The 144,179-nt window shown below is 41.7% G+C and overlaps 1 protein-coding gene and 1 long non-coding RNA gene across 6 annotated transcripts; one reads left to right on the top strand and one right to left on the bottom strand.

The window, feature by feature from the left end:
• The first annotated feature begins 16,826 nt into the window (after positions 1-16,826).
• PDGFRA (platelet derived growth factor receptor alpha) lies at positions 16,827-83,598 on the top strand. 5 transcript variants are annotated; one of them, XM_073001253.2, is made up of 23 exons: positions 16,827-17,178; positions 31,349-31,412; positions 32,305-32,619; positions 41,078-41,344; positions 41,906-42,036; positions 42,965-43,136; positions 43,232-43,421; positions 44,517-44,632; positions 49,337-49,460; positions 49,923-50,116; positions 52,082-52,176; positions 52,272-52,404; positions 57,090-57,194; positions 62,010-62,120; positions 62,828-62,981; positions 63,880-64,046; positions 67,141-67,250; positions 69,331-69,453; positions 70,713-70,824; positions 74,180-74,279; positions 74,924-75,029; positions 76,835-77,070; positions 79,150-83,598. In XM_073001253.2, the coding sequence occupies exons 2-23, from the start codon at positions 31,364-31,366 to the stop codon at positions 79,295-79,297; spliced, it is 3,258 nt and encodes a 1,085-aa protein (XP_072857354.2). In that variant the 5' UTR covers positions 16,827-17,178; positions 31,349-31,363; the 3' UTR covers positions 79,298-83,598. The 5 variants fall into 5 exon arrangements, with proteins under 5 accessions (XP_072857354.2, XP_078250802.1, XP_072857352.2 ...); XM_078394676.1 differs by lacking the exon at positions 16,827-17,178 and adding an exon at positions 17,417-17,486; XM_073001251.2 differs by lacking the exon at positions 16,827-17,178 and adding an exon at positions 17,781-17,991.
• A 49,369-nt stretch (positions 83,599-132,967) lies between these two features.
• LOC140707763 (uncharacterized) lies at positions 132,968-139,140 on the bottom strand. The gene is made up of 3 exons (XR_012087937.2): positions 137,048-139,140; positions 136,858-136,918; positions 132,968-136,268 (listed from the first exon to the last, which is right to left on the bottom strand). It is a non-coding gene; the product is annotated as an uncharacterized LOC140707763 (long non-coding RNA).
• Positions 139,141-144,179: the final 5,039 nt, after the last annotated feature.

Below are 144,179 nucleotides of genomic sequence, written 5' to 3' on the forward strand. Positions count from 1 at the left end.
ATTTACCCTGAGCCAGGCGCCCCGTTTTGCACAGAGGTGAAATTTGAATACCTTGTCCACAATTCATCTGATTTTGTCTGGATTGTTGCCAAGCTGACTTGAACCAATTTTGTAGTGCTGGCTTGGACTAGAGCGCCCCCTTGTGGCACAACTAGAGGCCACTGTGATTTCTAAAAGCAAAACAAAACCCAAACTGCCGTTGTTTCAACTTCTTCACCTTTTAATTGTTATTAACTCTTGCACGCTATGCATGCACAAGGGTGTTGCTGTATTTTGCTGTGCGTGCATGTGTGTGTTTTTAATGAAACTGCAGACAGGCCTCTTCTAATTGCTTTCAAACAGCGCCACAGCAAAACCAAACTATTTCAACAACAACTAAACCCAGCCCACATTGTGCAATATTATATAGCCGGCAGCACAGTCTGCAGAGGAAGTCTCTCCTCCCTCCCTCTGCCCTTCATTATCTAACAGATGTTTGTGCTGTGACATTTGGAAATCCTCGCAGCACAAAGGATATTAATAATCCTTTAGTTGACAAACAATCCATCCCAGATCATTAGGATTTAATGCCCCGTACTCAAAACCACCTGGAGGGCTTTGGCATCCAATGTGTCTCTATTTACCTTAGGGATGTTATCTGGCTGACATTTGTTCATGTGTGCAGTATGCTGGCCTGCCTCTTTCTCTACCAGGTATTTACAAAACATTCTGCTGTTAAACAGACTTTCCACCTTTGCCACAGACTCCTATCAGACCTCTGGCAAACATGTTAAGAGTAGTTTACAAATCTACAGGAAGAGCTGTGTAGGCATTAGATAAGGACATTAAAAGTGATCACAGAAACATGATATGGAATTAGTATGTTAGAGTATCACGTGCTCAGCTCCACAAAGTGTTGCCAAAAACTTGTGTGTAAATGAGCATAATGGATTACAGTTATACTTGACATGAAAGAGAAAGAAGGTAGCAGGTTTAGGAGAGAAGGAAACAAGGTAACAAACATATGCTGTTAGCCGCCTAGAGTGGTCTTAACCGACCAGATAGGCGGGATATAAATAAAATACATAATAATAATAATATGTTTTTGGATTTGCTTATTAATGCAACAATTAACAGTGTTTTATACTGCAGTGACTGGGTAGAATTCATCCCGATATTGTCTCCTCCACAAGCTACTCAATAAGGATACATCAACTCACAGTGACATAGACATTGCTCATGCCCGCACATATCAGTGACAGGATGAGCCCTGTTTGTCAAGACAGATTCTGTCCCCCTTTTTATAAACCCCTTCCTACCAACAACATGGGGGAATTGGGAGGACTGGTGTTTGTTTGTTTTTTGTTTTGCTCTTCATGTATCTGGTGAGATTTGAGAAATATCTATTACAATTAAAGCCTCTTCCATACAGCACTACTTGCTTTGCTTAGCTAATCAGGGCTGTGTGAAATAATACTTATTTTTTCTGTGCAAGCAAGCAAGCAAGCAAGCAAGCAAGCAAGCAAGCAAGCAAGCAAGCAAGCAAGCAAGCAAATAAATAAATAAATAAATAAATAAATAAATAAATAAATAAATAAATAAATATCAGAGAAAAATCAGCTCTTTATGTTGCTGGAAGAAAAGTAGTTTTGAGGTTCCTGCTTAGCAACCATCAACTAGGCTGTATGATACAGATCAGTTGCACTTTTTATTTTTGTCAGACTGGATTAAATGAGCTAGTGGTAAAAGAATAATAGGAGCAATCCTGTAATGGTTTCACATGTATGTCAGAAACAAGTGAAAACTATATAACCATGACTTGGAAAAATGGGATCTTGGTTTACTTTGGTTATTCAAGCCATATATGGCAACTCAGCTGAGGAGAGAGAAACATCCTGCTTTTGCTATCTGTCAAAAGGTTGCAGTTCAAGACTGTAAAAGGTTGTTAAGTTCCTGATAAGCCACAAGCTACAGCTTTTTTCTTTTATACAAAGGAAACATTATTGGGAGCCTTGCTCCACACATTAGTTTGGCACAAATCATCACCGGTGCATCTCTCTCTTTCTAATTAAATGGCTAAATAAATTTCTTTCAGTATCTTTAAGAGAAGAAGACAATTTGAAACAGCAAGGGCTCTCACTAGTATGTGATAGAATACAGATTCTATCAGGGCCAGACCTGTCATCAGGCAGAGTGGATGTAGAGTACAAGACATAGAGAGAGTGGGAACAGGGAGCAGACAGAGTTGTGTGTGCAGCCTCCTCTGCCCTGCATCCCCAAAGTTCTTTTACTATGTTCTGATGCAATTTAGCACACTACCCTGTCAAAAATAAATAAATAAAATTAAGATTCAACAGCTAGTCTGTTCAGTTTTTGAACTGGGGTGTGTGTGCGTGCCATCTTTTCCTTCACCTCAGGCAGCAAATTGTCTTGTTCTGACCCTTCGTGCAGAGAGAAACTATTTCTGATCCTGTTTTTACTTTAAAAGTACCCAATCATTACCTAGTTGGCCTACACACACACACACACACACACACACACACACACACATTCTTCTTGCAAGAAACCAGTTCTTCAAAGTCCCTGGGAACTTTATAGTGCCCAGAGAATATAGACATGGACACTGAAAAGCAATGTCACATAATTGCAACTTTGCATATATTTTTAAAATTACATCTTTAACTAACTCAGACTCAGTCAATTACAACCGGTGAAAATTCTTGAAGTATATAAGGGCCACCCATTTTAAATAGGTTTTCACAAGTTTTCAGAAGACTGAGGTCCATAAATGATCACATCCACCAATACATGCATGTACGCTCACATATGTGTACACACAGAGCCACACCTTTTGGCTCTATGGCTACATTACAAAGTAGAATTGTTAGGTCTGCTTAAGGGCTAGAAGCAGCTAGCTGCAGGAAGAGTAAAGCCACAGGGTTACAGAAGAAAACTAATCTTGTTTCCAGGAAAACAAAAGACCAGTCAGAGCTTTTAGAGAAAGAAGGAAGAAAGGAAGATACCAGCCTTTAACTTTAAAAGCCAAAGAAAGCAATAGCGACAATTAACAACAACACATGAGAAAGAAAGCATCTTGAGGTTGCAACAGTGACCACAGGACAACTAGCAAAGAACATAATCAATTACTTTTAGTTAAATAGCTATTTATGAGTTAAACAAAAGGAGGGGGAGGGAAGGGGTGGAAAGAACTAGCCTTTAACTTCTTTTGTCTCTAACTCAGTTCTTTCTCCCTTCTCTCCCCACACTGGAGCCTTGCTATTCAGAGCCAAATTATGTTGAGCAAACAGAATGAGGAGGCTGGCCCTGTCGAAGAAAAACAAGAAGCCAAAGAAACCATCCATGTGAGCACGTCAGCAAAAGAACTGCCTAACCTTGTCAGACTTAGTGGAGATGACAGTGGAGATTTGGTGTTGTTCTCTCTTCTCTATTCTTTTGTCTCTACAATAGAGGGAGTTTTTAGTGTCTCTGGGAAGAGCAGGATTTGGAGCTTCACTTACAAGCTCTTCTTATTGTTTATCCTGTCAGAACAAACATCCCTGTATCTGCCCTGCCAAAATATCATGTCAAAAGCAAATGAGGAGATTAAGGACTCACTCTTGCCTGGAACTGCTAGGTACTTTTTGTCGTGGAAACTCTGCAAATTAAAATAAATGTGATGTCAATTGCATCATATAAAGCTGGACTAATTTTGTTCCTCTCTAGAGTAATTATATCTAATATTGCTGCTTTGGTAACTTCTGTAGTAGCTGCTATGAATCCATAGTCAAACAAATGCTGGGATTATTCTTGGAGAGACTTCCACATTTGCACTGGGTTCTTTTCTGCAGTTTCTGCTTCCCTGTAGGCTACAGATAAATGCTGCAACTGATACTGCTTGTCCCAGCATCTTCTGGACAGAATGACAAAAGTAGTTACACAAAATCTAAATAGTGTTCACTGCTTCTCATTTCAATGGGAGGCTTGGCCCAATTAAAGAAATCAAATGACATACTCTCCTCCTGTGCCAGATCTTTAGGTTAAAAAACAAATCAAGCAGAGATCCTTCATCAAAATTTAGTAAGACCCCTGCTCCATGGATGCACTTGACCTTGGAGCTGCTACTAGTCTCTATAGTCAAGATTGCCATCTGTTTCTGTGGCAGAGCTCATACAGTACAATTTCAGGACTTTTTGCTACCAGAAACAGAGGCCATGTACAAATGCACACATGGACCAATAAAATTAAAAATAGAACAATAAAAAAGTTGTGTCGCAGCCGCCTAGAGTGGTCGCAAGACCAGATGGACGGGGTATAAATAAATAAATAAATAAATAAATAAATAAATAAATAAATAAATAAATAAATAAATAAATAAATAAATAAATAAATAACACTATTCAGACATAAAAACATATATTTCCTGTCACCAAGTGGCATTGTCTGAAGTATATTCCTTTATCCTGCTTAATGAAAAGGCAGGGTCTGGGTTTCTATGCTTTAAGGGCTATATAAAATTCAGAAATACATTAATTGAAGTTCCTCCTATCAGTACATGCATACAGAAGGGGCACAAGAACCTTGTAAAACAGAGAGAAAAGGGGAAAGCATACCTTTATCATTGTTGTAGTCACATGTTTTAACTTCCATTTCCACTCTGATATAACAAACCTTGCTTTTTACATACTATTAATGCCTGAACTCAACCATAAATCTAGAAATATAGATCATTGTTCTGCAATTGCCTAGTAAGCGAAAGGTATTAATCTTCCCCTTACACATATTATTGCTGGCACAGTCAGTCCATGAGAGTGAGTAGAGGGAACAAAGAGACAGCATGTGTAGGATAGAAATGGTAGCTATGCTAGAGGTAATTAAGAGAAAGGACAGTTGCAGGGGTGTTACAAAAGGAGAAGGATGGATAAAGTGGATTGAGATATAGAATCATAGAATGGTGACGTTGGAAAGAGCCTATGAGGTCATCAAGTCCAACCCCGTGCTTGATACACGAATGCAAGTAAAATGATATTTGCCAGGTGGTTGTCTAAGTTTTTCTTGAATGCCTCCAGTGTTGGAGCACTCACCACCTCTCGAGGTAATTGGTTCCACTGTCTTACTGCTCTAACAGTTAGGAAGTTTTTCCTGATATTGAACTGAAATCTGGCTTCCTGTAACTTGAGCCCTTTGTTGCATGTCCTGTACTCTGGGGTGACTGAGAACAGATCCTGCCCCTCCTCTGTATGACAGCCTTTCAAGTATTTGAAAAGTCATGTCACCCTTCTGTTGTAATTTCTCAAGGCTAAAGATGTCCAGTTATTCCAATCTTTCCTCATAGGGCTTGGTTTCCACCCCCTTGATCATCCTTGTTGCCCTCCTTTGAACCTGTTCCAATTTGTCAGCATCCTTCTTGAAGTGCGATGTCCAGAACTGGACACAATACTCAAAGTGAGGCCTGACAACTGCTGAATAGAGGGGAACTAGCACCCTGCGGGATTTGGAAACTGTACTTTGCACTTATATCTGTTGAATTTCATTCTGTTGTTTTCAGCCAAGTGCTCCAGCCTAACCAGTTCATTTTAAATTTTGTTTCTGTCTTCTGGTTTATTAGCTGTTCCACCCAATTTTGTGTCATTCACAAATGTGACAAGTATTCCCTGCATTCCCTCATCCAAGTCATTAATAAAAATATTGAAGAGCAACAATCCCAGCACTGAGCCTTGGGGTACCCCACTTGTTACCTCCTTCTAGTTAGAGAAGGAGCCACTAATTATCACTCTCTGAGTACAATTCTGTAGCCAATTGTGTATCACCTGACACTTGATCTATCTACTCCACACCGAGTTAGCTTGCTAGTCAGGATATCATGGAGCACTTTGTCAAAAGCTTTGCTTAAGTCAAGATATACTATGGCTACAGCATTCTCTCTATCAGGGAAATTACCAGATCAAAAAATGAGATCAGATTAGTGTGGCAGGATTTGTTCTTGACAAATCTATGTTGGCTTCTAGTTATTACTGCATTGTTTTCTAGGTGCTTGCACAGTGGCCATTTTATAATTTGTTCCAGAATTTTCCCTGGGATTGACATCAGGCTGACATTCCCAGGTTCCTCTTTTATGCTGTTTTTGGAGACCGGGACAAAATTCCCTCCTCCAATCATCTGGCACCTCACTCGTTTCCCATGATTTTTTTTTAAAAAAATAATGGACAGCATTTCTGAGAGTTCTTTGACCAATTCCTTCTGTAATACTTAAATGTTCCAATGTCAAAAAAGGAGTTTAGAGTCTCACTAATACATGCATTTCTATGATCAGGACAATAAGTACTTAAAAATGTTTTTTCCTATTACACAAATGTTTGTGCAAAGTACATTAATGTGTGATGAAAATTAGGAATTAAAGCTACAAACCCCAAATGGTACACCTGCACCTCAGTATAGTGTCCTCAGTACAGTACAATCATATTTATGCCTGGCACACTCCTTTAGTTGGGTGCACAGCACTGTTGGCTACCAGCCCAATAAAAGCTATAATGTATAGAAAAACAACAAGGAAGAATGTTTGTACACCCCATAATGAACGTTGTTAAATTCCAAATCATAAACTCAGGTGTTAAGGAGAGCCTCCCCTATGATACAGAACCAAGTTGCATCCACTTCAAATTTATATTTACACACAGGACAATATCTAGGACAATGCCCCATGACAATAGTAGCTAAACAGTAGCCAAAATATGTAAACAGGAACAAGGAATAGGAGTTGTGCATATCAAGGTAAACTCTAAATCACTCAAAATATATACTTACATGTATATACAGTATATAATCATAGGAGACTATCTACTACTAGTTACTATTGAATATTGTGTTACCCAGTGGAGTCCTTTTGAGAGTGTATCTCCATTATTAACCTGCCTGATCTCTGAAGTAACTGAAAGAGCCACCAGAACCTGGTGATTCTGCATGGATGCGCAATTTGTTTGAAAATAGCTCATATTTTAATTTTCAGATCACTTTCATTCTAGCATCTGCTGAAGCCATTTTTATTCAGAAAAGCCTTTATTAACTAAAACACCAGCTGCCTTTTACTTTTTGAATAATTGGCATGGGTTAATTGATTTGACAACATCTGCATGCAGCTAAAACATGTTCTTTTACAATGATAAATCATATGTCTATGACATCGTATTCAAACTAGATAACATGAAGACTTTAATGAAAGACTCCTGAGACGTTATGTCTGACTTGGCCAAACACAATTCAGTTCTGTCTGTGCTATAGAGCAGGAGTCCCCAATCCCCAGTCCACAACCAGGTGCTGGTCCATGGGCTTCCTGGAACTGGGCCAAGGACACGGATCTCCACCCACCCACACGGTGGGCGTGTTGTGCTCAGGGCGCGACGAGTCGTGCCTGCAGGTGGGTGTGTTGCGCTTGCCCGCATTTGGAGGGGCATGTCGTGCTTGCACACATGCGTGCAAGTGCAACACGCCCAGCCGCAAGCATGACACGCCCACCCGTGACCATGACATACCCACCCCCCACACGTGGAGCCCGCACCCCCCAACCGGTCCATGGTCCCAAAAAGGTTGGGGACTGCTGCTATAGTGAACACTGCCCTACATCAATGGCTATATATCTGGAGTGGCTCAAATCTCATTGTAGGATACACACAGTCCATTTGTATGTCTTCCTTATCCATTTGTATGTCTTTTTGCTATAATTGTCATTGACACACTTTCTTGACTGTACCTAAACCCAAAGCAAGGATTGAACCAGACATTACACTTGTCGTTTGGGATGGGGTTTTATTGACAGTTCTTAAGTCATTACATATTTGCAATTGTCACTTGATGTCATCAGACACTAATATGCAGAGCAGAAAAATGATTTTCTTTGTTTGGAGAGAATTATTGTAAACCTTGAAGGGATAATCTTATTCTTTAATTAAGACTATCTGGAGTAGTCTTTTTTTTTCAGGGTACAGGTACATATAAACTTTGGGTCCTTATTCATATTACCACTTGATCTCTGTTTAAAATGTTCTTGAAAAGAAGAAATTAAGTACTTGTTATCAACTTCAGCATAGTGTCTAACTACGCAAAACTGAGCTGAGCACACAGACTTACTGTATTACATTTACTGCCATGTCTATGTACTTGGGTACCCACCAAGTAGGATAGAGTGATGGTCTAGGACTTGGGGGGGGTTGGTTCAAAGCTGTGCTTGGCCATGGAAACTCACTGGGAGGGTGGGACAGGTAATGCCTTAAATGGCTCACCTTAAAAACCCTATTAGGTTTGCTATAAGTGGGATGAGACACTATCTGCTTCCTCTCCCTCTGTGAACTTCCCACTAACAAATTTTAGATCATAAGCTTTTTAAAGCAGGGTTTATTGCTGTAAATTGTTGTATGCACAACAATGACATAGTAAGAAAGACAAGAAATACAGCAACAAGGAACACTGACTGGGATCAATGCCAAATTACTATGGCATCAACAGAATTAGAAAGCTGTAGTCATGTCTGTGATTTCAGCAGCAAACTAATGGTTATCATGGCAGTGAATGCATCATAAAGAGCTCTCCTCCAATTATATAGGTAGCTTTTATCCTGTTAATCAAGAAGAGCATGACCACATTTCTCACTATTAGCACTATTATGTGTTACATGCAAGCATTTGTATGTGTGTGAACATAGCAAGTCTTATTCCTGCTCTTGAGTAGTTATATTTATGCACAAATAGACACACAACCTGTCTTGTGGCACTTTAAAGACTAACATGTTTCATTTATCATTCTCCCTCTCCCCCCATGGACTGCATTCCACTTCCTTACGTAGGGTACAGTCTATGAAATACTGTATTATGTTGCTCTTTAAAGTACAAGAAACAACTGGATGTTGTTTTGCTTTTGCTGCAACAGATAGCAAATTAAGAACAGCTACCTTCTGATATTCCAGAGATATAATCACGAAAGTACAAAGCACAAGTTTGTGTGTTCTGTGGAAGTGAACAGTAATCACAGCTTTCTACAACTACTGATGCCAATTTCTCAACGCACACATAAATGACTGCTGAGAAAAAGGCTCCCAAAAATCCAGTGGTCTGTTTCTGAATGTATGTACAGTATCTATTGTATGGGTAATGTAATAAATAATATTACTAACTGCATGCCATTAAGTGGATTCCAGCTTGTGGTGACCCTTTCTAGGATTTCCTAGGTATGGAATAGTCAGAAATGGTCTCCTGTTCCCTCCTTCTGGAGCTGCTCTGGGATCCTGCAGCTTGCCCAAGGCCACATAGGCCGGCTCATCTTCTACAAGACACAGTGGGATATCCAACTCCCAACCCTGATGAGCTACCCCTGATGACTCACTGAGCTATCCAGCCAGGTCTAATATCCAAATGGCTGAAACCTCCAGTGCTACTTGGGAAAACCTACAAAATGAGATTATTGGTGTGTCTCTTCTCACCCATTCCCCTTTCTTTGGAGAAGAAAGAAGACATCTCCCAGCCATTTCCTGTTCTTTGGATAGAATCAATGTGCTGCTAAGATTACCAAGATTACTTCACTAAGATTATAAGAAATCTGTCTATAATGCTATCACTCTCTTCAGATGTCAGTGATGTTGGCAGAGTGCTGAGACGACTCTCCCATCTTTCTGAAAGACTTTTTGGCTTCAGGGAATCAAAGGTGCCTTTTGAAAATGTGAGGGAAGATGTATCCCAAACATTTTGTGTTTCGTTTAGAAGGTATGGGGTATCTTTCTCCAACAGGGGGACAATTTTGGGAAAAAGGTAGGAAAGAATGAGAATAAGCAGAGGGGGAGTTTGCAGCAGGGCAGAAAGAGGGATGCAGAGGACCGTTTGGAAGAGATAAACTTTAAGACCCAAGATTTTAAAAAAGCGCGCCACTTCAGAGAGATTCCAGGAGGCAGGGCAGACTGGTAGCGAAAGGGGGCTCAGATGAAATCAGCGAGTGCTGGTCTGTTTGCTGAGAGGAAAAAAACGCATAAACATGGCCCACCATAATTAAAGCCAGACCTTCCACGAAACAAGACAAAAGGCTCCAGCCCGCCTCAGGGCCTCGTCGAAAGAAGGTGGCAGGCGGGCGGGCGCGGGAGGGGGGGGGGAGAATTCAGCCGCTCCTTCCCCCTCTCTAAACCGTCCTGCCATTCCCCTATTTACAAATTAAGCACGTTAATAAAAATCTAATCGAAGATGTCAGGGAGGTGAGAGAACATGGGGGAAGGGAAGGCCAAATGCAAAATGCCCCCCCCCCGCCACCGCCGCGCCTCATTTGCCCAGGCAAACATGACGCTTTCCTCACCACAGTTTTTTTTAAAAAGGGAAGAAAACTAGCTTTATTTGGAAGCCCCAGACGTACTAGTTTCAGTCCAGTTGGAGTGAATGGGCTCTGGCGGGGAAAAAAAAAATCATGGGCTACATGAAGGGGCTGGTTGAAGTCTGTCAGGATAAACAGCAGAGCTTGTAATGAGCAGCCGCGGAAAGGAAACGGCTGTTGGCCTTCGCTCCCCCTCCTCTAAGGGCGGCCTGTCGCTCCCACACTTCGACTCCCCGGGGCCTGGCGAGCCGCCAGCGACCCAGGCCCCGGGAGAGTTCAACGCTATACACAGCCGCTCGCTCGGGTGGGGGGGGGAGAGGGAATTTGACGGTGGGTCCCGCCCTCTACGGACAGAAGCGGTCGTACACGTCGACTCCCACTCAAGCCTCTCGGGGACACCTGGGCGCTGAACGGCGTGAGCGGGCAAAAGCCCCTTTCTCGCCCGCCGTCTCGGAGAACAAGCCCGCTCGCCAGGCGCTCTGTCCCCGGTGGTGGGCGGCGGGAGCGGCCTTGTTTGCTAAAAAGTCCCCGCTTGCTTCAGACATGGCTGCCACGTGACGCCAAAAAAGCGGGAATTAGTAAAACATACAGTATAGCGGAGAAAGAGAGACTGAGAGCCCGATCTACGGGAAGAGGCAGCTCCATACTTAACTTTCTTTGTGTGTGTGTGTGTGTGTGGGGTGAAATATAAGCTTATATAAGTATATATAAACTAGTAAGAACTCCAACTTAAGCAATACAGGCATCGCTAAAACTGTTTTGCAGAGTCAAAGAGAGCTACTGCACTAATGTTTGGGAGATTACGTAAAAGTCACCAAGACCTCCCAGCTTTGAAATACAGTACACTGTATCTGTTGTTGTGTCGTGCTGTTAAATCGCCTCTGATTTATGGCGCCCTTATGAATAAGCGATCTCCAAAACGTCCTGTCCTCGACATCCCTCTGCGCAGCTCCTGCAGACTCGAGCCTTCTTTAGGGAACGATCGGCTCAAAACCCGTGGCTGCCAAGCTGCTTAATGTGCAAGCCCTTTATCGCCAACATTTCATCGTCATCGTTTTGTGCCCTAATGCACTGGTTCTTAACCTTGGGTTACTCAGGAGTTTTGGACTGCAACTCCCAGAAGCCTTCACCACCAGCTGTCCTGACTGGGGTTTCTGGGAGTTGCAGTTCAAAAGCATCCGAGTAACAAAGGTTAAGAACCACTGCCCTAATGTATATGTATGCTAATCTTCATTTATGCTACTCTGATACATTCGTTTGGAACGTGTGGATTTTAACACCTCAGATCTTTCTTTCTGTTGTTCCCAAGCGGTCTCTCTACCTCACTTTTTAAACAGGGGACGCTATAATATAGACCTTTGATCCGATGGATGCAGCTTTTAATGTTTGAAAGGAAGAAGAGTTCACAAAAGGAATTTAAAGCAAGATTCAAAGTACAACTCTTTGGATGAAGATGTTAAATGACTGTCATTTTAAATTTCGAAATTAAGTACTTTGTTTTTTATTTTTGGAAAATAGCGTAGAATCTTGTGGCACGCACCCTAGTCTAATGTCACCTAAGTCTGAGTTGACTGCAGCAGTCCAAGAAAGGACAAATAAAAATTTGTTAATAAAACCTTAAGGTGTCACAAAACTATTCGATATTTTGCTGTCAGAAATTAACAGGGCTATTTCTTCTCCTCCGTCCTCTTTCCTTCTTGAATTTGGGATAAGGTGTTAGCCCGCTGCCTTGCTCTTCATTTGGCAATATATGAAATATATTTTTAAAGAAAATATTCCGTTATGCTAAAGATATTTATTGAAAAGCATATTTTATAGAAGTAATCTGCCAAGTAGACAAACTGCAAGATAGATATTGGAATGACTAAAATTACCCGCCGTCTTCCGAAACGTTCGGAACTGAGGAATATATAATCAAAATCAGATCTATGAGATGATAATTAGTCATCTCTCAGAACCGATTCGTATTTTAATAGCGATTGATAAGGAGACCAGTGAAGGCTATCTTCAGTTATGGCCAAATAAATGTTCTCAGTCAATTGCAAGATTTCGTATGCAAACTGTGCGTTGTTAGACTGGGTATCCATCACTTGATTTCATGACCACTTGCGTCTTTGAATGAGCTCTCACAGAGTGAACAGAACAAAAAGAAAGTTGGTATCACTGCACATTTTAGCCCAAATCCAATAATTTTCGATGAATTCAAACCCCACTTTAAGCTGAATCAGAAAATGAATGTGCATGTAAATCAGCACACAGGTCTAATTGTCCTATATTCTTATATTGTATACACCTAAGGAACCCTCTTTCTGTAAATCTGTGGACATGACTGCAGATGGGTCGCCCCCTTCTGCAGAATTATAAACATAGGATTAACACACATTTCACATTTCTATTATTAAAGCTGCAGTCCTGTACTACTTAACTGGCGGTGAGCCCTGTTGAAATCAGTGAGACTTCCGGGAAGATAGATATTCCTGCAAGTCTGAAACTACTTTTCTAGAAGAATTTCTTCCTATATTGAGCCCTGGTAGACCCTGGTGGTAAAATAATGGATGCAGAGCAAACATTCCCACGTTTTGCACACTTTACTAAGTTACACGGGTTTTCACATTTCTCCCTACCTACTGGTTACAATTTATTCTGCATGGAGTTTATATCTACGAATGCAAAACTTAACCTACGGTTACAAATCTGCCTACAGACGAAGTTTAGAAGTGCCGCCAGGTTGCTTCCGCCTTATGGCGACCCCAATGAATTAATGGCTCCCAAAAGGTCGTATCCTTAATAGCCCAGGTCTTTCCATTCTATAAATAGGCTCAAGTAGCTCCAGCGAAAGAACTGGTTCAATAAAAGTCAAATGCCCTCAATGTACTTGTTGTGGCGGTCGTTTTTCAGAAAAAGCACATCCAAGCAGATGCTGAACTGCACGGGAAACTGGTTTCCACCCCTCCTGAAGCCCAGTCTCCAGTGACTCTTCCCCGCTGTCCCCTGGGCTTCCCAGCTCCAAGGAAGGAATTTTCCTACACACAGGATGGTGAAGAGCGCCTGGTGGCACTTTCCCTTTTGGACTGGATGCCCCGCCCGTCCCCGTCCTTCACCGGGTGGGCCGGCTCCTCGGCACAATGGAGCAGGAAAGGAGGGAGGGGGAAGGGGGGGTCTGACTCCAAGCTAGCGGGGTGCCCCGCTTAGCAAATGGCCAGGAGACGGCTCTGTGCGTATGTGCGTGTGTGTGTTGGTAATAGGGACAGGGACGAGCGCTCCCCCCCCCAGGGCACATATGGTGTGAATATTCCCTGCTTTCCATCAACTCCCAGTCACCTAGATAAGAAAAAAATAAACAGGCGGACTTGTCAGGAGGAAGGGGGTGGAGGAATGGGAAGGAGATTTCTCGCCCTGTTCCCAAGCCCCCCCCCCGAAGACCACACAGGGATGGCACTCCAGCCCTTGTCTGTCCCACCATCCTAACAACAACAGCGAGTCTTCAAAGGGCTTTCTTGGTCTCCCTCTCTTAAGCAGCCCCTGCGAAGAAGACAGCGAAAGGGTGCTCCCCGGGCAGCAACGCCCCCCCTCCCCTCTTCTCTTATTACCGATAGGTAAATGGATCTCACATTCGTTTGGTTGGTCGGCCTAACAACCAGCCACGCAACTGTAGCGCCCGAAGGGACAGGGTGTGGTGTCCTGCGTGCTGTGCTGATCTTTCGCTTGCCTTGCTAACTACCATAACAAAGACATTATTCAAATTCAGGCACTTAATTGCAAACAGAAGATCATCAGCACCGGTCCTGCTTTCCCTTTCTCCTCCTGCCTCTCTTCCTCCCTCTCCCCCTTATCTTTCTTCTTCCTCTGTTTTCCAGTGCAGTGGCTCTGCCTTCTGCGCATCTGGGCCTGGACAAATCCGCCCTGCAACAGAAGTCCCTTTTATCAGTCTCTCTAGGCTTTATCTACACGAAGAAACCTCCGACTCCACCGCTTCCTCCTCCACATAACAAGCACAGAGGAGACAATAGACCAATCTAGAAAACTCGAGGGCGGATGGAAGGAGATGGAATCTCGCGGGCATCAATGGGACTTGATTGGCTTAAATCCAGATCCTGCAGTAGGAATACTAACAACGGCTCATCTTTTTGTATCTAAACATTGCCGAAGTAAAACGTCGGATATTGGTTCAGAGCAGTGCGATTCTACGAATGTCTCCTCAAAAGTCACTGCCTTTGCATTCATTGACACTTTCCCCCCCAAAGCACCATTACAGCTGCAACTATCTTTAAAAAACATTAAATTCCATTTCATTCTTTTTAAAATGTCTGGTGTCCCTACCCCTCAACTGTTAAGCGACTCATTGCAAACTACTTTTATTAGAATCCAGCTCAAAGTTCCAAGATAAATTTGGAGCAACTGACCCCATAACTCTAGGAATTGCAATTGGGTGATTTCATGAGATTTCTCCCCTTTCCTCTCTCCTTCAGTCCGAAACATAAACCTGTATTCCCTGTATTAGTCTTTCAGCCATAATCAACTCCAGAAAGGTATGTTATATGGGAATTTTCTTCCGTACGGTTGGGGCTCGGATTGCAGACGGCAATTTATTTCCAAGCAATACGGTATCCTGTTAGCATTCCGAACAAGGGGCTGCTGTTCATGAATTTGCCTCCAAAGGTTTCCTGGAGGAACATGTGGAAGCAATACAGTGAAGGCTGCGCGTTCACCCGAGTTGGAGATGCCGCAGTAGTGGAAAGAGATCGTGCTGAGGGGCTGAAGGCAACTTGAGCCCCGAAAAGGGGGAGGCGGAGGTTGGACTGGGAACACGACGAGAGGAGAGCCTTCGCAAAAGCAGGGTCGCTCTGCCGTTACTTTTTATTAGCAAAGGCTGCCATTTCCTCCAGGTCCCCATCATCACACACGCACGAAACGAAGTCCCGAGTATCCATGGCCGTGTGCCTTTGGGCAGATGCCCTTATTTCAACCCTCTAACGATACACACACACATCGTGGGTCGACGCGCGCTATGTGTGGTGACCGAAAGAGCTGTGAAGAGAAAACCACTAGAGACCGTACTTCTGTGGGAGGTGAAACAGCAACAGCAGGGCGGCTGAAGTCTAAAACCACGCTCCCAGATGGATACGGAGTGTTGTTCCCCATTGCAGGCGGTGTCGCCGGCAGAAGAACAGATGGCACTGATCTCTGATTTGGCTTCCCGTTAAAAAAAAAAGCATTATATATACTTACCTTGCGCGCGCGCACACACACACACACGCACACGCGAGTTCAAGATCGTTCCAAACACAAAGGTAGCCCAACCACAGGATATAAACGGAATCGAGCTTATCTGAAGAGCAAAGGCATGTTTATGAATGGATAACAGGCGTGTGGAGGCGAACAGGAGAGGAAAAGACTGAAGGGAAAAGACGAAGAGATTACTTTTGATATACTGTGATCTTCAGGATTTGTGGTGTGTCTGCGCGCGTGCGGTGTGCGCCTTACGCTTTCTCTCTTGTTCCCCATACGTATATGCACCTACGTGTCGATAGCACCGATGCACATTTATCAGATCCGTGTCGACGAGCGCTTTGGGAAAGTACACGCGCGCGCGCGGTGTCCCCCTCTCTCCCCAGGCAGGCGTCCCAAGGGATCTGCGGAGCGAAGCCCCTGCTCGCTTTCCTGGAGCTCGAGCGCCCCCTTGGCCTCCAGAGGGGAACAGCCTCCGAGTTCCCCGAAAGTGCGCGCGCTCCCCTCCCAGCCTGGCTTCGGACGAGCGAGGCGGAAAACAAGCAGGCGCCTCTTCTGCGTTCCACACGCGCGCGGAACCGCCGGGCGCCCACGCAGCGCCTCTTCTTACTCTCTTGCCCAGCCGCCGCACGCTCTTTCTTGCTCGCCACCCGACTCGAAACCGTGAGCGAGGCGCTCACCTGACGCTCACCTTTCAGACCACTGCTGCGGGGGGTCGCTCTTCATCGATCGGAAATGCTTTGCTCCGAAAGACTTTCTCTGCAGGTCGAGACCAGTCCCTAGCCTTGGTTCCGGGAACAACCTCAGAGTTTTGCAGAGACTGTATATGCCACAAATGTATATGCCGACCAAGTAGGATGCATCTCGCCTCCCACCATCTCCCAGAGTATACCTCCTCCCCACCCCGCTTCCCCGCACTCATTCATAATACTCCGGAGTAATCCGGATAGGCCGCCAGCAGTCCTCGAAGCTCTGCTTTCCCCAAACCCACCCGTCATTTTTTCAATCCAACAGTTTAACACGGCGAGGGTGAGCCCAGGTCCGTGCAGCTGACCGCCGGCCCTGGGAGTGCGTGTAGGACGGGAAGGAAACCTGTGTTCATTCATGAAATCAGGACCATTTGGAAAACGAAAGGAGGGGACGGGTTCGCCCCCCGCGGAGCGCATCGTCCCTTCCCCTCCCCCTCCGCCTCCCCGGCCATATGGTCAAGCTCTCCTCCGAGCACCAACACACGCGCGCGCACACACGCACACGCACACACACTTCTCCGCCCCCGTTCCAGATGATGTCTGGAAGGTCGGATTGACCCCCCCCCTTCCTCCACCGCCGCCAGCATAAGAGACTTGCAGGAAAGACCCAGACGCAGAAGGAACCCGGCAGGCTCTTATTCTGAAGGAGTCCGAAGGGGGGGGGGGCCTTCATTTCCTGACAGCTATTTACTTGAAGCAAATGATTAGTTTGGGCAGGATGGACTCTTGCATTGAATCAATTACAGGGGTTCGTTTCTGAGGCCGTCACAGAGAAGGGAAAACAGAGAGAACTACTGACTTGGACCCTTCCTTGAAACACTCTTTCTCCCCCCCACCCCATTCTATGGTACTCATCACGGGTTATTAACTAATCCACGAGAAGGTAAGGGCAGAGTTGTTGTAAAAGTGACCCGCTCCTTCACACGCCGGCTCTGAAGTGCGCCTTGGACTGCAGCAGCCTTTTGTTGGAGACGGAGATTTAACGAGAAAGGGGGGGGGGGCGAACAGAGAACGTAGGAAGGCTCCCTGAAGGGGGACCTGGCCGTTTCCTTCGGCCCAGGTGGATCGGTCCTCCTCCCCTCTCCCTGACTCGCGTGCGCCCCCCTCTGGCCGGGCGTTGCAGAGGCAGAGTCAGCGCTCTCGGATGGGGGCAAGCCGAAGGGGATGCCGGAGGCGACCCAGGAGGGAGCGGTGAGGCTGGGGAGGGAGCGTTTTCCTCGGCATCTGCCCAGCGGAGGGGTTTCAGAGCGCAGGGACCTCGGTCCTCGGGTGTCGCTCGCCCTGAGTCCCTGGTCTGAAGGGAGGCTGCGGCGCGGGCGGAAAAACGCCGCCTTTGCTTTGGCAGCGCTAATGACAACCAGACTTGGCGGAGCGCGGAGGGGCCACCGCGCCGCATTCCTGCAGCTGGGCTGGGAGGAGGGACGGGGGGGGCAAGGCAACAGGAGAGCTCTCCGAGAGAAGAGGCGGGGAGGGGAGGGGGCGTGCGCGCGTGTGCGTGAGTGCGCTCCAGTGCCCTGATCTAGAGTGAAGCCCCTTTTGAGTAGATGTGTTTCAACAGCGGGATAATCTGCAGATGAATCACGGAACAGGAAAGGGACCGGGGACCTGGCCAAGCACTCCGGGCTTCGCCATCCAGTCTGCGCCTAGCAGATGTGGGAAGGTTGGGGACCAGTTCACAGACTCTTAAGGGAAGAAGGTAAGGAAGGAGACGGAGGAAGAGGAGGAAAGGACTTGTCTTAGAACCTCGGGACTGGTCTTTTCTTTCTTTCTTTCTTTCTTTCTTTCTTTCTTTCTTTCTTTCTTTCTTTCTTTCTTTCTTTCTTTCTTTCTTTCTTTCTTTCTTTCTTTCTTTCTTTCTTTCTTTCTCGCTGTAACTTTTCACAACCAGTTCCTCTCTTCTGTCTGGTTGACTCGCACTCTCTCCTGATGCGGGGGTTTACCTGTGGGGTGGTGGGATTCCGGCGTCCCGCACTCCCAGGGTGACCCCCCCGCCGCCCTGTTTGTCTGCCTACATATTCGGAGTGGGAAAACGTCTCCCGGGGTCTTAGAACCCCCATTGCCCAAACGCCGTCGGAGCCCTCCCGGAGCGCACCGCCGCCCTCTCTTTTGGAGACCCCTTGACCGTTGCCAAGATGATCGCCACCCCCCATGCCTTCCTCGCCCGGCGAGGGCGCTTCCGTCTGCCTAGCCGACCCTGACCCCCCCTGGCACCTCGGCCGGGCTGGGGACTGTGCGTAGAGCCAGGGATTGAAGTTGATGTGGCGGCGGCGCGCATCTGTGTTCGTGGCTGGCTTTTTGGCACTTGGGAGGCGCTGCCGATGGAAAACGCGACGGACGGACGGAGTGTTTGTGTCTGAGGCTGCCAGCGCTGCACGACGGAGGAGCCCCGTTGCCTAGGCAAAAGTTCTGGGCGGGCGCCCCAGGAAATGGCTCGCTCGCTCCGTCCGGTTGCGCAACGTTTGCTTTGGAAGGCGACCATCCAGCGGCTGGTGGGCGATCCGAAGAACACGGCCCGGCAGCCCGACTTGGGGATGGGGGGGGGGGGGGAAGAGAGAAACGGATCTCGCACAGTTTCCCCCTCCCGCCGGGCAGACAGAGGCAGGCTCGGGCTCCGGATAAGGCCTCCGCGCCACTACCGCTCCTGCACCGGGATTTCTCTGCCTGGTGCTTCGGAAGTCTCTGGAGGCGAAGAGGGGCGCCTCCACCTTAAGATCGGCCCCTCTTGCCTTCGGAGGAGCGTCGGCTCTGGGATATACGCCTCACACCCTTTTGGATCCTAAGAACGGGCATGGTGCCGCTTCCTCATTTTTTTGGGGGGGGTGGCTTTCCTCCGCTCTGCCTTCCGCCTGGAGAGACGGGTGATGTAAAGGAGCGCCTGGCGGACGGTCCCCGCTGCCTTTACGCCCGGGCGCACTCAGGATCCAGCCCCACCGCGACCCCACGGTTTCGGGAGGGAGCAACGGAGCTTTTCGTTCTCTTTGTCTGGTTAATTCATCCAACGGGACGGTCCGAGGAGTCGGGTTGCAGAACGCCCTTCCGTGCTTCTCTCCACCCCCAAACCCCAAACCCAGCCCCCGCCCCCCGATTTTTTCTTTTTCCGGGATATGATGACCCACCGCTGATGCTGTCGAGAGCTTTCCCAAGCTGGAGACCTAGAAGGGGGACAAAAAGGCCCCTCCCCAGTCTTCAAACTTTCGTCCAGATGCCACCTTTACAGGTTTTTTTTTTCCACACTGTCGTTGACCTGGAGTTCTCTCTATAGCGAGCTTTCCTCTTTTTTTGTGGGTTTTATTGCCTCTTTTTCTTTTTAAGCCTTAGCCTCCTGGGTGTGTTTTCGGTCGTGGGAACGCGTGGCAAAAGCGGTTCTTTCCTTGCCTGCAGATCTGCCCGTTCTGCACCCTAAGGAGTAGCTATTTTCATCCAACCCTCGGGGCCGTCCCCACATCCCCGGAGAAGGACGGGCGCAACATCCTCCCGCAGAGCGCCTGGACTAAAGTCGAGGAGAAGGCAGCGCGCTCCGTGGGATCTATGCCCCTCATAAACCAAGAATCACTTCCTCGCCCATCGGGATTCCCGGCGACCCTGGGAGACCTTTTGAACCCGCGGATTTGATAACCATCCGTGAACATCCGTGCCACAAGCGCCCTCGTTCCCTGGCTCTTCGAGAGACACAACGGCCCATTTGGGCCAAGAACTGGAGGTGGGCACGGATTCAAAGACGCGTCCTCACAGTTTGGTCCTGGAATTTAATCCTGAAGACATGTCGTCCTTGTTTTTCTCCCCGACGGAAGGGAAGAGCTGACATCAGTGCTGGATCTTCTGGTTATTCTTTCCTCTTGTCTGTCTTTTCCGATTCTTCTCTCTCGCTCTGCTTTTTAAATGAGACCCCCCCCCCGAAGTGCATGCTGTGGTTTGCCCAGGAACCCGAGCCTCAAACCCGTTACTCCTCGTCTCAGCGACGCGTTTTGAGCCGTCTCACTTCAGTCGGTTTCCCTGTGAAAGCGCATCGGCTTAGCCGGCTGTGGACAGTATGCTCTTCAATACGCAGCTCTAGTTGGCCTCTACGGGGACTAGATAGAATATAGTCAAGACGAAGGGCCGATTCCTACGTGCATGGTTACTACTCGAGTACAGTTGATGACTTGGAGCGGAGTGTGTGAATGGTGTGCGCTGGCAAATGTGCAGGTTGAGCTGGGCAGTAGGAAAGGTCTGTCTGTGGTTTATTGTCTGTGAGGGCGCATTTAAACCTGCGTTGCCGCCGTCGTCCAGTAACGCAAACCCTCAGATCTTGCTGTTGAACCAGAAACCCAAAATTCAGGCCGTTTAACTGAAGACACGGAAGCAGAATGCATGCCGAAGGTGTCTGGTGGGTGGATGCGGAGTTATGTCGATGCTACCAAATGGCTCCCCCCCCCCTCTGGGGATCGCTTCCTAAATCACCGTTTCGCGTTAGGAACCCCGTCGGAATCGCTCGAGTACCTTGGCAGTAGGGGAAATCGCGCCTGTCCTGCGCTGGCGGAGATTCGAACTCAAGTCTTGATCCCAGTCTCTCTTCCCCTCCCCCCCGCCTCCCTGTCGGGTTTAGGTAGCAATCGTGCGGGAGAGGGATTGTGCCTCCAGAGGGAGGCAAAGAATGGAAGGGAACACTTTTCCAAGCTGAGGCCCGCCAGATGTTGGGCTCCCCATCCTCGGGCATGTTGGCAGGGGCAGGATGGGGGCTGGAGCGCCACCCCGTCGGGGCGGGGGGGGGAAGAGAGTGGGCTGCGTCTGAGGTCGTCCAGGGAAAGGAACGGGCGCGGGCCCTTGCAGGCAGGCGGGCCGCCGTCGAGGGCGGTGTTGTTCGGAAGGAGACGGCGCCTGGCGGACTAGCTTTGCGGAGCTTGCTCGGGTCCTGGCGGGGCAGCGTTGCTTTCGAGGATTCCCCGATTCCCAGAATCCCCCCGGCCGGTGGATCCTCAGGGTGGCTGGGGAATGGGGACATCGGTCGCCCCCGAAGTAACTTTACTGACTTCCTCGGATTAGGAATCGCGGGGCCCAAAAAGACGGCTCTAGGTTGCGTCCTTTGCTTTGTTTTGATTTCTTCCCAGACGAGGTTCCCATGTAGATGGAAAAACAGCGGTTTTAAAATCGCTGACGAGGGATGGAGTTGGCGGGAAGTCATCGACGCGGTTTGTTGAGCTGCAAAGCCATAGTTTTCACTCCTGCAAAACTGTTGAGTGGGCAGGTTCCCCCCCCCCCGTCTTCTCTGCTTCTCTTGTGAACGGTGTGAAGTGCTGTGTGAGCTCCGTAACTGGCGGGACGGGACGGGGGGTCACACCAGTCTCTGCATCCAGACGTTACGTCCGCCAGCAAAGCTTTTAAATAATCACTTCCTCGAATCAACATCCTCCCCCACCCCACCCGGGAGGGATACCCAAGTATTTCCAAAGGCGCTGTAAAATGAGTGAAGGGGTTTTTAATTATTATTTTATCCCCACCCCACCCCACCCGGGAACAATTAGAAATGCTGCTTTTAGGATGGGAACATCAGGATCATTGTTTCAGATGGCTCTTATGGTGATTTTGTGATGTGGCGGGGTGAGTCAACTGGACCGTGCCATAGACTATGATTTCCCAAAGGAAAAGGCAGCACTAAATTACAGCTGCTGCTGCTATTGCTGCTGGGTCATTTCGATCTTTTTTTCTTGTTTTTCTTCTCCCCCCCCAAAAAAACAAAAAACAGCGAAAAAGAATCTTTTATATTTGCAGTGCTCTGCTGCCCCCCAGCGACTGTTTTCCTGAACAGCGCCCTGAGAGTAATCAACGCACTGTACCTTTATTTAACGCAACCGTTCAGGCCCTGCTTTTACCTGTTATGGCAGCTAAAAGGCAATCCCTCCTGAAAAAAAAAAAAAAAAATTAAAAATCCTGTAGCAGTCCAAAGAGGACTGAGTATGACTCAGTATCCACCAGGAGCACTGTTCTGTGTTGATGGTGAAAGAAAAAGAACATAAAGAGGGAAGGAGTGGAATGAACGGACAGGGTTGGAGCCATTACAACTTCTCGTATCTCCAAAGTGAACATGGCGGGATGAAGCTTTGAGCAAGAGTGATGTTAGGAGCTAAAGACAGACCGAACTTTTTATTGCAGGTTCCGCTGTGAATGTCCTCATTGCCTTTGCAGTGGTGTAGATGTGAGATAGGAATGGGATGCGGGCTCAGCTGTAGCACCAGTTTTCAGAGGGTACATGAAAAATACCAGTAATGCCCCTAACAATGTACAGAGCAGATTTATTTCAATATTGAATTGGCCACAAGGTCACAACAAGTCCTGTGTGTTCAAAGCAAGCTCCGTGATGTTTGAAAGCTTTGAGTCCTGCTGCTTCTAGGTCTATCTTTTTGAAAATGGCTTGAACATCTTGCTCTTAAAAATATACCATATTTGTTTTTTTTCTTATAGATTCCCCTTCTTGTAGTTGTCCATGTGGACTCTGTATTTGGGCATACACTGGAAAAAAGAAAAACAATGCCTTAGGTACAGGTGCTAGTCCCAACCAGAGTAGACCCATTGAACCTGTTACAAAGGTTTGGGCTTACCATTGGCTTCCTATTTCTCAGCTGATTCAATGTGCAAGTGAGGGCTAGTGATTAGATTAAGCTAATCAATCTTGCTGAAAGAGGTGCCCAGTACAAGGATGAAGTAACTTGATGGATTTCTTTAAACCAATTAGATGTCTGCCATGAACATTGGTGGCATATAGATATATAATTCTGCATTTGGGAATGACCTAATATTTCCAATACAGGTTAGTCAACAAACTGGACACGTTGGATTATACACTGGCTGACTGGATAGCTTAGTGATTTTTTTTTGGGGGGGGGTAACTGGCTGTGGAGCCAGAGGTTGGGAGTTTGTTCCCTCACTGGGTGTCCCAAGAGAACAGTCAGCCTTTGTCACCCTGGGCAAGCTGCACAGACTCAGAGCACTCCCCCCACTGAAGAAGGGAATGGTCAACAATTTGTGAGTACTATATACAGTACCTAGGAAACCCCAGAAAGGGCTGCCATAAACCAGTATTATTATGATATTATTATTTTTATTATAATAAAAGAATATTACTGAAATAAGATCCTAGGAGTCACAATATGCTTTCATTAGAATAAACTGAAATTTCATTAGTATAAATTGAAATAATGATAAAATAATTACAGTATTATTATATCCTCATAATTATTTGTTACATGTTGAATTGAAGCATCTTGTAGATAGTATTATCTAGCTATCTTAATTACATTTTGTGGACAACTTTTTGGAAAAGATTTTTTTGAAAAAGATTTTCCAGACGTATTGATTAACATTTGGGCATACAGTGAGCCCGCACCATGGGTGAGGAGGGCAAACTGTGCCCCTCAGCCTAATGTCACGTAGTCGTCATTGGCTGGAGTGCAAAAGCCCTCGGCAAGTAATAGTCCGGATTTCAGAAGCTAAATGCCCATCTATCCCTTTCCCAGCAGCCAGTTAGGCTGGAGCGGAAAGGGGGGGGCAACGAAGAGAGAGACAGAGACAGAGAGGAGAAAAGAGAGAAGGAGAAAATAAGCTTTAACTCTGCCTACTGCTATCAAATGCCTCCCAAAAGATTATTCTGGAGGGAATGTGACTTGCAGCAAACTCATTGGCCACAGTAGCAGTGCAGAGTTATTTCCAAAACTATAAGTCATGCGGTGTTTGCTAAGCAAAACAATTTTTGTGACAAATTTCCTGGCACTGCATAGAGAAGCCCAATGAATTAACCAGCCTGAGTTAGTTGAGGAGAAAACTTGTAAAAAGCAGTCGAATGAATTTGCCCTCCAAGGCTCATGACATTCCAGCTCACGTCCCTTGCAGAAGCAGATAATAACCAAAATAAACGAGTCATGCACACCATTTCACACCAGGAGGCTGGCATACAGTTTAGGAGCTGACCTCAGTTTAAATTGTCTGGAATTTCATTCCTAAGAACATTTCGTTTATAAAGATTTGACTTGGTTGAAGCGCATGGCATAGGGTGGGGTGGGGTTGCATGACATCTGTGCCAGCGCTGTTAGAACCCAATGGCTTGCTTTAATGGGGGCTCATGATTTTATGATTTTCAGTTGGTCCCAAAGAAAGTACTTTGTGGCTTCTAAGATCTTAAATCAGTAACGAGTGGTGCACACTATATTTTAAGTTGTTGTAATAGTGGCGTAAAACTAGAACTAAGCTAAAATAGCGTTGTGAAAGCTGTAGTGGGGTTATGTATCTAAGAAAGTATTATCTACAGAAAATATTAGCTTCCGTCTTCTGTAGAGGCTTCGTCTATGGCAACAGTCTGGGCAGGAAAGGAAAGGCAGTATTCTAACAAGTCAAGATTTTTTTATGTTTGTTTACTTCTTGTATTTTATTTTTTATATCCTCTTTGTCCTTGTTTAACAAGGTGGCTTGCAGAATAGTTACTGATTGTTTCCCTACGCTGTTGGTGCCTTTGAGGCAAGGATGTGGCCAGAGGGTGTCCCTTGTGCTGGAGCAGCACTGGAGAGGATTATGGGTCAGGAAGGCAGGGGCGGCCCTACTCTTAGGCAAATGGAGTGAGGGCAGATGCTAGTGAGGGAGCAGCCTCTGCAGCAGCAAATCCACAGCCCTTCCTCCTCAGCCTCCCGCCCATTTTCTGCCAGAGGGCAGCCAGAGCTTTGCCTACCAGAGGGCCCACATTCTGTCCCTTAGGATAGCTGGTTGTCATCAGGTAGAATAGAAGATGGTGCTGTTTCACCAGTATGCTGGAGTAACATTTAATAGCCAATCCAGTTGGCTTCCTGTATGTCTGATGGGGATCAGTGGGTCATGGCCATTTTGGTTTTGCCTCAGGCAGCAATATGTCTTGGGCGGGGCCTGCAGAAAAGGACCTCTCTTGGGAAAAATTCTTCCTCCTCCGTCCCTCCAGCCTTTCTTTGGCAGAAATATATTCTCTGAGTGTGAAACCACTGTTGTGAAGCCAAAAGGAGAAACTGATACCTATCAAACTGAAAAGAAGCTCTTTTGGATCATTGCCTTGCCCATGATCCCTAGATGGAGAATCTGATCCCGTAACTTATTTAGATTTTACACCTGTGGGGTTTCTCATGTTCAAAATGTGTGGTGAGAGCCAGCTATTTTATGGCTGGTTTCTCTCTTCAGGGGAGTGACTGAAAGTTGTTGGATCTTCCATTCCTCCCTGGGCTGGGAGTTGCTCTTTTCAGAGGAATGTTGTAAGGAAAAGGGGCCAAGGGCTGTGAAACACTGCAGGTGGGCCCTTAAACAAAGCTTGCAAAACGTACGGCTTGCTTCAATATGATTTCCTTTTTCTTGGGCTTTCCTGAAGCTTTCTTGGAAAAATGCACCATCACCCCCCAGGAGGGCTGATTGACAAGGCTCAGAATCCTTTGACATATCAGATCGTCTGACCCTTACGTAACTGAAAGTGGGAAAATGTGTTTATACCCGATTCTAATCATGGCTGGTGCAGTTCCTCAGACTATTGGGGTCATGTTATTTTATGAGAGCAGAACAGAAATACAAAGGACTTACATATAACAAGGACAGCCTCCCCAGCAGATGTTATTTAGGTAATCTGGAGGGACGCCAACCTTGATCTGTTACTTCTGAGGCAAACGTTTCCCTCCTGCAAAAGTAACAGGATGCTGCTGCTCTAGCGTGGATCAACACTGCCACCATCTGGCCCTTTGAGTAAAACCAGCCAAATTATGTTTGTTGGGGGTGGGGTATGGGTGGGAGAGCATTCACTGTCCCTAAACTTGATGGTGGGGGTGGGGGAGAGTGCTAAAAGGAAAGTTTTAGATGAGAGAGGGAAAAAGGGGACTTGATTCCTTTTGGATTTTTCTGGTTCCTCCCATCCTTCCTGACTCCACTCTTCCCGACTTCTACACATCCCACCCCAGTATTCAGAGGCAGCACTCTAACTTCTAAAGTTCATCCACCATCCTTGGGCAACTGATCAATAAAGCATGACAAACGGATAGAATTTTTACAATAGGCTGTTATATAGACAGCTAGTGGATGACAAGTTATTTTAAAACTTATTTTGATATATACTGTATCTTACTATAGGGGAAAAAAAACACAGTATACACTTAACGTTCCCCAAAATGTCCAGATAGAACATTCATATAAAGAGCGAACCAACATTACTGAATGAAACAATTAAACAGTGCAGGCAACAAACAAACATACAAACCAAGCACACACAGACCTAAAAACCAAATGTTACATCTATTTCTAAAAAAGGAAAAGTTCCACAATGAATGTCCAAGTGATATCTAGAGTTCATACAACCAATAAGAGAACAGCAGACATTAGAAAGACAGGAAGCCATCTGTCAATATTTGATTATAACCAAGAGACTGGCCAATTTGGAGGTGAATCCTAGGCATGTTACCTTAGAAGGGGCTTCTTTGCATAGAACTGCAGCATGTGCATTTCTGTGATAACAACAGCTTACAGTGGAATATACATTTACTTAGGAATATTTGTGCAAAAGATTGTTGTGTTACCTTGACTCACTTCTGAAAAGCTGCACCATGTCTGGTCAAGGCTGGAAAAAAAAAACACACGGATTTTCATGTGCTGTTGGTTTTGATCTCATTTTTTCCAACAAAGATTGCCCACTAATAGATGCTGCAGATGGAAGACAGTATTTCCATTTTCTGTACACCCTGTAGGGAATGGAACCAACAAGTCATGCTATAAGCCTCATACATTAAAGGCAGAGTTTGTAGGAGGAAAAAAAAAACCAAAACAAAATGTTGGCCATAACATCTGACTTTTTTTTCATTATTGATTTTAGAAATGAATAAAGGAGAGTGTAACTTTTGCCCAAAAAGGAAAAAAATACAAGCAAACAAAAAACAGGTAGATCAATCACAAGTCTTGAAAGAACTGAGTGATTTATTTTTTGAGGGTTACTATGATTGTGAAGATGAAATGTGAGCAGACTTTGAACTGCCATCTGTGCCTTTATTCCTAGCAAATAAATCTCATTGAACTCCATGGGACCTATTTCTGACTAACTATTACAGGACTGGGTTGAATAGTGCAATTTTTTATTCACAAACTCTTATTCTGTTCTCCTCTTCATATTTCATCCAATGGTGCCCACAGGAACTTTTCTAAGCAAAATGGCACCCTAGTGTATGAATACAATTTGTGTACCTAGTGTGTACCATTACAGCACAGAGTACTTCTGGACATTGGTTGATTGATGATTATGTTAATTGCTGGATAGCTCAGAGGTTTAGGCATTTGGCTGAAGACACACGTTGGGATGTTTGATTCCCCACTGAGCCTCCTTGACGGGCTGGACTCGATGGTTCATAGGGCCCCTTTCACCTCTGCAGTTCTAAGATGATAATGATGATGTGCTGTTGAGTTGATTCTAACTTATGATGACTTTTCAGAGTTTTCTAGATATGGAGTACTGTACTCCAAAATGTTCTCCCCTTCCCTTTTCTGGGGACAGTGCAGCTTGCCCAAGGCTACACAGGCTGGCTGTTCCTCTGGGAAACACAGTGGGGAATCACACTCTTGGCCTTTGGTTCCACAGATGCCCAACTTTCATTGAGCTATCCAGTCAACATCTGTATGTTATGTGTGTTCAATATCTATGTACATTAAAATAATAAATACATTTAGGATTTCAGGAGAGCAAGCATGCAGACCTCCCTCACTAATATAATTATCTTAGTGCTTTCCAGTTGACACCAGATCCAGCATATATGGCAAAGCTCCCTTCATTCTTTCTAAATATGGGTCAGCAAAGGGATTCTCATGTTTCTTAGCTGAAGCCTAATTGAGATGGACATTAAACAAATAGGGCCTGTAACAAAATGTTGAAATGCAAACCACTTTCTGTTCAAGATGCCAGCCACAGAATTCAATTCCCCATCTGGGCTGTGGTTTGTTTTTACCCCTTCCCCCACTACCCAATAATCAGTCAAATTCCATGGTCACAATGAGATGTTCAGTTCTCACTGGACTGGTTTTGGGGTGCCCTCCTACAAATATATGTCCTTGCTGGAGGGTTATATTTGTTCTGGCTGCATAAAACTCAACTAACAAAAACAGAAGGAATGGTAAAAAGCATTTATTTGAGAATACTGTGCCATTGTGGGAAATGACAATGTGCTCTTATTTCTGGATTTCCATTCTGTTTGCATGGCTTCATCCGAACTTTTCTTATTTTTACTGTTCATTGATCAAGATGACTCCAGAAAATTGCGGTTCTAAAACCATGCACTCAGAGTCTGTTTTACTGCTCTGATTAGGTCTGTCTTTTGACTAAATGTATAGAACTGGCTTGTAAGTATAGCAGAAGCAGCTTACCAGCTAACGAATGGAAGAAGAGCATGGAAATCCTTCCAAGATGTATGTGCTGTAGATACTTTATCTTGAAAAAATACAGGATAGAACTGTGCTTTTTTTAAAAAAGGGAGATGGATGGGGAAGAAAGAGGCTGGAAGGGAAGACAACTTTGATGTGCAAGAGCCTGTTATCAGTGGGAGGCTCTTACATAAACACATGGCCCGTATTGCTAATTGAAAAAACCCAAGGCAAACGAGTTGTTTCTGCAGGAATGCCATCTGCTGAATTTCCGAAGCTGCTGAGCCTGTGACTGTTGGCTGGTTGCTCGTCAGCCTCTGTGGCGGAATGCAGCTCATGATTCATGTCTCGCTTACAGAAGAACAGCCCCGTTGCTCGGCTCAGGCCCTCTCGGGGATCAGTAAATCACTTCTTCAGGTCTCCCTGCACGCTGGCTTAATGATCCCCATTGATATTGCTGCTCAGTGAACAAGGCAGTCTGCTCCTCCACATATGTCTGTGCTGGGTTTCATGCAGCTCGAACAGAACACCAATGCCCATAGATGGGAATGCCATCAAGGGGCCATATGCCCCTGCATATGAAAATGGTCAGCAATGCTAGATCACTTATTTAGGAGCAGCTCTTTGGATAAACCCACCTTTGGGCAGTATAAGAGCTGGATGCTGTAAAATGTCCTTGCTCAACCAAAGGGTGGGCCCTAACCATAGAGTTGTGGCTGTTCCTGAAACAAGGAACATGTTCAGGATGTGTTTCAGCTCCTGCTAATTGCACACTAGCAAGTCTCTTGTGTGTCTAACCTAGCCAGAAATTGGTGTAAGCTTGCCAGGCAACCAGAATTAAATGGTCCTGTGGGCACACCTCATCAATGTTGTTCATGGAGCCTTTTGTGAGCTACTCACTCACTCTTTTTTTCTATGAAAGTCAGTTCTAAGGTTCCTGTTGGCAGGAATTTTGCTTGAAAGTACATTTCAGCGTTTCTTTCTGGAGATTTGGAAGAAGTAGCTGTGTTAGTCTGTGCTAGCATTCCGGGCAAAAACAAAACAAAAAATTAAAAAAATTAAGAAGGCAGTGTGAGTTTTCATGGACAAGTCCATTTCCTCAGACATCAGTCTTATGTCTGAGGAAGTGGACTTGTCCACAAAAGCTCACATTAAAATACAGCAGTTAGTCTTTAAGGTGCCAACATTTTTGCCTTCTTTAATATTCTCTTTTTCTTTTTTTCTTCTGGAGAGGAGCAGGAAGGCACTTTGATCAGCCTTTCCCAACCTTGGGTGATCAAATATTGGGAGTTATCCCCAAGTTGTAGATATGGTGGGAGTTGTAGTTAACAGTAACCAGGAATCCAAGCTTGAGAAAGTCTGCCTTCTACTGCAAATTACACATGGCACATGGGGAAAAATTCATTCTAGTTCTTGCAGGAGCATTCATTAATTTACGACACTCTATTCTACAAACTTTGAAACAGACAGTCCAGTGGTGTCTACTGTATTTAATGTACTGCCAGATCAAAGAAATTAAAGAAATCAAACAAAATAGTGTCAGGGATCCCACCTTGTAATCTTTCCCATATCAAGAACTTTCAGTATAGATTATAAAGGAAATTCGTATTTTCCAAAACAAATATATTTGAATCTTTAAGCATTTCAGCAAATCATGTCAGACTCCCCCCTCCCCGCCCTTTTGGTTCTTTGTATTTTCCCTTTGGAATTCCATAATCTCACAGTGCTCAGTACATCTCAGGACAGTTTTATTTGTCTGCAAGTGCTGAAGAGGTTTTCACTGTTTGGTAATCCAGCATTGAGCAGAGTTGGGACAAAGCAAGGGTTATATTTATTTTGGTTGATTTTCATAAGAAATTTCTCCAGTTAGAGGTTAACATTTGCAGTACTAACCAAGGAATTTTGGAGAAGATCCTTGGCGCTGAATCTGGAAAGAGGTGACCATGATCTGAGAGTCCCTTTCTTCTTCTTCTTCTTCTTCTTCTTCTTCTTCTTCTTCTTCTTCTTCTTCTTCTTCTTCTTCTTCTTCTTCTTCTTCTTCTTCTTCTTCTTCTTCTTCTTCTTCTTCTTCTTCTTCTTCTTCTTCTTCTTCTTCTTCTTCTTCTTCTTCTCCCTCTCAATACCAATACCTCCTAGTATCTGATGCAGTCTTTTCTGCTTTGCGTTCCAAAGCTGGGTTCCAATGTGTAATTAAGAAGGCTGAAATTTAACAATATCCCCTTAACATGTTGTGGGGACTGATTTTCAGAACACAGAACGCTGTGTGGTTGATGTTTCTAGTCTTGGTAGAGGAATTAAGAAATGGTGGATGAGATTTTTGGAGGACAGTCCTCTGTTTGAAGAGCTGACCAGTCCAAGTCCAGTTTAAACATGAAGGGCTAGAAAAAAGATTATCAGGGAATCTGAAGTTGGCCATCAGGTTTTTGTTTGTTTGTTTTGCACCTACATAGTAGATTCAACAGGCAAACAGGCCATTTCATTCTGAAACACAGTGTGTTGTTGGTCCAGTGTAATGTGGATTTGAATGTCATGGAGAATAAGTAGAAGTTGTCATTTCTGATATACAGAAGCATAAGTGGCCTTCAGGGTCCATGTCCAAGATGCTCAGATGCATTGCCCACATATTGTTGCCTTTGCCCACTCATTCATTAAGTAATCATATCCTTTATTTTCTTCTCTGGTTTCAGTTCACCCTCATCACTATGGGTCCTTCCCGAAGGATGTACCTGATCCTTAGCTGTTTCTTGACAGGTAATGCTCAACTTCACTAGAAAATGTTTGCCAAGTTCAGCTGTCCCCAGCAGAGTGAAGTCCGTTTCATCCTGAGTATGGTTAAGGCAAAGTGACATAAGCAAATTTGCTCTTGCTGAAACACTACAGAAATTCATTACATACCAGTTCCTGTAGGTCTGTAAGTGTGAGTGCCTGAAGGATCCCATTTAATTTAATTTTGAGACTATGTTTACTTCCCCATCAAGGGCAGAACACTTCCTTGTAATGAGCAAAGTTCAAGGATGTCAAATTGAAGTTGATGAAAGAGGTATTCGTGTACAGAAATAAGCAATCCAGTGACATAATATGATGCACTGTAAACCAGTGGTTCTTAACCTTTGTTACTCGGATGCTTTTGAACTGCAACTCCCAGAAACCCTAGTCAGGACAGCTGGTGGTGAAGGCTTCTGGGAGTTGCAGTCCAAAACTCCTGAGTAACCCAAAGCATGAATACTTTTTTTTGAAAAACATTCCTGTATTTATAAAGGCATATAAATGGTACAATCATGCCACTTTTTAATATATATCAAAAATGAAAACCATATTTGAGAAATCTCTTTAACATAGTTGTTATGGTCTTCAGCTAGATTTCTCATTACCTCTGCTTACTGGCCAGAATCCAGACTTGATGTAAAACAGCAAATGACTACACTGATGTCTTCAATTGTGGCAATTCACGATTGAGGTTGACACCGATTGCATTGTGCTGGAGTAAATGCGTAATAGGGTTTAGGGCATTCTCTCCCAATGGAAGGTGCCTGTAAAGCGCATTTGGACATGATTCATCACAGACAGACCAATAAGTACTCCACAGAAATGGCCACTGTTAAAAATGTCCATCCAGGTAACATGTTATCCATCCCTTTTGCAGGCCCATGGCTGTCCACTTGCCAGTCTCTGTTTCCTGCTATTCTTCCAAACAAAGATGAGATGGTTGTGCAGCTGAATTCCCCCTTCACTCTGAAATGTTCTGGGGACAGTGAAGTCAATTGGCAATACCCAATACCTGAAGGCAACGATACTGTAGACATCAGGAATGAAGAGAACAACAGTGGCCTTTTTGTGACTGTGCTTGAAGTGAAAAACGCGTCAGCTTCTCACACTGGATTGTATACTTGCTACTACAATCATTCTCAAGAAGAAGATGGTGAGGTTGAGGGGAAGGATATCTACATTTATGTGCCAGGTGAGTAGATTAATTTCATAATTTCTATAGCTGGCCATTAAGGTGGCGGTTGGACAGAGAAATGATGGAGAAGCCCAGCATAAAGCTTAGTGTTCTTTTGGCAAAGGAAAATGCAGTTTGAAGAAGTGTGGGTGGAATACAAAGCTTCTGTTACTGATGTGGGGAGGGGTCATTTCTCTCTATAGCTCCTGTTTGCAACCAAATTATGGGATCGGGAGCCTTCTTACCTCCATGCTATTTGTGTACCGCTTCTCTGAACTGTTAGAAAAGAGCCTTGCAGCACTGTGGGAGTCTCAAGGATTACCTGTGACTCACGAAGGTGCCAGAGGGAATGCGTTCCCACAGAGGAACTTGGGTTAGAAGGCTTCCAGTCCCATAATTTGCCTTTGGGATCCATGAATTCTTTAATTTCAAACATCTAATCCCTAGCTATCATTTCAAATAATATATTGCCACGTTGATTTTAGTTTTGGTTTCATCGTGGCTTTCATTTTTACTTGGTTCTGTCTCCAGAGGCCTATATTTTTGGCGTAATCCAGCCAAATGGCATACAATTTATCAGTGTTCTGCTGTTCTCATCCAGCATCTTACTATATGAAGTTTTTATAGATTGGTCCAAGGGGAGTCATTTTAAAGGCAATGCAAAAACACACACATTCTATAAGGTCCCAACTGGTTTAAATGGAAAATCCAACTGTTTTTCTTCTCCACTGAAATACTGTGTTTTCCAATCAAATATCATTGGACGGACCTTGCAGATAATGCATAAACGTTTCTTTGCACTGAAGCTAGTATGAAATTAATGTGGCTTTATATCAGTTTCTGAAAATTATGTAAAACCTAAAGAACCATATAAGTGGGAAATTTACAGCATCTGTGATTATGAGAAACAAGGCAAGGGTCACTATTGACTAATTTGAGAGAGATGCCAAAGGCTCAGTCCTGTTAAGGGGAGAGCATTGGTCTTCATAAAATTATAAGGTCAATTCTATGGTTGTAAGGAAAAATTATATCTGTGACTACAACTCCCAGAATCCCCCAGCTAACATAGTGCTGTCTGGGAGTTGTAGTCCACAAAATTAACCTGTTTCAGCATCATAAATTCATACTGTAGTCCATATCACAATTAATGTGCTAATTATACCTTGCATTATTACCTGCACAATGTAATTTTCCTGCTTATCCAAGGTAAATTTTACCCCTTGCTTGAAATTTCAGAACAAGGTTAGAACCATAAACAAGTTGCCAGAGTTGCAGGGCTTGTATTGTTTATTTTCATTCATAATGAAAATGTCTCTTTTCATCATAAACAATACAAAGTTTTAAGGAAGCCATAATTTTCTTTGTATAAATTGTGAAACCACAGGTGGAAGCCATTCTCTTTATTAAAAACAGAAAGCTCTTAAAATCCATATACTGGTTGAGTTCCAAAGCAAAAAGAGATTTGGGTGTAACAAGACCCTCCCTTATTTGAGGTATAGGTGAATGTACTGAGTTCATGGAATGCAAGTTTATACGCTGCTGTGTTTGAGTGATTGCTGCAAGGTCTCATAGTACGCATTACAAGTTCTTCATTGACTGAGATCTGACTCTCATGCATCCATTCTTCTTCTCCAACTGACTTTGGGGAGGTGACAGAATACATAGAATCTTTCCTATAGAAATTCCTTTGGTTTGAAGAACCTATATACTTTAACTTACATTAAAACTGGATTTATAACTATGAAACTTTATTTCCACTTCCCTGGGTGGTTCACAATATACAATAACTCCCCCAAAAAACAATAAATACAATAAAAACCCCTGTCACTATCTAAACCTATAAATCTACCTTTAAGTAGAATTAAACAAATCAAAACACATTTTGAATTTGTATAATCAAAAGAATCAAAGAAATGATGCTTGTGAATTGTGGTGCTGGAGGAGGATCTTGAGAGTTCCCTGGACTGTAAAGAGAACAAACCTATCCATTCTGAAGGAAATCAATCCCGAGTGCTCACTGAAAGGACAGATCCTGAAGCTGAGGCTCCAATACTTTGGCCATCTCATGAGAAGAGAAGCCTCCCTGGAAAAGACCTTGATGTTGGGAAAGTGTGAAGGCAAGAGGAGAAGGGGACGACAGAGGATGAGATGGTTGGACAGTGTCATCGAAACTACCAACATGAAGTTGACCCAACTCCGGGAGGCAGTGGAAGACAGGAGGGCCTGGCATGCTCTGATCCACGGGGTCACGAAGAGTCGGACACGACTAAATGACTAAACAACAACAACAAAAACACCTTTAAACATCTCTGGTCAATCGTTTGGCACTAGTAGATGGCAGCTTTATATCATTCTGTCTTGATTAGTTCCTTAAAAACTGAGAAATATGGCGCCTGGTGAACCTCTGTAGAAAGCTTATTGCAGAGGGAAGGGGCCGCAACTGAGAAAGCGCCGTTCCTGGAGGTAGCTTTTTTTGGCCTCCTTGGTGTTACAGTTTTTTTGACATCAAGGATGCTAGGAGCAGATGGGATAGGTAGTTATTTTGTGGGAGAGATGTTCTGCCAAGTATTGAGGTTCTAAACCCTTAATGGCTTTATTGGTCATGACCAGTGCCTTGAATAGGGCATGGAAACCAACATGAGCCAGTGAACGTGTGCCAAGACTGGGGATATGTCTTCACATCCATTGGTACGGTACCTGTAATCAGGCTGGCAGCCATATTGTGGACCTGCTGAAGTTTCAGTACTAACTTCAAGGGCAGTCCTACATAGACAGCGTTGTAGTAGTGTTTTACTATTGTATTTTACTACAAAGCTTTGAAATGCTGTAGGTTGTGGTCTCTTTCTATTTAGATCAAAGGATGTTTTCATTTGCTTTTTAATAACACTATAGGTAGATACCCTCTACAGCAAAAAATAAAAATAAAATATATTTATCTGCAGGTCTGGCCCAAGACATTTTTTTCTGCCTGAAGCAGAATAAGATACTACACCTGTGCGTTCCTCCCCTTACCCATCAAATTGTATAGTAGTTCCCAAAACTGGCCAGGCTTTTCTGACATCTGAGTCAATCAATCAGTCAATCAATCAGTCAACTAATTAATCAACCAATCAATCAACCAATTAATCCCACAAGTGTTTTCCCAGGAGAGAAAAATACTGAAACTATAATTTAAATTATTTCCTTACCTTTGATGACACACTAAATCTAGATGCCTCCCACTGCCTATTGGTAGGGTCAGCCCAGATTCTATGATCCCAGGAAAATAGGATTCCTGCACCTGTACAAATTATTTACATCGAGGAAAATGTGAATCATTTGTCTCATTTGGCATATGCAGTTGCACAGGATTTTGCTATTTGCTTAACTTGTTTTCTTTTTGAGAGTAAGCAGCAGGCAACTGAAAAATGGCTGTAGCGAGCCAAAAGTTTTTAAGCGAGGAATTTAGGGTCAGATTTCCAAGGTGTGTCAACGGGTGGGTGACATTCTTTTTCATTTCTAGATTTGGGATGGAGAGGTGATGAGGAATGAGAGGGTAACCGTGCTGACACTCATTGGTCTTCTTGGGAGTAGTCTGCCATCATTTTCATTTCCAAAAGGGCTCTGGTAGGAGTACCGCATGATGGCATGTTGATGTTTTAGGCGACAGCTTGTACAGTCCATCAGAATCCAAGAAAGGACCAAAGGATCTGATTCTCAAAAGCAGCTGGGAATTCCTGCCCCTCATGGGTTTAGCTTTCAAGCGCAAATTGGCTAAAAGGTCTCCCCAGTATTTGGGGATGATGGGACTAGATACATTTGCTCAGCCTCTATACAGGGCAATAAGGTTCTGCCTTTTGTTCTGGCCATTGGAAGCAAATTCAACAACCCTTCTACCTCTAGAGGCATTTCCCATATATTTTCAAGTGTGTAGTAACAACAACAACAAGAACAATAATAATGAGGAGGAGGAGGAGGAAATATTAGTAACATTACATATACTATGTCAACATTTAACGGAGACTTAGGTTTTTGGTTAAAACTTGTATCTGTCATATGACACCAGTCAATATCTTTATAATTTTGATTGTGCTCAGTCTTTTTGAAGAATAATAATAATAAAACAGACTAGCCACAAGATGCCTGAACAGCCAAATGGCTGGTCATTTTGACTCTTGAACTAGGTAGAGTTAATCTGATTCTCAAAAGGTGCCGTTACAACTTTGGTGTCCCTTACAACTACCCTTGCCCTTCTGTTCTGGTTGACATGAATGTTGTTGTTGTTTAGTCGTTAACTCGTGTCCGACTCTTCGTGATCCCATGGACGAGAGCACGTCAGGCCCTCCTGTCTTCCACTGTCTGACATGAATATTAGTATGCAAATACTAAGCAAGTTTCTAGCCCTTAGGATTGCAAATGTGCTTAATTTTTCTTTTACAGTATGCAAATAATAAAGCAGTTTGTGGCTCCGATACTGTAAAAGAAGAAAAATTAAGCACATTTGCAATCCTAAGGGCTAGAAACATGTTTTTGTAAACAAACAAACAAACAAATAATCATTGAGATTATTGCAAATTGGGTTCCAGTGAGCCTGTATCACATTCTATGCTATAACAGTTTTTGTTTCTCTGTAGTTGATGGCTACACACAATTTTCTCTGCAGTCTGGGATGAAAAACATAAACTGTTATTGAGTTTGGATATTTTTAGAAGAGAACACTTTTGAAAAAAAATCCCTCCCTGACTTAAAGGATGGGTTCCTCTTTCCTGCATTGCCCTTGTCCAAATGTTCACATTTTTACCCTCTTAAAATGCCACACCTACTGTTTTCTACTCCAGGAAAGGCCACAGTCCAGAAATTGATTCCAGATGTTGAGACTCTTCTGTACTACAGATGGAGAGTAGCCATTCATAATGGGCATGGTTAAGATGGCATCAGTTTTCTGGAACAGAAAACATATCTGGCACATCACTGGATTTTTTTCTTATAAGAATGACTTATTTATTGGAACTATCTTCTGAATTTCAAAAATTGTGCTTCTTTATGGGAGCATCTGCTGGACAGTAGAACAAATTACTTCACAGGGTTCCAGGCCTTCTTTTCCTTGGAGGTTTTCAAAATGAAGATTGGATGGTCATCTGTCAGTACTGCATAACTTTGCCTTTCCTACATTGGCACAGGTGGTGGATAACCCTTAGGATCCCTTCAAAGCCCTGTTATGATGTTATTCAACCTTGAGCTGTGAATAAACTTAGAGGAGGATGCTTAGTCCTGACTCCTCTTGTCATCATCTTCTATTCAGTTCCAAGGCTGAATCTTAACAAACTATTGCTTGTATGTAACCCCCCCCCCCCACACACACACAAGCAAAAATCCTGGAAAATCTGGGTTCTTGCTCATGTGCAGAGCTTATATGTGAGCAGGGGTGTCTCCCTTTCAGCTTGACTGCTAAAACTGGACTGGGCTGGGTGCTTCCCTTGAGGCCCATGCTTAGAATCAGCAGAGCCAAAAATAAGGATGTGGCATAGGCCAATGGTCCCCAACCTTGGGCCTCCAGATATTCTTGGACTACAACTCCCAGAAGCCTTCACCACCACCTCTGCTGGCCAGGATTTCTGGGAGTTGAAGTCCAAGAACATCTGGAGGCCCAAGGTTGGAGACCACTGGCATAGGCAGCCCTTACCTTGTGCATACACTACTGGGGTCCAGGAGAAATAAATAAAACAAAACAGGTGTCTGCTATCCCAAACATACCATACCATTAGAAAACGGGGAATTTCATAAACCCACCACACTTAGAGCAGGGTGGCTGCTTCTGTCACTCTCCACCGTCAATTTCTACAGGTGGAAAACGGCAAGTCTGTATGAAAGATGTTTGTGCTTGCATATAGGCTTGCAAGCAATTCATGTCATTTGCAGAGCCTGCACTCCAGCAGGAATGTTTCATTTGCAGAGTAGTCCGTTTCCATGTGTGGAAAGGATCAACAGCAGGGGAGGGACTAGCTGCTCCCCTTTAACCACTGGGTAAGTAATAACTAAACAGGGTTCAGAAATTCGAACTGATCTACAAATGGTGGGTTTTGAACTTTATGCAGTACGCCTGTGGTTCCATAGTACTTGCTCCTAGAATCCTTCAGTTCTTTTTGGAGAGCAGCGAAGTGTGTAAGAGAGTGTGTGTGTTGTGTATGAGTAAAATGAAGGGCACCCGTTTATATTCCTGCCTCAGGTGCAAAATCAGCTAGTATCAGGTCTGAGAAGCAGCAGTTATAAACGTGACTATGACTTAACTCTATATTTCTATGATTCCATCATTCAGTTCTTAAAAAAACCAAAAAACCTCAATTTTCTGAATGTCTGGGATATTGTGCTTCTGTTTCCACAATTCCTAATGCCAGGAAAAGGCCCAATATAGCTGTACAATATCATTCCCACATCACCAGCAGGAAAACAAAATGCCAAACTTTATACAGCAAAAGGCAACCTGAATGTTGACAACACCCATATCAGCAGTCAAGATGGTTTACAGGATACCCCTCTTCTCATTACATTCAAGGCACTTTGATACCTAGACAACTTGTTGAAAAACAACCTTGACAAATGCTTTCTGTTTGGGTGAGAAATGGTTAACTCATTGAAAAAGGAGTTAGGTTCCGGGATTTCCCCCTGCTTAATGTATCTTTGTGAATGGTTGTAAAAAAGTTCTGAGTAATCCAGTGTTGGAGCTGGTTTTCCCTTTGAAAACATATGTGAGGAGATTGTTTGATCTCAGAAACCGTGAGAGATTGTTTGCTGAAGATACATGGCACAATATCTCTGTCACTCCCTTAATTTCTTTAAAGCAAAGCTTTTTTTAACTCTTTAAAGAAAACCAATCTTTTCAGTTTATTTCTGTGCTCTTTCTTTCTAAATATTTTCCTCCCCTGCATTCAAAGGTATAGAATGTTTAATTTCACAAAACTCCTGCCAGCTAACCTGTACCACACGTGCTCAGTCTTATAACAAATTAACTGTTTTTCCCTTTTGAAAGGCCTCTTTTGAGCATCAGTATTTCAAACCCTGTAGCCTGGATTCTTTCCAAATTAAAACAAAGTGGGTGGGTCCAACCAGTCTCTTTCAAGATAAGCAAGACTGGTCTTTTTAATTTATGTGATCTGTTTTAAATATAGGGACATTTCAGGCCATTTATTTCAGAATGGGGGAAGCAGTTTTACATATTTTTTTTTGCAAAATCAGAACTTGAAAACCTTTTGTCCAAATGTTCCCAAGTTTTGCACAGAGCAAGAACAATCTGTCTGCTACAACTGTGCCAAATTTGGTGTTGATCCTAGTTTAAAAGTTATAATATTTTGCTTGGTCTCCCCCTATTGTTAGAATTGCCTTATAGAATGTTGATTTGCTCTGCCAGAAGCAGAGTAAATAGAAGGAAGATGGGTCAAATATATTTTGCTGCTTGTGGCAAAGGAGAAGATGAGCCCTACCAACATTCATTCTTCCTAGAGAATGGCAGCTGAATCTATGCACTGGGGATAGGACGGGATTCCCCTATGGACCTGAGGGCATCAGGTCAGTGTACACAGATGTGTTCTCTAAAACAAGGGGATGACTGGGGCCTGCCAGTGCTGCCCCCTCCAGACCAATTAGCATTTGAGATCACAGCCTTATGCTGCCTAGTGAGAGGGCTATTTATGAAAGAACATTTATTTTAAAAATCCCACATGTTAAAACAAAAGCTTTGTATAGTTTTATCATTTCCTGAGATCTTGATTATTGGTCAGTTGTGTATGACAAGATCCAAGATAGCTGCAATTCAAGAAAGAGGAGGTCTTAGATCCTTCTACCATAGGATCTTTTGTATGGTGCTTGATCCTAGATTTTCTTTGAGAGAAGCTGTGTGACAAAGACCTAGAGGGAAATTAGTTGCACCCAGGAGAACACAATAAGGATCTTGCGTGCAGAGCCGGCCCTACCATTAGCAGAGTGGGATGAATGTATCAGGGAGCTGTTTCTGCATGTTATTAAATGGTAGCAAATTTTCATGTGATGTGTTGTCGTCCTCCTCCTCCTCCTCGTCGTTGTTATTGTTATTGCATATTTTTTGCAGGGAAAGAGAGGAATTGCACAATTTTCTGCCTAGTATGCCAAAATAGCTTGATCAGTATTGGGCATTGGGGATGGTACAGGATTCCCCAATAGACCTGTGGGCATCAGGTCAGTGTACACAGTTGTGTATGTCCTGTCTTGGGGACAAGCATGCTGTTTGCTGCTGCACCTCATTAAAATATCTTGGGCTGGTCCTGCTTGCATAACTGTGTTCAATTAATGTCCCTTTGCCTTTGTGAGGGCAAAGGAACATGGTAATGGAGTTCGGTGGGAAGTGTTCTGCACTTTTCTATCTGCACGGTGCACACCCAAAGTGCTCAGCTGAAGTTGAGGATATTAAAGTGACTGCTTAATTCTCTGACTCTGTTGATGGATCACAATGTCTTATTCTTAACAGATCCAGCTGTCCCCTTTGTTCCTACGTCTCCAGAAGATGTATTCATTGTCATTACTGAGGAAGATGAATCCACCACCATCCCTTGTCGCACAAGTGACCCTAACGCTCAAGTAACTTTAACAAACAGTGAAGGAAAAGTTGTGTATGCCTTTTACGACAACAGGCAGGGTTTTACCGGAAACTTCTCTGCAGGCTCCTACATGTGCAAGACCATAGTGAAGGCAGTGGAGTTCCTGTCTGGAGAATTTTTTGTCTATGTATACAAAGGTACTTCTTTAGTAGCATTGTGAAGGACAAGCAATGAACATGAGTTTCTTCTCAGGCTCTGAAGGGTATAATTGCTTACGTTTCAAAGCCAGCGTAGCAGCCGAGACTGGGAAAAGCTCTTTTAGCACAGGCACCTTTCAACAAATATGTGGGACACAGATAAATATCCACAACAAGCATGTGGAACATAGAAAAATATCCATATTGCCACATATGTGATGCCTTGCTTGGACAGTTGCATTACATATTTGACAAAGTGTCAACTGTATTTAACATGCTGTGAAGTTCAGGTATTGAAGAGGTGAGACACCACAAAATCAGCAAGGATAAATAGAACAACTTTTTAAAAAGCAAAATCAATGTTGGATGTCCTTTGCCATATAGAATGCTTGAATCCTGTCAGATAATATGAAAACCCCTGTGGCATACCTTGATAAATGTATTTAAGTGTCAAGAGTGGAAGTTCCTTCCAAAGGAATAGAGAATTCCTGCCCCTCAATAATCAGTGTAATTTCTGTATAATATTTCTGAAATATGTTAATTCTCTTTTGCTTCTTCTAGCTACTTCACATCTTCAAGTTGAGATTGAGTCCCCCAAGACTGTGTATAAAACAGGAGAAACAGTTGTTGTATCTTGTGTGGTCTTGGATAACGAAGTTGTGAATTTACAGTGGAATTATCCAGGGAAAGTGGTAAATAACCCCCTTTGTTGTTGAATAAATGACCAGATTGTGGGTGAGGTTTTAGTTGTTGTTTCAAAGAAAGATGGGAACTAAGATGAGGAGAAACCAAGTTCTTGTTCTGTTTTGCAAAGTTTAATGAGTACACAGATCTTCACAAGATGTTATGAGGAGATGAATAACATATGAGGTTGACAGGAAGTGGGATATGGTTATAAAGTAGTAACACGCACATACACACTTTTGAACCTGGAAAACTTACTGGAACAAAAAGAGTATTCATAAAGTTGCCCATATGTTATACTTTCATTGAATAGAAAATGTGTCTTGTTAATAATTATGTCATCATAATAGGAAGGCCTGATTCTTCTTTTCACCAGAATACTTACTGTATGTTAGCTTAGAGGTAATGTGGTACATTTGTTTGAGGTGAAGGACTAGAACTTGTGGTTCAACTCCTCACATAGTCACACCCTAGGCAGTCTCACGCAGGCAGAATTATAAAGATTTTTTTTGTAAAAAAAATTAAGGAGCAATTCCAAGCAATCTTTTTCAGGAAGACAGCATAAATCATCATCATGGGTTGGATGCGGTCACACACAGGGGACAACAGCTCACAACAAAATAATCTAAAGTATTGAATAGAAAAATATAGTCCAGATAAAAATATTGAGAAAGCCTCTTTCAGAATGGCTAAATAGCAATGCTAATATTACCTTGCTCTTCTGAATACTTGTTAAGATTTAAAACAATGTATGACTAATTTCCACAAATTAAGACAGGAGATGATTTAATGAGCCAAGAAGACGCACTGCTTTTGAAAAGTTCTTAGCCTGATCAGTGTAGAGTTTCATCCAAGGATCTTTTAGATGCAAGATGAATAAGGACACTAGATTGTGTTCTGCAGCTAATGACACTTTTTGTTCGCACCCAAATGCAGAAGAACAAAGGTATCATCTCACTGGAGGACATCAAAATTCCAACTCAGAAACTGGTCTACAACTTGACCATCCCAGATGCTTCAGTGAAGGACTCTGGAGATTATGAGTGTACTGCTCGACACGTGACCAAAGACTATAAGAAAACAAAAAGAGTAATCATCACAGTCCATGGTAAAGTGCCTTTCTAGTTTCCACACTGTTCCAGGCTGAGCATGCCAACTGTCTGTCATTGAGAGATACTTATGGACACCTTTGTCCTCTCACAGATAAAGGGTTCATTTATTTGGAACCCCATTTTAATTCCATGGAAGCAGTCAACCTACATGAAGTTAAAAACTTTGCAGTTGATGTGCATGCATATCCAGAGCCAAGAATCTTTTGGCTGAAGGACAATGTCACTCTGATGGAGAATCTCACAGAGATTGTCACTAGCTCTAAGCAGATCCAGGAGACGAGGTAAGGAAATGTTTGTCAAGGTTATCTCTTGATGTTTTTACCAGCTCAATAAATTCTCCAGTTGCAAACTATTGTTCTAAAAGTGTTTCACGCCCGCCTTTGATAAACTTTCAACTCTTTCCATATCATTTTTTTAAAATCTAGACTGATTCTTCAGTCTCCTATTCCTTTCATTTTAATTTCCTTTATCTTGAATAATTTCATACTTTTTAATTTTCTCATGTCTTTAATACCATTTATCAGCATATACCTTTAACTGAACTGAACTACTTGGTAGTGCTCTTAGTTGTTTGGTACTACTCTTCTATATTAGCAAACATCCCAGCAAAAATCAGATTCCCATTTTGTCTTTATTAAATATTGAACTATCTTTAATTCCAAAGCTATCAAAAATGCTTTTTTCCTTGCAACCTGAATTTTCTCTTCTGGCCTTCACTGTTTCTTCACCTCAGTCTCCTGATACCTTTTTCGCTGTAGCAATGAAAAGGTTGATTCTGCATCTCAACAAAACACCCATTAAAAAAACACCCTGATCACAGGAAACAACTAATCTCCTGAAAAGAACAAAAGCCTGATTCCACAGCTACAAATACAGCACTCAACAATCCCACACACTAAACCAGAACACAGATCACAGAATACAGAATACTGCACCAGAACACAGAGTTCTTACTCCTGTCCTCTGAAGATGCCAGGCACAGAAAATGGCAAAATGTTAGGAAGAAAAGCCTCCAGAACTTGGCCAAACAGCCCGAAAAACCCACAAACACCATTGGATCCCACCCATGAAAGCCTCCGAGAATACATTAATTTAAATTTCATTGGAAGGAATGGGATTAGAGTATTTACGTTTCATTGATTCTAGTTGGTATTAAGTGTGTTGAGGTATCAACCCAAGCATAATAATCTATACGTCATTTCCTATAAATAGGATTTACTTCCTTATTAATGTATTTTTAATCAGGAAGAAGAGTTGCTTCAACATTGTAGCATTTCTTTAGAGTCAGTCAGTCTTGGTTTCCAGTAAAGCTATCCTTACTGCTTACAATCATAATTTTGCAAAAATTACAACCGTGTACTTTTGTTTCTGTATAGGTATCAGAGTATATTTAAATTAATTCGTGCCAAGGAAGAAGATACTGGATACTATACTCTTGTAGCACAGAATGAAGATGAGATCCAAAGATATACTTTCTCTTTGCTCATACAAGGTAAATCTGTGATATGGCTAAAATCAGTATCAAATGACAGTGGTGAGATGAAAGGGGAAGTGACATTTTGGAGACCGATATCAATTTATTATATCAAGATGAATAGACCAGCAAGCAAATATGAATTTCTGAGGGACCACAGACAGAAAGTTTAAAAAAATGTTTACATTTAGACTATAGAGATTTAAGTTCAAATCCCTGTTCAGCTGTGTAGGCCACTAGGTAGGCCTAGTGATCGCTCCATTTGTCTCACATTGTGTGAATGAAATCGAGACAAATCATATATGTGTTATGGCTGAGGAGGAATTTGAATCCAGGTCTTTCTTCTCTAAGTGACATTATGATTACACAGCTCAAGTACAACTATTCAGTTTTGTCTACTGCTTGCATAGTGGACCAAGCTGAAATGATTTACAGTCTAAAAGACTCATTCTTCCATGGCTGTAGCCATATCGTTGGCTTTTAAAAATAACAATAAGTACATTAGGTCCTGACCTCTAGAAATAAAGTTTGCTTATCATTAGCAGATTCACAATTTGTATTCTCTCAAGAAATAGCATATGGTGTGAGTGATATGTCTGAAAATCAGAGCCAATAAAATGGCAAATTACCTAGGAACACACTTACTTGCCTGCTATTCTACATGACTTACTTTGGACATTATTTTAGCCCCAGATGCTGACATACTCAAACATCTGTTGTGCCTGGCTGATAGTCAGAAATGGCTCCTTGCACATGGATTTAATCTACAGACAGGAAGGGGTATATTAAAGGGATAACGAATTATAGTGCAAAATGAAAGCAGATAACTTATCTTGGTGACACTGGCATTTTTAAAGAGGAGTTTTGGAAACTGTTTAGAGAGATGTCAGCCCTTCTCTCCTCATTGCTGCTATTATTGTTCTGTTGTATTCCTTGTGCTTGCACATTGCTTTTCCTCTTCACCGCTTACATACAATTCTCAAGCAGTCCTTCACTCAGGTATGTATACGGTAGTTCCGGAAATAAAATGGCCATTTTCTTATTGCTATTTTCAGCAATGTGTAGCTATGTTAGTCTTTTTTTAAAGCATACATCATAAAAATAAAAGCATAAAAGCCACACAACTACTGCAGCAATCGATAATGCAATAGTGCCACCATCCTTTGGGCCCACCTTTGACCTTAACAATTGTAGCTCAGTAGCAGAGCACATGCTTCGTCTACAGAAGGCCCTAAATCCAATCTCTACTAGTGTATATCTATTTAAAAGGAGCAGGTGAGGAGAAAATCTTTGATCAAGGCCATATTATTCATAAGGCTGAAGTTTAGGGGCCCATCACTATTTTTTCCTGTAGTGGGGTTAAAGATTGAAGTGCTGAAGGGGGGGCGAAAATACCTCAAAGCTTATGGGTCCAGCCATGAGTTAATATGGCCCTGCCCAAGACCATGGAAGACCATTGACAGTTAAAGCAGATAGTACTGGGCCAAATGAATAAAGAACTGCCCTGCCAGAAAACCCATCACAGGGGCACTTTAACTGCGATATGGGCTTATTGGGTGAGCCTCAAAGTCATAAACAGCCCAGTTCTCAGTTTTGAATAGGTCTTTGTTATGGATGGGTAAATGCATGATTTGCTTTCTCTAACACCCAGGTTTCTTTCTTTCTTTCTCTCTCTCTCTCTCTTAAAACTCAAGTTCTTTCTGTCAAATCTGTATAGAAATCTGCAAATGTTGTAGGCCTTTATAAAAAGCAAAGCAAAACTCTCAGCCATTTAATAGGCCTGTTGAATCTGCCTGTTATGTAGCTGTTTAAGATGAGGAACCTGTTAAGAAAAAGAAGCAATGCTCTGAGTTTAGGGTTGCCAGATACATGGGTACCAAAAGGAGGACATAGAAAAACAAAAAAGAGGACAGAGGAGGACGTATTGAATGTTTCATTTGAATCTTTCCGGATTAAACCCGCAATCAGTACAATTTTATTACAATAGCTCTCAATAAATGTCTCTTAGTGAACTGAGCAAGAAACAGTCATGTTAAAAAATAAAAATAAATTCAATGGAGGCTTTTTTTTCAAAATATCAAAAAACATTATTTAAACAGCCAATTGTACCCTAACCCACCCTGGCCTGGCTGTAGGATCCCCCAGCCGCTCACACTCTGCACAGGCTCAGAGGCAACCTTGCTAATCTGGATGCCCGAAGAAGGCTCTGGCGCAGGCAGGAGGAAAGCAGCGCCAGGCAAAACCGAATGAGGCAGCCTCTCTTCCCTTGAGGGTCATAAGTTCAAGGCTGGGGAGTGTGAGAGTTGGAGTCCCTGAAAGGGAGTTTGAACACACACAGTCAGGGCACTCGCCTTCCTATCAATGCGCTCGGGTGCTGCTTACTCCTGCCTGGCTCGGTGGGTGGTGCTCTGCTTGCGCTGCCTTTCTGGGCTCCACATGGGCTGGGCCGGCATGGCGGATCGCTGAGCAGCGGTGGCGGTGGCAGGAGGGGTGAGGGCTGCGCTCCAGCACCAGCGGCAGGTAACGGGGCGGGCAGGCGGGGAAAGATGGGGAGGATCCTTCCACCTCTCCCCCTCCCATCCAAAATTGTAACATACAGTAAAATATACAAAAGCCTAACATTTTAAAGATTTTTGTCTTTGCCAGCCGGATGGAGGAGATTAGGCTAAAAAGGAGGACATGTCCTCCTTTCGGCTGATGTCTGGCAACCCTACCTGCGTCCAGCCATACAAATATAGTGGAATACACAGGGATTCAGAGTTATATTATTAAAAACTAAGCACTCCAAACCTTCTGTTTGTAGTCATTTTTGTTTTTGGCCACATTCAAATTATTAAAATTTCAAGTTCTTTCTACTGAATTTGGAAATAAATTGATTTTTTTTTTTTTTTTTTGTAAAAGACAACTAAACAAATTCTTATCCACCTTTTCCTGTAGTTCAGTACTGCTAAGGGAGAATTCTTGCCAGGGCCAGTATCAACGGTGTTATTCCTCTGTGCCTTCTGCACAGTTGCCTAGTCTCCTTGCCCAACTGAACTTTAGAAGGAAAGAAGAAGCTACTTAATGTTGAGTGACATCAGAGAAGACAACAGGTTTCCAACCCTCCAACTCTGTGATATTATTTTGAACTGGAGAAGCTATGGATTGAAGCAGGTGCTGCAATAAGTGATCAGTTAGTTAGGTTAGCTGTGCTTCTTGATCAATTTCATATATTGATCAGGCAGCAAGTTATATTAAAACATCTATAACTTGCTGCCTGATCAATATATGAAATTGATCAAGAAGTATTTATATTATGTGAAGACGACAAGCAATTATTTTAGGAGAGGTGTTCTCTCTTCCAAGTGATGCGAGAAGAATGCCTCACAATGTCTGCTTTAAGACACACTTGTACACCTGCCTCCCCTCCCAAATCTACTCATTTCCAAAAGTGATTAATTGATAAGTTGATTAAAATGCATGAAACTGACTGATTGAGATTCACTAATCAGATTTACTGCTTCACTTGAAATCTCAAGTTTCTTATAAGCATGTCACAAATGCTTTGAATCACAGAGACTGACTGTGTGTCAGTATCGGACACTCAAACTATAATAGCATAAATCTAGATCAGTATAGCCAATGCTGGGAGGAAATAGGAGTTGTAGTACAAAAAAATCTGAAGGGCTTCAGTTATCTATCCCCAATCTAGATGAGCAGGGATTAGCTACTCAAAAGCAAGCTCCACTGAGTTCAATGAGGTTTATTGTAATGTGTGTAGGATTGATAACAGTCAGAGCATCTTGATCAAGGATTTAGTTGATTAACAAGGGCCAGTTCATTCAGTGCAGACAAACTTTTGAGCATTGGGACTTTGAACTAAGAACATAACTTGGCTTCTTTGAAGTCTTATCAAGTACATACTTGGTTGTACTGTACTATTGTAATAGGGAATGAACAATACTTTTATCTTTGATATTTCCTTCTAATGATTAGGGATAACCTTTGTTTATTATATTGTAAGTGGTTTCAGAAAGGTACCTTATTGAGTTTTTTGGAACCATAGAGCTAAAACATGCACGTGTAACTGGTTTACAGGGCTGCCTCCTCTCCCCAGCTTCTTATGCCTCATATCTCAATATGTCCTTGCCAAAATACTCTCACATGCTCCTCATCTGAAGCCAGTGGAATATTAATTGTCAGAAAATATAATCAGGGAACAGCCTAGCCCCGGGGTAAGGGAGCAGCCAAATACGAGTTTGGTGGGATGTTTCCTTCAGGATGCATGCAAAGTGTTGTAGACCAGTGGTTCTTAACCTTTGTTACTCGGATGCTTTTGAACTGCAACTCCCAGAAACCCCAGTCAGGATAGCTGGTGGTGAAGGCTTCTGGGAGTTGCAGTCCAAAACTCCTGAGTAACTCAAGGTTAAGAACCAGTGTTGTAGACCAACAGTACAGGCTTCTGTGTAGATCCAAGTCACGTCAAAGACAATTCACACTTTAGGGCAAGTGTTCATCAAGCTACAGCTCGAAGTCTCATCCTAAGGATATTTAGTCAAAGTGAGGCCCACTGAATTAAATGGATTCCCCCCCCCCCGCTCCCAGTGAATAGACATGTGTTGAGGAAAATAAACAAAGGATTCCAGAAACTCTGGACCTAGAATGAATCTGCTAGGCAGATTTGCTTAATACTTTACTATGCAAGGTCTCTGATGTATTCTTTCTATTTTTTTTCTTTTTTAGTTCCAGCTTTAATTCGAGATCTGCTAGATAATCATCATGGCTCAGCTGGGCAGAGAGTAAGATGTTTGGCAGAAGGGACACCCCTGCCTGATGTCGAGTGGCTGGTTTGCAAGGACATTAAAAAGTAAGAATAGTCCACTCTGGTTGTCTCTCATTAGCATCAGTCCAATAATGTGATTATAAGTTTATACACTTGTAAATCATCATTATCATCATTACTTATAATCACTTGTAAATCCTTTGTAATATACATAGGTTTAAATGTCTGGAGATGCAGAGGTGGGGAGGAACTGAGTTCAGTGAATAAAATGCCTCTTGATTTAATTGAGCTAAACCAGTACCCTGTTGATATAATCCTCTTAGAGGCAAGCAGATGAATATTGTGTGCAAATACATTATGTATATAAATATATAGTGAAACAATAATGAGCTAACAGATTTTTCATAATAAAGATGAAAGGCTCATGGGGGCTTCAAGGACAGGCTTGATATTATTTAGGCAACATGTACCTAAAATTGTTTACTCCATGCACATTTTTCAGCAAAAGATAAATCTTTTGTGTGATTTGTGTTTGCACATCTTCAGATGTAGCAATGACTCCTCATGGACTCTCCTGACAAGCAATGTCTCTGATATTACCATGGAGACTCGCCTGGATGAGAGAAACATGGTTGAAAGCCAAGTGACTTTCCAGAAGGTGGAAGAAACATTGGCTGTCCGATGCATGGCGAGGAATGACCTGGGGACCGTTACACGGGAACTGAAGCTTGTGGCTCCAAGTGAGTCAACTTGTTGCATGATTAGCTCAGTTGGTTGGGATTCCCCCTCCTTAAAAGATATCCAGTCCAATGTGAAACATTCTGTGCAGTGCAAATGCAATATTAACCTTTCAGGAAATATTTAATGCTTTTTTTAAAAAAAATAGCAACAGGTTGTTATAATATATGCTGCTCTTCGATATGTACAGTATTTAGAAAGGTTAGAATGGACATCACTGCTTTTGTACGGAGCCTAAAACATTGACATTCTTTATAAATACTATGAATGTTACCACAACTGAGGTCCCAGAAAGCAATAAATAACGTCCCTTCCTTTCTCTAGTAGGTCTAAATTGTGTCTGCTAGAGTCATGCTATGTCCTTAAGGTGCCATAGGACTCTTTGGTGTTTTTTCTGCTGCAGATTAACACAGCTACCTTTTGGGGAAATGGGATACTGAGAGCATCTTTTCTTCACTTAGATCTATGCCCCTCTATAACTATAGCTGTAGTTCAGCCTACAGGGATTTAAAAACAAAACAAAACACACAGATAAAGTATAGGTATCATATGGGTCTTCAGTACTAAATAGACAGAAAACAGCATAGTAATGAAAATGCCCATGTAGCTATTTGTTCTCCTTTAGGAAGGGGGATCCCAGGCATACCTGTAGTTATCAATGTCTGCCTGCCAGGTTATGATTCAGCTATTTCCATGCCAGCATGGTTTTGAAGATGGATATGAAAAGAAAGCCAAGAGCTTATAAATTTCAGGCTTTCTCAGAGCTCTTCCTCTATCCCCTGATGATACATCCATGCTCCCATTTTTTGTCAGACCATCTCAATCAATTTGCTTTCTTTAGTATATCTGGCATTTTCCCTTTAGCACCAGCAAGCTAGCATAGGGCGAGAACAGGAGACCATGCTCCTATCATTTAGCAGAAGAGAAACTAAATTTACGAGGACACTTCTTACAGCCTGCTACAGGCAACGTTACTTTTTTTTTTCACAATAAGCAAATATCAAACTCCTCTATAACTCCATTTCCTTGTCCCTTTTCCCATCCTTTTCCTCCAAAAAAGCCATGTGGAAATGCATATTGGAAACAAGGGCAATGAAGTCAGATTGAGGTGGACTAATAGATATGTATAGGAGGAAAATGGAACGGATGGGAGGTGGTGGGGAACACATGGCCTGAACTCCAGTTGCTTAAGGTAATAAACTAAATTAGAGTAGACCCATTGGATCAATAGAATTTACAGAAGACTCACCAAATTCTCACTGATTCAAGGGACCTACTCTAGTTGCAACCCTGTGCTAAGCAACAAGATTTCAACCATGGTGTTGATCAGTGGAAATGGTTAGTTGCTCAGAGATTTGGAAAGATCAGGAAGGGACATCTGCTAGAATTGAAACAAAGCATTATATTTTATTAAATATATAAATGGGTAATATGTGCCCTGAAAGAACCCCTGCCTGGTTTTCCTCAGTAACAGCACTTCCTCTAGAACCAATGGGCAAAGACTACAATCCTGTGCAGACAGATGCATTCCGGAGGAGATTTGAATAAAATTGCACTATAAGACCAAGTGCTTAACTCTGTCTGAACCTGGACCCTGTGTTTTTTATTTTTAATGAGGACGAAAGAGATAAAATAGAAGATAGAAACCATATAAGTGAGTTAGACAGACACACACACAATTCTGTGAAGTTTTCCATTTTGGATCAACTGTTTCTTTTTATAGAGATCCACATTCTAGGATTATCCTCTAAATAATATTTCCTTTAATTTCTGAAGGGGGATTTATCCACTATCTGCCTTACATTATTGTTAGTGCTCCTGGAAGCTTACAGTAGAACATGATACAATATATATTTTTAATTAAGTAAATAGGAAATTTCCTGTTTTATTTGAAACACTAGATTGTGTTTACCCACCTTCATTTACTGAAAGTGAAAAAAATCATACCTATTTCCTTTCTCTGACAGCTTTAAGATCTGAACTGACTGTTGCTGCTGCAATCCTAGTGTTGCTAGTGATTGTAATAATTTCGCTGATTGTCCTGGTAATCATATGGAAACAGGTAATTGAGGAACGCACTGCTTTTGTAAAGTCTGCATTTGCTCCCTTTGTAGGGATGCAGTTAATATTCTGTATTCCATTCCTTGTGCTCTGCAGAAACCAAGATATGAAATCAGATGGAGAGTCATTGAGTCCATCAGTCCTGATGGCCATGAATATATCTATGTGGACCCCATGCAGCTGCCCTATGATTCAAGATGGGAATTTCCCAGAGATGGATTAGTGCTGGGTAAGAATCACAACAATGGCTGTTGCTCTGGTGGTGGCTGCTATAGCAGAGGCAGCCCTCTCATTCATTGCATGTGGAGTATCAGTACAGTGGTGCCCCGCATAGCGACGATAATCCGTGCAGCAAAAATTGTCGCTATGCGGATTCGTCGCTATGCGAACTAAAAAAGCCCATAGGAATGCATTAAAACCCGTTTAATGTGTTCCTATGGGCAAAAAACTCACCTTAATGCCAAAATCCTTCATACGGCCACCATTTTCGCTGCCTGGTAAGTGAGGAATCCAGACAAAAACACAGCGGGCGGCCATTTTATTTACCCGGCAGCCATTTTGGAATTGCAGATCAGCTGTTGGAAAATCATCGCTATGCGAAAATCGGTAAGCGAAACAGCTTACCGATCATCGCAAAGCGATATTTGCCCATTAAAAACATTGCAATGCGATCGCAAAAAATCGTCGCTATGCAGATTTGTCATTAAACGGGGCGCCCGTTAAGCGAGGCACCACTGTACTGTTGTAGGTATTCATTATTTAGAAATCATTTAGCAGTAGTTGGGCTGTGTAGTCATGTTAAGAAGAAGAGGCCTCACCTTTTTGGCAATCTCTCCTCAGACCTTGATGGACCAAAATGTTAGTTCCTGCTTGCCAGTTATTGGATCATTGTTCTAAATCTTTGTCCACCCCACCCCCAAAGTTTTGTATTACAGCTCCCATAACTCAGCAACATTTGGCCCACTGTTTAGATTTTTCTTTTCTGAGGAACCAATGTAAGATAGTTGTCCACAAGTCCAAATAGTTTTATCTTATTTAGAGGAGAAGCTCTTTGATAATTATGCAAAATTTATATTTGGGCATCTTTATTAGGACACTCCCAAAATCTTATGAAATGCTACACCTTTATTGGGATCAACTAAAATGGTACAAAGAGTGTGCAAGCTTTTGAGTTCTGCAGAAATCTTCATTGCACCAAATGGTGTAGAAAACAGGCTCAAGAAGATTGGGAAAGAACAACCATACCCAGGCCCAGGGCAGATGGTATGGGCATGATGCCTGCACTTCAGACCAACCCTCAAAATGCAGATTACAGACAGAAGCAAAAAATGACATTATACATAGGTTATGAATAGAGTTGAAAGCATGGTAGTGTTGGAAGGACATGATTTAGGCAGACTTTCATGTTTGAGAAATCAGACTTCAAAGGAAGCTCATGCTTAAATCATGAAAACCAATCGCAAAATAAGGCAACCTAATTTGTACATTAAGTCAGGTGAGCGAAGTTCATGCTGTGCACTCAGATACTTTCAGATTTAAGGAATTCCCTCTTCAAATGACAGATTACCTGCAACATCTCCTTCTGCCTCTCAATCAAATAAATCTATGGTATCAAATTGCACCACGCATTTTGGGACAAGGAAGCAGTGCCTGACCCAGATTTCAGTCTGGAAGGGTGGAGGGAAAGGCCAATTGTAACTCACATCTGGATAATGATCTGGGGATTTCCCTTTTTCTTCTTGTTAACATTTCAAATAAACATAGTTAAATTATAGGTAGGCCCTAGAACTGTCTAACCCTAGAGCCCGCTTCAAATGCTTAGGCCTCAGAAGCTGTAGAGGCTACCCTTCATATGAATTGCCTACAGCCTGCGGAAGCCAGCTGTAGACTCTCATTTGATTCCACACATTCCTGCTGCAAATACCCAGTAAACAAGCCTTTTATCCAAAGGAGTGAACATGGGAAGATTGAACACAGGAAGCAATGACAAATCCCCAACAGGAAGTTCTCCCATTTTGCTGTGCACATATCTAGCAGAGCTGTGGGCAGAAGAGGAGGTATTTCTCATGTTGCACACATACATCCCTATCAATGTGTGGAATGGGTACTGGATGATAATTAAATTGAGTCAGGCCAGTACAGATTTACAAGAGGCTGCATCCTGCCATGTGGTCCACAGATTTTCCATCACAAAAAGGATTTCAGACTTTGTTATAAAGCTCAACATGGTGGTGTGGGGTTGAAATGTTGCTCTAATTCTATCAGGAATTATCAAGAAGCCAGATCAAAGTTTTATTTGGCAAATAAACTGCAAACTTCCTAGTGGCTTACCAATAAAGGTCCTGACAGTGTTTGCATTAAAGTCAATGGAAGCTTTAATGGAAGAATTATTTCATTGTGGTTACTTCTCCAAAGAAAACCTTTGAACTGTCAGATAGGTCCCGAGGAGTTCATTAAAGCCACAGTGCATTTTACTAGGAGAAATGTTGGGGCAGGCTTCTCCTGGGATCCACCCTTAATAGTCACACAGATTGTGAAGGTTGTGTTGCAAAGTTTGACTGATGATATAGGTATTGTAGTTCTTGATTGTGCTGTGGAGATAGGAAATGAAGAGGTCTTTAAGCAAAATTCGTAACCCGATCTGATTGCACAAATGAACCAGTATAGATGTATAAATGCTAGAAGTACAACAAGAGGCATCATTAGGAAGGATTGCAACCTATGCAACCTGACAAAATCTCAGTGAATCACTATGTTTCTTTTCAGCAAAATGTGACAGCATATTTTAAAAAGGAGTTCTGTACTAGTGGCTGAAATCTTGTTGTGCAGTTATGAAAATGACAAAAATTTTGGAAGCAATTTGCAGTAAGTTAAGAAATCTCCGTAGACACTATCTGTTGCATACTGAGTCAAATGACTTGGCATGCAACAGGTTATATTTTAACTTATAACAATTTGCCTCTAAAAGGTACACTATTTGTGCTATGATGCCACAGGATTTCAGCTAATGAGTTCTAGAGACCTGCCATTACCATTGAAAGCTAGGATATCTAGACTGGAACAGGCATTTAAAGAAAATCTGTTCTTACAGTGTTTTAACTCCAATAGTGTTAACCTCGTGTAACACCTTAATGTCACAAACCTACAGTATAATGAAACTTACAATGGAAGCTTGAGTTTACATTTCAGCAATAAATTACAGATGTGCTAGCAAAGATCCCCCTATCCCATTGTTCAGTTCTCCCTGCTCTGTTGCCTCTGTTTCTTTCTGCTACTGTCAGATGGAAATTGTGGGTTGGAATCAGCTGTCCACCAGGAGAAGATGCTTTACACTACAATGGAGTAGACTGCTCAAGCAGCCTGTGTGTTGGGGGTGGAGATAAGGAGAAATCATCTTCATTTTATTGTATTGTCTTTCCAACAAATTCTGTGGAAGACATTGCTATTCTCTGGGCATGATACGAATAATTTTTGTTGTTTAAACACGAAAATTGCATACAAAGAGGTGGGCTGCAGATATAGATCCACTGATGCCTTGCAACACTCTGTTATTTTTCTTTAAGATACAGAACAAAGATGCAGTTTTGCACACTCATATGGTGGAAACAAAGTGAAATAAATGAATGACTAAATGGATAACATGTAGCGAAATAGCATGCTTTTACAATTAGGCTTTCTGCAACCTGAGGGAGCATTGGTTTTCCAGATATAAGACTAGCATTAACTCTAGTCCCGGCTTTTAAAACAGCTACAGCAGATCTTCACTATAATTATAAACCATTGTGAATCAGTTAAATTTTATGGTTTCACTGCTATGATTTCAGCCAATTCATTCTCGGAGGTGTTGTCAGTGTGCTGTAATGGCATTGTTCTGCACATATTGCAAACCTTCTCACTAGTGGCCCCTGTAGACAGAACATGACAACATCCCATTTAGTTTTTTTTTTAATCTCCAAAGGAAACTTTGACTTGTGGGTAGAACAGTGTGTACAAGTCCTATTTTATGTTCTGTCAACATGGAGGAAGTACATTAACATCAGTTCTTATATATGAAAATCCTTTGTATACTGAATTTCGGGGGGGGGGAACCTCATTCCCATTCATTACGACAAATTTCCTTCAAGAGAAGATGCTGATGATTCCTAGTTCTTCCATTTGCAAACAAAAAAGGAAAGGAAAGGAAGAAAGAAAAATGCAATTAAAAAGAATGGAGTCTTACTGTCAGAATATGGCCTTTATCAAAGGGGTTCTGCTGAATCTTCTTTTTAGCTGTATTACTCACAGCAAGTACCAGAAGGCCTCTCTTTTGCAGGTGTTCAAAGAGTGCACAAATGGATACACTTGGCTCTGGGATGGGAAAGCTTGCCTCCATATTGCTGCCACTGGACATTTATTGTACACACTCAGGGCACTTGAAAAGGACTAAGAATGTTATGTATTCTAAAACTGAGTTGGGAAATCTTTGGCCAACCAGATGACTTCCCACAATTCCAAAGCCTTTCCACATCTCCGACATATATGCCACAGTACTCTGGCCAGAGCAGCCTCAAACCAAATGCAGCCCAAACTAAGCAAACTATTTTAACGCAGGATTGGCAAGAAGAATTACAACCAACAGCATTTGGTTCGCTGAAGCTGTTGCTTAGAGTAGAGAACTTGGCTAGTATCAGTAGGATATCATGGAGTTTGTCCTGAAATAAAGAATTTGTGGACTGCAGGCGAATAGTCTCATCACACTCTGATATGTGCAATGTGCACGAATTTCCTACATGAGCAGGCAACCCATATATACTTGACTGGAGCAATTTGCTTGTGGTGGACAGTGGGATAGTTAATTTTGATTAGACAAATTAGCTTGGTGAGATAAGATATGAGGTTACTTCTGGATAAATAACAGCGCTCTATTGTCTACAGGTCGAATCCTTGGCTCCGGAGCATTTGGGAAAGTAGTTGAAGGAACTGCCTATGGATTAAGCCGGTCACAGCCAGTGATGAAAGTGGCTGTGAAAATGTTGAAGCGTAAGTGTTTTTCAGCTTACAAGTAATCCACGTCATCATCGCTCTGGTTAATGTCAAACCATTAGAATGACTGAAATAGAAGTTGTAAGCCAAACTGATTTGGCGTGGTGTATTTCCCATATGGCAGGATTTTAATTCTTGATATTTGATTCCAACAAGATGTAAAACAAGTACTATCACAAGAAACTATGTTTCCTTTTAAATTTCTCCAGATATACCCTATATATTGTAATACTTTGATCAGTTTATTAATTAAACAATTACTACTGGTTTCAAAGCAAAGTGGGTGCTTCAGTTTTTATCATATCTGTTTGGCAGTAAATGCTACTGGTTTCAAGAGGAGTTTCTTACAGATGAGGATAAGCTATCTCAGCTTTCTTCTTTCCTAGTGACATTTGTTACCTACCAGTGGGTGGATTCTTCCCAGGGCTTGAAATGCAGGGACCACTAACTTCTCCCCTACATTTTCCCCCTCTACTGTCTATCCCATGTAGGTCACCACCTGTCCTCAGTTCATTCCTGCCTTTGCTCATGTGCAGAAGACATGTTTTCCTCTTCTCTTTTCTACTGCTTCTTAGTCCTTTTTTTGCCTGCATCATCTTTTATCTTTCACAAACATCTGTTTTTGCTGCTTGCTCTTTACCTGGACAGTGGAAATCCTTTTTGCCTCAGATTCCCCATTGTCTTAGACCACCATCTCCTCCTGTCTCTTTGGTCTGATGGATACAGCAGGGAGCTGGAGAAGGAAGCCTACTTATTTATAACAAAATTAAGTGTATTAGAATTTGTGGAAGAAAACTGCAGCCACTTGTTTCATCCTGAGAAGTATCTTCTTTGTGAGTCATCCCTCACCAAAGACTTGCTAACAGAGAAATGAGCCTTCTTAATGAGAGATAAAGAATCATGGTGGGGTGGGGAGACATATGGTTTCATGGCACGGCCATACTTCCTCACATCATTAGGTCCCTGGTATAGTTGTTCTTTCCATCAAGCACGAGGCCAGGAGCTAGGCTTTGCTCCTCTGTCCCATCCCTGTGCAGAGAAAAGGCTGGAGGAGTAGACCAATGTCAGCAGGACTTGTAGGTGCTAGATAAAGTCCAGCTGTGGATTCTGATAGGGCTTGCCAGCTTGTCTAAGAGCTTTCAGATTCACATGTACTCTCCCAGTTGGGAAAGGGAACAAGTGGGACATTGGTTAGGCTTGAGTGGGAGAATTTTAGAGGCTCCAGCAAGGGGGATTCTGATTCTCCATGCACCAGATTAGCAGATCCCACTACTTTTCAGCTATTATGAAATTGCAGCCTGACTGAATTCTATATTTGGTGGTAGTGGTGGAACAAGAGAGAAAGATAAATGATTACAACAGCCATCAGAGATCACAAAAGGAAATTTAAATGAGCCTAAAGTTTTCTTTCCCCCAGAAGAAATTTCTGAGAACACTGATACAGCTTTATTTCATCAGCCCTCTTAGGTTGAAGTGAAGGTTCCATGTCCAGGGACTCTTTTCAGCCGCACACCGCCCTACATGCTCCTTCCAAAAGGCTTAGTTTAGAAGATCAAACAATAGTAGCAGCTATTTCTGAGGGTCTGGTAAAATAAACAACAACAAAAGTGCTCTCATAAACAATATGGTTGTGCTTCTTCTTCTTCTCTTCGTCCTGAGGGTAGCAAAGGAAGGGGAGAGTTCAAAATCTTTCTCCAGTATGAACACCTCATACCTGCTCACCTTAATTCATCTGAAAAATAAATCTGATTCCCCTCCACCCTGAAGTCCTTGAAAAATGAAAGGAAAATTCTCAAGACCAAAAAGACCTAGCCTTTGACTACAAAACTACTAGAATCGGAGACACTGCATTCCCCCATTCCCATCTTCTGAGGAAGAGGGGTCTGATCATCGGAACATTTCAAAACATTAAATCATCAAATGGATCAGACATTGTAACTTTTCTCTATCCAAGGCCTTGTCACCTCCAGGGTTATGTCTTTACTGTTTGAAACTCACCTTCTCTTGAGAACCACACCTCTTCCCACCTCTTCCCATAAACCAGAGCGCCATAGAAAGTTGTTCTTTTTTCAACGCCTTCTGACAATATAACTATCCTTCCCTCATAGTAGAAACTGTCTGGAGAATTGTTCTCAGAACCAAGCCTTGTTTCATTCTGAAGGTCAGTTCACTATTTCATGGGTCTCAGGAGTTTCTTCTTCCATTTTGTCCCATACCTACCGTGTTTCCCCCAAAATAAGACAGGGTCTTATATTAATTTTTGCTCCAAAAATGCATTAGGGATTATTTTGAGGGGATGTTTTATTTTACAGTCATGTCATCTTCTTCTAGTTGCTGCACAATGCTGCACAATTGTGGAGGGTGGGGTTTCACTTAACCGGGGCTTATTTTTGGGGTAGGGCTTATATTACAAGCATCATGAACAAGTCATATTAGGGCTTATTTTCAGGTTAGGTCTTATTTTCGGGGAAACAGGATAGTTAACTTTTGGAATGGAAGCTAGAGGGCAGAGTTGCACTGAAAGCATATGAAACAGATGGCATATTTGAATCATTTCAGAAGGGGAAGGAACTGTCCAACCCTGTGAAAGCCCACTGGATTAAGGCTTTAATTGTTCTTGCTTAGGAGTCCTCTCAGCGAGCCACTCCACTAAAGCAGCTGCCACATTGTCTGTACTCTGTGAATACATTCATAACAGAGACTTGCTGAGTAGTCATTTGTTTCATAATAATAATAATAATAATTTATTGTCATTGTAAGTATATACACATACAACGAAATTCATCAGAAGACATCAGATGTATGTCCATGACACAAGACATTCGCTAATTGACACCAAGGTGGTCATTAGAAACAGAGCCTTTGAGCACAGTGTATCCCCTTCTTGAGACAACTACTTACTCCTCTCAGGATGCTACATAATTATTTCACATCCACATTTGCTGCTGGTTATCTCCTGTGCCAAAGATTAGGCCATGGGTATTTATTGTTTTGCATATGCACATTAGAGACAAACCACACCATATAAATAGATGGCTACCCTCACTAGTCCATTTTTTAAATCAAGGTACAGTGGCGCCCCGCAAGACGGGCGCTCCATTTGATCATGAAATCGCACAAAAGCGATCACAAAACAATGTTCCCTATGGGGGAATTTCACTTTGCAATGATCGGTTCCCTGCTTCGGGAACCGATCATCGCAATGCAATGATTTTTTAACAGCTGATCAGCGGTTTCAAAATGGCCACCGGGTAAACAAAATGGCCGCCTGCTGTGTTTTCACATGGATTCCTCGCTGCACAGGCAGCGAAAATGGCTGCGCTATGGAGGATCTTCGCTGGATGGTGAGTTTGAAGCCCCCAGGAACACATTAATCCGGTTTTAATGCGTTTCTATGGGCTTTTAAAAATTGCATTGTGACGTTTTCGTTCTACAGCGATTTCGCTGGAACGAATAAATGTCGTAATGTGAGGCACCACTGTACTCACACTGGCCATGAAATGCAACTGGGAAGGAAGAACCTACAGAAGACAAGGACGATGCCAAAAACGGACACCCCCCAAAAAAACCCCAGAAAACCAAACCTGAAACCTTCAAGCCATGTAACACCAATTCCCTGATTTTCAGATCATGTGTATTTTATGTATTCATGCACACTTCTTCATTAGCAATTTGAATTCACATACATGCACACGTGTACGTGTGCACACACTTCACTTTTGAAGTATCTTCCTACCAAATAATGCTTTGCCAAATGTATTTCATATAAATGTGCTTACTTATAAATGTCTCCTCTCCTAAAACATGCATTTTTAATGCACAAATTTTTGCATTGGGATTTACATTGTTGAATTAAGAGAAATGTGAAATCTGAAGCATATTGGATTATATACATTCTGTGCATTAGCCTGGGAATCAGAATTAATCATGATCGAACCTCTTAGCCTTCCTTACTCAGAAAATAACATAATAAAAAAAGAACCATTTGGGAACATTAGAAGACAATGATCTATAAGTGGGTAATACCTTAATCAAGGCCATCCAGACTTCTGTAAAAGCCTGAAAGTTTTCAAGTTTACTTGGTGGTATAAACAATTTCCCAGTCCTCTAAGATGATTCTGGAGGTGTACTGGGAGGTGCAGAAGCAAGGGTTGCCCTGCCCCTCACATCTGCTGATGGAAGTAGTTGTTTCACCTTGTCCACGACACTTAGAAGGATCTAAGGATGCCACCTTCAGAGGAGATACAATATAATCCTCATGAAGAGGTCAGTTTTAGAATGCCCGTAATTCATAAATAAATAAAAGTAGTTTTTGACCTAATCTGATTTTTGTGTTTCAAATCCCTCAGAGCTTTTAAAGACATCACAAGCTTTTCATTTAAAAGGCTTGACTCACATAGCAGCAGAACTGGGAAATCTGCAACTCCTCTTACAAAATGTATATGGTACCAACTGCGTCACAGTAGATTAATCTCAATTATGTTTGAACTGGCTTGTCTTCAATTAGATTGATGTTTATATAGTCTGATTCAAAAACCAACACAGTTAAAATGTCAAATGAATCTCTACTGTACAAATGCACCATTACTTTTTGTTATATAAGACATATATTTGATAAAAATCTATTTCTTTTTAAAGTTGTTTTTCTCCTTAAAAAATCTCTGCCCCACAAAGTTCTCCAGACCCATACAAACACTGGAGGCCATTCACAAGAAGGTCATGGGCCAGCAAGATCTCTATCTCTGTTCAATGCTATTATTGTTAAAATATGCATATAATTCTAATTAGCTGTCCCACTTATTTTCCCTGTAGCCACTGCACGATCCAGTGAAAAACAGGCTCTCATGTCTGAATTAAAGATAATGACCCATCTTGGACCTCACTTGAACATAGTTAACCTGTTAGGAGCCTGTACAAAATCAGGTAGGTTTGCCTTATAGCGGTGTCACTGTTGTAAAATTGTAAACCGATGGGTACTTGATGTCCTGCTGTTTTGGCCCCACAGGTAGGTAGTTCATAATCAGTTGTGTCAAAAAGGTAGCTGTTTGACTAGGAGGCTCTTGATATTCCTACATCATAATTCTACAAATGATTTATCTAAGTAATATAAATGTCTGCCTGCCATAGCCACCATTGGATCTAATATGGCTTTCAGACCTTTTTTGACCCTACAAACTGTGGTTAGCCATGGATGGATGCCCATCAGGATGGCTATCAAATACCTGGCAAGTCACAATTCATATTTGTGAAGGCTTCGGGATTTCTTTTTATATGTTGATGTGTGGGATGTCATAATGGAAGCCCTGGATCATTGTTACGAGAGCCAAACAGTTGCATAGTAGGGTAGATAGTCCAGAGATTTGTTCTCATTATCAGAGCTGGGCTCTTCACACCAAACCCCTCTCTGGGTGTCCCCCCCCCCAATTTTTCTTCATTACAGCAGCCAGATTGATATTCATTGAGTTGTCACTATTATTATTATTTGTGCACAGACAGAGAGCCAAAACTGTGAAGGCAGCAACCTTCTTGTTAATCTTAGGTCTTTTCTCACCATTCTCTGAAGATGATCCTAGCAAGAAGCTTTTTTTTAAAAAAAAATTTTTTTTTTCTTTCTTTCATACCGTGATCAGGTCCAATATACATCATAACAGAATACTGCTTTTATGGAGACTTGGTGAACTACCTACATAAAAATAGGGACAACTTTCTGAACCGATATCCTGAGAAGACCAAGAAGGATCTGGACATCTTTGGGATGAACTCAGCCGATGAAAGTACTCGGAGGTACTGTAGTATTTAATTTCTAAGGTCATCAGTTGGTCCACATTCAAAGTGTGACACAGAACTATAGTTAATTTGCAGATTCATTACCATATGCCTAAGGCAGGTTGCATAACAATGGCAAGCATGAGCATTATAGAAGTGCCAAGCTAATGGCTAAGTTTTGTGATAGGATGGTGAGATACTTTGCAAAAATTGCAGTCTCCCTGTCTCAGCAAGCATAAGTAGTAAGGTGAGCATGCTTCTTTCTGAAGGTGCCTCAGCAAGATGTTTTCATTGAGCACCAATTCTGCAGGGCACTCTCAATGCTCACCAACACTTCCCTAGTTTTTCCCAAGGAAAGTGCCAGTGAGGAGAGTGAATGCTAGGGTCCCACTGCCTGCAGTCAGGATTTTTTTTAATGTGCCAATTTTGACACTCATTTACTTTGGTCATAAAGCTGCCAAAAGATCCATAACCTTCCTCCCAACTTTGAATCATCTCCCAATCACTGGGACAATATCTTCAAAGTTGGCAGAAAGACTGAGAGTTCATCATTGTTACTGGAGGACAATGCCATCTTAGCACAGTGAATGGAACTGTTGACATTTGCAGATAGTCTCCTTATTTCTTTCTAAGTACACTTTGAGCATTTTGGAAATAAAGTCTGAAATCGAATAGCAAGTAGGAAGTAAGCCATAAGAAAGTCCATTGAATCAGTGGTGATTTCATGAATCAACTGCTATGAAAGTTCAATTGATTTAACGGGACTGCTCTCGCTGCCACTGTCTACAGTGTTTTGCACTGTATCTTGTACTCTATTCTGTGACCGACAAAAGTAGAGAGGTGAACAGGGTGTGGAAGAGTCATAAATCCCATTCTGTACATATTTCTTTATAACATGGTTGTGTTTTTATTCTAGTTATGTAATCCTATCCTTCGAAAACAATGGTGAATATATGGACATGAAACAAGCAGAGACAACACAATATGTGCCGATGCTAGAAAGGAAAGATAGATCAAAATATTCTGACATCCAAAGATCACTTTATGATCGACCAGCTTCATATAAGAAGAAATCCCTATCAGGTAAGTTTAGGTGTAGGGGAATATTTATCTTTGAAAGTATAACTTAATTTATTCTAAACAATATATGTTTCTGCTAAAAACCAACTTGCGTAGTTAGCTACCTTTTGGGAGATTTCTTGACTTCTTTTTCAAAGTGGGTGCTTTAATTAGTTACAGTACTGAAGGTTAGAGAATCATAGAGTACTTGAGTTGGAAGGGGCCTAGTAAGCCATCAAGCCCAACCCCAGCTCTCAGAGCAGGAATCTAAATCAAAGCAGATCTGACAGATGGGTGTCCCATTTTCTCTTGAATGCCTCCTGTGTTGGAGCAACCAGCTTCATGTAAGTTCTCCTACTTCATTATTTTCTTTAATACAATCATAATTCTCCACTGAACTGCAATAACTTTGCAGGGTAGGAAGGGGGGGGATAGATATCACATGCCTAACTTCCAATTTGGTTTACTCCTCTTTCTTTTGGCTCTTAAAGTGAGAAAGGACACTGGAAAATCCATCTGCAAAGCTTCTCTGTCACACCTAGTTTTGCCTTAATATCCATAATATTGTCTGGCTCTTTTATGAGCCAAAATCTATTGCTTATGTGATTGCCCCAATTTTTGTTTCTCTGGTCAGACTGTAGTGAATGCATGCTCTTATGTTCAAATGCCCACTTATTCAGAAACATCCCGGAGGATCACAGCTTGTGCCCATTTTGTCCAAAGGGCGCAATTCTTTTTCCCAGCATGGATGACTTTTGGTCCATATTTCACTTTAGGCCAAATAGACACAGAAGGTTTCAAGCATGGGTGCAGATTCTGTCTTGCAACCTAGCCAGCTTTTCAAGGTTGGCAACAGTATGTTCAACTGCAATCTGAGCTACTGCTAATTTATCCCAAGCAAAAATTTATTTCTGAGCTACTTAAAACCATAACACAGTGTTCCAGGGACAATACTGGTTTTATTTATCTTGAGGAAGCCAGTATCCTCCAACTTAAATGAAATGAGAACTAAAAGCATACTAGAAATATGCACTGAGTATTAGGGTAGCCCAATCCTGATTCTAATGGAAACACTTGGCAATATGGTTAAGAAATGATATTCCCTTAAGTGGTGAAAGACCTGTTTGTCCTAGACTATATTTTTCTTCACCCTCCCGCATAGTGTTCCAGTGTGCTTTGTGTTGTAATTCATCACTGCAAGGTAAACACAAATTTAATTTGCAAGTCAGATGGATGAAACAAGCCTCTGTAAGGAAATCCTGTTGTAAGAGGCCAAACATGATCATCATAGGTGGTGTGCAATCCTCTTAACATTTAGTTCGACCCCAAGAAAATGTTTGTTTGTTTAAAAATAAAAAGAGGATGCAAAGTCATTTTAGGTACAGTATTTTCCTACTAGGTTGCTGTTGTTGTTACATACCATCAAGTTGTTGCTGACTCACCACAACTATATGAATTAATGACATCTGAAAGGTCTCATTAACTGTCTTTCTTTGCTCCAGAGACTAAAGGCTATGGCTTTATTTATAAATTCAGTCCATCTCATTTTAGTTCATCCTCTTTTCCTGCTGCCTTCCATTCCCCCCAGCCTTATAGTCTTTTCCAGTAAACCTTGTCTTTTCTGTATATGTCCACTGTGTGATAATATCAGTTTAGTCATTTTAGCTTCTAGTGAAAGTTCAGGCTTGATTTGATCTTGAACTAATTGATTTATGTTTCTGCTGGTCTGCATCTCTCTCTCCCAATGCTACATTTCGAATGAATTGATTTTCCCACTGTAGTATGCAGTGCATGGGGAATTTGTATCTGGTTGAGTCCTCATTTCTGTGGAACAAGCAGAGGAGCTTTCTTTAAAACAACAGAGTGCTTGTATCAATAAATACTCATAAGTTAAAATCACCACTGGAATGGGAGGACATATACCTTCCCTTTCCCCTTTCCATGATAATGACCAAAGGTGGTTTGTGGCCGAAGCTTAGGTGAGACCTCCTCTCACACCATGGACCACCTGTTACAGTGACAACACTTGACTGATGTAAAGAGAACTAGTCAGTGCAATGTTATTGTTAAGCCTGTTTACAGTTAGTGTCACATGTGAAATTGGCACGTGTTTTTTTTTAAAAAACATCTGTAATCATCAAAATTGGAACATCTGGCTATACTTTTTCTTTTAAGAGTTATTCCCGGCAGCTAACTCTCAAGCAATGGGCAAAGTACTGAATTGAGGGTTAGTGGATGCCATATGGCTAACTCATCCCTTTTACTGCTCTTTTACAGAGAAATCCAACCCATGGCTTCTTTGGTTTCTGAACCTGATCCTTTTCCAGACCCAGGTTTCCTTGGTACAGACTAGTCCACTATAATTTAGTCACTGGTCCAATGGAAGGGATTGAATAACCAGACTTTAGTCTTTTTTCCTACTGTCATTTCAAGGGCAAAATAAGAGCTGCTGCCATAGAATCGTTGGTGCTTTGATGGCATGGCATAAACCCCCAATGAATACTTTACCAAAGAATACAACTGTGCTCAGCAAAGCTAAAAAGGATTATCATGGATTTAAAAACTGGACAAGATGTGCCATTTCTAAATGACTGCTTTGGGCTTAAACCACAAGTAGAATAAAGTTAAAACAACAACAACAACAAGCTGTATATTATGCGGGTGGTACCTTTCTAATCTTACAGTTTCTGGAGAAAAGTCTATAATCAAAAGAGAAATAAAAGCTATATTTTAGATTTGGATCTTTCTTTTTTTAAAGAGACACGGATTGATGTGAATATACTGTACAAAGGAGTCACTTGTTTTGCAGAAAGATTTTGGAGAAACACGTTGTGCCGTGGAGGCTTGAGAGGAATGAATGACCATTAGACTCACGTAGGAAAACAACAGCAGCATTTGTTTGGGAACCTACAGTATCTATTTAAGGGGAAGCAGTCTTCAGTTATGTCAGAGGGCTGATCTGCTTATTTTCTCAATGTCTGTGACCTGAAAAATGTCCCACATTGATTTGTGTGCACCTCCTTAAACACGGAAACAAACTGACTGTTGGATTTAGCCTTCAAGGCATTTTCCCTTCACAAATATTGTCATTTATTTCTCCTTCTCTCTACACAACAAGATGTCAAAAATCTCCTTTCAGATGACAATTCAGAAGGCCTCAGTTTGCTGGACCTACTAAGCTTCACTTACCAAGTGGCTCGAGGAATGGAGTTCTTAGCATCTAAAAATGTGAGTGTCCACTAGAGTGGTTTTATAATTTCTATTCAAATGTAAGTCTAAATTCCATGGGGCTTGCTTTCATGTGCTTCCATGTACAAGAGGAAAACATGAAGAATTTTTTTTTTCTAATGTTAAACAATGTCTGTTTATGGGAGCTTTTAAAGTTATTTCATAAAAGAAACAGCAAACAAATACTATGATGGTTCTCAAACACACAAAATGCAAGAGATTATTCATTATGTTGATCTGTTTAATTTATTTCATCCATAGCCTTTGGTTCCAGAGTAGTGTCCAGAACATTAACATTCAACATAAAAACTATCCTCCAGTCCTTTCAAAACAATAACATTGTTTTATTATACAAGGTTTTGATTAGAATGAAGATAAAAATTAAAGCAGCTGTTCTCAACAGGGTGCTTTTCAGAATCAAAGGGATTAAATTACAACTCCAGAAATGTTACCATGGTGCCATCCAGACATATGCTATGATCTTCTGCACTGACTGGCAAAGGCTGCATCACCAAATAGGGATACCAGTTCCTTCCTTGAAGAAGACATTGCTGGGAAACTACAGAAAGAGAGAGTTGTTACATCTGGCTGGCCGCTGTGTGAAGCAGGATGTTAAAGAAGACAGAGTTCTGGTCTGATCATAAGAGGCCTGATGCCAAAGTAACAGCTGCTGCACCTCCTCTTTTCTGGAGCACTTCCTCTCCTTCCCCTTCCTGCTGTAACCAAGAGGATCTTCAGTTTTGCTCCCCCAGCAGGAAGGAAAGCAAGGAGAGCAAGAGGACCAATTGTCGTCAGAAGTGTTTTAAGGTTCATGGGGTGGGAGGTGTCAAGGTGGTCGGGGTATGTAGAATGCTACTTTCCAATTTTTTTATCATTATTTTTCTTTTACTTTTTTACTCCTGATTGGGCAAAGACATTTCTATGCTCTTTTTTTTCAACATTGTCTGGAAAGCTATTGTTTTGTTATTGAATTACATAGGTATCTAAGTTAAAATCAAATGTTTGTTGTAACATGTCACATTGTTTAGGTATCAATTTTGGGTGAGGATCCACATAATCCTACATGTCAGTTCTGAGATGAGAGCATAGTTCCAAAAAGTGCATCCAGTTGTGAATTTGTTCCCAAAGATATTGAAAAGGCTAATAGTTACTATGATCCAGGCTCCATGATCACTGCAGATGGTGACAGTAGCCACAAAATTAAAAGACGCCTGCTTCTTGGGAGGAATGCGATGACAAACCTAGACAGCATCTTAAAAAGCAGAGGTTTCACCTTGCTGATAAAGGTCTGCATAGTCAAAGTTATGGTTTTTCCTGTAGTGATGTATGGAAGTGAGAGCTGGACTGCCGAAGAATTTATGCTTTTGAATTGTGGTGCTGGAGGAGGCTCTTGAGAGTTCCCTGGACTGCAAGAACAAACCAATCCATTCTAAAGGAAACCAACCCTGAGTGCTCACTGGAAGGACACATCCTGAAGCTGAGGCTCCAATACTTTGGCCATCTCATGAGAAGAGAAGACTCCCTGGAAAAGACCTTGATGTTAGGAAAGTGTGAAGGCAAGAGGAGAAGGGGACAACAGAGGAGGAGATGGTTGGACAGTGTCACTGAAGCTACCAACATGAATTTGATCCAACTCCGGGAGGGAGTGGAAGGTCTGGCATGCTCTGGTCCATGGGGTCACGAAGAGTCGGACACAACTTAATGACTAAACAACAACAACAGTTACCACATGTATTATGAATGAGGGTTGCATCTAATTAAATAATATACTTTTCTTACATCCTAAATAAAATTACTGCTTGTGTATTGTGTGGTGTAGTGCAGCATCTACAGAAGTGAGCTTATACAGAAACCTTGTGTAAACTAAAGTAATGGTTCCCTCCATTAGATCTGGAAGGTCCAGATATACCCTTTTCTCTCCCTTTCCTCCATGGCCACTGATAACTTTCCTATTTCAAAAGTTTGACTATAAGATTCTTGAAATCATTAATGTTTTCTTCTTAGCACTTGTTAAGTGTCACATGCATTGAAGACAATGAATTGGTGGGGCCACTCTTAATGTCACTTCTTTATTCTGTAGTGTGTGCATCGCGATTTGGCAGCACGAAATGTCCTCTTGGCACAAGGGAAAATTGTGAAGATCTGTGACTTTGGATTGGCTAGAGATATCATGCATGACTCGAACTATGTGTCCAAAGGCAGTGTATGTACCTTTACCTTTATTTTTTGGGGACAGTAATCCTTTGGGGACAGGGAAGGGAAAATCAGAGACTGAGTGGCCCCTTTTTCCTCTCTTTCACCATGACTGGATCAGCAATAGGGGTTGGCCATGTGGAAGGTGGCGACGCTCTTTTAACCACCCCTGCTCATCCACTCCCATTTGGAGATCTTCAGAATTGATTCCAAAGGCAAGGAAATAAGAAGTACAACTCCAGGGCCATTGCAGCTCTGTTGGAAGAATACCATCTTTCTCATGGAGGCATATGAAAGCAGACCTCCTAAACCTCAGAGAAGGAGATCCTATGAAAAATTCTATGGATCCCGAGCTACCTTCCTATGAACCAAACCACTGTAGTCTTGTCTGGAAACTGAGTGATGGCAACTGGACTTCTTTCCAGTTGCTATGAGTCAACTTCCAGATAACCTCACCTGACTGAGAATCTTCACAGATACATTGTAGCCCTAGTTTTTTAACTAGCATAGGATCTTAGACCAAAAATATACTGGGATAAAATCTTGAAGTTGAGTCATGGCAACTGGACTTCTTTCTTATTAGGTTGAAATGTTTTGCTACTCATCCAGTGTGGAAGCTATATCAGGGATCTCCTACCAACTCTCCTCAGATGGAAGAAGCTACTTGGATGAGTAGCAAAATGTTTCAACCCAGTAAGAAAGAAGTCCAGTTGCCATGACTCAACTTCCAGATAACCTCACCTGGATGACTGAGAATATTCACAGACATACTGGGATAAAAGTAAATGAACATAAGTGTTTCTTTAATTTTTTTAATCAGGCCCTCATTTCCCAAGACCTTATTCAATCAGCTAGCATGGAAACACTCTTCAGTGTCTTTCTGTAGAAATCAATTACTTTCTTTCCACTGGCTTCTGTAATTAATGACAGAATGCGAGGCTCATAATCACACAGCAATTGTTACTGTATGGAATAGAAATTTCTTAAACAAACCTGAAATGCGGAAAATCTGATATTTCATCAGATGATACTATTGATTCTGTAGTATAACACTTTTAAAAAGCTTCATTATATTTGGCTAGTTAGTGACAGTGTGATATGATGATGACAACAGTAGTGATGACAATGGCAACTACAATGGTGATTTTAAATTCTGCTACCCACCCGAAGCCTCTGAAACAGTCTAGAAATCAAATTTAAATATATTGGTTATGAACCTCTTATGTTTGCTCCTGTATTCATTCTCATTGACTCTTTGCATTCTTTTAGACCTTCCTTCCAGTGAAATGGATGGCACCTGAAAGCATTTTTGATAACCTGTATACAACATTAAGTGATGTCTGGTCTTATGGCATTCTGCTCTGGGAAATATTTTCTCTTGGTAGGTATCATAATTATTCTGGCATATAAAATAACCAATCTGCATAAATCTCTGGAGATTTACAAGCATGCTATTGTTTAGATGAATGTCTATAGCTGGTAGTATAGCCTCCCAAGCATTGGAGAATTTGATGCCCATCAACTCCGTCCATTGGCCATGCTGGCTTGCGGAAGTTCAGTAATATCTAGAGCAGGTACAGGCATGCTCTACCCCTCTCTGGATGTTACTGCAACCCCCTCCTCCCTCTCTGTTGTCTCTTTCCTCTTGGACTTCTGAGAGTCTGAGTTCAACAACACCTGGAAGACCACACTTTGCCATCTCTGATCAAGAGGGTCAGAAGTCCACCCCACAGATTCTCTGCTAAAGCTAATTGCTATTTTCAAAATATGAGGTTTTTGGAGCCCATCTGTACAATAATTGGAGCAGAGGGCTATATCTCAAAATGGGCCAGAAAGGACCAATACTTTACACATCCGAATAGTTATTCTTTATGTGCATATTATATACCTCCCACAACTATTGCTGATTATCTCCAGTGTGGATGGGGTGTGGCCAGACCCTCTCTTGAGTCTCTGTCCCTTAACTAGGTCTCTAGACAGTGGTTTCCTGTAAATTAAGTGAAGGGTGAGGGCAGGGCAGGGCTGGCCCTGGACCAAATGATGCCTCAGATAAATGATTGCACCCACTCACCTGTTCCACCAAACTTTTTGAATACATTGGGGGTTTGATTGAATTTGTAGCCCCTTTCATTTCAATGTAGGTTTTGCATGCATGATTGTCAGATGATACGTTTGTACACACACAGCATTAAATTTGTATTTATTAATGCTGTATTACATATTTCCTCTAAGTATAAAAAGGTGTTGTTAGTAACGGAAATGTACTGATGTCAATAAACCGATCCATAAATCAACACTGGATAGACCAGTATGAAAAAAAACCCTAATATAGTGAGTAACTGCCTTTTTATATTAACTGTAGGCCATTTGCCCATAAAGTTTCTAGCTTTTATCCTTGAAAATGGAACCACTGTGCCTCAGAGATCCAAATACCAGCTAGTAGCATCTTAAATAAATGCAAATAGAAAATGAATGACAATTTTTGATTTTACTTTGCTTTGTACTTGTCCCCCTGATTACCGGCACACGACCAACTCTATACTTTTGTGATAGCATGATTGAAAGAATTCTAAAAGTTCAAGAAAAATGTACTTCTCGGAAAGTCTTGAAGGGTCCTTCAAATTCTAGTAAATCCTGGAAAAATCTAGTGAGTCAATGGGGGAAAGAAGAATCCATGCAAGAAAGACCAAAAATATTCCAGATTCAACCCCCTCCCTTTCTAAAACAAGCCCCCTCCAAAACAACAACAACCAAACAAACAGAAAGTTTGTGAATCTATTGCTTGAATCTCAGCAAGCTGAATTCAGTGCCCAAAGAAACATTTCCAAACTACTCTGTCTGTCTGTCTGTCTGTCTGTCTGTCTGTCTGTCTGTCTGTCTGTCTGTCTGTCTGTCTGTCTGTCTGTCTGTCTGTCTGTATGTATGTATGTATGTATGTATGTATGTATGTATGTATGTATGTGTATGTATTTGGCTTCTATACTGCCCATCTGGCTACTAGGCCACTCTGGGCAGTTTACATACTAAACAAATAAAACATACACAATTCCAACGTAAACAATGAACATAATAATATAAAATCAAAATAAGGATAACACAACCAACAATTTAAATAATAATAATAAAAATAATATAGAGCAAGACAGCAGGACTGATAGTGTAAGTGTTGAGACCACTCACTGTAATTAGATGTTGTAATTAAGGTATTGCAAGGTCCGGGAAGGCCTGTCTTAGGTGGAAGTAGGCGGAATGGACCACAGATGCTATCTGAGGCTCCATTGATAGTGCTGGGTCCAGTAGTACACCAAAGCTGCAAACCTCATCCTTAGCGGAAAGAGTAACACCACCCCCCAAAAAGAGAGGAGGCACCAAATCCACAAACACTAGGGGCACCCACCTGCAAGATCTCAGTCTTGCCTGGGTTCAGCCTCATTCTATTTTCCCTCATCCACCCAGCACGGCATCCAGGCAATGCTCAAGGGATGGGACATCATCCTCTTCAGAAGGATGGAAGGAGAGATAGAGCTGGTGACACAAAGCTCCAAACTTCTTATGACCTCCCCCAGAGGCCTCATATAGATATTAAACAACATTGGGGAGATGATCTATCCCTGAGAGAACACACACAAGGGTCCAAGGGGTGGACATTATCTCGCCAAGCTGTACTCTCTGAGGATGGTCCCTGAGGAAGGACCGGAGCCAGGCCAAGGCCAGGCTGCCAGTCCCCAACCCAGAGAGCCACCCCAGGAGGATACCGTGGTTGATGGTATTGAAGGCCGCTGATAGGTTGAGGAGGACCAACAAGGACATTTTCCCCTATCAGTCTCCCTCAAAAGGTCAACTTGCAGAGTGGCCAATGCTGTCTCCATGCCATGGTGTGGGCCTGAAGCTAGACTGGAGTGGATCAAAGGGCATTGGTCTCCTCCAGGAGCACCTGAAGCTGATCAGCCACCACTCTCTCCACTAGCTTGCTGAGGAAGGGAACACTGGTGACGGGTCAATAGTTGTTATCATTGTCCGCTGGCAAGTTAGTTTTTTTTACAAATATTTCCACAAGGTACCTCCTGCAAACACAGCCTTGGTTAACTGTGCCCTATGCTGACTTTTCCCAATCATTGGCAAGCAGAAAACCCAAGAGGAATCATCTTATTCAGACATTCTGTGCCTGTTTGACATGTGGATGCTTCAAGGGTATAATCAGATCATATCTTGGTTGTAACTTGACTCAAATTACTTTCTGGAATTTTGGGGAACTGTTTAAAGCCTTGTCTTCAATGTACATTGAACAAGCAAAACAGCTTACCGATCATTGCAAAGCGATGTTTTCCCATTTAAAACATCATTATGCGATCGCTTTTGCAATCGCAAAAACTAAATCGCAATGCGGATTCATCGTTAAACGAATTGCTTGTTAAGCGAGGCACCACTGTATTTTGTTAGATAGCACTCATCCTTTATTTTAAAAAAAAATCTTTTGCACTATTTATTATTATTTATGTTTATACCCCACTTTCTTCCATCAACCTGAAAGTGGAACTCCTGGTTTTCCTCCTCCTGGTCTTCTCCTCACAACAAGCCTGTGAGATAGGTCAGGTTGAAGGGGGCCCAGTGCATTTCATGGACCAGTGTGGACTTGAACCTCAGTCTCCTACCCACCAGTCCGTCACTTTAGCCATAATGTCATATTGGCTCTTTTCTTGACTATTTAACAATATCTTATTTCTCTTTAATTTCAGGTGGTACCCCTTACCCTGGCATGATGGTTGACTCTACATTTTATAACAAAATCAAAAGTGGCTATCGAATGGCAAAGCCAGACCATGCTACCAATGAAGTGTATGTATTTTTCTTTTCCTTCTTATTTGTTACCATCATCTCTGAATTGCAGAGCTGGAAGGGGCCCCATGGAACTCCCCTATGTGTTAAGGAGGCACAGTGGGGAATCGAACTCCCAACTCCGCAGCCAGATACCTAAACTACCTGACTTTAAAAAAACAGAAACAATACCTACTGCATACTTGGACTCAAGTCCTTTCAGTATGCAATCCAAAAATATCCCAAACTGGGATAAAGAGCTGACTTATGGAGTGTTCTACAAGTTTATGGTAGAGCCACCTGTGAAGGATGCTGATGGGATTTCTCCACAGTTTGTTTGCGTTTTAAGAAAACTTATCTTTTAAGGTGACAAATGAACAAACAAACATATAAATGCTCATTTCACTCTTCTAAGAATTAAGCATTTTGGACAGCTTACATAAAGCATGGGGGATAGAGCAATAGTGAATCATGTTTCGTTCACCGGGATGCACATTTATTGTCACAGAAATAAAACTGAGCGTGCCCTATGTCTGAGAGTGACACAGCGTTCAGTGCTCCCCTTTTCTGTTATGGTTGTCTCCACCCTGTATTCTGTCATTAATTCCCTTACAAAATGTCCAAACTGCAGGTGCTTAAACCATTCCCCCACTCCCTGTTCACAGATATGACATCATGGTGAAATGCTGGAACAGTGAACCTGAGAAAAGGCCTTCTTTTTACCACTTGAGTGAAATAGTTGAAAATCTGTTGCCTGGAGAATACAAGAAGGTTTGTCTTTTTAAATACTGGAGGGTAAAAAATGAAGGAGAGATCTCAGAAGAGGTTCCTCAGTTGTGTTAGTGAGCTTTAGATCTAAAGTGGAGTGAGTTGTAAGTTGATTTGAAATGACATTGTAGAGAATGGTCAAAAGGTAGAGACACAGGTGAGGTTCCAGAAAGGTGCCTTCCCTGAGATAACTGCTTATGTCAGCGGAAGTGGGTTGGTGTACTTCTTTTTCCTCATGCACACCCCCAATGGCTTGGCAGAATGCAGAGGTTCCCTAGAGCCAGCTTCCAAGCAGCATGAGGGCCTACAGTGATTATGCTGAGCTATCCATCTTCCTTACTTCGAGTCCTAGCATCTCAGATTCAAAAGATTTCACACACAGGGCTGAGAATCTCAAGATAAGATTCCTGCCTGAAGCCATGGAGAGGTCCTGTCCAGTTTGTGCTGACAAGACTTGGCTAGATGAGCAAGGGACTGACTCAGTACAGGGCAGCTTCCCATGTTCCTGGATAAAACCACTGCCGACGCCTTAGAGCAGAGACAATAAAGGGCTAGATAAACTGGTGGTATGGATCTGTATGGATTCCAGGCATCCTTTTTCTTATCTCTTGCCTGGGTTAGAAGCTAGATACCAATACAGAATAAAATCAACTTGCCTAGTAACTAAATTTCACAGGAATATTTTTTTACAGTTTGTCTGGGCTTGGGCCAAATAAACATGGTGAATGTTACCTGGTCTGCACAGCTACTGGTTATAGCGGCTAGTAGGAGTCTAGTCCTGGCCCCCATGTTCCTGTGAAATTGTAATTGCACACAAATATATAGTATCATAAAGAAATATGGTGGCTTAGACCAGGACAGCATCACAGAATGCACACAAAGACAGGTGCAATGGCTGTAACAGGATGGAATAGAGCCAATAAACTGAAGCTGATGGAGGCTCTATGGCCTGGTGGTTCAGGAATTAGGTAGATAACCAGTTTCCTAGGGCCATCTTCAGTTAGCCTGCCAGTTGCGACCATTTCTGGACAGGGACAACCTGGCTATCATAGTTTATGTATTAGACTACTATAATGCAATTTACATAGGGCTGTCCTTGGAGACAACATGGGTTGTGCAATGAGTGCAATGTGCAGTAGCCCATATGACACTGGTTCTGAAAGAACTGCCATGGCTGCCAGTACAGTTCGAGTTCGAGTTAAAGACAGACTAAAAGCCAAAAGAAACTAGAAACATCCACTATAATAAATTATGCTAATAAGATTACCCAGCATGGTGTAGTGGATAGTAATCCCATTTTCCTTAACATTGTGAAACTGTTGCAGAATTTTGAATTTGGATTAAATCCCTCTAGTTGTGTAGCAGAAGTGCAGGAATTCACAGAGCAGAAAGTGTAAAATTCCTACTAACTATTGGTTAGTGCTATTAGTGACTGACAATTCTTCATCTTTAAAGATAGAATCCCACCAATCATATGAAGGGTGGTGTTTTTTTGTTTTGTTTGTTTTTTTAAAACAGTGATATACATGCACAACAGAAAACAGACCAGTCTCTTTAAAACTTCTGGAGATAAAATCTAGCATACCGAGGACTTAATATTTTCTTGGTCACTCCCTGACTTGTCCTTCCTCTCCCTCACAGATGGTGGCAACAGGCACCATAGCTTTGAAGTCCAACCCATGCACCCTGAAAGGAATCTTACGGTAGCACCATACTAGCTTTTATAAAGAAAAAGTGCAAGACAGTACTAGGGGTGGGATGCAGTCACAAGTCAGCTGAGCCAAGTCTGCTAAATCAATATTTTTCAGAGTTACGAGAGGATTCACTTAGACTTCCTGAAGAGTGACCACCCTGCTGTCACACGCATGAGAGCTGACTGTGACAACACCTACATTGGAGTCACTTACAAGAATGAGGACAAACTGAAGGACAGAGAGAGTGGATTTGATGAACAAAGACTCAGTGCTGACAGTGGCTACATAATCCCCCTGCCAGATATTGACCCTGTCTCTGAAGATGAACTTGGAAAAAGGAACAGGCACAGGTAAACCCTCTGTAATTTATTTATTTATTTACAATATATATTTTTAAAAATAAATTTATTAAATATCCGATCTAAACAACATAAACCTAACAGCACAATAAAATACAATTACATAATACATCAGTGCCACCGTCACCCTCAGGGCTAGCATTAATAAAATTTTAAATTTCATTCAGTCCATTTTCTCTCCAAAACTTCATTGTTTCCTCCCTCAGTGTATACTCCTTCCCTCTCCAAAATACATATTCCAAGAATACACTCCATATTTTCTTAAAATCATTATTTTTTTGATAGGCCTCTTCTTATTTTCATATCACATTTGTTTATCATTAATTGCCATATCCCATAGTTCTCTATGCCATTCCTCTAAATTGAGTTGGTTATCGTTTATCCAGTTTCTTGCAAAAATTAACCTTGCTGCCGTAATCATTATTACTATTAAATCTTTATTTTCTTTCAACAATTGATCCTTCTTGATTAAATTCAATAAAGCCATTGATGGGGATATTTGAATATTTAATCCAGTTATTTCCCTTATTTCTTTAAAAATTTGTTTCCATTCTTGCTTTCTTACTTCACATGACCACCACATATGTATATACGTCCCCTTCTCTTGCTTACACCTCCATCATAGTGATGATACATTTTTAATTATTATATTTAGTTTTCTTGGCGTTAAATACCACCTCCATATTACCTTATAAAATTTTTCTTTTATCCTTACAGACATGTTCTTCATAATTCTTTGGTCTCACATTTTATCCCATTCTTCTCCTATTACTTCTTTATCCAAATCATATTGCCACTGTGTTTTTAATCCTTGTGTATCCTGTTCGGCCTGAATTAATAATTTATATATTTGACTTAGTTCCCTTTCTCTCTGTCTTTTCCGCTAATTTAAATCTTTTTTCAATAATCTCTTCAAATTTTGTCATTTTTCTACCTCTCCCTTCCTTACTATTCCATTCCTGTGTCCATCTTTCTATTTGAATCATATTAAACCAAGAAATCCCATCTCCTCCCAAAATCTCTTTTATATTTCCTTTATCTCTCATCTTCTCCATCCAGTCTTTTATCCTATTTATCCCTTTATTTTTAAAAGATTTTCTGGAAAATTCTTTAAATCCACCGCCTGGGATAAAGGCGAGATCGGTGGGCTCAATAAACCTCTAAACTTTTTCCAATTTTCTAACATATTTTAAGGAAAGTAATCATTTTAATCTCTTCTCCAATTTTTTCTTTAAACAATATAGTCTCAATTCTTTCTTCCTTACCCTTCTTGTTCTTCTTTTTCCTTATCACCGTCAATCAAGTCTCGCTCCATCCCTTCCTCTTCATCGACTCCTGACTTTGCCCTAGGCTTTCCACCATCTTCATTTGCTCTTCCCACTCTTCTTTTATTAAAATTCCAAAGTCCTTTAAAAGATCCAAAGCTATTGGGACTGATGTAACCTTATGAAATTTTCCATTGTAATGCACCTTTAAAAACACTGGGTAACCCCAACTATATTTGACACTTTTTTTGAAGGATAGAGGTAATAACCCGCATTTGTCTTCTAAATACCATAGTTTCATGACAATAATAATTAAACACATGGATTGGGTTCCCCTCAAATACCAAATTCCCTGGATTCTCTCTTAAGATTTTCATCAGTTCCTCTTTTTTCCCTAAGGCTTGAACATCTAATCAGAATATGGTGAGGCTTTCCTCTGCGTCTTGAACCAACTCTATTATTTTATCCAAATCATAAACAGGCCAGTCTATTTTTGGTGCCGTCTTTTTCAGCCAGGCTAGGGCTAGTTCATTTAAGTCCTTCTCTTTGGAGCCCAAATCCAGAATTCCTTTCAATCTAATATTATTACGTCATAATTGGTAGTGTGGGATGATGGGCATTAGAGTCCAATAACTTCTCAAGGACCACATATTGCCTGGTTCTGTTCTACAAGCACAACTAGAAGCTCTGTAAAACCTCTGGTGAATTCTTAGGGAAGGAGTCTGTTTCCTCTATAAGTAAATAGCATGGGTGATTTTCAGAGTGCTCTTACACCTGCCTGTTTCCCTCTGTTGACTTATTCCAGTTCCCAGACATCCGAAGAAAGTGCCATTGAAACTGGTTCCAGCAGTTCTACATTTGTCAAGCGAGAAGATGAGACCATTGACGACATTGATATTATTGATGACATTGGAATGGATTCCTCAGAACTGGTGGAGGACAGCTTCCTGTAACTCTGAAGGATGTAGTAACCATTGTTTGAGCTTATTTGAAGTGAAAGGGGAATCTCCACATACAGCTCATTGACTTTTGATTCTATAAGGAAAACCACTTTAAAACAGACCATAAAGACTGGAAACGCCACGTGTCCCAATACGGAGCATTGGAATCTCACCTGGTTTGTAAATAACAAGACATTTGGAAACCAGCTTTTAAGTGTATTGGTAGCATCTCAGTATTGCTTGCAGTTTTCCGTAGACATGTGGACAAAGGAAAATGCCATGACTGGTCCGATTTGTGTTTCAAGGGCATTCACAACTCAGATGGATAACATTTCCAACATGGTGAAACATTCCCAATGTTATTTTATAAATACCTGTTTTTACCAGGGTATTTTGTGGAGTCTGCCTTTCTAAAAGAAGACCACTCAAGACTTCTGCATATTTTCTTCATTCAAGTCTCATTATAAGCTGCTGTTGAACGGCAATATGAGAAGATGAAGTACATTTTTAACCACTTTTGAAACTCAAAGGGATTCATACTAGGTAATCTTTTACTTTTGCAGCTAATGCAAAGAAAAGGGAATGATAATAATTTCCAAATCTTATACAATAGCTTAGTAAAAGAAACGAGACTCTTCATAACCATAGAGGAATAGTTGTTTACCTATTACTACTGTTCTCAGTATTACTACGTATAGTTTATAACTACTCCTTGTCCTTCATTAAAAACACAGTACTTAAAAAGTTTACTAATGAACTAAAATATTTTAGGACTTAAACATTTAAACAAAAGAGCTATTCTATTGACTGTTAACGATTTTGGTAAATTAAAACTAGTTTAGGAAGTAGGATGAGCTAACATATCCCTAAGGTATCCAGTAGTAATTTTCCATCCTTAGTGGTGTAGCTTTCCTAATACAATGGATTGATATGCTGGTGAAACCTCCTTTGATTCTGCAGAACTCTTTAACTTCTGAAGTCTATTTTCAAACCTTTCTTTGCAATCAGGTTTCTCAAGTTATTGTACAATAGATGTGTCTGGCTAATCAAGGCATTGCACATCTGAAAGTTTGTTTTGGGTTTACATGTGACTAATTGATTTGATGCACCAAATGCTCTTTCTGAAAAAGCTTCTTTCGGGGCCTGCGATTTCCAATTAAGTATGTAGCCATTTTTGCACACATAAAAAGAAAGGTTCTAGTTTAGCATTAACTTTTAAGAGAAGCATAATTGAATCATGATGTCATCACAAAGTGGTCAAGCACCAGTCTTTTACAACCAGTCCAATAGGCACTGAATCAGGCGCAAAGGAACTGTAGAAGCCTTTCCATGCATTACACTTTGGGGCAGGGTGGTGGCATATGCACATTTAAAACAAATAATGGGCCACACCTCCTTATTGTGAATGACAGAAGCCTGTCTTTGTAATGCGCAAAATGGCCTGGGGGAACATTGTTTTTTTCTTTGGGGCATTCTCAAACAAGAGTGTGCGATATAAAACCTTCTTTAATTTGCATTCCTTACACAAATATTAGTGTAACTGTGTTAAAATTGTTTTATGATTTAAAGTGCAATGCTATACATGTCTACTCAGTTCAGTAAAACTCATCTCCGGATGTGTACTGCAGCCTTAGGCTGTGATTTTGTCCTGGTGTCTGTGGAAATCATGAACTGGAATCTGTCTATGAAATGTAGGGACTGGGAGATAATGGTGCACAAAAAGGGATACTGTGATCTTATAAATTCAGTACTTAATTTCTATAAAGAGCAATGTCAGAAGGCTAACTTACTTAAAAGTTATGACTCATTGACTCATTCGCTCTGAAAGCCATGTTCCTTAAGCCTAAATATGCATGCAATGAAGTGTAGATGCTCAGTGATGAAGGGAAAGGAACTTGACCCATTCTCAGAGGCTATTTAAAAACTATAAATATACCAAGACTGAGACTTGGTACTGGAATCAGATGCTAGATCTGAGGCCTGGCATTAAGTTAGTATTATACAATCTGGCCCCATATGAACTTGTCCAGGATTTCCTGCAAAATTAATGGTCACTCAGTACCAGTAAGAATAGTGAATAGTAGCAATTGTTTTGGGGTGGATGACCAGTTTGAGCAACATGAAATGTTTTATAACAAATTCATAGATGTGCCTATGGTTACAGCAGAGGCTCCATAAATTACTAATATGATTGATAGAGGACTAATGCATAACCATAGCATGTGATGGAGCACTGGCTCTGTTGGTGCTAAGCTTCAGAGTAGTCAATATTACTGGGCACACCAGAACTGTTCATGAGCAACTGAAAGGACTGGAAAAAAAAAGTGCAATGCACATCAACATTGGACTGGTAATGATTTGGTGAATAATTACATACACCTTAGTGTCAACCATTGTTTAGTGTCAAGTGATATGTTGCAGGAATGAATTAGTAAAAACTCAGTTTTTTCCACCCTCAAACACAGATCTTCCCAGAGATTTCATTGATTTCCTTGGGAGATAGTTACCGGCAAGCATTCACATTTCTCTCCCCCATTGGAAATGATGGGATCTGAATGTTCTTCATTGTCGCAGGCTTGTACACAAAGTACATTCTGTGGTAAATAATTCACTGTGATTTTGAACACTAGAACACAATGGCTGAAATCGAGGAGTAACTCACAACCGAAGTAGCCACATTGACTCAGTGGGGATGTAGTTCACCGACTCCTCCATAGGTTCTATTGATTCAATGGGCCTACTCTTGTTGTGACTTTTGGATTTTCGTCGGAGTATGAAACAAGGCGTAGAACTATATAGGCAAAACTAATAAATTCAATGCGATGTTTTGGTTGTTGTGGGTTTTTCGGGCTCTTTGGCTGTGTTCTGAAGGTTGTTTAGAGTGCTGTCCTCTGAAGATGCTGGCCACAGAGATTGGCGAAACGTTAGGAAGAACAACCTTCAGAACACAGCGAAAGAGCCCAAAAAACCCACAACAACCATTAGATCCCGGCCGTGAAAGCCTTCGCGAATATATTCAATGTGATGTGTTCAGTACTGACACTCTATCTGCCAGATCAAGCCCCATTCTTGACAAACCAGCCACTGTAATGGTTGGGGAGGGGCCACAAAGGCCCCCCTCACATGTGTGTTTGTCAGTTGACTCTCCATGCATTACTGCACAAGGTCCAGGTCTTCTGTTTTGCAGACCAGGCGCTAACGAAGACAAAGTGTTCTTCCCTTGTCTCCTCTTCTTGTTGTCTTCATCCTCTACCTATGGTAATCTCAAATATGTGTAGCTTGCTTTTAATGTGCATTGATAATGTTGCTTACATTGCATTGTCCACCTATACCTATGTTTATTTCTGTTCTGCATAGAATGAATGATTATTTCTATTTGCTGCCTCATGCTAGTCCTTCCCAACATATTTTGGCAATGTAACTTTAGCTGGATTGGGACCAAGCTCTAGGCACGGACCAAAGTTAACAGCTGGATTTACAGTCTTATGAAAATGACAGTTCCTGGAACCGCAATGGACTGCATGTTGGAGAAATGTGTGAAGAAAATACTTTAACATAGGAGGTATCTCTTGGGCTAAGACTGCAATCCTATACCAACTTACCTGAAAATAAAACCCATTTAATTCAGTGGTACTTAATTTTCAGTTGACATGGATAGGACTGCACTGTTAGTCTTTCAAAGCTAGCTCAGAAACAGAAAAACAAACACCTGGGTGTTAGTACTCTAGTGACAGATCATAATCTTCATTACTTTTTCCCTTTTGTGGCTCAATTTTGAAAAGCCTGCAGAAAACAAACATCCAGTTTTTGTCTGGTCCATATTTGTATAGTGACAATCAAACTTTGCCTGTGAAACATGACTTTCCCATTTTGAAAGGCCAGCTCAATTCCTTAAAATGTGGTCTGCAAATGTACAAAACAGTCCTATGGTATAATGAGGGACATAAGATAAGGTGATGTTATACATCAATATGTATATATGTATTTTATATCGATTTTGAGGAGTACTGCCAAAACATTTATGACAAGCTGTATCACTGCCTTTGTTTATATTTTTTTTTACTGTGATATACTCCACAGGCACGCTAACTGTTGCACTTTTAAATGTCCAAAATTTATATTTTAGAATAATAAAGAAAAACGCATAAGCATTTCAAGAATGATGGTATTGTGATATGATTAAAAAGAACAAGCTAGAGTGATTGCTCATAGGTACAAAATGTAGTACAAATGCCCCTGTTCTTATTTTTTTGTCTTTAAAAAAACATGTAAATTAAGATCTTTATATTTCAATAAATGTTATATAATTTAAAGATACTGAGGAGGTTTTTACTTTTACTCCAAGCAAGCTATTTTATTCCACGCAGCCCTAACACAGGCAGTTCAGTTTGTTTGTTATTTTTGAAAGGTAGTTTCTGACTGATTCCATTTCAAAGACAGTATAGTGGTGCCTCGACTTACGACCATAATCCGTTCCAGAAGATGGACGTAACTCGAAATGGTCGTAAATCAAAGCACCATTTCCCATAGGAATGCACTGGAATGCAATTAATCCGTTCCAGTATTAAAAAAATACCCCAAAAAACAACCCACAGCCAGCCCCATTGGAATGCAATGGGGCTGAAAAACAAACAAAACACACACACACACCCCACAGCCAGCTCCATCAGAAAGCAATGAGGTTGGAAAACAAACAAACAAAAAAAGGATCAAGCCCCATCAGAACGCGATGGGGCTGAAAAGAAAAACACACCAAAACACCAAAAAAACATCACAGCACAGAAACACACCTCTTTTGATCGCAACGCGAAGCTCCGGCTGCAAGCCAAAGCAAAATTTTGTGGCCAGAGCTGGTCGCATCTCAAAATGGTTGTATAGTCGTTAAGTCGAGGCACAACTGTAGTGTATTAGCTTATGTGCACATCACAACCCACCACTTCCTAGGCATGCTGTCTCATAAGTAAATCTTAGTGAGATTTGTACAGCAGGCAATATTAAATATATATAGAATTGCAACTTCAGAATTTACTAATTTTAAAATGGTGACTCCTGCTTTCAGAATGATTATTCCTAGAGCAGCTGACAAATCAGAAAGTATTACATATGAACAATAAAAAGAGTGACTTAGTCACAAAATAAAATCAATTCAACTCTGGTTTTAAAAGATCTGGGGGGGAAGGATGGTTTTCTAACAAAGCATAAGAATAAATGTTGAGCAAATCTCTGTGAGGAAAATATTGAAAGCTGCAATGCTGTAGTTAAAGCCGAAGCACCACAATCACCACTGGACATCCCCCCCCCAGAAAAAAACCCCACACAAATCTGATCTCAAAGGACACAGAAACCCAAAAACTGTCTCCAGATATTACCTTTGTGTACAGTAAATACATGTGGATGAAGGAGATTGTTCAGATCACAACACATGTAGGAATTAAAAGGTAATCACCAGCACTTTGAATTGTGCTTGGGAGTAGACTGCGAAGGCACTTAAGAACTGGTGAGATGTTCCCATCAGCCAAACCCACCTAGAAGTCCAGCATCTGTACAGTATTTGGAACTAATTCCAGTTTCTGAGTAGTTCTGAAAAACAGACCCATACATGCAAGTGGCAATCTATTCTGCAAGACACCTTGAACTTCCTGATGATGAAAAGCACCTGATATATATAGAGGTCAGTCCACTTCCCTCTGTATTTGCTTGGTGGTGGTTAGGATTTTCCCCCCTTACAGGAAATAGTTTATTGTTAAATGTGAGGGCACTTTGAAGCATGTGTTCTTTGCCTCCTGCACAAAATGAACAGACAGGCTAAATGGGGTGTAGGTGGTGAAACCTAGCTAAATGGGCAGAAGAAACTATCTTTCCTTGGAGATGGGGAAAGGAAGTGTTTCCATTGTATCTATTACGACTGCACTACTTCAGCAAGTAAGGCAACCACAGAACACACAGACTCACCATAAAGCTGTCACCCATTGGGACATGTGGTTACATTTCCACAGTAACTAAACATGCTACACTCTATAGACTTTTCCCTTCCAAGCAACTGATAAAATGACCAAAGTATTCTGGAATCCTACTGCTTCTTTCACCCTAATTGCTATTCATGTTCCATGACATAGGAAACAGGTCCGATGGTTTCACTGAAATCTGTTAGTGCACAAGTGAGCAAATTTCATGGTCTGGGGGAAGCACATTGGACCTACTAGGCATTGAATCTTGCAGCCAAATTTGACCCTATAACCACTACTACTACTACTACTACTACTACTACTACTACTACTACTACTACTACTACTACTTCTTCTTCTTCTTCTTCCTCCTCTTCTTCCTCTTCCTCCTCCTCCTCCTCCTCTTCTTCTTCCTCTTCCTCCTCCTCTTCCTCTTCCTCCTCTTCTTCCTCTTCCTCCTCCTCCTCTTCCTCCTCCTCCTCCTCCTCCTCCTCTTCCTCTTCCTCCTCTTCTTCCTCCTCCTCCTCTTCCTCCTCCTCCTCCTCCTCTTCTTCTTCTTCTTCTTCTTCTTCTTCTTCACATGTTAGATGTTTATAATGCACACTTTTTTCAAAAAAGGAAGAATCATCCCCCCAGAAGTCTTCAGGGAGCCCACCTTGTTTTTAAGGGGGAAAACACATTGCCCAAAGGTTTGATTGTTATTCCCTGCCAGGCTGAGTCCTTTTCAGGGAAAAATGGCCTGTCTCAGCACGAGGAGACCAAGGCAGGCAGGACCTCAAGGTCCCACTTGGAAACCCCCCTCCCAGGAGCCCAAGAGCTTGAGGAGATGTCTAGCCTTGCCAGGGAAGTGACAGAAGCTTGATAGATGAGGAGCCATCCAACCTTAGAGAATACAGGTATCTCTGGATGTTAGATCCGAGGAAACAAGAAGTTACTCCTTGGGGCTACAAACCCCAGAATTTTCCCTTCGGGGGGGGGGAAATTAGCCAGCTTTCCTCAACCAGCCTGGCGAATGGCTGGGCTAGGTAAGGAATCCATACATGTAGAATAATGGTAATTAGGTCTTCTCTGAGTCAGCCACAAGGTGGCAGTATTGTTCAACACTCAATTAAGCCTTAAACACCCTTCTTGCCTCTTCTACATTGCAGGGGATTCGCTGGAAGACAATGGGCCGTCTTCAGAGCACAGAGACTGTATTTTCTTTCTTACTGAACAGTATCCCAAGTTGTCTAACATTCTGAAACTATTTTTTTTAAAAAAACAACCATTAGTATGTTTCATATGGTAAAATAGTTCATTTGTTCAAATGGAATGCAACATACCATCCCTAGATTCAATCAGTAGAAAATACTTCATATATTTCAAAGGCACGCAGTTTAATTGTAGATTTTCACACAGAAACACATTTAGAATTTCTGGATTGGTGCTTCAAACCAGCAGTGGGATGGACTAGGGTTAACACAGTGACACTTAATACGAAAAAGAGAGGTAGCACTTGATTCTCTGCACCCCAACTAGTGCGAATATTAACCGCAGCATGTCATGTATATACTCTTTTCCATACTTCTGTGTTTCTCCCTCATTGTTTTTACTTGATCTTTTCATGAGGGCTTGATCACAGAAAACACATCTCACAATGGACACTCGGATGGATGATTTCAGCTTATCTGCTCTCTCTTCACCCCCTTCTCAGCCTGTCTTCAGTCCCCCTATCTTCAGCCTTCTGCTTTGATCTTTTCTAGCAACAGAGTCTAGTCAGAGCCCTTCATTGGCAATCATGGGCTATTCTTCAGAAGTGGTGGTTCATGTTTTTCTGCCTCCTTCGCCAGCTACCCTGCATCCAACAGCATCATACTTCAGATTCCTCTGTGATCCCCACCAGTTTTTAGGATCTCTACTTAAACATTAGGACCTCATTGCTGATTCTTCTGTGAAAATTATTCCATCTCTTTATGACCGATTCCTCCATTCAACATTTTCTCTTCCAAACAATTATTTTATACTGTAATAAAAATGCCAATATAGGTCACATTATATTGTTGTTAGGATTTCTAGTTCTCAAGCGTTGATCTTGAGACTGAGGTGTAGAGGTCCATTCTCTGAAGCTCTGAAATCTCAGGGACCTGGATGCTGCTGCTGCTAGCAACGTTATTTAGCATCCTCCAGCTAAATCTTTTATTTTATTTATTTAAAATATTTTTACCTCACCTTTCTTCTTAAAAAGGAGCTTACATTATTAAGGATAATTATTAAAGCTAAGAACAGTAAGTATACATTTATTGGTCCATGGTGGGGTTATCTTAGAATTGTCAGACACCACACTACAATAAGGTATACAAAATCAATACCAAAAACACATTCAAAGCAGTAATGTATAAACAATGCATCGAAAAATCCAACTCAGGCAGCCAGTCACTGAGGGAAAACTTGCCTGAAAAGAAAGCTCTTTGCTTGCATGCAGAAGGACAGCAGAGATGCGGCCGGCTTAGCTTCCTGTGGGAGGGAGTTCCAGAGTCTGGGAGCAGCGACGGAGAGGACCATCTCCCATATCTCCACCCAATGCAAATGTGGTGGGACTGAGAGAAAGGCCTCTCCCGATTATCTTAACACCTGAGCAGGCTCATAAAGGGAGATGTGGTCCTTGAGGTAAATTTGGGCACAAGCATTTATGGCTTAAAGGTTAAAACCAGTGCTTTGAATTGTGTCAAGAAATGGATCAGCAGCCACTGGAGCTGCTGTAACCGGGGATTATGTAATCCCCGTGACCAACCCCAGTTAGCAATCTGGCTGCTGTGTTTAGGACCCACTGAAGTTTCCAGAAACTTTCCAGAGGCAGCCCCCTGTAGAGTGTGTTACAGTAAACCAGTTGGGATGTAACTAAAGCATGTGCCACTGCAGCTATATCAGACCTCTCCAGGAAAGGGCATAGCCAGTGCACTAGTTTTAATTGTGCAAATGCTCTCATGGCCACCACTGAAACCTGGGCATGCCATCTTAAGAGTCACATTCAGGGGTATCCTCAAACTGTGTGCCTGTATTTTCAGAGGTAACCCCATCCAGCACAGGTTGAATCCCTATTCCTTGACCTGCCTTTTAACTGACCAAGAACACCTCTGTCTTGTCTGGATTAAGTTCAGTTTATTCACCCTCATCCAGTCCATTACTGATATCAGACACTCGTTGTAGTGGATAGCCCAGACGTCACCTGTCCGTCACTGCGGAACCTTGACAGGAGAGCCAATAGAGAGATCGGAAGGCGGGGCCAGGGAAGTTGGAGGAGTCGGGAAGAAGGAGAGAGAGGGCTGGAAAAAAGGGTTAGAGAGCTGGAGGCTTGGGAATTGGACCAGGAGGGTCAGAGATTGATAGAGAGTGTTAAATGAGTGATTTGAATGAACCAAACCTTGTTTAATATATGTGATTCTCTTCCTGTGATTTATACTGCAGTTTCCAACAGATTATTAACCCCACCCTGTTCAATAAACTGATTGTGTTTGGCAGCATAAGTGTCCGGTACTTATTTGATGTTAAAGAAATAACATCTGGTGGCAGCGTGAGGAGGAGGAAGGAGTGTGAGCCTTTGTGAGGATGAAATAAAACAGGGGCCACAAGGGCGAACACCACACTGATCTAGAGCTGAAAAGGCTACCTCAGATTTAAATGGAAAGAAGAGATGGAGCTGGATGTCATCTGCACACTGGTAACATCAAACCCCAAAACTCCAGACAGCCTCTCCCAGCATCATGTAGATGTTAAATAACACAGGATGTATTGAGGGTATATTAATTTCTAAAACAGTTACAGTGGTGCCTCGCAGAACGAGCGCCCCATAGAGCGATGAATTCGCTCTACGGTGACGCTTTTGCGATCGCTAATGCGATCACAGAGCGATGCCCCCAATGGGCGAAAATCACAGAGCGAAGGTCGGTAAGTGGTTCGCTTACCGACCTTCGCTTTGCAACCCGCCGATCAGCTGTTCCGTGGCTTCAAAATGGCCACCGGAACAGCCGAAAGGGCCGGGCGCAGCATTTTCGCCCCCTTGGTAAGCAAGGGGAGGGCGCGAAAACGCTGCCGGAACAGCCAAAATAGCTGCGCACAGCGTTTTCGCGCCCTCCCCTCGCTTACCAAGGGCGCGAAAACGCTGCGGCCGGCCATTTCGGCTGTTCCGGCGGCCATTTTGGACCCGCCGGACAGCTGATCGCAGCCATTTTCACGCCCTCATTCAGCGAGGGGAGGGCGCGAAAATGGCTGCCGGCCATAGAGGGACATCGCTGTACCGTGAGTAAATCAGCCGATTGGAACACATTAAACTAAGTTTAATGCATTCCAATGGCTTTTTTCTTTCCGTACAGCGATGTTTCACACAGTGAGGGTTAATCCGGAACTGTATTATGGCATCAGCTTCCAGAAACAACAACCTACTTCACTTCCAACTGAGTCACGATTGCAATTCTGCAAACGCGTACAAATCCCATTTATCTAAAATAGGTCAATAGGTCTGATAACTGCACTTCATTTATTGGTCCACAGTGGGACTTAGAATTGTTGGTAGTTATAATACTGCAGAGCTGGAAGCGACCCTATGGATCAGTGAGTCCAGCCCCCATCAATGAGCCACAGTGGGGAATCCAGCTCCCAATCTCTGACTCTGCAGCCAGATGTATAAACCACTGAGCTAGCCAGCATTTAACAACAACAGCAACAACAACAACAACAATAATAATAATTAAAAAAACACTACTATTGTGAAAAACCAATGAGATCGTATTATACTTAAAGACTAGGTAAATGTAAAGGTTCCCCTTGACATTTAGTCCAGTCGTGTCCGACTCTAGGGCACAGTGCTCATCTCCGTTTCCAAGCCATAGAGCCAGCATTTGTCCATAGACAGTTTCCGTGGTCATGTGGCCAGAACGACTAGACATGAAAAGCCAATACCTTCCCCCCGAGGTGGTACCTCTTTATCTACTCATATTTTTACATGCTTTCGAACTGCTAAGTTGGCAGGAGCTGGGACAAGTGACTGCTGGTCTTAAAGCACAGAGACTTCTGTGGTTTAACCTGCAGGGCCACCACGCCCCCCCCCCAAGACTAAAGCTAATAGTCTGTCCTGAAGAGCTTTATTTGGGTTAGGTTTTCATGACCTGCAGTCCACTCAATCATTCCATGAAAACTTATGTCAAATAAAACTTGTTATTTTTTAAGATTCTAGAAGAATTTTTACTATTCTTGCTTGGACTCACACAGCTAGTTCCAGGAAAATCCTGCTCTGGTAATCCTATTTTCTCAAAATGTTGAATGTTGTTTCTTTTATAAATTATGCAGATTAAACAATCCTGCACAATTCTGTTGCTTCTGTAATTCATGGGGAAAGACAAAACAAACAAACAAACAAAAAACCCCAAAGACATCCTATCTTCTCTCTGCATGGCTTATGCAGGAATTCTGCATAAGAATTCCTGCATAATAAGAATTATGCAGGAATTCTTATGCAGAATTCCTGCATAAGTCATTGGCCTGGCTTCCCAACAGTTAACAAAGCATTGGGTTCACATATTCACATTTACAATAAGGACTAGAGACTTGATTTTAAAAATGAAAATCTGTTATTCTCAGTTTCCAAAAACTCATGTCCCAATTGTGAAACATACAAAGTCATTACTATACATTCCATGTCTGTTTCTCTCAACTTTTCTTTGGTGCTATGGGCAGATTATATTATTCTATTAAAGACTGTAAGGATAATATCTGCTTAATATCTGCTCTCCCCCCTTTAAAATGACACCTATTGCATTTTAATTCCAGAGACATTAATCTCACATAGCAATCATTAATAAGTATCCTTACTGGAAATGAACAGTTTGAAGAGCATACCATTTCTACTTATAGGTAATGTGACACAACTGCCAATAATTAGCAGACCTAACAGCAATATGCTGCTGTCCCTTGACAGAAAGAAAGTGTGGTGACTCAACTTCTGTTTTTCAATCAGAAAGGAAATTAACAATTAGGGGTGCTTCAAAGCTGCCCATAGTCACAATCAGCTTGTCTGTCTCCGGGCAGGCAGTTCTTATGTTTGAGGGCTGGTTTCTAAATGCAGAAAGCAAAGCCATTAAAATTAGAGTCCCATTAAGCTCAACAGGGGTTACTTCAATGTGAATGGGATGCTCATGGGTCCACCATGGACAATCCTCTGTTTTAAGAGCCATCAAGCCCACTTTAAAGATCCTTCTCATCATCATAATTGCATGCCATCAAGTCAATTCCAATTTACGGAGAACCTTTCCAGGGTTTTGTAGGTGGAAAACACACAAAAGTGGTTTACCATTCCCTTCTTCTGTGGTGCCCTGATACTGTACAGCTTGCCCAAGGCTACACAGGCTGGCTCCTCTCCAAGATGCACAGTGGGGAACTGAACTCTAAATCTAGATATCTAACTCATTGAGCTATCCAGCCAGTACTTCAAAGATAAGCAATTGTAAGATGGGAGAACAGGAACCATGTAATCCCTCAACAATATGTAGCACCTGGACAACAGGTTCAACAAACCTGCAACTCAGTTCCACACTGTGTGGTGATGTATCACATTTTTATTTTATTTTATATATATTTAAATGCATTTTATTGCTAGACACCTCCTTACCACTGCTTTGGGTGGTTTCTAGCAATAAAATAAATGTACAAAGAAAAGCCAAATCCTATCCAAACCAAAAATATAAAATAAGATACAGTATATCACTATAACAAAACAATAGATCTAAAAATCAAGATGGCGGCAACTGACAAGATAAAGGATACAGTATATAATAATCAAAATAAAACTAAATGACCAATAATTATAAAGGCAGGACATCCTGACATGTTTCCCTGAAAAGCAGAGTTTTTATGTGCTTCTTGAATATTAGGAGGGAATGTGGTGGTGCATCTCCACAGGTAGAGCACTCCATAAAGATTATAAGTGTGATCATAACTGTGCATCTGTTATTATTGTTCTGTGACACACGGCTGTTTCTAATTTATGAAGGCTCTTCAAGGAGTGTTGAACAGTCCAAAGCCCTGTATGATAATTTTTACATTTTATCTAATATTATATATAATGTTAAACTTAACAGTGCCAGTAAGTGAAACACATACTGTTTCTATGGATTTCAGCCTCTGTACATACATGGATCATAGCTGTTACCAGACCTGTCCTCCATAAATTGGTCTAATTCTCATTCAGAAAATGTGTTATTTTCATAGTACTGAATATTTGATTTTTCTGTATATTGTCCTGAAATCCTCTTTTGGATAAAGGCACTGTTCATAATTTTTATTAAGTATAATTTAAATTTTAATTAATTAATAAATCCCTTTTAGAGCCACCTATTCCACTGTTCATACTATAATTAAATTTCTAATTTAATTGCATGTTGTAGTAAGATGTACTTTATTTTGTATGCCCTCAATACATACGTCCAGTCAAAATGAGCAGATTGCTAACTGACTGAAATCTCATAAATATCAGAATTTTTAAAAATTGCACTCTTCTAAAAGCAAAGTGTGCTGCTTATATACCGCCCATACATTCTCTGGGCGGTTTACAAGTTAATTATACAGGCTACACATTGCCCCCCCCCAGCAAGCTGGGTACTCATTTTACCGACCTCAGAGGGATAGAAGGCTGAGTCAACCTTGAGCCGTTACCTGGGATTGAACCCCAGGTCGTGAGCACAGTTTTGGCTGCAGTACAGCGGTTTAACCACTGCGCCACGAGGCACATGTACATGTGGAGCAGTCACAGTCCAACAGTTTGCTTCTGCATCACTTTTCTTTCTCTCAGAACAATCCAAGAGGCTACCATCCCAGCAAAATATTTTGAAGGCAGAGTGAGGCATAAACTTCAGGAATTCGTTGATGGGAGATAAGGTTCTATATGGCAGGTCATCTCAGCTCTCTGATAACACAGTGATTTTCCCCCTTGGTTTTGGATACCTGTGACATTCGTTTTTACATCCTATGTGGATTTTGGCATACTATACATTGCATGTTGTGTTTTGTTTGAATAATACAATGTGTTTTGCGCTGGTATTGGACCATAACCAATTCAATTCATGGGGCCGCCAGCCAGTTACCATGTTTTCTTCCCCTGTTCACCCATCCCCGAAGCCTTGTTTGCAGAAATCAACATCTTTGTCTTCCATCCCAGATAAACTGGGAGATAAATTGGACTGAAACAGCTGAACTTGTTGCAAAAGCACTGGAAAAGCACTGAACAAGCTACAGTAAAGTCAGGCTGTGGCAAAAGTATTTATTCTTCTTCCAATCTGACCCACCTAATCCATCCAGAATACAGACATGTTTCAACAACTGAGTTTAGAAGAAAGGTGTTAGAACCTATCTAGAACCTTTAATCCTTAGGGAATGGTTTGGATGTAATACAACAGCATTGTTTGGAGCTGCTGAATCCAAAATCAGAATAGTTATGATGTTGTTCTGCCTCTGGAAGAATAGGAATAAGAAATAGAAAAGAGTTAGAATGAGTTGTGGTATCTGTATCCTTTTTTTAATGGCTTACAAGTTCTCTTCTCTCTGCTTTCTCTATGACCTTCACAAGGTTATATGAGCCAAAAGTTTCCAGTCTTCCAGGTCAAGTATTATTTATTCTGGTAACTCCTGTGTCCATTGTGTTTCTGGACCAGAAACAGCAGTAATTTTGTTTAAGTGGTGTGAGTATATGGAGACTTGATAAAAGGGTGCATGGAGTATCAGCTGGTCAAAACCCAGAAAGGTTGCCAACTCAAATAACAGTAGTGAAATGGACATCCTCTACCATCTGTCAGCTGTTTAACCTATGGGGAGTGACTCATGGGCTCCTTTAGCTATTTTTAGAGCATCCACCACTGTTGGTGTTGGTAGATGCAGCTGTTCTCCTTCTCAGTTCCTTTTCCACCAGTAGGTGGTGCCTCTATTGTCTTGTTCACTACCTCAGTGTTGACAATTAGACAAACCAATGCAGTGGGGCACGGAAAGTGTGGAGAACAGCTGTGGTGGTTTTTTTTTGGGGGGGACAACAAACCTGCTGACATGCTTACCCCATGTTTAGAAGTTATGTTCTGTGAAGTGGTGAAAGCCATCTGTTTTTGCTTGTGATTTACCTCAATTGTGTTTCTTGCACTTAGCATGATATGCATTGTGGCAACTGAAAGGTAAATATGAGCATAATCTACAAGTCTGATTACTTACATATGCAATTCTGAGAAATCTCATCACTGGAAGACAAGGGTGCTAGCAGGAAGTACGCTAATAGCACAATGTTCAGTTTGATCCTCACAGCATGGGAGATACCCGGTATTTGGTATTGTAAACTTATAGTTCTGGAGGGCATGGCTGACTTGGCGTGTGATCACATGTAGGCTAAACTTGGGTAGACTAAGGTCAGATGGAGCAAGAACACTTCAAAATCTACTACCAGACCACTAGCTGTGTTGCTCATTGTTCTGGCTCACTGTGGAGCTGAAAAGCCCAAGAATAAAGAAATATATGGATTTATGCCTAAAAACCATGGGATTTACTTTAACGTTTAGGATCAGGCTACTAGGAAAAGAAAAGCAGGATAAACACATCTCTAAATAGGTTGTTGTGGGTTTTTCAGGTTCATCTGCCATGTTCTGAAGGTCCACTGACCCCTCTGATGTATGGCAGAAATATCTTATTTGTGGGTGACTGTTTTTCCTCCTCAGTTTGGGATTGTTTTCTTGGTTTGATAGCTCTTGTGATTTCATTTTTGGAGTAGCCATTTGCCTGTAGGGGAAACTTTTGAAAGAACACAATCTACAAACAATATTCAAGCACACACAAAATACAACATATGTTACAGTCAGCAAAGGACAAAAGCCACCGCCACCACCACCACTGCAGGAGTATACTGGATACCTTGCAGTTGTGGCCAGGTATATATTGGAACCACAAAATGCAGCATCCACACCAGAATCAAAGAACATGAGAGACACTGCAGATTAAAACAACTGGAAAAATCAGCAGTAGCTGAACATGCCCTAAAACAAGCTGGACATGAAATTCTATTTCAAAATACTGAAGTACTGGACAACACCAGCAATCATTATGTTAGACTGCACAGGGAAGCCACTGAAATCCACCAGCAGAGATTCAACAGAAGAAAGTTTAAAATTCAACAAGGCCTGGCTCCCAGCAGTGAAAATACAGCCTGTAAAAGGTCAATGAATTCTACCCAGCTACAAGGATTGGTGATCACTGCACACAAGAGATCATGGCACCCATCAATCACAGTGACAGATAATCTCTCCCTCTTATCACAACAATACACCTGCAACAAAAACCACACCGATCACCACAATCACCCATCTCCTAAAAGGACAAAAGCTGTTCCCACAGCTATAAATACTCAACTATCCAAACAAACTGCACCAGAGCACAGACAGAGTTCTGACTCCTGTCCTCTGAAGATGCTGGCCACAGAGACTGGTGAAACGTTAGGAAGAACAACCTTCAGAACACGGCCAAAGAGCCCGAAAAACCCACAACAACCATCAGATGCTAGCCGTGAAAGCCTTCGAGAATACATCTCTAAATAGCTTGTTTAGTGAATGTCCCAGTAAATCTATGACTTTCTGATCACTCCAGGAAAAGATAGACACACCGTCTTCAACATTTGCGAACAGCTGAAAATCCAAAACAAGTAGATGTACTGCCCAATCAGTCCCACTGAGAAAAATGTTGCTTCCTCGCAGCAAGTTAGCAATGGATGGCAGCCTTTCCTTGAACCTAGGTATTAAAAACCCCAATTCTCCAAACAACATCATCTATGCTGAAAGGCAAACCCAAGAACCAGAGCTTGGAAACTTAACTTTTTAAAGGAATTGGTATTCTAGCTCCTTGCAGTTTTTGAAAGTAACTTGTCACAGCTACCTTGCAGCCGTTAAAGAAAAAGTAGCTTGTGAGGTTATTCATTGCACTCATTACTTTTTAGTTATGTTTGTTCTTTTATAATCAATTTGAAATACTTTTACAAGACATAAAATTTGAAGTATTCCCCATAAAAACATTTTTGTTGCCAAAAAAGGGATAAGTAGAAGTAACATGTAACAGTAAATGTAACATACACAAAAATTAATGATGATGTCACGATGTTGATTTCAAATGGAACTTTGTTGGCTTCTTGTTACAGTGACAGTAGTATTGCTACTAGTAATGTTTGTTTCAAGTTTTCAGAGTGAAAAGAAAGCATAGGAAACATTGATAACTTCCTTCTATACCTATCATTTTCCAGAATGTGTACTTAAAATAATTACAGTGATTGAAACTGAAGAGGATCAAGAAATCTTAAATTAGCCTGAAAAGTCTCCTTGAAAAACTTTAGATCCAAGCTATCTTAGAGCTACTAGATAGCAATTTTTTGGGGGGGAAACAAAGAGATTCCTAAACCTCACTAGAATTACTTTCTAGCATATGGTCAAACTGGATGACATGCCAGCTTCACAGTTAGTAGCCTGTAACATGTTTTCCTTCCAGTAACATGATTCCTTCAATGCTTCTTTCCTGAACAATCAGACTTGGGAATGAAGCAGATGTTTACATTGTGATGAGCAATCACAAAATAAAAGGAAACTAATTTGTAACATGCAGAAGTGAGGTAAGCTAATGCAGGGAAAAACAGATATCCCTTTTTTCCTCTAAAGACAACTCAATTTCTAACGATGCACTGTGTCATCTAATCTGACGCATAGCCAATAGGATTTGAATGCTGATTATATTTCCAAGGAGCTGAGCCATCCTGGCAAAGAGTTAGCAGGACCGCCAAGGGCCTTCTGTATTGCAAAGGAGTTTCCTTTGATCTAGAAAGGGAAGTTCGTGTGCAGCTCGAAAAACAACTACACTGTTTGGGAAATGAATGCAAAACTGATTATTGCCCTCCTGTTTCATGCTAAATATTCATGTTGATGCACCATGGTTTTCCTTGCAAAAAGCCACTATATAGCTGAAGATTCCGAACGCTGCTTTGAAGCTGCACATAAATTGCATGTGTATCTACTCTGCAGTCCCAAACACCTACTCATTCCTCTCCTTGAAGACCCAGATGAAAAACATTGACACAGTGTCTCCCCATATATTATAGGCACTATCATTGGTTTCAGTAGGGCAATATTTTAAAGAAATCAAATTTATTCATACATTGACGGCTGAAAAAGGGATTTATTTGTATTTTCTGACACACTAACAACCAAAGATAATTAAAGGACCCAGTGAATCCGCCTGACCAGTCGCCAGAATGCTCTCTATACAATTCTGCATGAGTCCAAAGAGTCTCTCCTCTTTCTAGTCAGGAGACATTTGACATTTCATTGCTACTCCCCATCCAGACTCAACATTTGTCTACTTCGGCTAATAACAGAGTTGGCCCTGATGCCCTGAAGAAGTGTCACTGAATGTAGCTAATTCTTAGGTTTGGAGTGAACTTCACTTCATTCTCCAGGAGCAGTCCTGCCACCAAGCAAAATGAGACAGGCCACAAGAAGTGATATGTTACAGAGTGCTGACACGACTTTGCACAGCACTGAGTATTTTCTAAATACTGGCCTCCAGGAGCCTCTGAGAACCAAGTACTGTTTTTGGAGTGTCCGGGAAAACTGCCTGCACCACAGAGCAAGTAATCTGCCTAGACAGAGCACCGCCCATATGCCACTCTGGCATCTCAGCCCAGGGTTTAGAATAGGGGTGGGTAAAATGCAGCTCTGGAACCTCATGGCACCCCCTCTCATCTATTTTTGAGGACCCTGGCCCTATCAGATTCTCTCACTTCCTCCCAAAACACTCTGAATTATAGAAAATATGTGTCTTGGCCCTGCTTCCCAGAGTGTAAACTCTAAAACTAGTCCTTTCTAGGTATAAAAGCAAAAGTGCCATGAATTTAAATTCAGACAAAAGATGCACATCAGCCATAAAGCTTAAATTTAATTAAAACATTATTTTAATTCAGTAGAGAAATACACCACCTTATTCCCTCTTTCTCCTGCCCCCAGCAAACATATCTGAAAGTGTAAAGTCACCGAATTATATGACTAGAATAAAATGGCATTTCAGACAAATATGGCTTTGCTTTTACTAGGTCTGCTTTTCTTGACTCAATTATATCTCCATGTGGCAAACTGGCTTCTCTTCAGCCCAACAGAAAGCGATTATCATAAGGTCGACCGTCTGCCTGGGAGGCCAATATCATGCCATATGTGTTCAGTAAACAGTCAACAGACATGAGAGCAAGAGGTGGGGTGGGTGGTGAAGCTGGCTTGGAGTTTTGCAAAACAAGTTTCACCACCTGTCCGCCATCTTGCCACTTGCTTAGTGAATATAGGCAAGCCCTAAAAAATTGGCCCTAGGCATCATCCATACAATAAATTCTGCAAAAGACAGGTAAAAGGACAGTTACTTATAGCTCTCAAAGTAGACTTTGAAAAATAAAAGACTAGGGTAATTGTTTTTGACTACAACTTCCATGCTTATGGGGGATTCTTGGGACGACAGCCCCCAAAGCTTTCCCAAAAGACAAGCAAAATCTAGAAGGTCTAGTTCTTCCATCAGTTAAGAAGATCTGTGGAAAAGAATAATTGCTTTTAGGGAGAATAACCAACTCTACGTTCATTTACCAGCACGATTCCAAGTGTTGGGTTTTTTTGACCAATAAAGTCCTAAATGATTTGGGTCCTGGCTTCCTAAAGGGCCATTTTTCTCCCTATCAGCTGCCCTGGGTTTTAAGAACTTTGGAAGAAACCTTTCTTTCAGTCCTCACAAGCACACTTTTCATGGACATGTGAGGGGGGCTTTTCAATGTCCGTGGAACTCAAACTAAAAGGAGATCAGGCTGGCCCCCTCCCTGCTGTCCTTCTACCCTGTAGGCAAAAACTTTTCTTTTCATGCTATATAAAATTGCTGCTGAAGAAGGGATTTTAAAGAGGAGTCACTTGTTTATCATTTAAATGTATATTTTAAATTGTTTAAAGGAATTTCATTTAGATTTATTTAATAACTAATATGTTAAATGTTTTTTAAAATAGTGTAATAATCCATATTTGTCACTATTTAAATATTTGTGTTTTTAAATAATTTGTGAAGTCACCTTGAGTCCCTCTATAGGGAGAAGATAGGGCAGAAATTAAAGCAAATGAATGAAGGAAGGAAATTTTACTCTTTGAGGCCTTCAAGTGTGGTGTAACATTGTCCACTAAGAGAAATATTTCTGATCCGACTTTATCAGGCGAAACGAAAAGAAAAATAATTTTTTAAAAAAACAAAAATGTTGTGGCATCTTAAAGACTAACTACTATATTTTAATGTGAGGTTTTGTGGACAAGTTTCCTTCTTCAGACATGAGAAGCTTTCTGCAAGCTGGCTAAACATTTAAGGTCAACAGCATATTTTCTGAAATTACGTACGTATGCAGGTGGGGCCTATGTGAGAAAGGAAACCATATTTAATACAGCAGAAAGAACAGTGTGCCATTGTTGTTATGCAACATCAAGTTGCCTCCAATGTACGGTGACCCTATGAAAAAGCAATCTCCAAAATAATCCTGTTCTTAACAGTTCTGCTCCACTCTTGTAAATTGAAGCCCGTGGGTTCCTTTAAGTAGTCAGTTCATTTCATATTTGGTCTTCCTCTTTTCCTGCTACCTTCCACCTTTTGTCTCGTTATTCTCTTTTCCAGAGAACCCTGCCTTCTCATCATGAGCCCAAAGTAGGACAGCCTCCATTTCATTTTTCCCCCTCCAGAAATAGTTCATGCTTTATTTGATCTAGGATCCACTTGTTTTCTTTCTGTTATTGCAGGGTATCTACAAATCTTTCCTCCAGCACCACATTTCAAATGAATACTTTTTCCCCCTGTCATTTTTCTTACTGTCCAGTTTTCACAAACATACATAGTAATTGGAAATACAAAACCACAGATGATCTTGGTCTTTGACTCTAGTGACCCATAGCTCCTGCCTTTTACCCTATACCTCCAGCTGTTTACCATTGTTGTACTACTGAAACTGATGTCACCAGTTGAAGAACACCATACATGGATGCCAGGTAAGGGTGTTCAGTGGTTGTTACAGGGGTGGGGGAGAGAATCGGTGGTATGAGGCTGCTAAACTTTAAGAAACTCAGTATAATGAGACAGGCCTTTCCCTCAACCAATTCCTGATTTTCCCTCTTTTTTCCTCTCTCCTAGTGTCTGTTCCATCTTGTCCAAAGTTTGTCCCCTTTTTAAAATTGTTTTAATTATATTGTATCACACTTGTTGTAAGCCACCTAGAGTGGTCTTAAGTGACTAGATAGGCGGGATACAAACAAACAAACAAACAAACAAACAAACAAACAAACTTAGAGGGTAAGAGACAAGCAGAATTTGGGGTGTATGAGGAAAATTGGGGTTTGAAGTATGTTTGACAACTAATTAGAAGGGGAGATATTGTCCTGGCCTGCTGCTTAATGTATAGAAATCTATGGATGACATTTTCCATTGAGATTATTCCCTTATAATACCTAAATCTAAGCATCAATCTGCTGCCGAATATACTATTATGATGGCTAGTAAAAATGCTGCCAACCCTGGTTGGCAGGATCAATTAAACAGGAAGAGTTAGTTTGGGTTATGATGGAGTGCAAATACTAGGGTGCCAAAAAAGGTGCAAGTTTATTTGGCTGCACTGAACAGGAATTTCATCCAGCTGCTTTTGCCATGCCATAGTGATGCAAGGATGAGCAAATTCTGAATCAGATGAAATTTACTCAGAGCCTGGGAAAGTTATAATTTTGGACAACAACTGCCAGAAACCCCTAGCCAACTTAGTCACTGGTTTGGATGACAAGTTCCAGAATTCCCTGGAGTAGGCTTGAAGGTTTAGGGATTCTGGGAAAAACAGCCACACACAAATAAAGTATTTCTGCCATACATCAAAGGGGTCACAGACCGCATGGGGAAACTTTTGAAAAACACAACCTACAAACAGTATTCAAGCCCACCACAAAAATACAACAAATGTTACAGTCAGCTAAGGACAAAAGGGACCCCTCACCACTGCAGGAGTATACCGGATACCTTGCAGTTGTGGACAGGTATACATTGGAACCACAAAACGCAGCATCCACACCAGAATCAAAGAACATGAGAGACACTGCAGACTAAAACAACCAGAAAAATAAGCAGTAGTTGAACATACCCTAAAACAAACTGGACATGAAATTCTATTTCAAAATACTGAAGTACTGGACAACACCAGCAATCATTATGTTGGACTGCACAGGGAAGCCATTGAAACCCACAAACACCAATAGAGCTTCAACAAAAAAGAAGAAGTCTAAAACTTAACAAGGCCTGGCTCCCAGCACTGAAAAATACAGCCTGCAAAAGGTCAACAAACTCTACCCAGCCACAAAGACCAGGATCACTGCACTAAAAAGACCAGCTAAAGACACCCATCAACGACGGTGACAGATAATCTCTCCCCCTTATCACAAACAATACATCCACAACAAAAAGAAACTGATCACCTTATCTCCTAAAAGGACAAAAGCTGTTCCCACAGCTATAAATACTAAACTATCCAACAAACAGCAACAGAGCATGGACAGAGTTCCTACTCTAGACCTTTGAAGATTCTGGCCACAGGGACTGGTGAAACATGAGGAAGAACAACCTTCAGAACACGGCCAAAGAGCCCAAAAAACTCACAACAACCATTTTGGGAATTGTTGCAAAGGGATCCAAAGGGAAACCCATTCAGCGTATTTGAACTTCAACTTCTAGAATTGTTCACCTGGAGAAAGGTCTAGGTGGAAGGCTTCATGGCCTGTCTTCCTATTAACAAAAGGAAGATCCCCTGGTGCTTGCAGGAATTCACCGAAGAAATACTAGGGCAGCTGCCTTTTTTTTTAAAACAGAAAGCCAATCTATGAAGACTTCTAGCTAGGTCTTTCTCCAAGGCAGTCCCATTTAGGCATCTGTAGTTCCGAGACTGTCAAATGGAATTGCCAGGATGGAGAATTTTGAGAGTTGAAGTTCAAAATACCCAGAAGTTCTGCTGTCATGAATAGAATATTAATTGGTGGAGTTTAGACCTATTGGAACTTCCAGTCTTTATGAGGAGGTAATTAAGAAGGTCTGCCTCAGGCAGCTGATGGATCCTAATGGTTCCCGGTGGCTTTTGGGGAATTTCCTGTTGACTTTTCAGGCCATCTTGTAGTCATGGTTAACTTCTGGAATGGGGAAATGATTAATGGAACATTTCTGTAGGCTGGAGTACCATTGAGTGGCAAACACCTTGGAAAGAAGGGGACTCATCCTTATAAATTGCAAGCCTTGAACTTTAACTTGAGTATTTCCAGCTGGACTAGAACTAGCTTAGTTTGGCTTCTGGTCTGATCTCCTGGAACCACAGTGGGTTCTCTTCTATGCAGCACAGCTGTCTCATGAACTTTGCCTGTTCTTGATCCTGACTTGGACATCTGCAGGTATTTGCTGCTCAAGGATTAAAGTGCCAGCGCTCAACTGTGAGTGACAGAACAAGCCAAAAATATGTTATAGGAAGGTTGTTTCTTGTATTTGAAATTTCATGTTGCCTGCATTGGAAGCAGATTGAGGGAAGTTAAAATCTGTGAAAGGAAGGATGAGAGTAAATTCTCCTTCACAAGCTTTAGTTAAACTATATCCCCTTGCCCAGGAGTAAGCCTAACTGAATGCAACACCACAAGACTGGATCTTCTTGTGATGTGGGGAGTCAAACTCTTAACCTCTTAGACTTTCAGCTAGCCTAGATATGTATATGATTCTATATTTAACTAGTTTGCTTAATGAAATTGGCTTGTTTAATGTAAATTAATGTCAATTAATTAATGTCCCAGCTCCTGCCAACCTAATGGTTTGAAAGCATGCAACATGCAAAAATGTGAATAGATAAATAGGTACCACCTCAGTGGGAAGGTAAACGGCGTTCCATGTCCGGTTTCACGCTGGCCCCATGACCATGGAAGACTGTCTGTGGACAAAACACTAGCTCTATGGGTTGGAAACAGAAATGACCACCACCGCCTAGAGTCAGACATGGCTGGACAAATTGTCAAGGGGAACCTTTACCTTTACCTAATGTCAACAGCAAGAAGATATATGTTATACAATTTTAAATGCCTCTAGTGGAACACTCTGCTTTGTAGAATCCTGTTTTCTTGAAAAGCTCCACTTCCTAATATGCATCTTCTGAAGTTCTTGAAGGCAAAGGAACTTCAAAAACTTAAGAAGAAAAGGGGACCTTTGTGGGCACAAAATACCACAGGCTGCCAGTTGTGCATCTTTGTGTTATACGCAAAACCCCCCAGAAAGACCCAACTATCCTATATATAAAACAAATGTTTCTGAATTTGAAATCAGTGTTGTGGGGGTGTTCTGATCAAACCTTTCGTGACCCACCACTTTTTTATTTATTTAAAATATTTATACCCTGCCTTTCTCCTCAAGAGAACACAAGGCAGCTTACAATATTAAAAACAAACAATATGAAAACAAAACAAACCACCACCAGCAACAACAGCACTTCCCACACATGGTGGTTTAGGTCACTGGGTACAGAGCCAGAGGTTGGGAGTTCAATTCCCCATTTTGCCTCCTTAGCAGAGGCTGGACTCAATGGTCCGTAGGGTACCTTCCAGGTCGACAGTTCTAAGATGATGATGAGACGGTGTAAGAGATCACAGCAACAGAATTATTCTTTGTCAGCCAGTCACTGAGGAAAAGCCTGCCTGAGGCGAAAAGTCTTTGTAAGCAGCAACAGGGAAGGTTTTCTAACCAAGCATAGCTGTGGGGATGGAGGAACAGAGAGAAAAGCTTCCCCTGATGATTTAATAATCCAAGCAGGGTCATAAAAGGAAATTCAGTCGCTCAAGTAGCTTGGACCAAATTCATCGAATTTGTTCTTATTTGTATAACAACCAAATGTTATAATAGGTAAACAGGGGCATAGCAACTCTAAGGGAGAAGAAAACTGCTGGTGCCTGAGAAGGGGGAGGCAAGAGTTAGGAAGAATGAGGATGAGATGGTGGCAGGGGAGGGAGGGAGACAAAAGACCATCAAGAAACTGAGAACTGTGAGCAGAGATAAGAAAGTGCTGAGGGGAGGAGAAAAAGCACATGGACCTGTTTCTATGGATTTCTAGCCCTAGCAAAGCTCATTCTCCAGCAAATATTGGGGCTGGAGAAAGAATGGAGAGGGGAAAAAAAAGTGAGAATACTCAGGCAGGAAGTGGTTAACAGCAGGTTTGAATCCAGCTGAAGTTGGCACTTTTACTAGGGTGTGGCATGATCACTGGCATTATTTTCAAATCACTTGTATCGGTTATTTGCCTCCTTCTATATCTGTTTATTCAACTCAAGACTAGCTGTTAGGCAGTGTCAGATGAAAACCTTGGGCCACGGACACTGATTACTATAAAAAGGGAACAAATTGCTCACTATTTAGTTTGTTGTCATTGTACCTTTCCTGCCAGGGATCAGAACGAGTGCTTTTGAACCCTAAATGAGAAACTTTTTAAAAGACAATCCTGCTTTAAACTCTGAGCCCAATCACTCAGCATTTTTACTGCCCTTGCTCTTTTAAACACCTTAAAACAAAAGACTGTACTTAATCTCCAGAACCTGATACCTCAATGTGATGAAAAAGCTAGCGTAACAATATGTCAGCACATGCTAGTCACATTGGAAGAGCGAAGGAGATGTTTTATTGTTGCATGTAAAAAAATGCCAGCCTGCCCAATGCTAGCAGTCCTGGATTCATCCAGATCTTAGAAACTCATTACTGTGAGCCTGCAGACTTCTTTACGGAAGAACTTCCTCGATTTCACCTCCAGAATAAACCAACCAGGGGTTGCTTGTGCAGTGTGCTAAATCAGTTTGCATTCCTTTGCCATCGCAGCCTGCAGGTGCAATGAGTCACTTGCCTGAAAGCTGTTATTGCTGTGGAGGACACAGCTGGAGCTGCTGCATTCGGCTCTGTTTTCATGGTAAGCTGGTCTGCTTCGCTAGAGATACGGCTTCCTCCCCTTGATTTCACTGGAAATTGTGCTCCTATCTAAGGCATAAATTGAGCCCCCCTCCCCCGCCACCTTTCCCCCTTCAGAAAGTACTGGGTGATTTCCTAAATGGAATACCAAAAACACAGCTAACCCCAAGTTTTATATTCCTCCTTCATTCCCCACCTCACCAATGTATAAATTAAGGCTGTTGACAGAGAAAAGGTCCTTACAGTTGGTTAAGCATTTGCTCTTCCCCTAATTAGTTTAGGAATTCTAAAATGACTCTGCTGCCATCACATCTGCACACAGCAGACCAGCGATGCCTTTCCATTCTGTACAAGGCTGTATAAAATGCATTTAACCACAACTTCATGTCTGTCATATTATCAATTTAGTGGGGGGTCATGAGCATATAGGAAGCAACCACATGTTATATCCTGTACTTACAAACCTATTGTTCTGTAAACATCTATCAGGGGGAAAGTATGTAGACCCACTTACAGGACTTTCAGGACCACATGACAGAGTCCCCATCTGTTAAGGGTGGATGGTTTCTATCTTCCACTCCTTCCTGCCATTTTCAAGTTAGGCTGTAAAGAGCCCTTGGGCCCCTCTGCCATGAGAGGGAGGGCCATCGATCCCTGCAACTCAAAATGACCATGCCCAGCTGGAGAGGGTGTGTGTATATGAAGGACTCCACAACATGTGAAGGCATCTGTATGTTTTCTTTTGCTATATTGTATCATTCTGCATTCCTCTCAACTATCTATACAAAATACCTCATCTATTGTACCATCAGCCTTCTGTCTTCATCAAAGAATGTAACTGAGCTGGGCTTGTGGCTGGTTCAGAACTGCAGATTAGTGCATTGGGGAGGGGTGTGCCAGAGCAGTTCATTACTCCTTATGAACAAATCTATGGATGAAATGCATTGGATTCAACTTGTCTTGACTCCAATATTACAGAAAGACAAGCTGAAATAAATCTGGCTGTTGCTTGTTTTCAGCTTATAAATCTCAAAGATGTGGGCAGGGTGTTTGGAACAGTACTTGCTTATTGAGTCCCTCTGGTGAAACTGAGGTTGCTTTGATCACCTTGGCAGATAACCTGTGCCTGGGGCTGGATGAGGGGACAAGAATTCCATTCATTCTCTGGGATCTCTCAGCAGCTTTCAATACCATTGGCCATGATTTCCTCTTGGAAACCATAGCTGAGTTGGATGTTGAAGGTGCTGCATTGCAGTGATTCCAACCCGTGTTGTCCAGGAGTGCTCAAAAGGTGGTGCTGCAGAAGTAGTGTAGTGTCATGGCCTTTGGCATATGACATCCCTCAAGTCTCTATCTTGTTTCCTGTACTGTCTAAGATCTATAAGAAGCTTGTGCAAGAGATCATTCAAAGCTTTGGAGTTAGATGTCATCAATATGCCAATAGCACCCAGCTCTATGGCTCCTTGTCATGGAACTCTGAGCAAACCAGTCAATAATTTTGAACTTGATAATGCATTGGATAAGAGCTGACAAGTTGACATTAAATCCTAACAAGATGGAGGTGCTGCTCATCAGTAGAAAGTCAAAGTTGGTGATTGGGATTCATGCTGTTCTAGAAAAGACTGTATTCCCTTGAAAAGTCAGGTCTGTAATCTGGGAATACCCCTTCCTTCAGTAATGTTATTGCTTCAGTGGCAGTGGTGACAAGAAGTGCCTTTGCATTATTCCACTTAGTATGCCAGCTATGACCTTTCCTCGGTTGACCTAATAGGAGACCTGTCTCCTTCATGAAAACAGCTGTTTTCAAAACAGAAAGTAGATTTCTGTCTACTTCTAGATTCCCCCCTCCCACCCCCATTTATTGTTCAAATCTTTGGATGTTCTTGCAGCCCATGGAGGATTCTGCAGACAGAAAGCTTAACACGTTAGAGCTGACATTGCTTGGGCCTTCAAAGATGAGCAAGTCAACACATTACTTAAACTTTTGTGTTTTACAAATCACTGGTAATATCCCTGATAGGTTCCACCACAACTCTCTTACCAATTCTGTCAATTAGCTCTACTAAAAAGTACCTTTTCTTTTATGTCTTTCTGCTTTTTAAAACCAAAATTCCAGACCTGCAGACAGGTCCTAGGAAAGTTCACCATGACCGAGGAACTAGCGGTATTGCCAAAGCTTATGGGCCATCTGTACACCGTGGCCCTCAATGCGTTGTCGGACTCCAATTCTCATCATCAGCCAATCATCAAAGATGATAGGAGTCTGAGTCCAAGAGCTGGAGGGCCAAAGGTACCCCACCCCAAAAACTGAAGACATTGACTGCACAGAAGTCTCTTTCTCTGAAAGCCCAAGCTGCACACAAAGTAAAGTTCATGTACTTGTACAAACAAATGACACATGCAGAGGAGGGGGACAAGATGGTGGTGGTGGTGGTAAGACAATAAATGTGACCCTGATTCCATTCCCCCTATTTCCACATAAAACAAATCTTCACAAGGAATTCACATCTGTTGAAATAAATGGGGCAAACTCATTTTGATTAACTGAAAGCCAATAGATTTTCCACAGGGCTTACCATAATTGACTCGCTTTGAATTAAAGCCAGGCCATATATTTCTTGATATTTATGTTTTGCTATTACTGTATTTTTCCATTTATAAGACGACCTCCCCTTTTCTAACCCCAAACTAGAAAAATTGACTGCTACTTTTCCCACGGCTTAGCAAAAGGAAGGGAAAAGCGGCAGTCAAAGGGATCCCTTTGATCCCTGCTTTTCCCTTCCTTTGCTACGGGGCTTAGCAAAATGAAGGGGGAGAGCAGGGATCAAAGGGCTGCACGACCACTGAGCCCACAACCAGCGGCGGAGATAAGCAGCAGCAGGAGGCGGAGACGGAGGCAAAGAAGCAGCTGGGCTTGGCCGCCTCTTGCTGCTGCCCATTGACTGCTGCTGCCACTGCCCGATCACAAGGAGATGATCGCCTCCTGCTGCCGCCTTCCATGTATAAAACGACCCTCAATTTTTCCTCTAATTATGTTAGGAAAAATTGTCATTTTATACACGGAAAAATATGGCATTTCCTGAACGTACAGGGCAACAATATGTATCTTCTTCTATGAAAGAACAGCCTACCTTAGTCAGCCAGTTGGAATTTTGCCATGTTTCAACCATATCTTCTATGCACAATTTACAGATTGTGGTGTTTCACATGCATGTGTATTTTTTAAAAGCTCACAACCTAAATCTTACCTAGGGTGAAATACAAACAAGTAGAGGAAGTTTAGAATGTATTTTAAACACTGCTGTTCAAGTTTCCTTTTCACCTGCGGCTTGCGCCTATGAATAGACATACGACAAAATTCTGCATATTGGCTTTCTATTTTTCTCACAAGCATTTAGCATGTTACTGCTTAAAAAAGAGAAGTTGTAGCTGTTTTGGTTTGCCAGTCCTAGTCAGTGGGAGACTTACAAACTGGCTTGGGTGTAGTGCATAAATCATATGAGAAAGGGCCTTGTATCATTCCAGACCTGAATCAGGATCTGTGTCAAAAGCCTGAATTGGACTCCAAAATAAATTGGAAGACAGCCCTAATCCTAACCTACTTTATGGGGTTTTTGTAAAGATTACTGAGATATTCCTGCTGGGGCTCCCTGGGAATGCCTTTCAACCTAGGGAAATCTTTGGGCACTGGGATTTATGTCCCCAAATCATGATCACTGCTCCCTATACATGCATGATAGAGAGATACAGCTGAGGTCCCCTTGGTTCTTTCAAAACACCCATTACGAAATAATTCTACCAGGGTTTGTAAGTGCATGCAGCAGATGACAGAAGCATCATAAATATTTAAAACAGATGAGTGCATAAGATTGCATGACAACAACAAATGCTTGATTCTACGTTGAGTACAATCATACGTAATTCTGAGAGGAGAGGGGAGGCATACTCAGAACAAATGTGGAAGCAGCCTTTTTTCAGGCATAGTTACAAAGCTCACACTTGGCTACTCTATTCACATCTTCCCTTGCTGGTGACTTTTTTAAGAAAAAAAGAGGTTCTCTGGAGAGCTACTGATCTTTTGATTTTTGTCACAAGCTTTAACAGAAATTGTCTATCTCTGTCTCATCAGAAGGCCCTTCTACGGGCATTCACATCAGTTGAGGCAATCCTTTGAACAGTCAGCAAAGGGCATAAATCAAACAAACTATTAAGGAGAAAGGTTGCACACAATACTTTTATGAGGATTCAGTATCTCCAGTGTAGAAAATTCTGTTCAGATTTCCAGTATGATCATGAACTATCTTGAAATATCAAGTGTTAACAATCAATATAAGTGAACTCTGCAAGATTTCCTGTGTTGCTTATCTACATTTCAAGTAGGAGTAACAAGCATGGCCTCAAGATCATACAGTATGAGCAGTGAACCACAAAAACCAGAGAACCCTGTGGAGGAATAAGTGATGAAAGAAGCAACCGAAAAAGGCACTGTGTTATATAAAGTGACCATGTGTCCTGCTTTACAGAAGACAGTCCTCTGTTTGAAAGGTTGTTCGCCCTTTTGTCTTTCCTCTATGACCATATTTAAAACACTATGAAATAATTTATTACTTGAAAAGAATCACAGAATTAAACCACTTAAAAACACAATAAAAAGAAGCACAATGCATACCATTTTAAAAATAGAACACATTGGAATTATTTTCAAACTCCTGTGTTGCCTTTAAGGGGGTTGGTTGAATGGGTCCTTTTCTCAGCTGGAGTGGCTATCAATCAATCTGGTGATAAATGCCAGTTGATGAGACAACCAAAAGGGGGGTGGCCTACTCTGGGGAGACTTGAAGCATACTTTGCTCTATACTGTATATCCCTGCACTATCTACTGTGCAACTAGATGTTTTTTAGCCAAAAATCAATACTCTGCCACCTTCCTCCATAGCCAATCAGTGGCCAAAGGACTTCTAAATAAAAATATACAGTGTTTCCCCAAAAATAAGACTGGGTCTTATATTAATTTTTGCTCCAAAAAACACATTAGGGCTTATTTTCAGGGGATGTTGTATTTTTTCATATACAACAATCTACTGTACATTTATTCAAATACAGTCATGTCACCTTCTTCTGGAACATCGTCATAACTCTCCAAACCCTGAATTCTGGCCTGAATTTATTGTGGCTCCCTCCAGGGAGGGGGGTGGGGGTGGCAGCACTGGTGATGTTGATGTTAAGGGCCCCAACACAAACTGGCCTTAAACCCCTTCTGCCACAGGACCAGATGGTTTCTCTCTGATTTCGAGAATGCACTTGCTTGTTGAGGTGGTAGGAGGAGGGGGAAGTATGGATCCCACTGGCCCGCGCGGACAAGACGGAGTCAATCCTGGTTGCTGCATAATGAGTCCCCGGTGGAGGGCGGGGTTTCACTTAACTAGGGCTTATTTTGGGGGCAGGGCTTATATTACAAGCATCCTGAAAAAATCATGCTAGGGTTTATTTTCAGGTTAGGTCTTATTTTTGAAGAAACAGTATATTTGGTATTTTTTTGCAAAGACAGAAGGAAGGAAGCCACCCTAGTCTCTCTAGAAAAAGGGTTACACATACATAGCCTGGGATTGGTCACTGAGATGACCTTCTCTCATCGGGCCAGTGAGAGTGCTGGTGGGACAGAAAGAAAGTCCCCTCCTGAAAACCTCAGGATGACGCAGGTTCTTGTAGGAGGATAGAGACCTTCAGACAATCTGAACAAGTCCCATTTGTTCAAATAATTCTACCCTAGTTAGAAATAATCATCAGGTTTAGTCCACTGTGCTCTTAATTTTGTTAATGTTATGCTTTTATTTCGTTTGTACCTTTTAAGTGTAATCCACATAAATCTCATTTATGGATGAGAGCAGGATATAAAGCAGATGGATAAATAATCACATCCAAATCTGACTTGAAGAATGATGAAGTAGAACATGGGCATTCAATTTAGCCATTGAGTATTAACTTCTGGAGAGGGAACTCAGCAGACATACATGATCACACCTGGGCACTGTCTTCACCATTGTGAAGAGGTAAGTTGTATTTCTGTTTATGTTACAATAAGTACAATTTAACTATTCAATTCTACATTGGCGTAATACATTAGCAGATCCACTGTTTACGAAATTCTGAGCCCCCTTTTGTCCACCTGTTTTGGCATTTGAGAAGTATGTGTAACTGCCAGTTTCCTCTTTTTTAATTTATCATTTTTAAATTCATCACCTCCCAGTTATACATGAGTCCCAAATCCTTGATGCAAGGTACTATACACAGACCTTGTGAAAGTTACTTTTCTGGATTAAAAAAACTCCCAGAATATTCCAGTAAAAGGATGCTAGTTGGGGGGAATATAATCCAGAAAAGTAATTTTTCCAAGCTCTTGCCACCATGTGGGCTCTGCATATGATGGATGCCGCACCCTTATATCTCTTTGTATCCTGTCACACTTGGAGACTCCCAAGTACCAAGTTTACAAACCAAAAAGCAAGGCATTCTTGGTGATTGCCCACTACAGTGATGGATCCATTTTGCTTGGGATGCAGTCAAATATTTTGTGAAAATACTGCAAGGCTTTCTGTTATGGGCTGGTGCTTATTGGCCTTGATATAAAGATTCTGCAATATATGTTAGTCTCTTTTACATTTAGTCTGTTTTAGGACAATGCATTATATTGTCTTGGGTCCAAGCTGTCTGTCTGTTTGTTTGTTTAGTCGTTTAGTCGTGTCTGACTCTTCGTGACCCCATGGACCAGAGCACGCCAGGCCCTCCTATCTTCTACTGCCTCCCGGAGTTGTGTCAAATTCATGTTGGTTGCATCGCAGACACTGTCCAGCCATCTCATCCTCGGTCGCCCCCTTCTCCTCTTGCCATCACACTTTCCCAACATCAGGGTCTTTTCCAGGGAGTCTTTTCTTCTCATTAGATGGCCAAAGTACTGGAGCCTCAGCTTCAGGATCTGTCCTTCCAGTGAGCACTCAGGGTTGATTTCCTTTAGAATTGATAGGTTTGTTCTCCTTGCAGTCCAGGGGATTCTCAAGAGTCTCCTCCAGCACCACAATTCAAAGGCATCAATTCTTCGGCGGTCTGCTTTCTTTATGGTCCAGCTCTCGCTTCCATACATCACGACAGGAAAAACCATAGCTTTGACTATTCGGACTTTTGTTGGCAAGCTGTCTAGAAGACTGCATCTCCCTCTATGCGCCTGCTGAGGCATTAAGATAATCAGGGGAGGCCTTTATCTAGGTCCCACCATTCTCACAGGTGTGCTTGGTGGAGACGCAAGAGAGGGCCTTCTCTGTCGCTGCTCCTAGACTCTGGAATTCCTTCCCATGGGAAGCTAGGCTGGCCCCATCTTTGCTGTCCTTCTGCAAGCAGGAAAATACCTTTCTCTTCAGGTGGGCTTTTCCTTAATGACTGGTGGTCTGAAAGAGGTTTTAAATGGATTGTTGTGCTCTGTTGTTTTCAATGTGTTTTAATAGTGATCTTAGTTGCCATTTTAATATAATACTTTTAATTCTTTTTAAAATATTTGTATATTTACTGTTTTAACTTTTGCATTGTCTTTTTTAACAATGTGAGCTGTTTTGGGTCCCTTTTGGAGAGAAAGGCAGGAGAGAAATACCGGTATTTTAAACAAATAAATAATAGCCTACTCTAAGTCTGAAGTATAATGGTTAAGACTAAAAAGCAATAAGCAGCAATGCAATTTAAAGTTTGCTTCTCAAGTCGGGGAGGAAGGAAGGAGAAAAAGGGAAACTTGCAATGTGAGAACACCCAGAAATGAAATGTATTTGAAATTGTATTTCTATTTTTTTTAAATTCATCATCTAAGATTCCGAGGATGGTGTTTCTGTTTTTGACTTGTGTTACTCTGAATGAAAGCAGTTCCCCTACTTTTTCTTCTGACTTCCAATTCAGGGAATGCTAGCCAGGTGGGATTCTGCCTAAACTGAATACTGAATGCTGCTTATTGACTTCATATATTGATCTAATCAAACTGCTGCAATTTCCAGGAGTGTGTGATTTTGGTTTACTGTTGTAATTCACCTTCTAATTCATTTAACTCCACCCTCTCAGCCTTCTTTTTATATAAAGCATTTGCTACAGCACATTTCCCTCTGAAGTAAATTTGCACAGCATCCCACACCATGGTGTCTTCCACATCTGTAATGTCACTTTTCCTTTAAAAATTGCAATATCCTTTCTTTTTGATTATCAATAGTGTTTTTTAAAGGGACGTGATCAAGCACCTGGTGAGGATATAATTGAGTAGAAAAAGGAAAATAAACAAATTAATATTTGTTAATAACAATTTTTTATTTTTTATTTATTTATTAATAACAATTAATAAAATCAGAGTCAAGCTGATTTAAGCGATATTGGCCATTATATCTATATAGGTCAATATCTCTTACATCAGCTTGATTCTGATTTTATTAATTGTGTGTGTGTGTGTAATATGTAAATAATTTTATATACATATATATCTATCTTCTCTCTCTGTCTGTCTGTCTGTCTGTCTGTCTGTCTGTCTGTCTGTCTGTCTATCTATCTATCTATCTATCTATCTATCTATCTATCTATCTATCTATCTATCTATCTATCTATCTATCTATCTATCTATCTAAATTAATCCCTTAAAAATAGAAAAATGGCCAATATCTCTTAAATCATCTTGACTCTTTGGGCTGTGGAAGTAATACATTGGAAAAGTTCCCTTGCAAGAAATACTGTTGTTTTGTGTTACTTCCATGCTCTCCACTGGCTTGGCTCCTTTGGGGTCCTCTGCACTAGAGACGGGCATGAACTGATGGTTTGGCGATTCAGCCCGGTTCATTTATTGCCACAACAGGCATTCAGCGGTCTGCTGTCCTGTATCTTCTGGCGAGCGCCTGCTCAGAGGCAGCACCCTGGCTTCCCTGCTCCACCCCCTCTTCCAGTTTGCTGAACTACCGAATACCTGTTGCGGCACTAAATAAACTGGGCCAAACTGCTGAACCAGGAGTTTGTGGCCATCTGTAATCTGCACCATAGGCGTCTCCCACCCAGATGGAAAGTGAGATTTGGCCAGAGGGATGCAATTATTCAGGACTTCAGAAGGAACCAAGCAAATGCTGGGGCCAGGAGAGAGCAGAACAAGAAGAACTTGAATATCTTAATGTTAGCATCTTCAGACATTGTTTTTCCTGTCTAGCTTTCTGGCCAGATGTGACAATCACGCCTATCAACATGTCAGTTCAAAAAATCAGGCTGTGAAGTAGCTGCCCTAAGCATTCTGAAATGATGGGTTTGATTGTTTTGAATAGTGCATCTATTGCTGCAAGAATCTTCTCTTGCACGGTGATTCCAGACAATTTTTGCCATAAGGCAAAAACATGAGATAGCCACGTCAAAGAGGAGATTTTTGATGTCATGAAAAGGCAACATCTTTGTTAGCTCTTGGTTTACTTTGACTTGAATTGTTATTTCCAGGGGCCAGACAGAAAGGAAATTGCAACATGCCTCAGTTATCAAATCGGCATTGTGTATCATGGATCTTGAGTTTTAGAGAAGGTTCCATTTCCTCCTCTGCCTCAAGCAGCAAAATATTTTGGGCCAGCCTTGCAAGGTTCTTCTCTCTAAATATACTCTTTTGAGCATCCAGAGGATCTTTGAAACACCTTTCCCTGGTTTCAAGTACTCTTGCAGAGTCCTTATAACAGAACTGCTCCATTGTTTCTTTTTTCCCATCATACAGAGCTGTAAGCAGCAGCTGAGAAAAGGGTCTTCTTGCTTTTGGATCATCTTTAATTTGAAGATGGAACCAATAAATATTATAGTTTTAGACAGGAGGAGAAATTCAGCTGGTGTGAATTTCCCAGCTTTTGAATTCAAAGACAGCCTTGCCTCTCTGCTGGGTGTTCTATCCCTCTTTTTTGTCAATTGATGGCAGTTTGTTTTTTTGCTGTTGATCTTTTTAGTTGGTTTCTAATGTGTATGCAGTAAAGAAAGCAGTATCCATTGTGATTTCAAGCAACTGTAAAGAAAGAAACATTTTTTTGTTCTTTCTCCGAAAATGTCTCAGAGTGACTTATTGAGATTTCAAGTGCCAGTTAATGAGAAAGGGGTGGAGTCTGGGGAACTTGTAGCTATTCTCATCTGTGAATCCCTGTACTTCTTTTTGTGTTGGAAAAAGATAATTTTACCAGAAATTCAAAACTCTGCAACAAGCAGTTTTGGTGGAGTATGCACAGTGACACACTGGATTTGAATCCCCATTTGCCCATGGAAATTCATGGGAGCAGGGTGGCAATTGAAACCAGCAAAACCACTCCTAAATCTCTCATTTACCTTGAAAGCCCTATTAGGGTAACTACGTATAAGTCTTGACAGCACATAAGACACAGGTGTTTTTGGACTGCAGTGGCCATTAATCACATCACTGTCTGTGGTAGTTCAGGCTGATGGAAGCTGCAGGCCAAACACATCTGAAGGATCACAGCTCTCTTTTCCCTGCTATAAGAAGTGTAAACTGCACAGTAGTGATAAATGAAGATGAACATTATAGTGATAACCAGCTATTATCTGTAGAATACCAGCACAAACATCAGCCTGACTGATTATATTTCTGGGGGTTAGATGTGGGACATTTGTCTCCACAATGGTAGTTAAGTATCAATCACTTGTTTAACTAAAAGCTTAATAGGACAAACATCTAAAAATACATGAGATATAAAGCAGACTGCTTTATCTAAAATATACATCCTTTCCTGTTCTTTCTACAATTTAAGGTCACAGATTATAGACAAGGAAAAAAAAGTATCACACTTCTTTCAGTGCTGCTCTTCTGATTATCTTGGAGGGGTATCCCTTAGTACATACATTAGCTCCTCAAAGTCATTAATTGAACAGGACAAACTCATAGATTTCTGCATACATCCTGAATCCAACAGCATGTTTGACTGATACAGTACAGTTGTCATTTTAATATAAATATTTAGAGTTAGAAACCTCTCGTGTTAGTTCATTTTCTCTTAAAACATTATCTTTGTGGATCCTTCTCATGATACTTTTTTTCAGCCATAGAAAAGGACATAATTTCCTACATAAAGTACATAAGTAACTAGGAACATAATAAACACTGTGTGAAAGTCTATCTAGTCCATCATTCTGTTCCCATAGGAAATCCATTCATATTCCTCAGCAACAATTAATCTTCATACATACCCAAACATACCCAAATGAACCTTTATCCTGGTTCAGCACCCACTGCTTTATCTTGGCCAGCCTTCTGAAAGACAGGAATCTTTTCCAACAAGATTCTATGAGAGAAGCTGGATACTTAAAGTGAAAATTCATGACTATAAAATATATTACCATTCCAAGAAGTAGAATTCCCACAGTTCTTTGGGAGAAAAAAGAAATACCTGCTGGACTGCTAAGTGAGTGTACCACAGACAGGCTTTTCCTGAGGGGAATTCGTGGAGCTATCATAATTGGATCATTCAGAATATTAAGAGCCCGATGATCCACCTTCATTCTTTTCCTAAAACCAAGATAGTCATTCTTTTGTTGTTATGAAGTGGACACAACAGATATTTCAGATAATTCTATTTCAAAACACCGAAGTACTGAACAACACCAACAATCATTATGTTAGACTACACAAGGAAGCCATTGAAACCCACAAAGACCAGGAGAGCTTCAACAAAAGAGAGGAAAATCTAAAACTCGACAAAGCCTGGCTCCCAGCACTGAAAAATGCAGCCTGCAAAAGGTCAACGAACTCTACCCAGCCACAAGGACCAGTGATCACTGCACAGAAAAGTCTAGCTAATGACACTTATCATTCACCGTGACAGATCATCTCCCACTCTTGTCACAACAATACACACATAACAAAAAAACACCCTGATCACCATAATCACCCAATCTCCTGAAAAGGACAGAAAGCTGATCCCACCGCTACAAATACTCAACTCTGCACCAGAACACAGTCAGAGTTCTGACTCCTGTCCTCTGAAGATGCCAGCCACAGAGACTGGCAAAACTTTGGGAAGAAAAATGTTCAGAAGTTGGCCAAACAGCCCAAAAAACCTACAAGAACCATTGGATCCTGGCCATAAAAGCCTTTGAGAACACAATGGAAGGATTGCTCAAGTGGGAGATAAAATGAATCACACTGAAGATAAGAGCTTTTTAAATGTAATCTAGATCACTCCAGATTCCCCATCTAGTTGCCTCTCTCTTTAACAGAATAGCATCATCAGAGAACTGCAGTCCTGTAGTTGTCTCACAGTCCCCAAAATTTAGACCTCTTAAATGGCAGTTAACACACTCTTACAAAACAAAAGGTTTTATCTTATACAATAAACACTTGAGATTTAAGATGAGAAATGCTAAGAAATTCTTGGACAAAGAGTGATAATGGAAAGCTCAAAGTAACTCAGAAAGAAACACTGACAGTTAACCTCACTAAAGTTCGTTTTTAGGATTATCCAGTTTGGAGTTATATTTTGATGGCAAATTGTAATATCTTTTCAAAACCGTGTTTCTGGGGAGCACTGGGACATACTAGGAGTGCAGTAAAAGATTTTGGGGCTCCATGCGGCCTGTGGGCAATACTGTGCACCCTCCCCCATTAAAGAGTGGAGCTTACATTTACTTGGGATGAAATTTAAGATATAAAAAGGGTGCATCAATATGTGCAGATTTCAAGCAAGGATCAGAATGTTCATGTGTAGTCTGAAATCAGTTTCTTTGCTTTTATGAATATAGTTTCAACTACAACTTTTTCATACTAAGATTTATTTTCCTCCTTTGGTACAATTCTTGCTTTCTGAAGTGTAGAGACTAGAGATTGGCATGAGCCACAGATCAGTGGTCCAGCCCAGTTTGTCACAGTGGCCACACAGGTGTACTGTAGGCATTGTGCATTTCCCTCTCCCTCCTCCTCTGTGTGCTTGCCTATTCCCCATCCAAAGCACACTTCCCTCCCCCACCTCTTCAACTCAATTGCCCATTCTGTGATTGCAGAATGTGCTTCCTTCCTCTGCCTCCTCCAGCAGCCCACCCACTCAAAGGCAGTACTGTGAGCTTCCCTGCCCCACTTCCTCATCTGAGGGAGTGGTCACTAGAGGAGGGAAGCACGCATTGCAATTGGTGAGTGGATAATTGCACTGAGGAGGTGGGGCAAAGAAGTGCGCTTTGGCGGGGGAATGGGCAATCGTGCAGAGGAGGTGAGAGAGCACACCTGTCCCGGTGCCATGCTGTCTGTGCCCATCTCTAGTAGAAACACATATATATCAACAGTGAAGAAAATCAACTCTGTCATTATCAGACAACATAAGGGAAATAAAAATTAAATTAGGAGACATGGGCAACATGGAATTCTAGGCTGATTGTACAAAACAGATTAATATCTCCCAAGTAATTATGTCTGGATTTCTAAGGAAACCACACCCACTTGACCAAGAAGGAGTAATTACTAATCGCCTGTCTCTTAAAGATACCCCCCACCTTCTGTGTACATGTGTCTTCATAACACTGTTAGTGGGCTGTTCAAATGTTTCTCTAGGGAACACGTGAGAAGGTCAGATTTTTTCCCCCAGATGCCTGATGGGGTTTGTGTGAAAAAAGCACAGTTTTCAACTCATAATTATTGCTGCTTGTTGTCCATTTGGGTTACAGGCACAAGTGGGGCCCTCATGCTTTCAGAAGTTGGCAGGAGTAAAAGAGCATAGTCCAGTTGTCCCTGCACCCAGTCAACTTGATTGAAAAATAGCTGTAATAAAAAGATTGCCAAAAAGGAAAAAAAGAGAGAGAGGGAAAGCATAGTTTCCACCATTCATTTCTCCAAAGGCAGATGGAAACGAGCCATCAGCTATAACTACATCATGTCAAGTGCCACTGTATCAAACCCAAACAAAACCCCAAATGGTTCACTAAGGTTAATATTTTGTAGATAATGTAGAAGGAAGAGATGCCTTCTCATTTTTTTAAAAAAATCTGGATTTTAGTATAAATTGAATGGGTCAAAGAAAACATCTGAGGAACAAAGAGCTTATTTTTGAACATGTGACAGAATTTACAAACAGCACAGCCCCCTATTTCTTGACACTTGGAATTAAAAATTAAATAGTGAAAGTTTAAGCAAGCAAGCTTTTCTTGTTTAACTAAGACTTTGCATCTTTTTAATTGGCTTTTCTCTCTAACATGGCTGGAGACTTCATGTGTATTAGCTTATTTGTTTTACAGCTTGTGGTTTTAGTGGTTTAGGCCTGTGTTTTAAGATCATTGCCCTTTACGGGAAAGGGAAAGATATGGAATACAAAAGATCAGTTCACAACCAATAATATCACTAAACAAAAGCCAAAATGACTTACTGGGATGGGATGGGAGGTTAACAATTGCAAAATAATCCTGAATGAAGACTCTCAAAAGCATTTGCCCACCACAGGAGAATGCTAAATACATGAAATCAATATTGATTTGTTTTTCTTATTTACAATGCCTGTATTTGTTGCTAAGAGCAAATATTGCATTCCAAACATTAGACATTTTCATGCAAAGTTCTTAGACTTTCACTCACTTTTGACCTCCAGGGCACCAAGTCATTTGACCCAGGTTGTCTTCTTCATCTCGCTGATGAGTAAACCAGTTGCAGCTGCGAAGGAGAACAGATCAACATTTGTAATATTTTTCACATAAAATAAACATATTTCTATTTCAGGTCCTTTATCCACATGTTACTTGGCTCTTTCTGATGAGAACTTCTTCTTAGAACAGACAATTTGCTAGATAAATTAGTAGAAATACATAGCATAGCTATACTTTCTTCCTTTATTCATTTCAGAACATTCCACAATTTAAAATTATGTACACATATGAAATGTTTGTTGTTTAGTCATTACGTTGTGTCCGACTCTTCGTGACTCCATGGAACAGAGCACACCAGGCCCTCCTGTCTTCCACTGCCTCCCGGAGTTTGGTCAAAGTCATGTTGGTAGCTTCAATGACACTGTCCAACCTCTGTCATCCCCTTCTCCTCTTGCCTTCACTCTTTCCCAACATCAAGGTCTTTTCCAGGGAGTCTTCTCTTCTCATCAGATGGCCGTGAAGATGAGTATTGGAGCCTCATCTTCAGGATCTGTCCTTCCAGTGAGCACTCAGGGTTGATTTCCTTCAGAAAGGATAGGTTTGTTCTTCTTGCAGTCCAGGGGACTCTCAAAAGTCTCCTCCAGCACCGCAATTCAAAAGCATCAATTCTTCAATCAGCCTTCTTTATGGTCCAGCTCTCACTTCCATACATCACTACAGGAAAAACCATAGCTTAGACTATGCGGACCTTTGTCGGCAAGGGGACAGCTTCTGCTTTTTAAGATGCTGTCTAGGATTGTCATTGTTTTCCTCCCAAGAATCAGATATCTTTTAAATTTGTGGCTGCTGTCACCACCTGCAGTGATCATGCAGCCCAAGAAAGTAAAATCTGTCACTGCCTCCATATCTTCCCCTTCAATTTGCCAGGCGGTGATGGGACCAATGGCCATGATCTAAGTTTTTTTGATGTTGAGCGTCACACCATTTTTTGCACTCTCCTCTTTCACCCTCATTATAAGGTTCTTAAATTCCTCCTCACTCTCTGTCATCAGAGTTGTATCATCTGCATATGTGAGGTTGTTATTTCTTCTGACAATCTTAATTCCAGTTTGAGATTCATCCATTCCATCCTTTTGCATGATGTATTCTGCATATAAGTTATATAAGCAGGGAGAAATATAAAGCCTTGTTGTACTCTTTTCCCAATTTTGAACCAATCAGTTGTTTCATATCCAGTTCTAACCGTTGCTTCCTGTCCCACGTATAGGTTTCTCAGGAGATAGATAAGGTGGTCAGGCACTCCCATTTCTTTAAGGACTAGCCATAGTTTGCTGTGGTCCACACAGTCAAAGGCTTTTGCATAGTCAATGAAGCAGAAGTAGATTTTTTTTGGAACTCTCTGGCTTTCTCCATAATCCAGCGCATGTTAGCAATTTGGTCCCTAGTTCCTCTGCCCCTTCAAAATCCAGCTTCTACTTCTGGGAGTTCTCGGTCCACATACTGCTGAAGCCAGCCTTGTAGGTTTCTGAGCATTACCTTGCTAGTGTGTGAAATGAGTGCAGTTATACAGTAGATGGAGCATTCTTTGGCACTGCCCTTCTTTGGGATTGGGATGTAGACTGATCTTTTCCAATCCTCTGGCCACTGCCGAGTTTTCCAAACTTGCTGGCACCTTAATAGCATCATCTTTTAAGATTTTAAATAGTTCAACTGGAATGCTATCACCTTCACTGGCCTTGTTGTCAGCCATGGTTTCTAAGGCCCACTTAACTTCACTTTTCAGGATGTCTGGCTTAAGGTCAGCAACCAAACTATCTGGGTTGTCTGGGACATCCAGATCTTTCTGATATAATTCCTCTGTGTATTCTTGCCACCTCTTCTTGATGTCTTCTGCATCTGTGAGGTCCCTACCATTTTGTCTTTCATCATGTCCATCTTTGCACAAAAGGTTCCTTTAATATCTCCAATTTTCTTGAACAGATATCTGGTTTTTCCCTTTCTATTATTTTCCTCTATACTCATATCTTGGCACTGTTCATTTAAGAATGCCCCCTTGTCTCTCCTTGCTATTCTTTTGAAGTCTGCATTCAATTTTCTGTATTTTTTCCTATCTCCCTTGCATTTGATTTCCCTTCCCTTCTATGTCATTTGTAAGGCCTCATTGGACAGCCACTTTGATTTCTTGCATTTCCTTTTCTTTGGGATGATTTTTGTTCTTACCTCCTGTACAATGTTACGAGCCTCCATTCATAGTTCTCCTGGCACTCTGTCCACCAAATCGAGTTCCTTAAATCAGTTCTTCACTTCCACTGTGTATTCATAAGGGATTTGTTTAGATTATACCTAAGTAGCCCAGTGGTTTTTCCTACTTTCTTCAGTTTAAGTTTGAGTTTTGCTATAAGAAGCTGATGATGGGGGCTGCAATCAGCTCAAATTCTTGTTTTTGCTGACTGTAGAGAACATAATCAATCTGATTTCAGTATTGCCCATCTGGTGATGTCCATGTGTAGAGTCGTTTCTTGTGTTGTTGGAAAAGAGTGTTTGTGATGACCAGCTTGTTCTCTTGACAAAACTCTATTAGCCTTTGCTCTGCTTCATTTTGAACTCCAAGGTCAAACTTACCTGTTGTTCCTTTTATCTCTTGACTCCCTACTTTAGCATTCCAGTCCCTTATAATGACAAGAACATCTTTCTTTGGTGTCAGTTCTAGAAGGTGTTGTAAATCTTCATAGAATTGGTCAGTTTCAGCCTCTTCAGCATCGGTGGTTGGTGCATAAACTTGGATTACTGTGATGTTGAAAGGTCTGCCTTGGATTCATTCTATCATTTTTGAGATTGTATCCTAGTACAGCTTTTCCCACTCTTTTGTTGAGTATGAGGGCTACTCCATTTCTTCTATGGGATTCTTGCCCACAATAGTAGATATGATAATAATCTGAATTGAATTTGCCCATTCCCATCCATTTTAGTTCACTGACGGCCAGGATGTCAATGTGTATTCTTGTCATCTCCTGTTTGACCACATCCAGCTTACCAAGGTTCATAGATCTTACGTTCCAGGTTCCTGTGTGGTATTTTTTTTGCAGCATCAGACTTTCCTTTCACTTCCAGGTGCATCCACAGCTGAGCTTCCTTTCGGCTTTGGCCCAACCACTTCATTAGCTCTGGAGCTACTTGTACTTGTCCTCTGCTCTTCCTCAGTAGTATGTTGGACGCCTTCTGACCTGAGGGGCTCATCTTCCAGCGTCATATCTTTCAGCCTTTTGTTTCTGTTCATGAAGTTTTCTTGGCAAAGATACTGGCTTGCCAGTTCCTGCTCCAGGTGGATCGTGTTCAGTCAGAACTCTCCACTATGACCTGTCCGTCTTGGGTGTCCCTGCATGGCATAGCCCATAGCTTATCTGAATTACTCAAGCCCCTTCGCCATGAGAAGGCAGTAATCCATGAAAGGGGGCTGCAAACTGTGAAATATAGATAAAATTAAAAACAATTTTACATCTTAAGACAATTCGATTATTTTGGACTAGAAGCTGGCTACTTCAATAGTGCTATCTTGACCATTTGCTAGATCTTCTTTTGTACATATGGTGGGGCATAAATTGCACTTACATAAGTGCTACAGTGACTGAATGTCTCCAAAGTTACAGGAAATTGGTCTTGTATCAAAGTAACACCATTTTACTTGATTATTCTTTGTTCTTCCTGCTTTGCTTTGTCAAGGAGAATCTTTCAAACATGCTGTTCTCATAGTCCATACTCACTCTAGGGTCCAGGTGATAAAGGTAAGCCTAGCTAATTTATGTAGCAAACTGATTGTGCCGCTTGATGATCAGTGCAGAGGTATGTGCTGGACGGGGAATTCTGGGAGTTGTAGTTAAAAAAACACAAATCTGCCCACACCTCTTTGGAACTATTAAAATTAGTAGCTTGGTTACAAATATTCCCTTCTTCCCACAGAAGGAGTTTTACCATTGGAGGAATACTCCATACCTCAGAAGAAGAGAGTCCTTAGACCCAGACTGCTGGAAGTTTTCCCATTCAGGGTCATCTATGCCAAAAGCTTAAACTTGTGTCAAAGCTATGGTTTTTGAATTTCAGAACGGTTTCTTAGTGAATGCTGAAGAATCTAGCTTTACTCTCCATAGAATTATGATTCCCAAGATTTTTTTTCTTTTAAAAAAGTACTATGGCACACAAGTATGATTTAAAGTACATTTTTGCAGTATGCAATGCGTCTTATTAAAAATACTTCATTTCATTCCTCCTGTTATACAGTTTTATATTATTTCCGTGCTCATTCCCAGCAGTTAGTCAGCATTCCCTAGCTATTAATGATGCCCTGTTGTCAATTCTTGGCCCACTTGTCTAGGCCATTTTGGCATTGGGAAGATGAACGAAAATGGCCAACGCTTGCTGGAGTTTTGCTGTTAGGCCCGGAGGGAAAAGACGAGAAATCGGGCCTTCTCGGCGGTGGCTACCCGCCTTTGGAACAGTCTCCCTCCTGAGATTCGCGCGGCCCCTACGCTGGGTACATTTAAAATCCAACTAAAAACATGGCTTTATGTCCAGGCCTTCCCTCCTGCCAGCATTTAATCTAACTTAATTTAATTTCTCCTTCTTTATCTATCTTTTATTTTCGATTTTTAGTATGTTTTGTTAGTAACCGATGTTTAGGTTTTACTTTATTATAATTGTATATTTTTTGTTGTTAGCCGCTAAGAGTGGTATACATATACCAGATGGGCGGGATATAAATCAAATAAATAAATAAATAAATAAATAAATAAATAAATAAATAAATAAATAAATAAATAAATAAATAAATAAATAAATAAATATGGTCTTTGTGTCAGCAACATGTTCTTTAATACGAAGCTTCAACATAGCGTTTCCTGGAGACATCCAAGATCCAAGCATTGGCATCAGCTCCATCTGATCCTCACTAGACGTTCTAGCCTTCCTAGTGTTACGATCACACACAGTTACCAGAGTGCTGATTGCAATACTGATCACTCCCTGGTGTGTAGTAGAGTAAAACTGCGAACAAAGAGATTGTATTACATGAAAAAGGAAGGAAGACCATGTATTGACATCAGCAAGATTCACGATCAAAGAAAAGTGGAGGAATTTGCTCAAGCGCTGATGCAAATGCACCTGTACGATGGGAACACTTCAAGAACACTGTTTATAACACTGCCTTGTCATATTTGGCAAAAAGACCAAAAATATGGCAGACTGGTTCGAAGCCCATTCAGAGGAGCTGAAGCCAGCTATCAAGGATAAGAGGAGAGCTCTAGCAGCATACAAAGCCTGTCCTAGCGAGTACAACTTGAAGGCTCTTCGAGCTACTCGTAGCCAAGTCCAACAGGCGGCCAGGAGATGTTCCAACGATTAGGATGCAAACATTGTCACATTGTATAAGAACAAAGGAGACGGGGCGACTGCAATAACTACTGTGGCATCTCTCTTCTCAGCGTTGTAGGGAAGCTGCTTGCCCATGTTGTACTGAAGAGACTCCAGGTGCTTGCAGACAGAGTCTATCCAGAATCACACTGTGGATTCTGAGCTAATAGATCCACCACTGACATGGTATTCTCCCTCTGACAGTTGCAGGAGAAATGTAGGGAACAACAACAGCCACACTTTGTGGCCTTCATAGATCTCACAAAGGCCTTTGATCTGGTTAGCAGGGACGGCTTTTTAAAAATACTTCCCAAGATTGGATGTCCACCTCGACTTCTCAACATCATCAGGTCCTTTCATGAGGAAATGAAGGGCACTGTAGTTTTTGATGGCTCAACATCAGATCCCTTTGACATCCGAAGTGGAGTGAAACAGGGCTGTGTCCTCATGCCGACCCTGTTTGGGATCTTTTTTGCTGTCATGCTGAAGCACGCCTTTGGAACTGCAACAGAAGGTGTCTTTCTCTGGACTAGATCAGATGGAAAGCTCTTTAATCTCTCTAGACCAGTGGTTCTTAACCTGGGCGATAATGCCCCCCAGGGGGCGATTTCATTTTTCAGGGGGGCGGTAGAACGAAAAGGGGCGGCGTGGGGGCGCTGGAGCAGAAGGGGGGCGGTAGGGGGGCGCTGGAGCAAGCCAGACCTGTGAAGATGGCTGCAGCCTTTTTACAATGTGCACGAATATATATTTTCCTCCAATCTTAATTTAGTTTCAGAGTTTTCGTCTTGAAATTTTTAGTTCCTGCATTTTATGCCCTTTTTATATTTCTTTTTGAGTCTTAACATTCGCTTGCAACTAAATCATTAAATGTTACTTTTTGGGGGCATTTCATTTTCTTGGAATTGAATTTTGTTTTCAGGGGTCATTGGATTTAAGTGTCTTAAACAAACAAACAAACAAACAAACAAACAAACAAACAAACAAATAAATAAATAAATAAATAAATAAATAAATAAATAAATAAGATATAATAAGAAATAAGAGGGGGGCGATGATGACTTCCTCAATGGCTCAAGGGGGCGTTTCTTTCAAAAAGGTTAAGAACCACTGCTCTAGACTGAGAGCAAAGACCAAAGTCCAACTGAAATGCATGTGGGACTTCCTCTTCGCCAATGATGCAGCCATTGTTGCCCACTGTACTGAAGACCTCCAACTTATGAATCATTTTAGCAAGGCCTGTCAAGACTTTGGACTAACAATCAGCCTGAAGAAAACACAAGTCATGGGCCAGGGCGTGGACTCACCTCCCTCTATTACCATCTCCATGCAAGAATTGGAGGTTGTTCATGACATTGTGTCCCTTGGCTCAACAATCTCTGACACTCTCTCCCTAGATGTTGATGTGGATAAACGCATTGGGAAAGCAGGTACCATGTTCTCTAGACTCACAAAGAGAGTATGGCTGAATAAGAAGTTGACGGCATATACCAAGATCCAGGTCTATAGAGTCTGTGTCCTGAGCACACTCATGTACTGCAGTGAGTCCTGGACCCTTTGTGCACAGCAGGAGAGCAAGCTGAACACCTTCCGTATGCATTGTCTCCAACGCATTTTTGGTATCACCTGGCAGGACAAAGTTCCAAATAGAGTAGTCCTAGAATGAGCTGGAATTTTCAGCATGTATACATTACTGAAACAGCGACGTCTACGTTGGCTTGGGCATGTCGTGAGAATGGCTGATGGTCAGATTCCAAAAGAACTCTTGTAGGGAGAATTAGTGCAGGGAAATTGCCCCAGAGGGAGACCACAGCTGCGATACAAGGACATCTGCAAGCGGGATCTGAAGGCCTTAGAAATAGACCTCAACAGATGGGAAACCTTGACATCTGACCATTCAGACTGGAGGCAGGCGGTGATACCATCACAGCCTCTCCCAGTTTGAAGGGATCCTTGTCCAGCAGGCCAAGGCAAAGAGGCAGTTACGAAAGCAGCAAAATCAGGGAGCTGGACAGGGGACAGCTTGTATTTGTCTTCAGTGTGGAAGGGATTGTCACTCTTGAATTGGCCTTTTCAGTCACACTAGATGCTGTTCTAAGTCCTTGATACAGAGCACATTACCATAGTCTCTCGAGACTAAAGGATGCCTAAGAAGTTGTCATTGGGCTCTTATGAGGTCTCTGTGGTGGAAGATTTCACACAAAAGTTTTTGACATTTTGACAAAACCTTGTGGCTCTCCCATTGCTGCTGCATACCACACTATTCTGTTATTTTGACTAAATAAATACAAACACTTAGCAAAATTAAAAAGTTATTAGTGTATTTAGATTGCTTTTGTAGATTTCAGCAGGATGTGGAATGTTGATGTCAGTGACAATTCATTTTTAGGCAATCTGCCTAAAATATAGGATGTGGACATGACCTTAGCTTTGACTTGTATAAACTTTGAATTAATTAACCTGAAGACACTTAATTGTGTGGAAACTCCAGGAGATCAACCAAACTGACTTTCAGGCAACAAGAACAATTGAACGCAATCAAGTCAATTGCAGCTTATAGTGACCTTTTCTATATTTTTCTAGATATAGAAGTGATTTATCAGTCCTGTATTCTGAGGGTGCAATGGGACTATGCAGTGTGCCCAAGATCATACAGGATCACTCTTCTTTTACAAGGCATAAAGGTGATTCAACTTCCAAACCCTTAGTTTTGTATCTCACCGAGCTTTGCAGCCAGCTTCCTTCCAGGTAAATGACTTTGGATGCTCAAGGACAAAAAACTATATAGAAGAAGTGAAAATAGATACTTCTGCTACTGTCCTTTTGCACTGCTCTGCTGAATAAAAGTTCATCACGCTGGCACAATCCTACAACAGTCTGTAGTCAAACAAAGTGCTGTGAATAGTATTACGAATGACCATTTCTGGCAGCACAACCATAGTTTGGCCTTGGCATTCACCTTGTAAATGTTCATTGCATGTTCTTATGATCACCTGCATCCACATTTTCATAGACATTCCTGTGGGATATCAGTATGAATAATTAGACTTGACATTTTACTGACCAGCAAAATAAAGGCCTTAGTTTTTCCTAAAGGAAACCACAATGATGACAATACGTTTATGCCAAGCTGTGCAATTCTATTAAAAATTATCTAATCTGGTAGATGTTTTTTAAAAAACGTATAATTTGCAATGTCATTTGGCTGTCAAGTATATCTTTATTCATTAAAGACAAAAAAATGAAGAAACCATCCGGATTTGTATATACCTTTTCTTGCTTTTTAATATAAATTAAAACATCCTGGTTTTGTAGATTTCTTCAGCTCCACTTTCATTTTAACACTTGAAATGTACAAAACGCTGTCACTTTCTGTGTTCATGACTCAAGCCAAAGTGTAATATTCAGTGTACAGCATGATGTAATTGAAGAGGGGGAAAAAACTACTGTAGATTGAAACTTATAAAATATTACTTTTGCCATTTCAAAATACCACGTGGGCTTCTGACAATGTAAAGCCTTAAGGATCATAGTAAATGAGAATAGATAAATATCCAGAATAAGTGTGTAAAAACGAATCATAACAACCAAAATAAAACCCCATATATCTAGAATTGCCAGGCCTCAGTGTGCCAGGCTGAAGCCTTTTTCTGGGTCTTCAACTGGAAAGATAAAATTGCAGGGAGGAAATGCTTTTAAGCCCGGGTACCTACCTGGAGCCATTGCTAGCTGACAACAGGCCTCACCAGCTAAGGGGACAACTGTTTACTCTGCAGTTTGTATAGGATTTCACACAGATAAAAATCAAAGTCATAAGTACTGACTACATGACGCAAAGCTAAGTGTGTGGAAACCTGATGTTTTCCATTGGAAAATTGACTCGTTTTGTTCACCCAGTAGGGTGCAGTTGATTTTGCTCTAATTTGGCAGGCATCGTTTTTCTACACTTTCTAGCATATATGATCGAATATTTCAATGCAAAATGGCAGTCAGAACCTGTTGCCTCCCCTCCTCCAAACACTTTCTATCTTTTTAAAAACTATGCTTGCCAGGGATAGCACTGTACCAGATAAGCAGTACGCCACTTGGGAAAAATAAAATAATATAAAATAAAGGATAAATGGAAGGGGTGGTCTTGATGGAAATCTTTAAAAGAAGATACACACTTGATTTGTACTTAACTGAATTACTGGTCTCAGCAACAATGGCTATTTCCATAACTTTCTGCTGTTCCTATGGATTCTTGAAACACAGTAACTGATCATATTGGTATGGATGGCTACAATCTTTTCACTTGTGGAAACTACTGTATTAGGGACCTGGTTTGAAAAACTTCAAAGCAAAGCATGTTTCCCTTGCTATGGAGGTGCAAAGTAAGTTTGAAATGATCTTTATGTGTTGCTCCAGATGGCATGAAGTACAAGGTCCCATTGGCTCTCTCCCCAGTCTCCTCCCCTCACCAACACTGGTTTCATAAATTATGGAGTAACAGCATTGCAACTCATTAACCGCCCCCCCCTGCCAATTCCTAGGAACAGCTGTAACCCCACCCCAAAGAATACTGTTGGGAAATAAATCTGCCTCCTTTCAAACCTTACCTGCCCATCCCTGGTTGGGATGGATCTGCCCTCTTGTCAAAAGTATCTGCACTCTTGTCACAGATTTTGATCCTGAAATCTCGGGGAATGGGCTGCTGCTGATTTGACAACTCTACATATAGTAGGAACTAGCACAATAGGAACAGAACTTGGAAAAAATATTTTCTGAATGTACATGTTGGAATCTCCTAGCCAGCATGACTGCTGGGAGGTTTCTGAGTTCTGTTCAGGATTATGTACCCATTACAATCCTATGCACTGAACATTTATAGAAAGAGGAGCTGGATTGCTCCCCCTGCATGTGTTCAGTACCAGCATACAGTACATTCTGAACAAAGTCTATACCTATGCAAACTATATGCATGTAGGGAAGGGATTTGGCCTGCACACACAAACTCATTTGCACCTGCTAGTTCTCTTCTCTACTGAATACAGTAGGAATCACTTTTGATTGGACTGGTATATAAGCGCACGGTAAAAATGCAAGTGTAAAGTTAAAGGGAAGCTCCTGTACACATATGCAAAGAATGCAAAGGACCGTTATAGAGGAACGCTCAGGACCAAGAACTGAATAAAATGTGTTTTAAATTTTTGTAACATGAAGGAAAAGACTGAGTTGTGAAATCTGAAATCACTAATGAGTTCTCATCAGCTAATTTCTCCAGACATCCTGGAGAGCGAAGTCAAGTGGGCCTTAGAAAGCCTGGCTAACAACAAGGCCAGTGGAGGTGATGGCATTCCAGTTGAACTATTTAAAATCTTGAAAGATGATGCTGTTAAGGTGCTACATTCAATATGCCAGCAAGTTTGGAAAACTCAACAGTGGCCAGAGGATTGGAAAAGATCAGTCTACATCCCAATCCCAAAGAAAGGCAGTGCCAAAGAATGCTCCAACTACCGTACAATTGCACTCATTTCACACGCTAGCAAGGTTATGCTCAAAATCCTACAAGGTAGGCTTCAGCAGTATGTGGACCGAGAACTCCCAGAAGTACAAGCTGGATTCCGAAGAGGCAGAGGAACTCGAGACCAAATTGCTAACTTGCGCTGGATTATGGAGAAAGCCAGAGAGTTCCAGAAAAATATCTACTTCTGCTTCATTGACTATGCGAAAGCCTTTGACTGTGTGGACCACAGCAAACTATGGCAAGTTCTTAAAGAAATGGGAGTGCCTGACCACTTTATCTGTCTCCTGAGAAACCTATATGTGGGACAGGAAGCAACAGTTAGAACTGGTCATGGAACAACTGAGTGGTTCAAAATTGGGAAAGGAGTACGACAAGGCTGTATATTGTCCCCCAGCTTATTTAACTTATATGCAGAATACATCATGCGGAAGGCTGGACTGGAAGAAACCCAAGCCGGAATTAAGATTGCCGGAAGAAATATCAACAACCTCCGATATGCAGATGATACCACTCTGATGGCAGAAAGTGAGGAGGAATTAAAGAACCTTGTAATGAGGGTGAAAGAGGAGAGTGCAAAAAACGGTCTGAAACTCAACATCAAAAAAACTAAGATCATGGCCACTGGTCCCATCACCTCCTGGGAAATAGAAGGGGAAGATATGGAGGCAGTGTCAAATTTTATCTTCCTGGGCTCCATGATCACTGCAGATGGAGACAGCAGCCCTGAAATTAAAAGGCGCCTTCTTCTTGGGAGGAAAGCGATGACAAATCTTGACAGCATCTCGAAAAGCAGAGACATCACCTTGCCAACAAAAGTCCGAATAGTCAAAGTTATGGTTTTTCCTGTCGTGATGTATGGAAGTGAGAGCTGGACCATAAAGAAAGCAGACTGCCGAAGAATTGATGCCTTTGAATTGTGGTGCTGGAGGAGGCTCTTGAGAATCCCCTGGACTGGAAGGAGAACAAACCTATCAGTTCTAAAGGAAATCAACCCTGAATGCTCACTTGAAGGACAGATCCTGAAGCTGAGGCTCCAGTACTTTGGCCATCTCATGAGAAGAAAAGAGTCCTTGGAAAAAACCTTGATGTTAGGAAGGTGTGATGGCAAGAGGAGAAGGGGACGACCGAGGATGAGATGGCTGGACAGTGTCTGCGAAGCAACCAACATGAACCTGACACAACTCCGGGAGGCAGTAGAAGACAGGAGGGCCTGGCGTGCTCTGGTCCATGGGGTCACGAAGAGTCGGACACGACTAAACGACTAAACACAATTTCTTTAATTATTTTCCATAGCATAGCAAGATGCTATCTACAGGCTGCATAATAAACAGAGCATATTAGTAATGCTTGAAAATAGGAAGCAAACACACCCATAATTTACTGTGGCCTTCATCAAGCCTTCTATACAGAGTAGAGTATGACATTCAGCAGTGCTGTCTACTTCCCAATGATTCAAACTGGTGTCTTTCAGTAATCCCAACATTTAATATATGGATTTAAAGGATGACTCTAGAAGTGTTTCAGCATCATGCCTAACCACACGAGACATCCAGCCACAAAAAGAAGAATATTAATGCAGCATTGGCTAGCTCTACCATTAGGCAAAGGGTGGCAGTCAACTCAGGCAGCACAAGCTGGGGATCAATCATGGCGGATTCCCATTGGTTCCTCATGGATGGTGGAGTTATTTTCCTTTGTTGGAGAACAGAGCTATATATGCCATACAGACTGTTTAATTACTTCAGTATAACTTCCTATAGTTTTCATTCATGCCATTATGACTGTTTTCCTCATTCATGAAAAATCTGTTAATACAAGCTTTGTCCTTTGCCATCAATTTGCAGTTACCATTTTTCACTTTCCCAACCCATTGTCATGCATATCTCTACATTCCTGGGGAATGTACATTAACCCTGATCATAAGGAATGGATGTGGTGTTTACAGTGTCTTGAAATGAAAATGTGCAAAAGGCCTTTCAGCCATGCAAAATAGCAGCTGTTTGGGTTTTTCTTTTAAAAATCTGAATTAACTATCCGCAGTGTCTCTCAACACATAGTCGTCAAAGGAAAAGTTTGTAGCCTGTGTATCTGAAAGGATGCTTGTATACTGAATGTTGTTGCTGTAGCTTTGGCTTTCACAGATGAGCTACTGGGAAGCCAGTGAAACTGCCCCTAGAAAACCCTAAAATAGGAGTATTTTTGCCAAGTTTTTTGTTTGTTTGTTTGCAGTCAATAAATGCAGCTGCAACATCCTTAGATCGTGATTTCTCTCAGATGCCATACATCCAGTGTCTCTGTTTGCCTCTTAAATGTAGGCAGCATTAAACTTGCAGTCTGCTTTTGCAATTTATGAAGAAAAGTACAAACAGCATCCCATAACAACTGCGCAAACGTACTGCTTTGAATTTTTAAAATAAAAATAGTAACCACAGAAATACTGTGCATTCTCATGGACTCTCTGTTCTGGTGGGAGAGTGAGTCAGGCGCTAAACGACTTGGGTGTTGTGAATGAGCAGCAGCAAATGTATTCTAAATACATTTTTATAGTCAAGATTTTGTGACTCAGGTAAAAAAAAGATACGTTGACTGGCCTTGAGTATTACCCATCAACACTTGGAGGGAGATGCCAAGATATGCTGCTCTGCCTCAGGCAGTAAAATGTATTGAGCCAGCCTTGTTGGTCTTTCTCAATTGTGTCCCTGAAACAGAACACTGAATCTGCTCTAAGCTCCAGGTACTCAAGGACAAGATATCTTGCTTCAAATATATACATAGATATATAAATAGTCTTTGTTGTTGTACAGTAATGAACACAAAACTATTATTAGAAAATGGAATATGGACTGAAGAGAAGTAAAGGGATTAATAGCTATTTTGAAGCCATATTATTGTTTGGGGTTATGGTGCCTAAGGGGTTGTTCCATGATTATACATAGCTCTCATTTACCTGTGGACGTACCAGGAAGATACGTCTATTAAACTTTTGATGGAACGACTAAGTTACAGCCTGAGCAAAAAACTTATAGCAAATTATTATTTAAAAAATACTTCCCCCATCCCTGATATGCATATCCACAAAACATTTTGCAGATGAAAAAAAAAAAAACCCAAACCCTCAAGGATAATGTATATGTTGAGTGTCATTACGTCCAAACCAGATTAGTTTATATCAGTGCTAATATGGCTGATGTAAGTATTTAAGGAGTAGTTTTGTCACTTCTACCCTCCTGAATTTGCATAGCTGAGCAGGAATTCGAACCCAAGTCTCCTGAGTCCTAGTCTGTCACTTTATCCACTGAACCGCACTAGATATCCCCTGTAAATGACTACCTAGAAATAATTTTTGTTGAGTTCAGGTGGGCCAAGTCCAGGATATGTGTCACCCAAGGCAATTTTATTTACTCAGGTCTTTAAAACATGCACAGAATTCCTCAAAATTGATTTTATGATTTTTTTTTCTTCTGCCTTTTTATGATACTGCAATTCCTGTTTTATTGCCTTATAATCAGCATATGTTGCATATTGCTCTGGAATCTGATATGTTGAAGGTTGGCACAATAATGTTTCACATAAAATAAAAGCCAGAACCAGCTCAACCCACAAATAGTTTTAGTATTTGATGAATGATTAGAATGAACTGATCTATAAAATCAACTTATATGAAAGCTATTTGATGCACCTTGTTGTTACGTGCCATCAAGTTGACCCTGATGATCCCATGAATGAGTGGTCTCTAAAATGTCTTGTCCTTAACAGCCCCACTTAGGTTCTAAAATGTCTTGCAAACTCAATCCTGTGACTTCCTTTAGAGATTCAATCCATCTCATAATTATTCTTCCTCTTTTCTTGCTGCCTTCCACCTTTCTGAGCATCTTTATCTTTTCCAAACAATGCTGCCTTCTCACAATGAACCCAAAGTAGGACAGTTTCAATTTCAACATTTTTGCTTCCAGAGATAGTTTAGACTTGATTTGATCAAGGACCCATTTGTTCGTCTTTCTTTGTGATGTATGTGATGTACTGAATAATCTCTCTTTAATTGTGATAAAAGACATGTTATTTTAACTTAGCTGCCATTTGATCATGTTGCAAGAAAAGGTGTTGCTGCTGAACAAGAACAAAAGAGACTCATGGCAACAAATGTTCTCCCCTGCTCCAGTGTGGGTATTGTTTTTACAGAAATCCTGTTGCGCGGCTCCACCAGCACAACAGCAATGGCATCATTGTTAGTGGCAGATCACCATTGTTTAAATACTTTCTTTTTTAAAAAATTTCAGTGTATACATGACTCATACACAATGAGATGAAGTTGTGTAAACCCCCAAATTTCAATCAGCAGTAATGCACTGCTGGTGACTACATCATTCCTGTTAAACAAGTGAACTAGGCCCAACAGGATTTTGATTATTATGGTAGTGAGGAAATGTAAGGCCTTTTATTTGTGGTTCACACTGAATTTCTTTTTTTGTGCATGCCGTAGAGGTATATAAGCATAAGAATAACAGCACAGAGCACAGTTCTCTCTTCCTCCTTGCATTATTGCCTCATAAATAGTATTTCAGTTAGCTGATAGTATGTCCGTCATTTAAGTGAAACAATTAGAAAATAATTCTTCTATATATTCATATTTAAATTTCAGATTCAAATCTTGAAGACAACCTATGTGTTTAATATTTTAAGTTGCTTTTCTCTCCCAGACCTTTGCCGGTAGCATCTAGAAGGGGGGAAAATCCTCAGTAAGCTTTGATCGACAACACAATGAACACTTAAGGCCGATTGCTCTTCCCACATGCAAATACTTGTGAATGAGTCTTTTCAAAGTGCATAATCCTATTTACAACCCCTAATTGGAGTACCATGTTTGTCAAAAACACCAAAGTGTTCAGTTGTTTAGAAGCAAGGCTGTCTCATTAGCTTCAGAGGGAAGAAAAGGACTAATTCATTTATATCATCTATCAAGCCCAAATCCAAAAGAAAATAATGAAGTTGTCTGTTTTAATGCTGGCTTATTTAATTTAGTGGTAAGATAGCCTCTGCTCAGTAAACCAACCAAAACGAACCAAAATTTAAACTCAATTAACAGGCCTTGTGAGAGAAATTCAGCAGCACTTTTCTTTTGAATATCGAACTTCAGTCCCTTCTTTCATGTGGATAGAGAATAGGGTTGGGGAAGCACTTTGTTTGAGTTCTGTGTTTGCTTGCTTTGACAAAGCCTTATCAATATCCAAAAATGTATTTCTAAAGGTAATGGAAATTGACAGATTCATCCATCTAGACCTGAAATTTGACTGCTTAGCTCTTCCAAGGCTGGCTTTGAATCCCTGCATATCCCATCATGATTGTGGTGCTAAATAAGGGTTGTAATCACTTAAGAGGGACACTCTCCTCATCTTTAACTTTCATATGGCAGGCAGGTGTAACATGCACCAATTTGATTCAGCTGTGGCAGACGGAGGGGAAGATGTATTCAGTTCCTTTTCTTGCAAGATCTTACCTAAAATGTGCAAGGAAAGAAGAGAAAAGAAAGAAACAGGGTAGAAAGAACTTGAAATCATAAAAAAAGAAGAAGAAAGCAAGCCCATCCATTCATCCACAGAACACAAACAAGCCTCTATTCATTGGGTCCATCTAGTGGCTGGGAAACAATTTACTGCTTTATTTTTGCTCAAAAGTTGGCTCTGAATGGTTAGTCATGACACCCAGGATTTGCTTCAGGATTCAATACAGAGTCTCTGTATTGTCTGCAACTATGAGAATCCACACAATCCTGGGGAAGAAAAATCATCTGGCGATGATATTCTTAAAAGTATTATATTGAATAATATTGCTATAAATGTTATTTTAAATACAGTATTCTTAAACAGGAAGCTGTAAAAATCCTATCTTATCACATTATGCCAGTTCTCATCCTTCAAGTGCAGTAGGCAAGGTGTTACCAGTTTTGACTGACCTAGCAATCAGACTATATGAACATTGGGTGAGCTTGGAGAGTGGTAGCTAAGAACCCTCAGAGCCAAAAGCTCCATTCAGATGTTCAGAATAAGGTTAAGCAACTAATAAGAAGGGGAGTATATGAGTCCTACCTGTGGAGAGAGACTGTCTGAAGAAGGGATCCTCTTTATGTGTGGATGCTCTCCAAAAGACCTGAAACCCAGAAAAACAAAAATCAATGTTCTGGTATTTATGCACAGCTTCCAAATCTTAGAGGAAGTTTCTTTGTTCAAAGTGGTTTTCTCCACATGTATAGAGTGACAATAGAAGAGGTTGAGCTACCTTACTTCTCGTTGATATGTGTTGAGTTTAACTCTCTCGTGACCACCGGAGTTGAGTGGAGAGAATTTGAGGAAAAATATATTAACAAATTAGGAAAGCTCTAAAACAACAACACCACATGTCTGATTATTGTACCAACAAATATTGGTTAGGGTTGCGAGGTCTTAGGTTTTTGTCTCCTAGGCTCAGGTTTTAGTGTACATTCACTGAGCGTCTTTGGATGCAAAATCTAGGAATACTGGCACCTCAGTTTTTGAGATTCATTCTCATGGCTTTAGGACATTCCAGTACATCTTTAATGTTCTATATCTGCTGCTACTGGAATTTGCACATTAGCCTTTACATTCATTACAGAGTCTCCACATTGTGCGCCTGATAGACACACATACTGAAGGGCACACCTCATCTCAGACTTTGTTCCTAGATCTCCTGTAGGGAGTGGGATGCTGCTAAACTGACTATTGTATACCTGATCCCCCCCACCCCCGCCCCGGTGCTCTCTCACAGCCACTACATGCCCCTAAACCTTCTCACATTGTCTAGGATTCTCAACTGTGTGTAGGATTTCTCAGAGCCATAACTAGCCATGTTTGCATCTGGGGCAACTGGCATCATCTCCCACCTGCTCTACCCTATATATGGGGGTTAGTCACCACCAAATAGAAGAGATAAAGGTGACCACTCTCCAAAAAAGAAATGGGAGATTGATGATGTGAGCCCCACCAGCCCCAGCTAGCTTAGTGGGGTTACCTTTCTCTATTCTGTGGTCCACAATACCTGTACACGAGGGTTGCAACACAACAGGGTTTATTGTATCAGGGGAGGTATTAACAAATAACAACTTTGAGCCCTTCTGGTCAGTTCCCTTTACTGGGGTTATATTACAAAGAACTGTTTCTTGACCTTTGGTTCCCTTCACCGAGGCATTGGATTTGTTTCTTCCGATCCAAGTTGTGTTCACTAGAATCAAGGTGGACCCAGGGTCCCAACTGGGCTTGGTAATCTTCCTGCCGTAAATGAGGGATATCAGCAGTGAGGGCAGGTACATTGGGAAGCTTTTCTGGGTGCCCCCTGGGACCTGGCTGGTCTGTGCCCTCACCTCCTTTTCCTCATGGCACTGTTGTTCCCCGTGTCATTTCTTCTGCCAGTGTTGGAGCCGAGTAGTGAAGGATTCCCCAGCTTTCAGCTCAGGCTGTTGGCCTTTCCCACCCCTTCTCTTTCACTCCGCCCAATAGGGATTTTCATACAGGAAGTTTTCCACTGTTTTTTTCTTCTTCATAATCATTTGTCTCACCGTCTCTCTTTGGGACCCATAGCTGGGCAAGAACTACTTGCCAGGGATTCTCCTCATAAGTGTTGTCTCACTCCCTGGGTAGTTCTCAGGCGAGTCCTCAAACCAGCAAGCTCCTGAGAAATCTTCCAAGGATTACAGACCCCCCCCCCCACAATCCTCTTCCCCCAAGACTTCTCCTTCTGCTCCTTCAAGATCAGAAGTGGCTTCTTTCCAGTCGTCTGTTTGCCAGGCCGGCTTCCTGCGGGTTGTCTTTGACAATTGGTGTTAGCTGCCTTTATATCCTTCATCCTCTAGGGATAAATTAAGGGCATCTTTCCCTCTAGTGGTTACTTGTCTACCCCCAGGGCTTCCAGAGCCACTCGCAGAAATAGAGGCTCAGTTTGAGACCTGGTGCCTTGCACTCAGAGCCTCTCAACCCGCTCAGCCTGCAGGGTTCCCAATCCCTCCATCGTCTCTAGTGGTAAGCCAATCTGCTCTTTGGGCCCCAGGTGGGAGTGTGATGGCCTTCTGACAGGGGTATCCTTGCCACTGGTTTCTCCATGTATGCTTTCAAAGAAAACGAAAACAAGTAGAGATGGGAGATATTGTCTGTCTTTCTCACATTCATCAGTGGAGTCACCTCTAGATTTCAGCACTTTCTAAATTTTGGCACCTTCAGGCAAAGTCTCAGTTATCCTGCCCTAGTTATGTCCCTTGGATTTCTACTTGCATACATCAGTACCAGGGTCAGCTTTGAGGCAGATAGTGAGGCAACCACCACAGGCAGCCAATAGTGGGGCAATAGTGTCAGTCCCTCCTCCCCCATTTGTCCTTAATAGCTCTCTGGTCACTCCTTCTCACAAAAGACAATTGGAAATTGTGTCATGGCAACTGGACCTCTTTCTAATTAGGTTGAAACCTTTTGGTAATTATCCAAGCAGCTTCTTCAGTCTCTGAATGCTCTGAATGCGGAGAACGTTTAAAGTCAGCCCAGACTCTTAGACAACACCAAAGAGTCCATACAGGGGAGAAACCCTTTAAGTGTCAGGAATGTGGAAAGACCTTCAGTCAGAGTGGTCATCTTACTCTGCATTCCCGAATCCACACAGGGGAGAAACCTTATAAATGCCTGGAGTGTGGAAAGAGCTTCATTTGTAGGCGTGGCCTTCATTTCCATGAAATGGTTCACAAAGGAGAGAAGCCATACAAATGCATGGAATGTGGGAAAAGCTTCCGTTCAGGTGACAGTCTGAGTAAACATCACAGAATCCACACCAAGTAGAAACCCCTTCAATGTCACACATTCAATCAGAAGTTGTATTGGCTCTTGCCTTTCCATTGGATTATTTCAGCAATGTGGAGAGGGGGTATCTGCTGCTTGGGTAACAGCCTATCCTCCATATTACTTTATCCAGGCTTCATGCTCTGGAGAGAACACTCCTCGATTCAGAGCATGTTACCATAGTCTCTCGAGACTGAAGGATGCCTATGATGATCTTCAGTCTGAGGAGAGTTGTTAGGAGATCCTGATATATCCTACACATTAGAGCAATATAGTATACGTGGTCCAATGCGAAGAGGAGTGTTCAGAGCTATGCCTTGATTTCTTATACTTCACCATCTTGGACCTATAATATATGTCTTTGGTTTTGGTACACTTTTGGTCTAGATGGGTGGGATAGAAAACAAACAAACAAACAAATACCTACATACATACCTATATACTTACATATATACATACATACATTGGAGAAACCAAACGACCACTAAATAGGAGAATAATCCAGCACGGGTGGGGGGGACAACAGCTCAGGGCCACAATCAGCAGTGTTCCTTCATTTGAAGGACAAAGGACACTCATTTGATGACCAAGATGTACTTATTTTGGACAAGAAGATAGGTGGTTTGAGAGAGGAGGTCATGATGTGCATATAGAAAATCCCTCACTGAACAGGGGTGGAGGCCCTAGATACAATCTGTCTCTTATTTATCATTCTGCCCTTTCATCTGTCCCCAGAAAGATCAGGACCACATACACCAGAAAGACCACTGTTAGCTGCCGTTAACAACCCATGACAATGGGGTGAAGAAGAACTGCAGAGGTGGGATTTTCACCTCAGTCCTATTCAGACCAGGGGGAAGTGAAACCAACGTGGAGGAGATATTGTGTGTGTGTGTGTGTATGTGTGTGTGTGTGTGTGTGTGTGTGTGTGTGTGTGTGTGTGTGTGTGTGTGTGTGTGTGTGTGTGTGTGTGTGTGTGTCCTACCAACTCTCCTCAGACTGAAGAAGCTGCTTGGATAAGAAGAACTTTTCAACTTAATAACAAAGAGGTCCAGTTGCCATGACTCAACTTCTGGATAAACATTAGAGTTCCCCCCTTGCTATTATTATTATTATTGTTGTTGTTGTTCTTAATTTATTAACCTTCCTTTCTCTTTAAAAAGGACCCTAGGTGGCTTACAACAACTAAAAGACCGTATTTAACTTAGTAACTAGGAGCATACAGAATACAGCTGAAATCTGGCTTCCTGGAACCTGAGCCCGTAATTATGGGTCCTGCACTCTGGGATGATGGAGAACATATCCCATCACTCCTCTGGATGACCACCTTTCAAGAATTTGAAGAGTGCTATCATATCTCCCCTCTTCCTTTTTTCCTTCGTCCCTATCAGAGTGTTGCATAATTTGAAATTAACGGAGGTGTATGAACTTTAGGTAAAGTTCAAAACAAATTAAAATAGTAATTAGACTACTTATGAACAGAAGCAGGCTACATCAAGAGTGGTATCTCAGCCCTTTGTTTGATCTTTGATACATATGGTGGAGCATAAAATTGCACAATCACAGAAAATTGGTCTCCAAGTAGCCCCAGTTGACTTGATCATTCTCCACTTAGTCTTCTTTTCTCCAGGCTACACATGCCCAGTTCTTTCAGTCTTTGCTCTAGGGCTTGGTTTCCAGTCTCCTGATTGTCACTGTTGCCCTTTTCTGAAGCTGCCATGATCTGGAGATGATGGGCCTCTCCAGACTGGCCCTTTTGGTGCAGCCTGGATTGGGCTACAAAGGATTGGTTGAAGTTGGGGGAGGAGTCCTGTGGCCATCGCCAGGCCACTCTTATCTGAATGGCAAACAACCCTTTGTAGCCCAATCCACTGTGGATTCAGCACTTCCCCTGATCCTCTGCGGAGGATCAGGGGAAGTTTAGTTATGTTTTAAATGACCACTAGAGCATCTCACTGATGTGATGAATCACTTAGTTTAAATTTTTTAATAATCCTGTTTGTGTACTTTCAATTGAGAAACTGTGGTTTCAATCGGCTCTACACAGACAGGCAAGGAACATATTTTTAATTTTATTTTAAATGAAGTGATTAACGACATCAGTGACATTCTAGCAGATATTTAAAGCATTCAGTTCCCCTGATCCTCTGCAGACAATCAGGGGAAGTGTTCAGTTTCTGATATCATGAAGCATCTTGTAAGAATACTGGAAATCGACACCAGAACAAGCAGCAAGAGTTCAGTTTAGCTCATTCCCAGTGACCACACTCACTGAGAACAGACTAAACTGGAGCCCTGCAACCCATACCCAGAGAGTAGAAACCCATGAGAAGGGGTCAAAAAGGAGCAAGTCAGAAGTGGTCTACCATTCCCTTCTTCTGAGAGTGCCCTGGGACTGTGCATTTTGCCCAGGGTCATGCAAGCTGTCATGAGCTCAGCAGAAGATCCGGAACCTGAGGTGTTAATTACAGCTGAGGAGAATGCTGAGCAATTAGAAGCACAGACAGCTGAATCACCACCAGATTCTCCTCCCCCAGTAGCCACGGTAAGGGCTAGACTTCAGCAAAGACTTATGATGCAAAGGTCAGAAGATCACCTGAATACTGCCCGCAGAAACATCTGGTCAACTAGCCGTGAGTATTGACAGGATGAAAGGCTTCCAGCAGTTCAATGACTGTTTTACTATATAAGCAGCTCCCAGATGGCTGGGAAGCTCGTGGAAGCAAAAAGTCAAATGTCTGGCTCGCACCCTTGAACCTTGTTCTTTGGACCCTTGGCTTTGGACTCTGATCTTGGACTATGCTGTGTGAGTTGGCTTTGGATCCAAAATGCCTTTGGCATTTTGATATCGGCTCTGCACTCTCTGAACTTCTGATATTGGACTGGCTTATCGGACTTTGCTCTTGAAACCCTGGGAACGTGACACAAGCTGGCTCTACTCGCAGGAGGCACTGTGGGGATTTGAACTCATGACCTGTGTCTCTGCAGCCAGATACCTAACTCCCTGACCTATCCAACCAGCTTGGCTGTCTGAGAGGGGTTTTAAAGTCAGGAGGGTTACCATGGCTTTGCTTTTAATTAGTTTTAACAATGCTTTTATTTAACATTTGTACAGCAATGTTTATCAAATTCTCTTTTAATGCTTACAGAATATGTTGCTTTTTAGTTATCTTTCTTTAATAATGGAAACTGCCTTGGGTACTTTTATGGCGAAAGATGGGTAAGCATATTTTAAACAGCTGAAGAATCAACTCAAAGATGCTCCTTCCAGGGGTTCAAAAAGAAGTTTGGCTCTTGTGCAGGGCAGCAGGGCAGGAAATCTTGGCCTCCTGAAGCTCTTTTTCTCAGCCCTGGCAGAGTGGGATTCCCCTGTCCTATTCCCTCCCCAGAAGAGATATTTTGAAGAGCGCAGCTTACCTTTTCCAGCCAACAGGCATGGTAACTCTACCGGCATCTTTCCACATTGGTGGAACCAGTAAAGCTGGTGGCAGATCCTGCCCTCAGTCACCTGTGCCTGGGGAGACAGAAGCAATTCCTCACCTTCAGAAGCCCCGTTTCCTCCCTCCCTCCCTCCAAACAGGCTGGCACAAAGCCAGTTGGCCAACTTATGTCCATCCCCATGAGCTCCTCCCCAATCCCGAGGAAGCTGTAAAGAATGAGGAGCCCTGAGCTGGAGATGTGGAGAGCTGGATCCCACACTGCCTGCAGAGTGGTCTTGAGGAACAGTTTCCTCTGCTCTGCAGACATGAGCTCCCCCCCCCCAAGATCTGTAAGGAAAGAAAGAGAGAAAGCAAGAAGCTTGGTTGGGTGTTTCCTGTTGGGGAAATCAGGATGATGGGGCTCCTTCTGCCTGCCCTGCCCTCCTGCCCTTCTGCCTGCATGTGCTTAAGAAAGGGAGAAGTTGAAGGAAAACGAAAGACCTAAGCACCTCAATGCCTGGGAAGGAAAAAAGGGAACCCCTCTTGCCTGGACCGATCTGGGTGGCATCTGTACCTTTCCAACGCACACAGTGTTGGTGCACAAGGCGGTCTGCCAGTCCAGCTCCTGCTCACTTCACTACATGTCAGGAGCCTGCCTGATGTTGATCCCTGTTGGATAGACCCCAAAGGTTGGGCCCCACCACAAGGCTGAGGCAGGAGGTAGGGGTTGGAGGGCTGGAGAGTCTCCTGCCAGGGAACCAGAGGGGCCCTGCGGGGCATTCTGGCTCCTCAGCCAAAAAGGCCCATGGGAGAGGAGGATTTGGGGTCTCCAGGCACCTGGCTGGGGGTTCCCTGAAAGGGTTCCCAATGAAGAACTGCTTCCCATGCAGCACCCTCCCTGCCCAGGGATGGGGGAGAGAGAGAAAGAGGTCCTGAGAGGACAGGCTTCCTATTTTTCCATAAATAACTGGGATGCCTTTGGCTGGAGAGCTGCCCAAAGCCAAGAGCAGAGGCCACATGATCCTATTTTGCAGGAAATGGGGGATTATTTGGGGCCCATCCGGTTCCATCCTGGAGTTGTAGCCACTTACCCTTCTGTTGCAGGGCCAGCTGATAAAGCCGGTAGAGCCCCTCCCGGGCCTGGCAGCCAACCTGTTT

The sequence above is a fragment of the Pogona vitticeps genome, chromosome 5 (genome assembly GCF_051106095.1).
Source record: "Pogona vitticeps strain Pit_001003342236 chromosome 5, PviZW2.1, whole genome shotgun sequence".
NCBI lineage: Eukaryota > Metazoa > Chordata > Lepidosauria > Squamata > Agamidae > Pogona > Pogona vitticeps.

Coding starts and splice junctions, on each gene's coding strand:
- PDGFRA (XM_078394676.1), top strand. CDS start 17,460: ATGCCGGAGGCGACCCAGGAGGGAGCG. Junction 41,345..41,905: donor TTTTGTCTATGTATACAAAG/GTACTTCTTTAG, acceptor TGCTTCTTCTAG/CTACTTCACATCTTCAAGTT. Junction 69,454..70,712: donor ACTATGTGTCCAAAGGCAGT/GTATGTACCTTT, acceptor GCATTCTTTTAG/ACCTTCCTTCCAGTGAAATG.